Here is a 144,179-nt window from a genome sequence, read left to right as displayed (position 1 = left end):
GGCTTTTGGTGTCAACCTAGATGGAGAAAATAAACAACATCCCAGGCTTTTTGAGCCAAATATGCAACTGCGTGTGTTATTAATTGCACGTTGTCACTGCTTATATATATATTCGGGTTCGGGTCGGGTTGCGGATCATGTGCCGGCGGGTCGGGTCGGGTTGCGGAACTAATTGGCAATATGTGCGGGTAGCGGGGCGGGTTCGGTACTGCACGTCACGGGTGCGGGGCGGGAGCGGGTCTTGAAAATCAGACCCGTGCAGGACTCTGCCAGATAGAAGACACCGAAGAGAAACCAAGGTGCATTATTAGCCACCCAGGCTTTAGAGAAGGCTGTCTCAGTGTTTGGACACTGAAAATAGCGTATCTTCAATACAAACAACAACACAGAGCAGTTGATGGCCCACTACACCAGTAAGTAAATATTGATTGACTCAACTGCCTATTGCAGCTTTGCTTTCATATAATACTTTTAGTCGCTACAGATATAGTAGGCCTACACTTTTAAAGATACCATTAAACTCTTTCAAGCAGTCAAAAACAGCTTGGCTTTTATTTTTTCTGTGTATGCAAGTTCAATGTATGCTTGGGAAAAGAAACAACTACACATGTGAGGAAATATATAAGAGGTCTATGATTCTGTCAAGCAGTCATGTATAACCTCATATTTATTTTGTACAAGTAAAATACAAATATCATGTTATAAGCCAATTTGTAACCATTGCTACATAATAGTACTACATAACATTTTATTTTTCTCCAAATATATTTATAATCTGTATACTTTTTTTTTTTTTTTTTTCATTAGGAAGTATCGATATAGCCTACAGCTTATCGACAGTTTGTACGTTGGTGCTGGGGTGTACTCGGCCCAAAAATCAGAGTCCCGCTGCGTGCTGTAACCGAGATACGGAAGACTTACCCTGAGCCGGGAGGCCGCTATCAGGGATTTCAATGGCCAAATCTGTAATTTGACATAAATCATGCAGCTGAACTGGTTAAAATGGTTTCACATGATGTAAATAATTTACAAAGTACATCATTTACAATATTATTTTTCCAAAGAAACATGTAAATATAACAACATTTTCCAAATCACAAGTTTGTAAGATTGTATTAATTTACTGTTTGATAAATAAAAAAGAGTTCTTTTGTTAATTTTTCACTTGTATCATTTGATCTTTATTGCAGTGTACATTAGTCTATTTTGGTATGTGCGAGCCCACAAATAATTAAAAGTGGTAAAAATAATAAAGATATTCAGACGTAATTCATTTTTGGCCTTACTTATTTCACTTCAACTTTTATATATTTCAGTCACTAGGCAAGTTCACTGTACTCTGGTGACATTTAGCTCAAGCTGGCATAACACCTGTAGTAACTTAATTCTGACCCGAGTTTTGTGCACAATCTTCCAGCACCCATGATCAATGTTTATAGCAATCAGGAAACATTCACAGCTCACAACTACACATCGCTTCCCCATCATGAATTGTAAGATAAAAAAAGTTTAGCGAGGTCCGGTTACACATATGTTGAGCGAAAATAGCGGAAGGATACAAAACAAACAATCTAGACGAGGCTGGTGTTTGCCACGTGTGACGTCACACAGCTGGGTTAATGGCTGGCAAGCTTTTCGCTACCGGAGCGGAATAACACGGGAAAGTGGCACACATTTCATGTTATTTGGGGGGTATTTATGGAAAGAATCATTGATGTTGATATGTCAAATGAAACAGTGGAAAGTGATGAAGCGATTTATTAACACAGAATAACATTTATTTTGGACATTACATGGACTTTAATGCTGCAAACTACATAATTGCTTAAAATGTACAGTAATAATCCTGTTGAGTATTAATATATAACTGATAGTTGGTCATACCCATATACAGCTCTGGAAAAAAAATTAAGAGACCACTGCAGTATTATCAGTTTCTCTGGTTTTACTATTTATAGGTTTGTGTTTGAGTCAAATAAAAACATATACATTTTATTCTATAAACTACTGACAACATTTGTCTTTGTTTGAATTCATCAGACACTGGAATGGAATGGCTGCCATACATCTAGTAATTGAGATTCAAGAACAATTTGGAGTGGTCTCTATTTTTTTTTTTAAATGTATCTTATCTTTTTTGTTTTAGTTTAAATGATCATGAAACCCAATTTCCCTCGTGGATAAATGAAGTATTTATTAATCAAATGAAGTATTCTGAATCTGATTCTGAGTATTGCACAGTTGATGAATTCATGTTATATAATCTCTGACCATCAATTATGAAATATGAATGAATAGTTATATGAATTCTCTCTCTCTCTCTCTGTCTCTCTCTCTATGAACTTTGACCCTCATCACTCTCTGATGTAAGGTCAGGGTTGGTGTGTGACGTGGGTAGCGCCTCGCTCTGATTGGCTGATAGACGGGGGCTCGCCTTGTGACTAAGGTCATGCAGGGGAACGTGTGTGTGTGTGTGTGTGTTTGTGTGTGTGTGTGTGTCTGTGTGTGTGTGTGTGTGTGTGTGTGTGTGTGTGTGTGTGTGTGTGTGTGTGTGTGTGTGTGTGTGTGTGTGTGTGTGTGTGTGTGTGTGTGTGTGTGCACGCTAAAGTGTGCAGTATTATTGAATTCAGTTTTAAAAGTAGTAGGACTAATGCCAACTGTAGTTTAAAATAATGTATGTTTTCTGTGGCTAATATCCAGAGAAATAATGTGTGTTCTAATGAAAATGTCAATTAAGGTTTTTTTTTTCTGTCTGAAAGGAAAGAAGTCAAAATATTTTGTCAAAACCAAAATTAGGAAATATGAATCATAATGATGGCCTTGAAAGATGATCCATTTCACCTGAATAGAAGATGTTTTTGTTTTCCCTTTTCCAAATGCTTTGAAACACTGATCAGGTGATGTTTAAGTTCCTCGTTGCGCCTGAACTCGACCTCCGATACAGCAGCCAATCAGGATCTGGATCCAGACTCAACACTGCTCAACACAAAGCAGCCTGCATGGTTCTGTTGTGGCACCCAGTTACATAACGCCCTGCTCAAGTGTTTATGAACAATATACTGTAAAGGCAATGCTCAACAGTCAGCAGTCATAAAAAAGCTCAAGGATCTTTAACAGTGGCGGATTTAGGATTGTAGGAGATCCGGGGTTTAGCCCAGAAGTTGTTGGGGGGGGGGGGGGTGCAGGGCTAAAGTGCTATTTTTTACAAGTGGGGGGTGGACCGAACATCCTTTAGGGGGGTCGTTGCCTCCTCTAGGGGGGTCCGGGGGCATGCTCCCCCGGGAAGATTATTCTTTTAAATATTGAAGTTAAAAGCATCAGTCTGGTGCACTTTGAGAGCAACATTAACCCTACCTTAATAATACCTTAAAGCGGACAAAGGGCACCGGAGAGCACTTATTAATTAACACCCTTTAATGAAGCAAACTAATGCCTTAACTCACTCAAATATAGTCGTTTACTTATTTCGGTGAAACGAATGTGCGTAGAGTTTTAAAGGATGCGGATAGTCTCACCTTGATTCTGGCGCATTGCTTATCGTTATATAGATCTATTCTCATCCACCATCTTTGTTTGTGACGTAAAGAGTGTAAGAGTCACGTTTCTGAATCGGACACTCTGAGTGGATGCAGTCACAGCCAATCGGAGTCTGATTCAGAGGGTTGCCTGTCAGTTCCGTTGCCTGTCAGTTCCGTTGCTATGGTTCCGTTGTTATGTGTACTGAAACGAAATTGGAATACGTTATTTTAGTGTCTTAAAAGTAGACTTAGGTATGAAGGGTTAACGTTACATCTTAGGATCATTTTTAGTCATGTTCTGTATACATACTAACATATACGGGTATACTTGACGTGGTTACTCCATGTTTACTAGCTATAACATTAACGTTACATCACTCTTTATCACTTCTTACTCAGTCAGCCAGAGTGCAGATATCACCATTAGATTCACAAACCTGAATCATCATCCATTTCTTCACTGCTGGTGATGACATTGTTGTCAGCTGCTGATACTGCTGCTGCTGCAGCTTGTGGCGCCTGCTTCGATGAAAATAACTTTCTAATATCCATAACGTCATAGGCTATTAGCTTAAAACTCTTCAGGCACTAGGAAGGATCAGGAGGATCTTGTAGAGGTCAGGTTAGCACTTTATAATACAATAAAAAAAAGGTATATATTTATAGTGAAATTGTTTTTTATATCCAAGGAGAATATACATGATTTGAAGTTCACATCCATCCACATCCAAAAGCTGGACTAAGGAAGCAGACAACAAAGGGGAGAAAAAGAAGAGAAACCGCTGTCCTCGCAGACACTCCTAGAGCAAATCTACTCGAGGCTGAGAAAAAAAAGTTTAACGCAAACAAGTCTAAAGCGAAGAGAAATGAATTTCTGCAAAAAACCCAAACCCAACAAGAAGCAGAAGATTCAGGACTCATCTGATGAAGATGAAGCTCAATACTGCATTGTGTGCCTGGAGAGCTACTCCAGGTCCAAGGAGATCTGGCTGCATTGTTGGTCCTGTAAAGCCTGGGCACACAAGGACTGCACAGATGGAAGTGACTTTTATACCTGCCACAACTGTGAATCAGATAAATTCCATCTTATGTTCTGTTTTAAGTTCTGTTCATTGTTCATTGTTTGTAGGAGGATGTGTGAAACCCCATTCAAATCTTGTTGCCTTATAATTTGACAGCTTTCCCTCTTATTTGTCATGTAGTGTGAAAAAAGGTAACCGTTAACATGTTACAACCGTGCCTGGCATGTGTTACAACCGTCCCTGTACACTGGGATGGTTTTAACAGTTGTGTGACTGTATTTAAATACATTTTCCAACCTGTACTTATTTCCTAAAAACACTTAAATACATTGTTTCAGTAGTTGACACATTGAGAATGTGTAATATAGCAAAATGGCTATCCAAGTGTAAATGTTTTTTTTACTTATTGTTACTGTCCCTGGTCTCCCTACAGACAGTGTCATGATCTTAGTGTTATGTCACGGTTTTAGTTTTGTCTGTCTGGTAATGGGTTTTATTTTGCTATTCTGTTCTCCCTGTCTCTTGTCTTCCTTCCTGTGTTTTTCCTCCTGTGTCTGATTGTCTCATTGTGTTCACCTGTTGCCCTTGTGTTTCTGCCTCCCCTTCCCAGCTGTGTCTTGTCCTGTGATTACCTTTCTGTGTATTTAGTCTTGTCTTCCCCTGTGCTCCATGTCTGTTCATTGTATTTTCTCACTCTCCATGTTTGTCACTTACCTCATGCTACCTGTTTATGATTCACGCTTTTTTGTCTTGTTTTTTTTCATGCCAACAGCTTTATTTAAATAAAGCTTGCTTTTTGTTTTGAAACCCGCTTCCCTTTTTAACTGCATTTGAGTCCTAATATTCCCGGATTTTGACAGACAGGCAGTGAAGTCTCTCAGTACAACACAGTGAGTCCATAAAATAATACAAACATTTTCCTCTGAGGTGGTTCCAGGGCCAGTTCTGCGCTGGTGTTCGATTGCGAACCTTAATTTGTAAATTGTGAACCGTTTTTTCATCAGGCACCAAGCCGTCGGGGAGATTTACGTGAGAAACAACAGTTCACGGCGAGAGAAGGAAGTTGTTACATTAAATAGGTTGGACCCCATTTACACGGGAACTTTTGCGTTTATGCACCAAATTCGTTGGTGGTTCACATGCATTCGGCTCATTTAACGTGTCCGTTCACACGAGGCCACTGGAAACGCTGGAAACGCTGTAATACATATGTCGAGCCTTTAAGTGGCGCTGTACTTTCACCACAAAATGCACCAAAAGCAGCAAAGAAGACCCCCGAGCACGGTTGCCATGGTTGCCCCTCTGTTTATGTCCACTTGTTAGTGATGGTTAGAGGTGCTGTAGATTTTGCACCAACATCTCATCTGTAGCATTGTCGAGCTTTAGATTTTGCACTAACATCTGTAGCATGGTCAGTAGCAGTAGCAGTAGCTACTGACAGTGCTGACTAGAGGTTGCGCTAGACTTTTTTGCTGCCCGTCATTTTGACGGACAGGATCGTAACATTTCCGTCAAAATCCATTATTACCCGTCGGTCTGTACACAACTGAAGGGGGGGCGGGGCGGAAGAGCACGCTCGTGAACTGTCAACTGGGGGGGGTCTTGAAATATTAGCGCCGGTGTTATGCCGTGTTGTGCATGCCCACTTCACCTCGCGGGAGCGCGCCACAGCGCAAAGCATAAACTCCTAGAGATTTCAATGATTTGTACAGCATAGTTAGGTCTGGAAACAACATAAGGGGATAACACCGGAGCCCTGCTGCGGGGAAACTTTGGCGCTGTTCTGAGTTTGTTCTAATCTGTCAAAATGACGGACTGCTTTCAGATTTTTCCGTCATTGTCAAAAGAATTCCGTCATAGACGGAATATATTCGGTTAACGCGACCTCTGGTACTGACCATGCTACAGCAGTGAGCAGGAGAGGTGGGGCTATGGCTTCATCGTTATCAGGAAATGATCGTATAGGGCGTACACACAGAGCCGTTTGACCCCCCAGAGCGTTGCCGTTGTTACAGTATAAGTTGAGTCATGACAACTGGCGACATTCTATTATTTTCGTCATAGGAATCCGGGGCGTGTACATTGAGGACCCATTGTTGACTTACCAGGAAAGAAACATCGTTTGTCGTTTACGTTCATCTTTTGCTATATCTGCCTCCATAGGATCACTTTGATGCACATTCAGTACTCGTATGTGAGGTTGTGGGGCAGAGGCCGATATCGTGACGCTTACAGGGAGGTATCGAACATTTCAAAGTAGGTGACTGTGTGGATGCCTGTTCAAAACATTGCAAACTTCAATAAATCATTTAAATTATATATTTGTGTCCGACTTTCATTTGTTCATCGTATCGATGTATAGTAGCTTTGATAGCTGTCCATACCTTCAGACAGCCTAAAAGTAAAACACAAGTTGTTTATTCACAGCCTGAACGCTCATCGAGATGACTGGATCAGTCATGACAACTTGTGATCAGCTCCGATTAAATTGTGATATCAATTCTGTAGCTAACCTCCAGGGATCACGTTTATTTTATGAAATACCTGTATCCCTCTCATCACAACACGACTCTACACTGTGCAGGAAAAACAATTACATACATGAAAATAATCTTGATACATGGGAATTAAACACACAAACTAACAGATAAATCATCAGAAGAAGGCAGAGAGGAAGTAAATAACAAAAGGAACACGGAAGGCAGACAGAATTGCTTAGACACGGGTGTCACATGAAATTTAAAGGTTCTGGAAAGTTCCTTATACAGATTCCTCATGAGATTTTTCTATCTCATGAAGTCCCTAAGTGACACACACTGAACAGTCTGGGGTCATGGTCCTTGTCATTTGCTTTTGTCTTCCCATAACAACATGTCCAAGATGTCCATGTGTCAGGCTAAAACATGTGACAGAACTAGCTAGATTTGGAAAGGTTTTTTGTTGCTAAAGTTAATATTCAAGCCATTTAAGAATAAAAATGCTTACATGACATGTCATTTGTTAAACATTAAGCTGTCTTCGGCTCTTTTCTGCTGTAACAAATGTAAATTTCCCCTCTGTGGGACGAATAAAGGTATTCTGATTCTGATTACATTTAACCTGTTGTGGAAACATTTCTTGATGAAATTGATATGAAACAAATGCCATAAATATTGCTGTGACACATGGTGTCACATCGGGACTTTAACCCTAAACATTCACAGTAAACCCGGAGTGACATATATGCACAATTAGAAATATGAGTATGGTCTGGTCAGTTAATTTAGCTGATTCAATTATATTTAGTTAACATATGCTTTATTCTTCAATTCATAGTATTGTAGCGATCTGCATTTATTGTTCAAGTGTTCTGTTAACTGTTTGTGTCAGGCTTCTGTGAGGAGAGCAGGTAGGGGCGGGGTTGGGGAGCAGAGGGTTTGGTGTGTGTGTGTCTGTGTGGGCGCGTGCAGGTGAGTGAGAGGTTGGCGCGAGAGGAGAGAGAGTGAGAAAGGACGGATGAGAGCCGTTGGTTGTTAATAAACCTGTTTAACTTGAGAACGCTTCACTCGTCATTCCGACACGTCCGGGTGGACGTTACATTGGTGTCAGAAGTAAAAAAAAAAACAACAAAAAAAACAGAGTTTTATCCGCTAATCGCCGGTAGCCGCAGCTAGCACTGACTCGGCTAACGTTAGCTCTGCTTCATCGGCGGTAAATAATGGAAGCACAGATGAACCGGACCGGAGCTCGTCCGAAAGTCAAGGAGGAGATGGATGGCTTATGGCGTGACTCAGAAGACAATTTATGGCGTGAATTAAATGCTGCTGCCGGTTTCGACTCGGCCGGCGGGAAGCGGCACGTCGGCGCAGGGACCTCCCCCGGGAGTGGCGCGGCGCCGGTTGTAAACAATGATGGCGGCGCCCGGCTCCAAGTTAAAACACCGAAATACAACGGTAAAGCCGACTGGGAAGCCTTCCATGCCCAATTTGAACTGTTATCACGGGCTGTGGGCTGGTCTGAGGACAATAAGGCGCTCCAGCTGGCCCTGTGTATTACAGATGAAGCTTTATCCTGTTTACTACTGCTCAGCCCGGCTGAAAGAACTGACTATGGGGCCTTGGTTGGGGCTCTGAAGCGGCGGTTTGGACAATGCAGCCAGCCTGGGGTGCTGCGTTCGGAGCTGTCAAGCAGACAGAGACAGCCGGGTGAGCCGCTCCGCATATTGGCTAATGACATTGAAACCCTGGCGAGAAGGGCATACAGCCACATGTCCCCTGAGGTGCAGAGCGAGCTGGCTAGGGACCAGTTTATCCGGGCCATAACCCCCAGGGAGCTGCGCGTCCAGACACAACTGGCACATCCCCGCTCTCTGCAGGAAGCACTGGAGCTGGCGTTGGAGAGAGAGGTTGTAGGAGGGGCGGCAGAGAGCACGCACACGGGAGGCGGCCCGGTTGTGAGAACGGTGAGACAGGAGGAGCCAGGACAAGAGAAACCAGCATGGGCTGAGTTGACTGAGCTAATCCGTGCTATGGCACTGCAATCGCCGCAGGGCAGCAACCGTCCTCGTCGGGGTCCTCTGGTGTGTTGGGGGTGCGGCCAGGTCGGCCATATTAGCACAAGGTGCCCAATGAATGCTGATATTCAGGGAAACGCCCCCGGGTCTGTGTAAATGGGACGTCACAGACCCCCACCGTTGGGTCCCATCGTGCCTGGTCTCCAGTGGACAGAGCCCAGCTGCACGGAGGGGGGAGCGGGGCTCCGCTTCCCCCAGAAGCAAACGACATCGCAGAGTCTGTGAGGGTGGTGGGCTGGACTCACGCGGGGGATTTCTGCCATGTCCCCGTCACCCTGGCAGGGGCCCCATGGACGGCCCTTGTTGACACCGGCTCCACAGCAACACTGATGAGACCGGACGTGGTCCCAGCGGGGACACGGTTGACACCCACTCTGGTGAAACTGCGAACAGTAACCGGTGAGCTAGCCCCTATGCTTGGGAGAGGGGTGGTGGTTATACAGGTGGGGGGGCTGTCAGTGTCTGTTAAGGTGTGGGTTGCGGCAGTACAGGACTCCTGCATATTAGGACTTGACTTTCTGCGGGTTGCACGCTGTGTGCTAGACCTGGGGAGGAACACGCTGGCCTTTCCAGGGGGTCCCACAGTTGAAATGGTGCACCCCACACTTGCCACGACACCACACCCACCTACATCAAGAGTGACTGAAACACTTCCCCCACCCCAAACCCCCCCCCCTTCAGCCATGCCCCCTGTCATCAATGCTAACCCCAGCCCCAACCCCACACCCCGTACTCCAGTTGATGTACGGCCCCCGGCCCCGGAACAACAACCTGCAGCTCTAAAGGGGGACAGACGGGCGGCAGTGAAGGAGGTGTGGAAACGCAGCTGTGATGACTTAAAACCCGAGCAGCGGGAGGAACTGTGGCAAGTGCTGTGGGAGTTTAAGGACATTTTTGCTCTGACAGAAGAGGAAGTGGGCCTGACACACCTGGTGCAGCACGATATCGACACGGGCGACGCACGGCCCGTCAAGACACGCCCCCGCCGCCTTCCCCTGGCCCATCAGACAGCAGCAGACAGCGCTATTGATGAGATGCTGTCAGCTGGCATTATTGAGCCCTCTGACAGCCCCTGGGCCTCGGGGGTTGTGATGGTCAATAAGAAGAAGAGTTCAAAGATGAGGTTTTGTGTGGACTACAGACCGCTGAACAGTGTGACCAAGAAAGACTCATACCCGCTGCCCCGCATAGATGAGTGTTTGGACTTGGTGTCTGGCTCATCCTGGTTCTCCTCTTTAGACCTGCGCAGCGGGTATTGGCAAGTTCCCCTCAGCCCAGAAGCCAGATCAAAGACAGCTTTTTGCACTGGGAGGGGGCTGTGGCAGTTTCGAGTCCTCTCCTTCGGCCTGTGCAACGCTCCGGCCACGTTTGAGCGGCTGATGGAAAGGGTGCTCGCTGACGTTCCCCGACAGGAGTGCCTGGTCTACCTGGACGATATCCTGGTCCATGGTAGCTCCTTCCAGGCGGCTTTAGGAGCCCTGCGGCGGGTTCTACAGAGGATAGCAGCAGCGGGGTTGAAGCTCCACCCCGACAAGTGCTGTTTCTTGAGGAGAGAGTTGGAGTTCCTGGGGCACCGAGTCGGAGGAGAGGGCATCAGCACGCTGGAGGAGAAGGTGCGGGCAGTAAAGGACTGGCCAGCCCCCATCAATCTGCGGGAGCTGAAGAGCTTCATTGGGTTAGCGTCGTACTACAGGCGGTTCGTGCGTGGCTTCTCTTGCATAGCTGCACCCCTGTTCCGCCTGCAACAGAAAGACTGTGATTTTGCTTGGACTCCAGAGTGTGAGCTGGCCTTCAGCTCTTTAAAGAAGGCCTTGACGGAGTCTCCCATCCTCACTCCCCCAGACCTCAGCCTACCGTTCGTCCTGGATACGGACGCCAGTGACGTCGGGATGGGGGCGGTGTTGAGCCAGGTGGGGCCTGGGGGGGAAAAAGTGGTGGCGTATTTCAGCAAAACCTTCAACAAAGCTGAACGGCGCTATTGTGTGACACGCAGAGAGTTGCTGGCAATTGTGAGAGCAATCAGCCATTTCAGGTACTACCTGTGTGGCCTGTCCTTCACAGTGAGGACTGACCACGCAGCCCTCCAGTGGCTGATGTCCTTCAAGGAGCCCGAGGGACAGATTGCACGCTGGCTAGAAGGACTGGCGCCGTACGTCTTCACAGTGGAGCACAGGGCGGGGGTTCGCCATACCAACGCTGACGCCCTGTCCCGGCGCCCCTGTGCTCCCAGCGGCTGTCGGTACTGTGAAAAGAGAGAGGACCAAGAAAAGGAGCTCTGTGCAGAGGAGGAGCGAGACCACAGGCATAAACCAGCCGAGCCGGTCTGCAGAGGTGCACGGATCATCGACTCACCCGAATGGAGAGCGCGGCAGGAAGAGGATGCTGACCTACAGCCAGTGCTGAGGTGGGTGGAGTCAGGACAAAAGCCACTGTGGAATGAAGTTGCTGGGTGCTCGCTTGCCACCAAAGGACTGGTTGCAAAGTTTGAGGCTCTCCGGACGAAGGATGGAGTGCTGCAGAGAGCCTGGAAAGAGCCTGCAACGGGGGAGGAGAGGTGGCAGGTGGTGGTCCCCAGGGCGCTGAGGGAAGAAGTGCTTAAGGCCTCCCATGGAACTACTGGGGCAGGACACTTTGGGGTCTCCAAAACCTTGCGTCGACTCCGCCAAAGCTGTTACTGGGGCCAGCTCAGGAGAGATGTTGAGGACTTCTGCCGCCGCTGCGACCTTTGTACGGCGTACAAAGGTCCCACTGATCAGTCACGTGCCCAGCTTCAGCAGCTAGCGGTGGGGGCCCCGATGGAGAGGGTGGCGGTGGACATAATGGGCCCATTCCCGTGCACAGAGAAGGGGAACCGTTACGTCCTGGCCGCCATGGACTATTTTACAAAATGGCCAGAGGCGTATGCTATACCAGACCAGGAGGCGGTGACCGTTGCAGGTGCCCTGGTGGAGGGCATGTTTGCCAGATTTGGAGCGGCCGAGGTCATTCACAGCGACCAAGGAAGAAACTTTGAGTCGAGGGTGTTCGCCGCTATGTGTGACCGGCTGGGCATGCAAAAGACGCGGACTACTCCTCTGCACCCGCAGAGTGACGGACTGGTCGAACGGTTCAATAGGACTCTGGGAAAACAACTCGCTATCCTCACCGCGGAGCATCAGCGTGATTGGGACATGCACCTCCCTCTTGTTCTTTGGGCCTACAGATCGGCTGTGCAGGAGTCCACCTCATGCACACCGGCCCTGCTCATGCTGGGGCGAGAGCTGCGGACACCAGCAGAAATGGCTTTTGGCCGACCCCCCGACACACCAGCGGTTCCTCCGGGACCGGAATATGCCAGGAGGCTCCAGGATAGAATGGAGTCAGCACATGCCTTTGCCCGCGATCAGCTGCAGAAGGCGGGCATGAGACAGAAAAGAAACTATGACACGAGGGCTAGAGGGGGGGACTTCAAGGCCGGGGACCTGGTGTGGGTGTATAGTCCAAGAAGAAAGAAGGGCCGGTGCCCTAAGTTGGACTGTCACTGGGTGGGCCCTTGTGAGGTGCTGGAAAAGCTGGGAGAGGTGGTCTATAGGGTCCAGCTGCCGCCTAGAGGGAGACGGGTGGCCCTCCACAGGGACCGGCTGGCCCCATACAGAGGCGATGCACATCCGCGGCCTAGACCCCCAGCATCGTCTAGGAGAAACCAGACAGTCACTTCCCCCGATTCACTGACTGTGTCCCCTGCTGACCCCCCACATTCACCCCCACCCCCAAACTCACCCCCTGTTCCGGGACAGGATGTTCCAAGCCGGCAAGCGCAGCCGCCTGTGTTCACTCCAAGGCGGCCTCAGAGACCAAGAAGAGCCCCGGGCCACCTCAGAGACTTTTTATGCATTCCCTCGGGGCGAGGGACTTAGTAAGGGGGGGGCAATGTAGCGATCTGCATTTATTGTTCAAGTGTTCTGTTAACTGTTTGTGTCAGGCTTCTGTGAGGAGAGCAGGTAGGGGCGGGGTTGGGGAGCAGAGGGTTTGGTGTGTGTGTGTCTGTGTGGGCGCGTGCAGGTGAGTGAGAGGTTGGCGCGAGAGGAGAGAGAGTGAGAAAGGACGGATGAGAGCCGTTGGTTGTTAATAAACCTGTTTAACTTGAGAACGCTTCACTCGTCATTCCGACACGTCCGGGTGGACGTTACAGTATGTTCAAACAAATGCAAACCAAAACATCATCCTTGTTAATTAAGTTATAAATAAGAGTTACTTTACCATTAAAGCCCAGATATTTGACACTAGGGGGGGTTACTTGTCAGAAATGTGTCTATTTAGTCTAAATGACGTTCCCCTTAATTTCCCCAAAAGTAGAAATGGGTCCGGGTTCTTATGGGTTAAACGTATAGGCTTAAAGGCATAATAGAACTACCGTATTATATGTATTCAACTTGTGTCCCGCTGGACTTATTTTTCTGTGGTTTACCGTTACTGTGACATATCAATATAGCCACGGAAGATAGTTTGTGTGTTTAATTCCCATGCATCAAGGTTATTTTCATGTATGTAATTGTTTTTCCTGCACAGTGTAGAGTCTTGTTGTGATGAGAGGGATACAGGTATTTCATAAAATAAACGTGATCCCTGGAGGTTAGCTACAGAATTGATATCACAATTTAATCGGAGCTGATCACAAGTTGTCATGACTGATCCAGTCATCTCGATGAGCGTTCAGGCTGTGAATAAACAACTTGTGTTTTACTTTTAGGCTGTCTGAAGGTATGGACAGCTATCAAAGCTACTATACATCACATTAAGAACGATGAACAAATGAAAGTCGGACACAAATATATAATTTAAATGATTTATTGAAGTTTGCAATGTTTTGAACAGGCATCCACACAGTAACCTACTTTGAAATGTTCGATACCTCCCTGTAAGCGTCACGATATCGGCCTCTGCCCCACAACCTCACATACGAGTACTGAATGTGCAGCAAATGGATCTTAGGAAGGCAGATATAGCAAAAGATGAACGTAAACGACAAACGATGTTTCTTTCCTGGTAAGTCAACAATGGGTCCTCAATGTACACGCCCCTGATTCCGATGACGAAAATAATAGAATGTCGCCAGTTGTCATGACTCAACTTATACTGTAACACCGTTGCAGATCTATCAACCTTGGGACCCGTTATTGTTTGCGGGGTCCGTTTCCGCGGTTCCGTTACAGCCTCGTGTGAACGAACGGGCTATATGTAAGAGAAAAGTAGCAGATACAACCCATTTTGTTCTTGTGTAAATGGGGCCTTAGATCGCTTGAAGTAAATGCTATCATCATCGGTTACCAACAAACTACATCCGCGTCGCACAGCTGGATTCACCACAGCTAAGCTAACAGTGGACGGTGCTCAGTGTGATGACGTTTGGTCGTCTCATTAGTCGTTTTTTAGTAACCGCTGTTTCATAATGGAAGCTTTAGAAATGTTTTACTGACGTGTTTTATGTTGAAGAACAAAAGGTACACATGTATTCAGCTCATGTTAACCACATAGCCTACCTTTTTTCAGGCATCTAACTAAAAACTAATTTAAATAATCACTTTGGTATTATAACTTAGAGACAAGGGAACTGGAAATTGTAAAATGGTGACTCATTTCCAGGTTTTAGGATCCTGCACCACTGGCATAATATTAGCCGTGTCACTTTGGTGCATCGTATAAAGTTCCCGTTTCTGGCATTTTATTTTAGATTTGATGTTCTCTGCAATTAAAGGGGAAGAAATGTATGCATATCGACATCCTCATCAGCAATCGTCAGGTTTTGGGGCACTCCTACTGAAATTACCTGCATGATTAATTATTTATGAAAAGTTTTTTGCAGATTTCTTTTACAAATAAAATATTTCTTGAACAATGTGTGTTTCTACAGTTTGTGAAGGATAAAAATAAATGTGTCAGTGCAAATAAGGATACAAAAAAACAACAATTTGGAATCCACCATTATTGAAATATAACAAATTGAAATCTCTGAGAAAATGGTAATGCAGTGTTTGCGACACTTTCAGGTTTAGTGAACTCTCCTTGTGAAATGTTTCCTGGATTGACGTGAGCAGCAGGTAGAACAGAGTGAAGTCTGACCTTTGGCGTCAGGTCAAAGCGTGATTCACAGCCTGAAGTAAACAGCCGCCACAGAGAGGTTAAAGTACCAAGTGCAATGACGTAAAACCTGATAACAATACAGAAACTTTGTCGCAACAGTAATATTGACAAGCTGGACTTTAGCATGGACATCAAAAGTAGAAAATCATGCAGATATCGAAGATTTTCTTTGGTTTATTAAGAACTCATCTTCAAGAGCGCTGAACATGATCTCTACATTTTTGAAAAAACCACTATATATTTTTTGTATTTTATGTGACAGTGATCAGGCCCCCATGAATTACAGAAGAAGAAATTACTATTATTTTGTATTATTATAATAAATATTACTTAAAATATTGTTATTTCTATGACTTTATACGAAGTTTATCGTGTCAGGTGTTTTCTAGATATATATCATTTAATTTTACAGGACCACAATTTTTTGGGGCATTTTTTGTATGCGAAAATTGTATAAGGAAATTATAATAATGCAGCGTACAAACAACTTCAACTCTCTTTATCATGTCATTTTTGCCAATGTACACTAATGTGTACACACAATATACTTATGACTGTATAAATCTTAATGTTATATGAATACTAATATTACAGTTATTCTGTACTGTAGTATTTTGATGCTGGGGCAATATATTTCTTTAGATGTATGAATGTCTATTAATGAGGAGCCTGAGAACCTAGAGTTTCTCTCATGTGATTCTGCTGTGGTCCTGGTGGATGATAATAAATAAACATAGAAAGCACAACAGTGACACTTAGTGGACTGAAACAGGAGAGGCACCTTTAAAAGCTTTATCAGAACCAGGAATCCAGTATTTGTCCATAAGCGGGAAAATAAACATATTAGTTCAAAGTTAAAAATAACAATGAGTAGACTAACATATTACATAAAAAGCCTATCATACGTTAATACAATCAAATCAGTACACATCCATGTAGAAAAAAATGGTATCAGTATTCCAGGAAAGCAAGTGAATTATTGAACCATCCGCCAGTAAGATGATTGAAGTCATTGGTAAATGGACTGCATTCATGAAGGAACTCAAAAAGAACCTTAAAGGACAGATGCACCTGTTCGTAGAATTATTGTTTTTATTAGACAAACATACATACTGTATGCATGAGCACATTCTGTCTGCTATTATAATGCTTGTTTGTCATTGTTTTCCTGAACATAATATGTCTATACAATGAGTGCATTAACCCTCCTGTTGTCTTTGGGTCAAATCTGACCGATTTACTGCTTTCATCAATCATAACTTTTTAGTTTTACATTCATTTGCATTAAGGCTTTATGATATCCTTCACAGTAGACATTTGAAAATATACAATTGCTTATCACCACTTTCATTGAATTTTGGATGATTTAGTCAACTTTGTAACACCCATGGTGTTCCCGGTCAAAAATGACCGCCATAAAGAAAAGGAATTAGTAACCATCCGGATAAACACGCACACACACAAACAAATACTCTAGATGTGTTCCCCCCCTTATGTTCCCATCCCCCCACATGGATCACACCTGTAATACATGTTAAGTGTCTATTCTTTGTATATTTACTGCAGTTTTTCATGTATGCCAGTAGTCTGATACAATATGTACAGTTTGAAAGGGTGTTAAATTAAATGTGGTGTTGATTAATGGTTTTTGTGTTAATGTAATAGCAGTTCAAACAGGACCGGTCAAATTTGATCTCGAACCCCAAAGTTAGGGGGGGGTGGGGGGGGGGGGGGGGGGTAGACAATAGGAGGGTTAATGTTACACAAACTTTGTTTTTCTTTATGTCTGAATACCTGTTGTTGTTGTTTTTAGCTGCTCAAAGGGATTTTACTTTTTCGGCAAAGGCTTCAGTCAATGTTCAAGGTTCAAGGTTCAAGGTTCTTTATTGTCAAAGTAACATAGATACAGAGTAATTATGTCGTTGAAAATCTGAGGTCACAGGCTTCTCCAACAATGCAACATAATAATATAGATAAGCAGACAATATTAAAATATACTATATTAAAAATAATACAAAAAGAAAAATAGTTTTAAAAAAGTGAGAAAAAAAAGTGGAATAGTGCAATACGAGTCTATATACAAGTTATTGGAATGATATATTAGATAATAGATAAATAATTAATAAGTAAAAGGTTGATGATATTGGCTCTTCTTTCTCTGACTCACCTTTTCTCACCGCTCAAGGCATGGTCACTCAACAGAAACTGCCCTCCTTGCTGTCACTGAGGAACTGCACACGGCTAAAGCAGCCTCCCTCTCCTCTGTCATCATCCTTTTGGACCTGTCTGCTGCATTCGATACGGTGAATCATCAGATCCTCCTTCGCACTCTCCAAGAACTTGGAGTTTCAGGCTCTGCACTTTCCCTCCTCACCTCATACCTCAAAGACCGTACCTACAGGGTAACTTGGAGAGGGTCCGAGTCCGACCCTTGTCAATTAACTACAGGGGTCCCTCAGGGCTCTTTCCTTGGTCCCCTCCTCTTCTCTCCGTCCACAAACTCGCTTGGATCTATCATTAGCCCGCATGGTTTTTCATACCACTGCTACGCTGACGACACCCAATTAATTCTGTCCTTTCCCCGCTCAGAGACCCAGGTCGTCACATGCATCTCTGCTTGTCTAGCTGACATCTCTCAGTGTATGTCTGCTCACCACCGCAAGCTCAACCTTGACAAGACTGAACTGCTTTTCCTTCCGGGAAAAGATTGTCACACTCTTGACCTAACAATCAACATCGGCACCTCTATTGTTTCCCCAACTCAGACTGCAAGGAATCTGGGTGTGACCCTAGATAACAAACTGTCCTTCACTGCAAACATAGCTGCTACAACCCGCTGATGCAGATATGCTCTTTACAACATCAGGAGAATACGTCCCCAGCTGACCCAGGAAGCGACGCAGGTTCTGGTCCAGAGTCTTGTCTTCTCACGCCTAGACTACTGCAACTCCCTCCTGGCTGGTTTACCTGGATGTGCCATCCAACCTCTGCAGCTCATCCAGAATGCAGCTGCTTGTCTGGTCTTCAACCTTCCTAAATTCTCCCACACCACGCCGCTCCTCCGCTCCCTTCACTGGCTTCCAGTAACTGCTAGAATCCACTTCAAGACAATGGTACTTGCGTACCATGCTGCGAATGGATCTGGCCCTTCCCACATCCAGGACATGGTTAAACCATACACCCCAGCACGTGCACTCCGCTCTGCATCAGCCAAACAGCTCGCTGCACCCGCACTGCGAGGGGGACCCAAGTTCCCATCAGCAAAAACACGTGGGTTTGCTATCCTGGCTCCAAAATGGTGGAATGAGCTCCCTGGTCCCCTCCCCAATCTGATCAATGATGACATGTATAGCCGCATGTCATCATTTCAGCGCTGGTTGTCTTTGTGGTGCCCAGCAAACAATGTGGGCTTCGTAAATAATTGGAAAGCCTTCTGGGGAAAACCTGGTCTGATTAAGAGAGACAGCATTCATCCTACTTTGGAAGGTGCAAATCTCATTTCGGCAAACATTTCAGGGCTTTGTGGACTTAATCCATGACAAACTGGAGTTGAGACCAGGAGGCAGAGTCGCAGTCTTACACGCTTCTCTGCGCTCTCTCCTAGGCAGTCATCCATAGGAATCCCGAACCCAATAAAATACCCAATATTAACGGTGTGTGTGTCTGCCCAAGGACAATTTAAGGTAAAACCTAATAGAGGTGTCATACATAATAACCTAATAAAAATAAATATAACAACTACTACAGTGCAACAAAACAGGAAGATTAAATGTGGTCTCTTAAACATAAGATCTCTAGCATCTAAAGCAATATTGGTAAATGATTTAATATCAGATTATAATATTGATACAGTTGCAAGAAAAAGTATGTGAACCCTTTGGAATTACCTGGATTTCTGCATAAGTTGGTCATAAAATGTGTTCTGATCTGCACGTTTGAAGTTTGCAAAAGAGCACCTGGATGTTCCACAGCACTACTGGCAAAATGTTCTGTGGACAGATGAAACCAAAGTTGAGTTATTTGGAAGGAACACACAACACTATGTGTGGTGGAGAAAAAAAGGCACAGCACACCAACATCAAAACCTCATCCCAACTGTGAAGTATGGGGGAGGGAGCATCATGGTTTCGGGCTGCTTTGCTGCCTCAGGGCCTGGACAGATTGCCATCATCGACGGAAAAATTAATTCTCAAGTTTATCAAGACATTTTGCTGGAGAACTTAAGGCCATCTGTCCACCAATTGAAGCTCAACAGAAGATGGGTGATGCAACAGGACAACGACCCAAAGCACAGAAGTAAATCAACAACAGAATGGCTTCGACAGAAGAAAATACGCCTTCTGGAGTGGCCCAGTCAGAGTCCTGACCTCAACCCAATTGAGATGCTTTGGCATGACCTCAAGAGAGCGATTCACACCAGACATCCCAAGAATATTGCTGAACTGAAACAGTTTTGTAAAGAGGAATGGTCCAAAATTCCTCCTGACCGTTGTACAGGTCTGATATGCAACTATAGGAAACGTTTGGTTGAGGTTATTGCTACCAAAAGAGGGTCAACCAGTTATTAAATCCAAGGGTTCACATACTTTTTCCACCCTGCACTGTGATTGTTTACATGGTGTGTTCAATAAAAACATAAAAACATATAATTGTTTGTGTGGTTTTAGCTTAAGCAGACTGTGTTTGTCTATTGTTGTGACTTAGATGAAGATCAGAACACATTTTATGACCAATTTATGCAGAAATCCAGGTAGTTCCAAAGGGTTCACATACTTTTTCTTGCAGCTGTTTATGTTGTCTCACTGAAACTTGGTTGAGACATGAAGAATATGTCAGTATAAATGAGGCCAGTCCACCCAGCCATATCAATAATCATATTGCCCGAGGGACGGGCCGAGGAGGTGGAGTTGCAGCAATCTTTGACTCAAGTTTACTTATCAATACTAAACAAAAATTAAATTATACCTCCTTTGAAAGCCTCGTTTTTAGTCTTACGCATCCGACCTGGAAAACTTTGTTACTTATTTGTTTTTATCAGCTTTGGTACTTAAAACAGATAAAGTAATTATCGTAGGTGACTTTAATATTCATGTTGACGATGATAAAAATAGCCTTACTGTTGCATTTATACTCTATATATATTCTGTTGGTTTCTGTCAGAGTGTAAATAAACCAACCCACTGCTATAATCAGACTCTCGACTTTGTTCTGACTTATGGTATTGAAATTGAGCAACTATTAGTCGAACCGCATAATCCTGCTTTATCCTACCATTTCTTAGTAACTTTTGAAGTACTGTTACTAGACTACAAAGCATTAGTCAAAAGCTCCTGCAGCAGAAACCTATCTGTTAGTGTTATAGCCAAACTTAAGGAAGAGATTCCACCAATACTTAACTCGATAGCATGTCTGCATGTCAGGGAGGAAACTTATAAAAAATGTACACCACCCCAAATTGATCATGTTGTTGATAGTGCTACAGATGCGCTGCGAATAAAATTAGACTCTGTTGCTCCTTTGAAAAAGAAGAAAATAAAACAACATAGATTAGCTCCATGGCATAATGCCGAAACCCACAAAATAAAGCAAAAGTCGAGACAACTTGAAAGGATATGGCGTTCCACTAAACTTGAAAAATCTCGTTTAATTTGGCATATTACTCTCAATGAATATAAGAAAGCACTGCGTAAAGCGAGAGCAGCCTACTACTCTTCATTAATAGATGAGAATAAGAATAATGCAAGATTTCTTTTCAGCACTGTAGCCAGGCTGACAGAGAGCCACAGCTCGATTGAGCCTTCTATTCCCATAGCACTCAGTAGTAATGATTTTATGTGCTTTTTTAACGATAAAATTGTTACTCTTAGAAACAAAATTAATGACCTCTTGCCTTTGACCAGTATGGTATTATCAACAGCTCCCGGAAACGTAAGTTCTAATATTACACTAGATAGTAAACTACAGTGCTTTTCAGCCATAAACCTTGAACAATTAAATTCAATGATTCTCTCTTCTAAACCATCAACGTGTATCTTAGACCCGATTACAACTAAGCTGTTAAAATAAGTTTTTCCATTAATTAGCACTTCTTTATTAAATATTATAAAATATTATGAATATGTCTTTATTATCAGGTGTTCCACAATCATTCAAAGTAGCAGTGATAAAACCGCTTCTTAAAAAGCACAACCTCGATCCAGAGGTTTTAGCCAACTATAGACCTATTTCTAATCTTCCGTTCCTCTCAAAAATTCTTGAGAAAGCAGTCGCAAAACAGCTGTGTGATTACTTAAAAAACTATGATTTATTTGAAGATTTTCCATCTGGCTTTAGAACACATCATAGCACAGAGACAGCTCTAGTTAAAGTCACAAATGATATTCTAATAGCCTCAGACAAGGGACTTGTCTCTATTCTTGTTTTGCTCGATCTCAGTGCTGCATTTGATATTATCGACCATGACATCCTATTGCAAAGACTAGAGCACTTAGTTGGCATACAGGGAACTGCTTTAGGCTGGTTTAGGTCCTATCTGAACGCTCTCAGTTTCTACGTGTCAACGATGAATCTTCCACGCAAACCAAAGTTAGCCATGGAGTGCCACAGGGCTCAGTGCTCGGACCTATTTTGTTCACATTATATAGGCAATATTATAAGGAATCATTCTGTAAACTTTCATTGTTATGCGGATGATACTCAACTATATTTATCAATCAAGCCTGATGAAATTAATCATCTTAATAAAATTCAAGACTGCATCAAGGACTTAAAAACGTGGATGACCTTACATTTTTTGATGTTAAACACGACCAAAACTGAAGTTATTGTACCAGGCCCAAAGAATCTACGAAACAAATTATCTAAAGATATACTAAGTAGAGATGGCATTAATTTGGACTCCAGTGAGACTGTAAGGAATCTTGGTGTTATATTTGATCAGGATTTATCCTTTAACGCCCACATAAAATCAATTTCAAGGACAGCCTACTATCATCTACGTAACATTGCAAAAATCAGGCATATCTTGCCTCAAAACGATGCAGAGAAACTAGTCCATGCATTTGTTACTTCAAGGCTGGATTATTGTAATTCCTTATTATCAGGGTGTACCAAGAAGTCAGTCAAGTCGCTTCAGCTGATTCAAAATGCTGCAGCTCGTGTACTAACCAGAGTTAGGAAAAGGGACCACATTACTCCTATTCTGGCTGCCTTACACTGGCTCCCTATAGAACACAGGATATAATTTTAAATTATTCTTCTCGCCTACAAAGCCCTTAATGGGCAGGCGCCATCTTACCTTAAAGAACTCATTATACCCTACTGTCCTACTAGGGCAGGGGTCTGCAACCTTTTTGACCAACAGAGCCATTTTGCTCCTTTTTCCCAAACATTTTTTTGTCTGGAGCCGCAAAACATATTTCATAGCTTGATAGCTAATAAAGTTGTATTCATTGTTATATCAGACAGTTTTTTTGCATTTATTAGGCTATTTATTACGTTATATAAAACTGTTAACCTCTAATAAGAAACAAAGAACTCCTATAAGGAGAATTAAAAATAATACACAGGCCTACTTTAAAATAAATTAAACACAGCACTTGGGGAGTCCTCTGCACATTTGAAGGAAAAAAAATATTATTAAAATGGGCCCACTTTAAAATAAATAAAACATGTAGCTGCACCCTAAAAATAGTTAAAGGTAGGGTAGGTAAGAATGGAGAAACCAGCTCGAGCGCGCTAGAATTAGAGAATACACAACCGGAAAAAATATGCCTCTTCCTTCAGACTTCCTTACAGAGCCCCTCCTCCAACACACACGAACACGCATCATCAATGAGGCCACGAGATAAGTTTGGGCACAGATGGAAGGCCGAAAGGCAGGTAGGCCATCCAGTTATTTTAGCCGGGCCGGCTCAGATGATCGGTCGAGCTTTTTACAGCGCTCCGGCTTCCAGAGATTAATTTGTGTATGTATTTATTGTCAAAGCATTTAATATATTCATTGCTATCGGGACGTTAAGAGCATTCCATGGAATATAACAAAAAGTGTTTTCTGAAATAAATGACATATCCCATTGAATTATGACTGAAGATTGTCAGCTGTCTTCCTCTCCCGTGTTTCTCCTCGATACGTAAAGGCTGCAGCACCTTTGACAACTTCTCTCCACATATCACACATACCTGTAAGCCAGCATCGTTTGCTGTGAAAGCATATAACTCTGTCCACGCAGAATTAAATCCTGTGTTCCTCCGGTACTTTTCTTTGATTTATCCATAGTTCGCTCATCGAGCCGGGGGCCAGGTTATTCGCCTCCAAGAAAAGGCGCTGGCGCGGGGTCGTAGCAGGATGTGAAGCATATTTTAGTTGACCTTATTAAAACCGTTTTGTTTTTTATTTATGTGTCACAGTATCACCTCAAAATACAAGATACGAAACATTTTCAACCATGCAACAAAATATAAATAGACCTACAAATACTTTTATTTTATTTCCTTCTTATTTTTGTCTAAGCTCAAGGGAGCCAGAGCAGAGGGCTTAAAGGGCCGCATGCTGCCCGAGGGCCGCGGGTTGCCGACCCCTGTACTAGGGCATTGCGTTCCAAGAATGCAGGGTTGTTGGTTGTTCCTAGAGTCTCTAAAAGTACAATGGGAGCCAGAGCCTTTTCTTATCAAGCTCCACTTTTGTGGAATCAGCTTCCAGTTTGTGTTCGGGCGGCAGACACCCTATCCGTTTTTAAGAGTGCGCTTAAGACCTTCCTTTTTGATAAAGCTTATAGTTAGGGCTAATTAGATTCAGCCCCTAGTTTTGCTGATAAAGGCTTAGTTTGGCTGGGGACATCTTACTTCTTCCTTCTCTCTGTCTATACCTGTGTACTCTCATGTTCCGATTAACCCAGCTTCCCCATATGTCTTTCTTTTTGGTGTCTATATACGCCGGGATCCGGAGTCATGGATGATCCTGCGGTCCTGTGTCATGGATCGCGAGTCCTGGATCTTGACTCTTGGCTGTGGTCCTGGAACATAAGTCCTGGATGGATATCCTCGTGGATTCATCTTCCCATTATACACACATGCATTTCCAAACATTTGGACTACCTATGTTGCAAATGTATTATCTTTTCAATTTACACACGGCATCTAATGCACGTCTGTCCGTCCTGGCAGAGGGATCCCTCCTCTGTTGCTCTCCCTGAGGTTTCTCCCATTTTTCCCTTTAAACTGTGGGTTTTCTCTGGAAGTTTTTCCTTGTACGATGTGAGGGTCTAAGGACAGAGGGTGTCGTATTGTCACACTGATATTCTGTAGAAACTGTGAAGTCCACTGAGACAAATGTAACATTTTTGATATTGGGCTATATAAATAAACATTGATTGATTGATTGATTGATTGATTGATTGACATCAGGACAGCAGAAAGCTTACACATCTTCCAGCGCAGACTGAAAACTCATCTCTTTCAACTCCACTTCGAGCGATAGAACTATTAACGAAGCACTTATATACTAATAAAGGATTGGCTTATCTAAATCCAGTTGAGTAGCACTTGAAATGTTTTAGCTCTATGAAACCTGATGTACTTATATGATTCTGTTTTCTTCAAGTTTGTATTTTGTCGGTCGAACGCACTTATTGTAAGTCGCTTTGGATAAAAGCGTCAGCTAAATGCAATGTAATGTAAAGTAGCAGATGAATGTTATAAAATTGTTTCAGCAGTTCAGGTGTTTAACAGTCTTATTGCCTGTGGGATGAAGCTGTCTCTGAATCGAGTTGTTCTTGTCCGGATGCTGCGGTAACGCCTGCCAGACGGCAGCAGACAGAACAGTTTGTGGCTGGGGTGATGGGGGTCTTTTATAATCCTGAGGGCTTTCTACCTAAGCCGCTGGGAGTAAAGGTCCTCCATGGATGGCAGCTCCGTCCTGGCGATGCGCTGTGCAGTTTTCACCACCCTCTGTAAAGCCTTACGGCCCGTCTACACTACAGGCATCGAAAAATGCTTTCAACGCTTCGCCCATTCACTTGAATGGGGTGACGTAGAAGATTTTTACTCTTCGCCAAACTGCATTGTGGGGAGCAAGGCATGGCTTTGCAAGCATCAATCAGCATCAAAAGTTGAACAATGTTCAACTTTTGAGGCTCGATGATTGGCATCAGCCAATCAAATCCCGTTTATGCAAATCCCGCCAGTGCAAGCGCTAGCCAATCAAACCGCGTGCAAGCTGGGAGAGCCAGACCGTAATTCATTTCCTCATATTCCAAACAAGATATTACACTAGAAAATCACCCGGTTCTTTACAACCATAACTATTTACCGGGATACAAACCGGAGGAACCAGGCATGTAGGTGGCAGAGACAGTGGGTGAAACTGGTAGGTTTTTCGCCTGTTTGGAGAGTTTATATCCAGTTTACTTCGTTTTAACATTGCTATTACTTTGTATGTCAGGGGCGGGAGATTCATGTGATTGGTTGTTTATTGATTACAATTACATTACATTACAATGTTGTATGTTTGGTTGTTACTGCAATCCTTGAGAGGAAGGCATTGCACTGTTCAACTTCCCCCCCAAGTGTTAAGCCAGCCCCATCCTGATAGGCCCCACTCCATTTCACCTGGTAAATAAATAAAGTAAAACATAAACAAAAAAAGCTGAAAAAAAGAGATTCTTTCACGTGATGCTTCCTCACCTTGCATTTGAAATCATGGGCTTTGGCATGAAATACCGAGAGGAAGGGCCTCATCTGGAGAAGGTGCTGGAGCTCTGGGCAGCTCTTTGTAACTTTTTGAAGGTAGGGCCAATATTTACATGTGACATCCATACAAAAAAAAGTTATATTCCTGCTGGCCAGCTTTTCTTGCAAGTACAAGGGATAGGCAAAGATTTCTCCCCTGTACATATTCAGTGCAGAGAGCAGCACTCCATGGCGACACACCGCAAGCTCCAGGCCCTCCTCGTCTACCTTGCTGGTGGATCTTTTGGAGGTCTCTCTGGCTGCTGACCACTCCCCCCCTCCACAAACGCCTCTTCCAGGAACCTAACATATGGATAATGGTTGATGAAATTGATCGAAAGACTAACCTAAACCAACTCTTCAGTAGAGGTTTATAGTGTACATAGTTAGTTATTCATATTTTTGTTAATATAATAATTGTACTCTTTAATTTTACACGTTTGGTCGTGCTGTGAATGTAGTCCACAAATCTTGCTACATCTTCATCCTTGGATATGAAGACTCCTTCAAAGATGGCCTGTTCCTCAGATCTAAATACAAAAAGGTTAGAGTATCTTAGAGTATAAGATGAATTGGGGCACTTAAAGAGTAACGTGTACTTGTTAATAAAAACAATACAAATATACAAATGTTTTGTACCTAGCTGAATTCTTGAACCGGTAATGCTTGCGGTTTCCATCCACTGAAACTGCAAGCATATCCGGGCTGCAGGCAGGACAGATGAAGCGCTCCTCCTTAACGATGTTGTCCAACTCAAACCGCACAGCTTCCCACTCAAAAAAACTTTTATGAAAGCTGTCTGCTGAGATCTTTCCAGCCTATTTCAAAACAAATAAGTCAGCAGCGAATAATCATTACCAGTAGCACACAGCTTTTAAATCCACAAAACAAACGGATGAACAATACTGTGGGATAAATCATTTGAATACTCACACGGCCAAAGCGCAAAGTTCTCTGATCAAGCATTCTTAAAAATGCTTGACAGGACAGTCCTGGCGCTGCCATCTTCATTTCTTCAAATTAATGAAAGACATCCGTGTCATACATTGTGGCAAATTGCAGTATAGCAGGCCAGTATCCACTCCGGATGAGATTGTCCACTCCAGCAGCCCAAGTGGCATGACATGCGTCCAGTGCTTGAATTGGAATAAAAAAGGTGCCAGTACTCTAAATCAGCAACAAGTATTTCGCACAAAGTCATAGTATATCCTATAATGCTGGTGGGTTTGTCTCTTTACTGTATATTTTAGAAAGGCTCACTGTACTTAAACAAAATGACTCAGGGTGCATCTGAGATTAGAGGGGGTGCAGTGGTAAAGTGCTATTTTTATAAGTGGGGAGTGGACCTGACACCCTCTAGTCTAGGGGGGTCCGGGGGCATGCTCCCCCGGGAACATTTTTTAAAAAATATTGAAGTTAGATGCATCAGTCTGGTGCAATTTGAGAGCAAAATGAAGAGATATATGGATACCTCTCAACATCCATAATGAAACAACTGTAAACAGATTTACTTTTTCTTTATGGATATAAAAGAAAGTAAAGCTTGACTCCTACTGGCTGGTTAAATGACTCCTCGTCCCTGAGGCCACTACCAGTTTTTTGTGCCATTTTGCTGGATTTATTTGTCAATAGCGTTGCTGCACAAAGTGATAGCCCTCTAGTTTAAATCTACTACCCAAAAAGAAACATATGGAGATGGGTTACTATTTAAAAAAAATTGCAAATCTATTTGGGAACAGTGGGGCCGGGCCTCAAATCCTATAGGGGGGTCCGGGGGCATGCTCCCCCGGTAAGATTTTTTTTTAAATGTTGGACTTAAATGCATCAATCTGGTGCATTTTGAGGGGGAAATAAAGAGACTACACCCATATGAAACAAAAATGTATACATTTAAATAATCATAAAAACATAAGTACATGGCCATAACCAATAACATACAATATCCAATATGAAAAAACATTGAAACTTGTTTATTTATTTGTTTTTGGTTCATTTATAGTTGTGAGTGTGTCTGGGCTCCTGAATCGGCCTCTCCTGTCTCCCTCCTCTCCCCCCTGCTCCTCTTTGAGGCAACAGCAAAGACTAGTTTTAGCTCTCAACAAGTTTATCTTACCTTTTTTCACCTAGTTAACATTTTGTTTGTATTATTCATGCATATTTTACTAATCACTACCCGCTCAAATGGAAATATGTGTTTACATAAATGGTGACCGAACCGTTTGAGACCCACTGAGATAACTTAAACTAAGTTAACTATCTAAAGACTCAGAGAGTAATTTACCTCACCAGAGCTGTAGTTATCAGCCTCTCAGTCTGACAGCAAAGGACTCTCCCTCCACCTTGTTGTTGAAAAAGCTCCTTATATCCGTTAGCGCAGCTAGCTAGCACCAGATGCTAACAACAATACACGTAACCTGTGCGCGCGCTTTCTCGCTCGCTCGCGCCACACATACACCAACACACACCCTCCCGAGCTTGAATGACACACAGAGACCAATCGAGGGCATTAGTATGATCTGTATGAAAGTGGCAATGTCGGCAGGCCACGTCATGTAGACAGCCAGTCACCCTCTGTGAGGCAGAGTCAGACCCACATTTGCGCTGCGTTGCGTTTACAATATATACGTATATTGCCGGCGGATGAGTACCGGCATTTTACTGAGTACCGGCACCTTGCCGGTACTCAGTAAGAAGTGCCGGTACCACATGGGTAAAAATCAGAAGTGCCGGTACTGCGTACCGGTGAGTACCGGCCCAATTCAAGCACTGCATGCGTCACAACTTAACTCAGGCATGCTAAGATCATGTCTTCCTAGAAAAAACAAAACACATCCCCTCTAATTTAAAATGTAGACAAAAGTCATATGTAAATGTAAATATGTCACATACACATCTATTGAAACGAGACATCGTTTAAAAAAAAAGTAAAATTCTTTGCATTCTTACCATTAATTGTCACCACAGCAACAGTCTTTCCTGGGTTGACCCTCAACGAAACTGGCGAACAACTACAGATTTCTGCAGGCATTTCCACAGGCACAAGTCAAACAAAAAAAGATTGTTCAAGTGAAATGAGATCAAATGTATCGACTTCGAAAAATTGACACAGATGTATCAAATCACTCAAAGACATTTTAAGTACTGAGGAGATGCTCAGGAAGCTTACTGACATTGAGCTCAATGTACTATATAAATGCATAATAAAGAAATAAGAAACAAAAATGCATTGAATAAATTGTCAAATAAAAGAGCCGAGTCCAAAAATATGATTGTACATTCACTAACTAGGACTTACCACAACTGGAAAGGGTTTTATCCACAACAACAGTTGATGGAAGCAGTGGCTGGAAGAATCCCACTATCATGGCATCTCTGTTGTGTAGGACATGTCTGGTGTGCATGCCTACATCACATTCAGCGCAGAAGAAGGGGCTTGGTTGACAGTCACGGCACCGAACAGCAGCTGGGTTGCTCCCACACTGTTGGCAGATGCGGTTTGCCACATCTTCTTGTTCCACTGTGTTGTTCACCAGACGGGGCCTCTCTGTCTTCCACCGTTCTGAAAAGAGACTTTTTCTAGTTGCCCAATCCAAGGAAGCCTTGAAAGGAGCAGTTCGGGCTGATGCCTCCTGGTCATCCTCTGAGGTATCGCTCAATGAGTGCTGGAGATCTCGTAGAAAACACTGTTAAAAAAGATAGAATAATAAATCAATATTATTTTATAAAATATCAAGGTGTACTGAGTGGCTGTGGCTTTGAGAGGTGCAACAGCTTTGCTCATTATTATTATTATTACAAAATGAATATATTATGATTACAAACATTACATTTACATTTCCAATTCAGTATAAGATACAAATATATCAATATTCTGTTTAGGGCTTACGTAGACACAAAATACATATCAACCGTCTCTGGAGCAAAGGCCAACTCATGGCTAGTGTTAGGCGCATCCAAGGGAGGATCATTTCTCAGACTAGGACCAGCTGTGCCAAAAACAAATCAACAAGATTAAAATTAAATTGTCCCTGTTACCCATAACTGCACAATGCACAAGCAGTCATATCTTTGTTATCGTTGGTTTTAGTTTGATGCTGTATCCCCTAAACATCAAGGTATACATGTATTCCTTTATCTGATAAACTCACCGGTGACTAAATAATCTAGATTTCCTAAATATCTTCAATAATAAACAATACTGACCCTGATTTGACTGGTTCCTGCTTGATCTTGGCCTGGAATATATTATGTTTCCATCGATGTCTCTCCTTGTCCACCTTATGGTTGGTTCAGGTGTCTGGACTGGTGCTGCTACTTCCTCCTCCTGAAGCTCACAAATCAACTCATCAAGACTTTCCATCTCATCTTTGAATTCTTCCTCATCAAGAAAATCATCAAGATCCGTAAATGATTGATGCTCTGAATCACTCATGGTTAGAAAAACAAAAACACAGAAATGGACTAACAACAGAAAGATGACAGATAAGACAGATACACAGGTACACAGACAGATACACAGACAGCAACAGAGATAGGACAATTTCACAACAGCAAGGACAGGGAAACAATGGGACGTGGCTCTTAAAAGTGCCTTTGGATTGATGCTATAGCTTATAACGGTGTTTGGCTTTCACTTAGAACTCAGAAGAATCTGTTGAGAGAAGAAACAACAATTAGGAATTGAACACCTTACATTTTACAGTGGCGTTATCTTATCAAATAATTAACAACATCAACATAGCATGATTACAAAAAGACAGTTTGGAGCTAAAGGTCACCTAATATGTAAGGGGCTTGGCATTAGTGTCATAAACATGAAGGAATATTTCTGAACTTTTATGATTATTTAATTTTTTTTATTGTTGTGTCATTCATTTAAATCAACCCTAACCCCATTAAAAACACATAACTGACACATAATAACTACATTCCTAAACAATCACAAATATTATTTCATGCAATAACAGGTGTCAGTCGTTTGCCACCTCTTAAATAAAGTTAAACTTAGAAGCAACTTATGTGCTAGCGAATAGCTAGTAGCAGCTAGCTAGCATTCTGCACGTTTGATGCAGCAAGTTATACTTTTTTGAATGTCTTAAAATTATTTACAGGCAAAAAAACGACTACCCTACACTTGTAAATGTTCCGACAATGTCTTATTGGTCCGACATAAGGCTGTTTGTGCTGAATATTGAATGATTTTCTCGAGTTCAGGCACATGTTTACGGTGTTTCTTACCTGCTGGAAGGACCGCAAATGGGCTTTAACATCGTCGCGCATATATGACGTCACAAGTGTGTGTCGAACGCGCATAATTCAGTACCCAGCATGCATCATCTCAACTTCACATAAGAGAAAGAAATGCCTATAAACCTATTATTTTTGCCTAACTGTCGCCGAGAACTATCACAGAGTATGACAATTACAATTTTGTAATTTTGTATAAACTATATATAAAGAGCAATGACGTCTCGCACCATAGATGAGAGTAACAAATGCGTCACTTCCGGGCAAAAATAACGTCTCCGCCCACTTTTGGGGGAAAACAATGCTGTCAGTTGAACGGCGGTCAATACAAATTCTGAAGTTTTTGCCAATCCGATCAGAAATGTAAGAAAACCGGAGATTTTTAGATCTTCAAAGAGCCCGATTCCAATGGCCAGACAGGCAAACAATAGCATTAAGCCATTAGAAATCGACGATCGGGCTCGATATATGGTTAAATATAGCAGTAGGCTATTTATTTTCATAGATGAGAGTAACATCTACGTCACTTTACGGCCCCTCCCACTTTTGGGGGAAACAACGGCTGTCATTTCAATGGCGATCGAGCCTGAAGGGCCGGAAGCCACAGAGATCTTCTGTTACTGTCCTTTCTTCTTAGAGGAAGTACAGGAACACGTAACTCTGGATTTGTTTTAATGTTTGAGGTGCAATAAACGACACAGCAGCTTTTTGGCATGATACAACTATTATGTTCCGACTCACTCATGAGAGTAACAGCTGGAGAAATTACAGCCTCGCTATACTGATTTTAATTTAACCATATCAAGACCGTTTGTCGATTACCAATGATCGAATGTAATTGTTTGCCTGACTGGCCATCGTAATCGAGCTCTTTGAAGATCCAAAAATCCACGGTTTTCCCAAAAAATTGATCAGATGGGCAAAAACTTCAGAATTTGTATTGACCGCCATTCAAATGACAGCGTTGTTTTCCCCCAAAAGTGGGCGGGGCCGTAATTTTTGCCCGGAAATGACGTAGGTGTTACTCTCATCTATACGCTTCAGCTGAGAACGGGGAGCTGTTGTAGCGTCCATAGCAACCATGAATGTGTACACATTCATGAAGTAATCTTCGTCATAACTAGCAAACTAAACATCATGTACATCTATTGCACAAATAATCAGAAATAACAACTCATATTAATCGCATAAAATGACATCAAAACGCATTTTAATGGCGAAATGAACCTTAAAATAGGCATTTTCCACCGAGAATAACACGAAGGTCGGCCATTGTTGTTGATCACGTGGTCTATGAAGGTCTATGGGACGCCCTGCCCGTAGAAGCCTGACGGTCAAGGGGTCCGCTGTCCGCAATGAAGGTATATGGGACGCCCTGCCCGTAGAAGCCTGACGGTGAAGGGGTCCGCTGTCCGCAATGAAGGTCTATGGGATGACCTGCCCGTAGAAGCCTGACGGTCAAGGGGTACCCTGTCCTTCATAGGGTGACGGGGAGGGGCCCTGACCGTCCGTCAACATGTGACGGGTTGGGAGTGAGAACGTGTTACACACCTGTACCAGATAGCCTACTATACAATGCTAATGGAGGCGAGACGTACGTTATTCACACGCTTATCCACACGTACGTTATTCACACGCTTATCCACACGTACGTTATCCACACGTACGTTATCAACACGCTTATGCACACCTACGTTATCAACACGCATACCTAAGATAGCACTTTCTAAGCAACGCCACCGCCACGTGAGCGCGTACTATGAGCGCACCTATGATACGTCGCCGTGACGTCTGACGTCTGACAATGTCGTGACGCCGCCTGTATTGTACGTCAACCCATTCAAAATTGATGGAGGCGTTGGCGCACATTGACACGTTAGTTCTCCGCTCAGTCAGTTTAGTTCTCTATTCTTTGTCTCAAGTCACACTCCATAATGTGCAACTCAAGGCATATGCTCGAACGGGAGCTGCTTGGACGCTGCAATCATGTTGCGCGCACTATCCGTGCTGAGTGTGCTGACCTTTCGTACAATGTCCCACTGTCTGGCTACCTGCATAAAGTCAAGTGCTCGGCGCAGTTGTGGCGAAATGTCGCTGCTCTGTTTTCATTTAAACAGCTCCTTATATCCGTTAGCGCAGCTAGTTAGCACCAGATGCTAACAACAACAACAATACACATAAGGTCTCTCTCTCGCGCCACACATACACACACCCTCCCGGTCCTCCCAATAGCCAGTCGGTGCCTGCCGGTGAGCATGGAAGTGTGGTGTGCCACAAGCGGGCGGCAGGAGCGGGGCTGTCAGCATCAGCTTGTAGATGGTATTTTAAACCCGATGCGCTCTGAAACTACGTGGCGGCCGAGGAAAAAAAATACACATGCGTTAATCGCATTAAAATAATTAGTGGCGTTAAAAAAAAATTGCGTTAACGCGTTAACTTGACAGCCCTAATATATTGTTGTGGGAATGGAAAGATAAATGAAAGAAGGCGGATATAGCCATTGAACATACAGTATGTATGTTTATTATAACATTTGTCTGTGTGTCAAAATGAAAGACAGCCCACACACCTATCAATCATCAAACCTTGGGGTCTTAATTCATTACGTGTTGATTTCTATCAACGGGGGAGTACTTCAGGAAAGTCGACGGAAACGATGACGCAATGACGCAGCACCAGTTGTGTGAAAAGAGCCGGAGCTAAACCGAAGAACCGGTTCTGAACCTGAAAAGCTCTAGCACGGAGCTTGAACCGGAGTTGCGTTGGTGTGAATTAGGTAAGAGTGTAAACGTTGTGATCAGCTGTTTTAGTGCAGCTCTCCAGTGAAGCGGGGGAGTTTCCCTCCGCAGCCGGTTGGCGTAGTTTTGGCACAATTCCGTTGTACAGACCGACGTTAACGGCAGCCCTGTCTGTGCACACGGAGGCCGACTCTGTCGTCCAGTGATCTAACTGCCTTCTGGAAAAGCTTCACAAGTACGTCGGTACGCATATGCGCTTTGTGACACAAGTGACGGTACGCATTTCAGATTACGCGCATAACCTGCGTACCAGTTATGTGCACCCCTGTACTACAGCAAAAGTATTCTCCGTCTGGACTTCCTGCAACAACACCGCACCATTATCTTGATTCTGATTGGCCAGAAGACATTATCAAAGATGTTCGATTGAGAAGACGTGACAAAACGTGACAAAAGTTTTCAAAACCGTTTCTGGTCTTCGGTATTTCCAGACAAGTGGCAACTGAAATCAATCTTACTAAATGCTGTCTGTGCAATTCTCGGCGCGAGTTGGCGGACTTTATTTTGCTTACTTTAACATCATTTTTCATGGTGGGGCTAAGCCATTTCTTGGTATGGGTGTAGCCTACCCCAGCCATACCCTGGCGCGGCCACTGGTGGGATGTATGGGGCGGGTCATTCTGCAAATGCGTTACACGCGTTAAATATTTTAACGCAATTAATTCAAAAAATTAATTACCGCCGTTAACGCGATAATTTTTACAGCATTACTTAAAACCTTTAACAACTATATTTAGATGTGCACAAATATGTTCATTTATGTATAAATACATGTGTAGCAGTTAGACAAACATAATTAATAGATTATCTCATTAATACCTATTTTATATATAATTTTTTTTTTTACTAAACCACCGTTTTGTTGACAAAATGATTTGGGTTGAAAGTTATACTGTTGTGTCTCAAACGGATAGACTAGGTTATTAATTTGTTTGCCTAATAGTTGCTTAAAATGCTACAATAACATTTGCAATTCGCTTTTAATCTGCCATGTACGGTAATGTCTCTCAGCCACCGTAGTGTCGTGTCAGGTGGGCGTGTCGTGTAGTGTCGTGTACTTGCCTTGGCCGCAGCTAGACCATAATTAGGCGCATTCACACCGCAGTACTTTTCCCACAAAGGTTCATGAGAACTTATTTCATCAGAACTCTTTAGTTCTGATGAACTAAGTACAGATCGCGTTCACACCGGAATAAGTCCCTGGGGTGGATTAGGCAAATGAAGCCGCTGACGTCACTTCTTCTTCTTATGCTTTGGGTTTACTGGCAGGCCGCAAACAACTTCACGGCGTATACTGCCGCCCAAAATTCCCGGCCGGAAGTCCCCGGTTGTTGGGGACTGGCTTCAGTAGAAGCTGCTGGGATTCCCAGCAGCTTCTACTGAAGACTTCCGAGTAAATCGCAAGAACGCCGACACCTCCTCATCTCCCATGTTTTATTTTGTGTTGCCATAAGTTAGTCTCTCTGCGTTTCTGCGCTGGGCTAATGCTAATGCTAATAATGCTAATAAAATGGTGGCTTCACAACACTTGTTTTTTGTTTTACGGGGCGTGGTTTGCAATCCGCCCAGCCAATCAGAAATATAGCTCTTTTCTCACAAGAGAGCCGCATGAGAGTCCCTGCTCTCTAGCAGGGACGGAAAAGGGGGTAAAAAGGTTCTCATTAACTAATTTTAGTTCCGGCTCTTTTTGGTGTGAACGTGACATTTTGGAACTATATCGGAACTACAGTGGGGAAAGGACTCCGGTGTTAACGCGGATATTGGCAGCATCCCCCGCTGCTCCTTTGCAGTCTGTCATTGTTCTTAATCCCGCCCACATGTTCCGGGTGTTACAGCCTTTGAAGTCAGACTCCACCTTCTGTTTGTACTGTCTCTTTGCGCTGCTAATTGCTCTCCGGAGATCATATTCAGATTTCCTGTACTCCTCCAAATCTCCAGCTCTGTGCGCGATAGTGCACTAATGTTAACCCTCTGATGGAATTTACTACAAACCAAATTAACTGAGACACATTCAGAATGTTTAGAGCGGCTTTACAATTAAAAAAGCTTTATATTTCAAAACCTCACTTTTCAAAAATCACTTTATAGTCTAAAAGGCATATCCTATATTAAAAAAAAGAATGCGTCTTGTCATCCAGGATCTTGCATATATTCCGGCCAAACATCTCTCACCAAAAATCTTCTAAATGTCACCCAACAAGAAGACATACCCTCCATTACAAAGTGGACCATGATGGATGTGGCTGAGGTGGAATTGTTCTTAGGAAGGTTCATTTATAAAGAGAACTTAGCAGTGTCAGAAGCAGGACTCTGTTCATTCCTATATTCCCCATTGTGTTTTGACAGAAATACGACTGAACTGACTCGACTTTCAGCATCAGCCTCCATGGTGTTAGAACAGGATTTATTATTGGAACTGAAACACTCAGATAATCTGAAATGGTAAATGGACAGTACTTATATAGCGCTTTATCCACTCTTTAAGACCCCTCAAAGCGCTTTACATACTACATGTCATTCACCCATTCATACAGAGCAGTGTACCTTACTCGAGCACCTAACATTCACACACATTCACACACCGTTGGCCATGCCATCGGGAGCAACTCAGGGTTAAGTATCTTGCATCGACATGTTGACTGCATGGGCTGGGATCGAACCCACAACCTTCTGGTTGAAAGACGACCACACACCCTCACAGCCACAGTCGCCCTGTGAACAACACAGTAACTGAACTCTTCAGAAAGAAAGAAAGGAGGATGGTTTTTGGGTACAAATAATCAAACGTATTGGTGGGCTATAATGACTTTTATTTTATCAAGTAAATATTGTTGCTTCTGCTAGAGATGATGTGCGGCGCAGCAGAAAGGAGGCTTGTTGAATTGTGTTGTTTGGTGTTGTTGCTTTAGTAATGGCATTCATTCTTGCTACATTAAAAACCTGTCTGTGATGCAGCGCCATGTTATACTGCGTTAATGTATCATATTAATGGCTTCTATAGCCATGACGTCATAATAATGGTATTAGGAGGTGGATACATTCAGGTAGACACTACTGAAGGCCTAGGTGTGAAATGCACGGCCTGTTACTGTTTTCAACATAACTCATTTGAAGATATTTTGAGACAAAAAAACAATAATTAGGATGCAATTAAAGAAACATATTTTTGTAGGAAATTTCATTTAAGGTAATTTTTTTTATTGGTAATTTAATTTTGATCAAAAGTCAAACATTTTATTATTATCTCCCACCTGCCAAGCAAATACATTCAATAGTGAAAACCCTAAACATATTAAATTCATAGCCATATATAACAAGGAAAAGCATCAAATTCTATCTTCTATCAAAATGATCGTAACTAATTGATTATTCAGATCATTGTTGCAGCTGAATTCCGTCGCATGAGGACTTTGAGGAAAGAAATACACTTTTCTCTGATAAAAGCCGACAAAGCAATTCAGCTTTAGAGCTCATCCCTCTTCTTCTTCTCCTCCTCCTTGTGGAAGACTTGTCCATCCGGCTGGATCCTCCAGGGCAGTTGGACGTTGTCGTCCAATCCCTGGGCCCTTAGGTTCTTTTTCGCCTGAGACACAAAAACTCATTATCATTATCGTTCCAATAAAAAACGATGATTTATCTATAGTTCACTCGTCTGAAATGGTAGTTTTTCCCCTTATTTCTTCCAGTGTAAAGGCTTACCTCAGGTTATGAAATAGTATTTTTACATTTTCCTAATGCATTTGGTGGCATGTGGCTAAGTTTCTGCTATTTACACGTCTTCTTACAAAATGCTTGAGTCCTGTTATTTGTGGCCAAAGTATTGAATGTATAATGGATATAGAATTTCATTCATGTTCATTGGTCCATTTCATTGATATTGAAATTCATTTACTACATTTTCTTTCGTTGAATTCATTATTCTTTAATATATATTTATTTGTTTCCTGTACCTTTTTCGTCTCTTGTTCTCATGTCATGTGAATTTCCTTTCTGGTGATTGATGTTTTTGCATAAAAGTAGAAAACATGATTTACCTCCACCAACATCGCATCCAGAAAAGCGGGGTCTTTCAGATCCACACAGTTTGGTTTCTCCACCCTCACCTTTATCACTTGCATTGAAACAGGCACAGCTAAAAACACATACAAACTTCATCAGTCACAACGTTTATGGTGGCTTCTTTTTCAACAGACTCAATATCATCACTTGGTTTGACGTAGCTGTGAATTTTACTCACATCCGTAGCAAATGAATGGTTTCTTCACTCCACAGTCCAAGTCCTCCCATTTTCCAGAGTTGTTGAAAGCTGCAGCCACACAAACCTTAAAAGCTCTGTAGTTAGGGTTATTTTCTGCCCAGTACTTGAAGGAGGAGTCGCTCCCATCGGACCACTTCCAGGAGTCTCTGTAAAGGCCGATCCAGTATATCCCTGCAGGTAACAGCTCAACAATCTGCTGGTTCTCCGTCTCGTTTCTCACACTGGCCAGGTCTGTGTGGTGTTCTCTGCAGTAGCTCTGGGCCTCAGTCCAGTTCATCTTGCTGTCAATGAGGACAAATGTTGCATTCGGCCCTGAAAATGGACCACAGAGAAGTGCTGAGTAGAGGCACCACGACATACAGGCATGGTATTTACATCTTTTATTATAAAAAAAAAGGCCTATCTTTTTTTTTATTTGGGGTATCACTGTTCATGTTTTATTGTTTTATGGCTCTGTGATATAGCTCTTTCTGTTTGTTTATAACTTGTTTTTCATTATGTTCCTTGCATGAAAGGTGCTATATAAATATATAAATATATTCCTATTATCATTATTATTATTATTATTATTATTATTATATATAATTTAAATCCCCCGGGATATAAGGAATGACATCAATTAATTAATACATGTATAAATAAATATGTAAATAATATCATCTTAAAACATCTCTCTCTGCAGTCTCCCTCTCTGAATAAAAATATCCGTTATTTTTACACACAAAAAGACATAACGTTTTTATTTTTCTTATTAGGAAAGACATTCTGGAGCAGTCTTTGACTCAGAATTAAAACAATGTAAATGTATAGTATTCATCTTAAGTTAATATTCTTACCTGAGCTATTAAAGCAGACTGGCCTAAAAATACGGATACAATTATAATCATGCCATAGTCCATCAGGAGAACCGATACATGTGCAGTGTTCAGAATTATATTTGCCAGGCTGTCCAATGCCCCATTGTCTGAACTCGATCTCCCTCGGTTTGTAGAAGCTTGGGTCTGACATCGACCACTTCCAGGTGTACCGCTCATCGTGCAGCCCTATCCAGGGTGACTGAAAGCAACATGAATTGGGTTAATAAAGAATTAATCCTGATGTATTAAGGTCTTTGTAATACAACATGTCCTCCTTTTGTTACCCTCACTCATCAGAGTAAAACTCTGTCTGGTGAAACACAACAGGGGAGGTTTATACTAAAAACACTTAATCTACTCTACTACATATAAGAGGGACATTTTGCACTATGTTAAGTTATAAGTGTTTTATGTAGGCAAAGCTTTAAAAACGTTTGAACCCATAGCCTATACTATTATACCTATATTCATAATAGCTATCAATCGAAAGACAGAGAAAAGTGACCTCACTTGGTTGTATTGGCCTGCCATGTTGTTCAGGAGCTTCACAATCTCATCACTGTCTATAGTGGCCAGGTCTGTGTGTTTCTCTCTGCAGTATCTCTGTGCTTCAGCCATGGTCTTTGGTTGATAAACAAAATGGTACTGACGTTCAGCATGTGAGGAGACAGCGCTCAGTCCTGTAGAGACACAGACATTTTGATTAGTTTCAATGTCAATTACTGAACCAAATTAAATGAAAGTTAGACTGTGAATTAAACAACTTAGGTAATTGTCAGAGGGACACCACAATACAAAGTACTAAAAATTGGATAAGATGCAGTATTTTAAATACAAATATATAAAACTCTTGCCTGAAAGAGCGATGATGATCAGAAGAACTTTTTCCATCCTTGTCTCTTCCCTGTTCTTCTCTTTTGGACTGAGACTGTAGATGTGCAGCTGTTGACATTAAATATTAGGTTAAACATTAACTAACATCATGCGTTAGTTAGCTGCACTTTCGACTTAATGCAAAGTGGATTATGGAACTGACAGCTTTATTATATCAGGCTTATTTACTTGCATTTGCACATGTATTTACAAGGAAAGACAAATAGAGTAATATGGGCGTAGGACTGGTGATACACAGCAGGAAAACCAAATTCATGCCCATACAGAAAAAAATACAAAAAGTCTGAAATAACACTGATCAATTCATATAATGAGACACTTTTACAGTTTACAAGCTAATTCATTAAAAAGATTACAAAACCATTGTAAGAATTATTACACTAACTTCCAACTTCATACTTTGGGTATTCCACTAAAACATTTGTACATGCTTTAACCCTCCTGTTGTGTTCGGGTCAAATCTGACCGATTTATTACTTTCATCAATCATAACTTTTTGTTTTACATTCGATTGCATTAAGGCTTTATGATATATGATAGACATTTGAAAATACAAAATTGCTGATTACCACTTTCATTGAATTTTGGATGATTTAGTCAACTTTGTTACACCCATCGTGTTCCTGGTCAAAAATGACCGCCATAAAGAAAAGGAATTAGTAACCATCCGGATCAGATAACACCCATACCCCTTTTGCAAAATGCACTTACATACGCAAAATTGAAAATACTGGTCACAAAAAAGAATAAGTCGATCGAAACAGAACAAATTGTCCTCTAATGAGACAAATGTGTTTTCATAACTGAAATAGTATAATATAATAACACATTCTACCATAACAATATACATTTCTTGCAAAGTGCTCTAAGGCACTCAAAACTAAAAATACCCCTTCCAAAACCAGATACCTTCTCCAAAAACAAAAATTTGTCAGCTCATTAGAAGACTATTTGAACAGTCATTACTGTGGCACACTAAATACTGACTACAATCATCAATACACAAACCTCAAGCTATCGAAATTGTAAACTGAACGGAAAACTGACAAGTTGGGAGAAACAAACTTACATATAGGAAAAACAGTATGTTACTGTAACTATGTCATTGTTTTTATTGTCTCATTTTCAGAAGAGCACCGTAACAGAAACAAAAGATGAATAGCAATACACTGGAAAAAAAATAACATGGGTAAATGATGTAAATCAGCAGTAAAGCAGAGAATGAGATCTATATAGCTTCACTGATCTGCTCTTTGGCGTCTGTCTGGCCACATAGCCTCATCTACGTCACAGCGTATGTCTTCCCTTGCAAGGCAGCGTGGGAAGTATCTCCTTGCGTGTCGACACCACCCTTGAAAGGATTCCGCAGAGATGTCCCGACAGCCAGCATTCATTGCGTCCAAAAGGGGCATTCTGTCATGAGTATGATGGTCATAAACCTTCCATCTCCAGGCAGAGAAGAACTCCTCAATGGGGTTTAGAAATGGGGAGTATGGAGGGAGGAACTCCATGGCCATGTGTGGATGAGCCTCAAACCATGCCCTCCCTCTTCCTCGCTGAACAACAGGGTTCCTTCTTCCTCTCAGAGTTCCTCTACCAACTCGATCAGCCATTTTATTCACACAAACATCATACTGAAGTGAGGGAGGTCTTTTGTAGGATTCTCACTCATTCCAATTACTTTAGGAAAGTCATTGATATCAGCTGTGAGCAATTCCTTTACAGGGAAGTGAAGTACTCAATTCACCCCAATACAAAAAAAAACATTTCTCAATGTGCAAAAAGGAAAAGACCACAATTACTGACTGTAAAAATGTATTGCTCTACTATCAACTATAGCTAATCCTCCCCATATGAACATCTCAAAGAGCTATGCAAGTCATATCAACACTATTATAGCTTTACCGGCACCATTTAAAAAAATATTTTAAGTACAGTCATGCAAATTCTGTCATGTAAATGTTTTCAATGTAACATCATTACTGTAAGGTATACAGTACATTCCATGCAGTTATCTTTTTCAATGGGGTGATTGACTGATAACAAGTGTTGATATTTTGCACATCAAGTGTCAATTAGTGGAGCTATGGTCTAAGTTTATGAGGAGTAAGTGTTATCCACTATGAGAAGATTATTTTGTTTTGTAGACATGAGTTACACAAAAGATTTTTGATGTTTGTTTAGAGAATTGTAACTTCAGTTAGAGAATTGTGTGATCTGTTTTGCAAAACACTGCTTAGCATCTGCATTTTGTGTGATATCAATGATAAATGGTATACTGTTGTAGAGAAATGGTTTTCTGTTTCGATGGCTGTGCTGTTGGTTTGATGAAAGGAATTTTTATTCTAAATAGTGGGTTTAGCGATTGAGAAAAACTGTATTATGACCAAATATGTTGTTTGTTCAAGCGCTTAATACGCCCTATAATTACGTTTGAAAGTTTTCGTGTTTCTAGTGCTCCCGTTGAATGCTAACATTACAGATGGTCGTTTATTCACAAATAACCCTCCCTGTAAAATCCTAAATTGTAGGATAGTTTGGCCATTAAAACGCTTTTTGATAAGATTTCTAGCAAGAAGTGTATATTGTACTTTTAGAATCCACATCCAGTCGATATGTAGGATCTATAGTTTGATAGACATTACGAAGATGATTTGAGGTATGCGGCAGCCTCCATGTAAAGTTACGGGTTGAAAACAATATTTCCGGTCTCTACGTTTTCATAATAAAACCAATGATCAAATGATTTAACAGTGATATCTGCACAGGGTTGGGTTGTAACGGAATACATGTAACGGCGTTACGTAATCAGAATACATAAATCAAGTAACTGTATTCAGCTCGCGTTACATTTGAAAAACGAGTAATCTGATCACAGTTACTTTCGTAAACCTGAAGTGAATACATTTTGGATTACTTATTGGAATTATTGGTGGAAAGATTTCCTCACAACATTTAATATTCATTACTAAAGGTACAGCCGAAAAGGTGCGGGTCTGCTCAGTGAAACGATAACAACAAAACATGGAGGAACAGAAGTCTGCGTTTAAATCGCGTGTGTGTGTGTGTGTGTGTGTGTGTGTGTGTGTGTGTGTGTGTGTGTGTGTGTGTGTGTGTGTGTGTGTGTGTGTGTGTGTGTGTGTGTGTGTGTGTGTGGTTAAAATACATCAGCCTGCGGTCGCTCTTAGCCTTTCTAATGATTCTGAAGGTAAACACAGTGAAGGCGGTGCATGAAAGGCGGTGCGTGAAAGGCACTGCACGCTCCTCTTCTCAGAGGCCGAGTTAACCCTCCCGCTGCCTCCTGGTGCTGCAGAGATTTCATGAAGTGAAGGAGGTTTTCCTTCTATAAAACAAATGTGGGCAGTAGATACTGTGAGTGTCACAGACATGAATACATACTGTAGATCAAGGCACACACACTCTCCTGTTTTGCCAATCCGGTAGTTAAACAAATATAGCTCTAAATCCCTGGCCGAAATGTCCTTAAAATGAATTCCGAGTTCGACATTTTAATTCATGTCCTGCCAACACTGAATGCGACACGCCCGTTCTAAGCCGTGTTCCTCACTCCTCACATCCCAAGCTGCATCCCCAAAAAGTTTATTATATTGTTACATCATTTCAGATGTCATGTTTCAGTTGTGCTCTTGATAAGCCATTAAAACAGTAGAAGCACGTTCAGTTTTCTTTTGCTTTTTGTGTCTCCTGTACACCAAAACATACCCATCTATGATGGAAAAAGAAAGTAATCCAAAATTAATCTGAATACGTTACTTTTTTATTCCGATTGTTCTTGCTTTTCTCTTTGGAAGTCATCACAAGTGGCGGCTGGTGGAAAATATTTTTGGTGGGGCTATGGAAATGGTGACCAAACCATACTAGGGTGGTCCGGGGGGATCCTCCCCCGGAATAATTATTTGAGAAATGATCCCTTAAATGACAACTTCTGGTGATATTAGAGGGGGGGGGACAAATTGAGGCTTAAAAATATGAGATAATCCATAATCTTCATTGTGGTTAGCTATGAGTCTTCCAAAACTGTGCAACGGTGCTGTGGGAACTATGAAGGTAAATATGGTGCAAAATGTGAGAGCGTGTAAAACCTGATGTGAGCACTTGCAGAAAAGAAATCTGAGTTTGTGTGCATACATTTACACTTGTATAAATTATTCACGTAACTGTGAACCAAATGTACACTTGTATAAAATATCCACGTAACTGTGAACCAAATTTGAAGTCACAGAAGAAAAAAAAAAGTTTTGTAGCTTGTAGAAAAAAACTGAAATTAGTGATGAAATGTTCACTTGCAGAAAAATACATATTTTTTAAATATATTTTCCATTACAACTGCAACTTGGTGGTTATTACAACCTCTCAAATCAGTCATTACAACTTGACGAATCTGCTCTGTGGCAGTATAAATCGACGAATCTGCGGTCTTGACTTTTGCTACACTTCTTGCGATAAATGTGTCGCAAAAGTAATTTTCACCTAGGCCTGTCACGATAAATAATTTTGTTGGACGATAAATGTTCCTGGAAATTATTGCGATAAACGATAATATTGTCGGCACCATTGTAAGACCATTTTAGACCACTGACATACTGATAATATCATAATAATTCTAGTACATCCTTTCAAACAGAACTTTTTATTGAACATTCAACATTGCAAATGAAATGTGAAATAATATTAAAATATATAAATGATATATAATAAATAAAACAAATTAATGAAATTATAATAAATTAATTAAATCACACACAACCAAAACAATAAATTAAATAGACTCAGGCTGGAAAACAGAGCTCTCAATCCATCTATCTATCCATCAAATATATATAAATATATATATAAATAAATCAATATGAGCACACATTGTCTCACAAGCAAAAAAAATCTCCTTAAAACAACAGTCATGTGTACAGTCCACTGTCCATACAAAGGCCCAGATGCCTCAACAGGCCATATCCAAATCTGTTTTTCGAAGTTTTCGAGCAAGGAACACCAACATGTTTGCATTGCCGGGCAAATGCATCTTTGATTGTAAACTGTCGGGAAGGTGGGGGCTCTCCATCTCCAGCTGCATTGTTTGCTACCAGCTGGGAAAACGGAATGGAGTGGTTGTGTTTTAGGTGTAGTTTAAAATGCGTGGTATTGCCTGCTTTTGTCGCTACCTTTTTTAAACAAATGCGACACACCGCCCGGCTCATTCAAGTCCGTAGGTTGGCCTCGTTGATTTGGCTTGAATCCAAAATACTGCCACACCGGAGAATCGAGATGTGTAGGTTTTGTAACCAATTCCATTTCATTTTAAATTCCCCGCGAGTAAGTCACACGTTGTCTCCCGCTTGTCGCTATATTATTAATTTGGCTGCTACGCTGCTGTACGTGCACACAGAGTGTCCTGACCTGGCTGTGTGTCAGCCCCGCCCCTCACAGCGCGCATGGACGGCAGCCACAGCTCGTCTGGCAGCCACAGCGCTCCTAGCTAAAATGCTGGTCACATCCTTATGTAAACAAACACGCATGTAAACGGCAATTTATCGAGCTCAGAAAAGTTATCGAGTCCATTTTTATTTATCGTACGATAAGTCAATTTATCGATTATCGCGACAGGCCTATTTTCACCTGTAGATGTGGGGGGAGGGAGGGGGGTTGGAGCGAAGGGGCGGAGCTATCAGAACGACGAGTCTCGGGTCAGTCACACAGTCACAGCCATAGTCAGGTAGAATCGGATGACTGCGGGGCTAACGGTTCGTGTCACTACCAGTCCGCTGACATGGCGCGTCAATCAACGGTAAGTTTTGCCCATTACTTGCCCAGTATTACTTTGAATATTATTATTGTGATTGAGGATTAAATCCGCTTTGAAGACCACCGTTTTATATCGTGCAGTTTAGCGGCAAAATAACGTCAGTTAGCCAGCTAACACTAGCTTTGTTGAGTTTATGCTAGCTAAACAAGTAGTGGTTGTACTCTACAGCAGTAATTAATATATTATAGCCTACTGCTTTGGCACTAACGGTTGATAACCGTTTATGAAAATAAAACCAATTGAACTGTACTGAAATAATGACAAGTTTTAGAATTGTCTTGGGCTCCTGCTGTGTTTTTAAAGCCTTTGTAAATTATCCATGCTATTTTCTATTTAGAACGAAGACTTCAGAATCTTAAAATCCCCTGACGTTTGTATGCAATTGTGCTAAATTCAACTCTGGAATCAAGCAAATATTAATATGTTTGCATGACATTAGTTATTTTATATTTTACCATCACTTAATTATACGTTTAAGTCAAGCTAAGGCACATGTGATGGTAGCTAGTTAGTGCTCTTACCTGTGAGGCCTCCTCCAAACAGCATAATAACCAGACTGTATCATTAAAACTAAGTACCAGTTCTAGATCCTTGACTTTAGACAAACAATTCAAAAGACAACGTGTATTTAAAGACCAATCTTTATTTGAATGTGCCTCTTAACCTGATATATTAGTTATACAGTAATAGTATTGACAATCTAAAAAAACTGAGCAACTCAACAGTCAACTTTATATTTCTTATTGTCTAAAGCATTTATTATTTTCATTTTCCCCCTCATATTCAGTGTGAACGGATTGAGACAGCGTGGTATCCAGAGAGCTGCAGAGACTTCAGGGAGAAACCTCCGTGTGATGGACGTACTGTCTGTTGGTTTGGAGAGGACTGAGGGTCTTTCCTCAGCAAGGAGGACCAGGCCTGATGGTGGGGAGCCCATGCTGGGCATAGCTGATACCAACTGCACAGGCCTAATCTGTCACTTTATTTGACTAAATGTGTTTACTTATACATTTAATAGGTTTAAACCTTCTGTCCATGTGCTTTTTATTTAAAAAATGTTTGATTAACTTTTGGTTCAAATTTCAATAAATGGTATTTGTACTCCTTTTGTACATTATTCTTACTGAAAATGTTAGATTCCACATTCCCATCTGACTGAAGATTGGCCCCATTTATTTGTGACGTTGCAAACTCTGCGGTACAAGGCACAGGTGTTGTGAAGCTCATAAAGCGAGGCAAACAGAAATAATCAGCTGATGGAGTGTAGATGTGGAAATAGATGCATCCCATCAGCTGACTATGCTTTTCGCCACACTATATAAGCCTGACTATAACCACCCCTTCTCTGAGGTGCAGGCAGAGTCACAAACAAATGATGGTCCTGATAGACTACAAAAATATTCAGTGTGCAGATCTTTGTTTTCACAATAAAAGTAATTTCTTAGTAAATGTCCTGTACTGGGGGGTATACTATGAAGCAGGATTTTCGCTTAGCCGGCTAACTTCAGGGGAAACTCTGGGTTTCCGGTCCTATGAAGCTGGTTCTCTTTTTAGCAGGCTAGATCTCCATGGTAACTTATGCTGTGCGGCTAACCTGCCCTGGAGCAGGTTAGGTTGTAAGCTAAGAGCTCAACTCAGTGAAAGCACTGCCTGCTGACCAATCAGAGCTCAGTGTGCGGAGTTTAAAGCGATCAAGTCTTATTACAGGAGAAAGGAAATACAGAAAAGCTGCCGTTGCAGGAAAGACGGCCGGCAAAAATCACCGACTGTGTGAACGTGAACATTAATAGAATATCACCTCCCATCTTCAGAGCAATCTGACTATTATAACATTAGTGTTAAGAAAGCTTACTTAAATATCTGCCACAACATAAGTAACCGGATCAAAGTAACATTAAGTAGGCTACATTCCGCGGCATATCACATCATAATGTAGCCTATCATATATTTCCTTATCTGAGTAATTAAAGTCAGATCCACTCGTGTCTTAGACGGGGCAGTGATATCATGAACCTGTTAATGTAAGCATTCAACCACTTTTTCTTTTACCAGCTGTATTCACCTTACAGGTGCAACTATGTAGGTTTTATCCTGGATACAGTGTTTAAGTCATGGATGTTTAAAGTTTAACTTCTTTATATGTCTAATATTATAGTTGACTTTTCATTCAGGAAGTATGACGCTGCGCTGTCAGTACGCTTCTCCATGTTTGTGATTGGTCGAATGCTCCAAATACCACCCCTTTCATGTGAACGCGCACCTAACTAGATAGGGCACGGCTGGCTTGAGCGATCCACTTGATAACCCACGTCGTAGTACCGTTTAGCGAGAGCGCGTATGTTTTGGATTAGGCCAACCAGCTAACTCAAACATATCCAGGTTAGGTTGAACCAGCTTCGTAGTACAGGCCTCTGGTCTTAAAATCTCATAACATCAGCTTTTAATTTTCCTCTTGGATGTTCTTCTTGACCCTCAGAGAAAGAGGAGATGCTGAGTCGTGTCTTTCAGGCATGTCCTTTAACTATATTACAGTTAAATATTGTGAAATCATGGTAATATTTTACAGTGTGGTGAAACACTGAACCGGATATCTGGATGTGTATTTTTATATTTATATATCTTCTAACTGGATTGTTTTTTTATATTTTCAAAAGTATTTGTCTTGTATTTATTTCCTTTTAATCTCCATTTCCTGGACTGTAAGTAACTCTGGCTACTACTCTTGGCACTGTTTGTACTTTTTGAATCATTTTTGGCTGGATCGTAAATCACTATTTATTTGTATTAACATTTTCCAAAATAATATGTTTTGCACTTCTTTAACTTTTCAATCGTATTTGACTGGACTTTTAGTTTCTCACTGTCAGCCTTTTCCACAATCCGAATGATGTTCTTTCTTTCAGTTTGTAATCAATATTTTATCCAGAGTAATCTTTATTCACCTAATTACATCTAAATCACATTATATTAGCACTCCCTCTATTAGCATAACTTAAAGGTGGGGTATGTAATTTTGGAGAAACCAGCTCGAGTGAGCTAGAATTTGAAAATACACAGCCGGAGAAAATCTGCGACTTCCTTACAGAGCCTCTCCTCCAACACACACAAATGCGCACATGACCAATGAGGGCACGATATAAGTTTGTGCACAGATGGAAGGCTGACAGGCAGGTAGGCCATCCAGTTATTTTAGCTGGGCCGGCTCAGATGATTGGTCGTGCTTTTTACAGCGCTACGGCTTCCACAGTGGAATTTTTTTTAATGTATTTATTGCAGGGGCGGTTCTAGGGGGGGGGGGGTGCAGGGGGGGCCAGTGCCCCCTAACACTGACTTTGGACCCCCCTGTGGCCCCCCCTAAAAATGATTTTTTTTTTTTTTAATTATTAAACGATTTCTTGGCTGACGGAATAGGCGGAAGTCACAATATTTGTCATTCTAGTCGGACCCATTAGAGCAGGGGTCTCAGGGGGACACGTCGATCACGAGCAACTGGTATCTCGCAAGCCCTCAATAGCCCCCACTTTACAAATATGTTTTATTTTTTAACGCAAGCCGTCATCGCCACGGAGGAGCACACAGCCTCTGTGAGCGAGCGAGACAGAGAGAGAGAGCTAGAGAGAGCACACCTTTTTCTATTTAATGTGTTGTAAAAAATAAAGAAATCATTCCAATGTGTACTATAGGACAGTAAAAGGTGAGTGATTAGTAAAATATGCATAAATAAAAAGAAAGAATACTATAGGTAACATAAGATAAGAATAAACAAGTTTAAATGATTTGTAATTGGTTGTGATCATATTCTTGATCTTTTTTTTTTTACAAGTCTTTTTATTTCATTATAGTGTACAATAATCGATGCCATTTCCTAGATTGTAATATCACAGTACACTCACTACACTCTCCCCTCCCTCCCTCCACCCGCACATGCCCACACTAACGAAACCAAAAACATTTATATAAATTTTTTTTAAAAAGAATAAATAAAAAATATCATAGTGATCATATTCTAAAGATGTTTTGATTATTGAAAAGTATACAGCTCCCTTTCATCTGAGTGTTGTATCCATAAATTCATTTTGTGCTCAAAGTGCACCAGATTGATGCATTTCACTTCAACATTTAAAAAACAATCTTCCCGGGGCTGCATGCCCCCGGACCCCTCTAGAGAAGGTAAGTCCCCCCCCCCAAATAAAGCAGGTTAAAATAATTAAATTGCATACATTTTCTTTTAGTAAACACCGAAAACGGGTCCCACAGACCCAAACAGCACACAAAGGTAAGCATATAATAATGTGTAATGAAAATACCAATAACTGTATTGCATTGTTTTCTTAGGTGTATGCACAATTACTTCATACTGTCTTTGTCTTTTTCGTCCTGCATTTATTGTGCCCCCCTCAGAAAATAACTGGCCCCAGCCTGGACCCCCCAGTCAAATTGGTCTAGAACCGCCACTGATTTATTGTCAAAGCATTTCATATATTCATTGCTATCGATGTTAAGAGCATTCCATGGAATATAACAAAAAGTGTTTCTGAAATAAATTACATACCCCACCTTTAAGCTTTCTGTAGCATTTCTGGGGTCCTATATATCTTAGTTTGTATGTTTTATTATTGTATTTATCTGGTTTTCCTATGTATTGTATAATTGAATGTAATGATTCCTACATTAGCAACAACAACACAATTATGTAGCCTGACATTTTTCATGAATGCACCAAAAAAACGGTCCATGTTTTTAGTCTGTCCAACAATATCCCCTCCTGAGGCACTTTGTTGTTATGTTTAGGCATTAAGAGAGCGTCAGTAGGTGAAAAGAAACTCTGGACATCATAAATCACGTGCTCAAAAAGCTTGGATCCTAAAAAAAACTCAGACTGCTGCACACAGGAAGCTGAAACCAAACACCACCAGAGAACGAAACTAACTGTACTCAGCTCTTTTTATTAAGAAAAAAACGGTCACAGACGCTGGACTTTCTGTGTGCTTTCTAGTCTTTCATTCTTAAGTAGAGAAGATATAATATGCATTTAGAAAAAGGGAACGGAGGCACGGAAAAATTGAAGTTGTGGCTGGGGTTGGTTGTGGCTTGGTTTAATGCAGTGGTTCTCAAACTTTTTCTGTCAGGCCCCCCCTTTGGAGAAAAAAAAGTCGGGCCCCCCCAACACAAATAGTCAGGCTCAGTGGCGGCGCCAGATATTTAATTTGGGGGTGCTGCGGGGTAGCTTGACGTTTCATAGAGGGTGCTCAAACATTTAGGGTTTCCCATTAATGTACCGGTCGCTACAGTGGAATTTTCTACTGCAACACTCCCCACACAGTGTACCCGTGACTGTTACAATGAAGGCTCGATAATCAACTCATGGCATATAGGCGTAAGCAGGGTTAAAGTGCTATTTTTATAGGTGGTGGGAAGATTTATTTTAAAATATTGAAGTCAAAAGCATCAATCTGGTGCACTTTGAGAGCAAAATGAAGAGATCTATGGATACATCTCTCAACACCCATATGAAACAGAATTGGAAACAGATTTACTTTTTCTTTATGGATATTTTACAAATCACCCTTTTAATCTTTATTATTTTTTTACTGTTGTAAGGGAAACTTCTGTTTAGCAATGCAGTGGGAGTCACCGACTCATGAAGGAGACACGGGGTGAGCTGGAGCTTTGATGTCAAACACTGATGGTTTATTGAGGAGCTTTCGGCCGGAGGATTCACATCACAAGTCCAAGTGCCAGAGGTTCTGACTTCACGGTAGAGTTGCCACGTCAAATCTGAAGAACTCTACCCCAGACCCATGTATTATAGTTCAGAGAGAATAATCAACATGCTGCATAACAAGATAGAATCATAACACCTCTATCAACTGACGCCAAAAGGCAGGAACAGGGAGACAAAACACAGAGCACAGCAGCCAAGGTTACAGGTGCCTGTGCTCAGTCAGGACAGTTATGGACAGTTATTGACCTTGGAAAGATATTTTGCCAACAACTGTCATATAGTATTTCATACCTGTTTTTTCATTTATTCTCTTATTTTTGGATAACTATAATGATCATATAAACGTGTGCCTCCAAAATAATTGTTTACATTAATGGTGACCAAAACGTTTGAGACCCACTGAGATAACTTAGACTAAAGTTAACTGTCTAAACACTCCTAAGAGTCCTTTAGTTCACTGAGCCTCTCAGTCTGACAGGAGGACTCTCCTCCACATAGAAAAAACGGGGAAAGTGGAGTTGTTCAATTTGCAAATATGCAGTTAATATATGAGACATAATTTATTCATGTTTCTCATCGAAACATCAATCAATCATGTAGAACCATTTTAATCTTGAGGGGTGTACGTTCTATAAATCTCAATCATGTTACGAAATAAGAAAAAAGTTATGTTTATCTCTGTAACTCCGCCCACTGAGCACATACGTCAGCAGCTTGCTCCGTAGCCGATTACTCAGCTTCTAATTATTAACAAATATTTTATTCACAAATGAATATGTTCGGACTCAAACCCGTACTTTAATAGTTTCGTAATTGAACCTGAACAATATGGCACTTTAATGGACAACATTAAAACATTGCAAAATATATTTATTTTTAAAAATGTGAAGCTTTTTTTTTAAACAAAGGGGGGGAGGGCTTCTGCCATTTCTTCTTCCCGCATCGGAGGAGTAAACTGGTTCTGTCTCGAGAACATCTCTACAAGGTAAAAGTTATAGAGAGCCGCAGTGACGCGTCCTTAAACCCGGAAGTAAACTTCTTCCGGTTCCTTCGTCTAAAACGCAATGCAATTTCTCCATAGGATTTTGGAAAATAGCTCGAAATAAGGTCTGTGGTTGACACATATTTAAGAGATGGATCACGTTTTGTTCAGCCGGATAATATCCACATGTCAACCCTACTTTTATAATTTTTGAATAATAAATCTAGTCGGCAGAAGCAAAATGCTAACGTTATGCTATAAACAAACTACAAGCCAGTACAGCAGCAGGGTCGCACGACTTCAACGTCACGCCAACTTAAGATCGTTTCAACTGACTGAAACTGCACTTTGAAAACTTTAAATATATTAACATTTTAAACTGTATACCCCGGTTATCTAGGCCCGTTTTGTTTAATGTATACCACGTTTATCTAGGCCCTTTTTGTTTTATGTATACATGTCACACTGTGGGAAACGATATTTCTGGATGTATAACACATGTAGAATTTTTGACAATAAAGCTGAATTTGACTTTCGCGTGCTTGCATATTTTAACAAAGCTTTTCATTTTAGCCACACTGAATTTAACTAGAAGTCATGGCTGTGTCAATTCCCAGTCTGATATCATTTTACAAAGATGACAAGAAGAGTGTAGATAGAGGAGATAACCACAAGTCAGGACACGTTACAGTGCAGCCTAGATGAAGGTGTGCTTACCGGTGTTGTCAGGGCTAGCATGAGGGACAAGGTTTATAGTGTCGGTGAGTAGTGATAGCAAGAGTACCGTTAACCTTTTAAGACAGAGTTAATTTATTCAAATTAATTCCCATCAACAAATCAATTTTATGTGTCACATGAAATCTTTATTAGGCAAGGCAAGTTTATTTATATAGCACTTTTCAACACAAGGCAATTCAAAGTGCTTTACAAAAAATGAAAGACATTAAGAAACTGGCATTTAAAATCAGTCATTAAAAAGAAAAGCTAATAAAAGAAACATTAAAAGAAAAAATACATGGATAAAAGTTACAGTGCAGTCTAAGATATTAATAGTTCAATTAAGAGCAGCGACAAAAAGAAAAGTCTTCAGCCTGGATTTAAAAGTAGTAAGTTGCAGCAGACCTGCAGGTTTCTGGGAGTTTGTTCCAGATATTTGGAGCATAATAACTGTACGCTGCTTTACCATGTTTAGTTCTGACTCTGGGGACAGAAAGCTGACCAGTCCCTGAAGACCTGAGAGATCTGGAAGGTTCATCATTTAGCAGGAGGTCAGAAATGCATTTTGGTCCTAAACCATTCAGTGCTTTATAAACAGCAGCAGTATTTTTGAAATCTATTCTTTGACACACAGGAGTGATGTGATCCACTTTCTTAGGACTCGAGCAGCGGTGTTCTGAATCAGCTGCAGCTTTCTAATAGATTTTTTAGTGAGACCTGAGAAGACACCATTGCAGTAGTCCAGTCTACTGAAGATAAAAGCATGGACATGTTTTTCCAAATCCTGCTGTGACTTTAGTCTTTTAATCCTATGTTCTTTAGGTGATAGTAAGCTGATTTAGTAACTGTTTTAATGTGACTGTTGAAACCAATAACTAATTTAACCCGCTGACAAGAGAGCATACCTCCGAAGATCGTGACTGGCTGAGGGACAGACTCGGGGGCAGGTTCTCAGGAATTTCTTGGCTTCTCTCCCCCGAGCCAGAAGAGGAACACTACAGCTTGGAAACACTTACTGTTCCTGAAATTATCAAATCTGTTGGGCATCAGGGACCTGAGGCAATTGTGGCAAGCATGGCATTGTCTGAAGAGCAACAGAGGGCAATTCAGGTGGCTGCCACTGGTCAGCGAACCAGCCCAAACTGGCATTTGTTCAGGAAAGGAAGGTTGACTGCCAGCAACTTTGGAGCTGTCCTGAGGTCAAAGCGTGTGACTGCTTCCTTTATTGCCAGGGTGCTAAGGCAACAACAGGCCCTTGATGGTGTTTTGTCTGTACAGTGGGGGACTATGAATGAATGTGAGGGCGTCAGGGCATTCACCACTGCAACTCAGATGCAGGTCCATGAGTCAGATTTGTGGCTCTCCCAATCAGGAATGTTGGGGCATCTCCAGATGGTCTGGTAGAGTCTTCCGCTGTGCTTGAGGTAAAGTGTCCCTACGGAGCAAGGGAAATTACAATTAGTGTGTCAGTAAGGAAGGAGAAACATTCAGCCTGCGTGAGGAACATCCTTACTGGCACCAAGTGCAAGGTCAGCTTCACCTCACTGCAAGAAAGAAGAAGAAATAATAAAATTGTGAATTGTTTTTAATTTACATTTACTCGCCTTTGCAATGTTGTGGTTGTTAGAGTGTTAGGTTTTCTGTCAGCTCGTCTGTTGGGAAGATATAAAATATAGTTTCATGGAAGTCACACCGTCACATATACTGTAAGAGCATTAAGACATACAGTACATAGGCTAAAACAAAACATCTAAAGATATAACCTTGCACTTTGATAAGTCTCGTGAACATTTTCACTATTTTGACATTTTTATAGATGAAAATTGAAATAAAGGGTAGATTAATCCATATTGAAAATAGGTGTCAGCTGCTACACTAATTATAATAGTTATATTTCTTAATTAATTAAGATAAGATATTACTGTATTGATCCCAATTTGGGAAATGTTTGTGTTGCAGCAGCATAACAAGAAAAACAAAATATAAGTCATTATATATACAAGTGTATGTGAGGGATGGAATATTAAATTGAATATAAATGTAAAATGTACATGTGATTTTACGTCCAAGAGAAGCTATGGAGCAGAGAGTTCTCTGCCAGCCAGAGGTGATTTGTTATTAGTTCAATATGTCAAACTGATTTCACTGACTACAATCTTTAGTTACATGGTGAAACGTTATGCTGCTTGTACTAATAAGACTTATCATATAAGCCACACAGGTTTTAATAGGATGTATTCATTATCTTTACTTGTGTTGCGGTCTTTTCAGCAGCGCCACCTCTATAACGGCGATACAGTCACTACCCATTATTTACATTTCACCGTGACATGGACAAAAATGTAACGTCAGCTTACCTCATGGCACGAATCCAGACTCAACTTCGGAAAACATTGGCCGAGCCGGGAAACGATAGAAAAAGCACGTTTCATGCGAAGACCTGTGGCTGCAACCCGGAGCAAAGCAACAAACCATTTCGTAGCTAACTAGTAGCGCTAGCTTTAGCTAACGTTAGCCAACGAAACGAACTGCCGAGTAAAATTGGAAAACACTGGTAATTAATTATTCTATAATTTGTAAAACTACGGTGTTAAAAACGACAATTTCAAAAATACAGATTCTAATGGTCAGATATAGATATACAGATACTAAAGATAGGCAGGTACTTGCTTTTAAGCAGAACACAGGGGAAAACAAATTTAGCGGGAGTGTTTACGTGTTCGGCGTAATGACATACAACGGCCTCGACAATTTTTGTAGTCCTATTCAGCCATTCGGTAACAACCATCGTTTTTCAGACACGTAAACTCTTCAAAAATCCCCAGTGGGGTCACTGCTGATGTATTTAATGTCGTAGAACAAAACGTCAATTACCTCTTAAATTTGTGTCAACCACAGACCTTATTTCGAGCTATTTTCCAAAACCCTATGGAAAAAATGCATTGCTTTTTGAGGAAGGAACCGGAAGTGCTAAAAATGCTAACTTACTTCCGGGTTTTACGACGCGTCACTGCGGCTCTCTATTTAATGTCATCAAATGTTCGTCATAGTTACAGGTTATCTGTTAAACTCCGTGATCGCCTTTCAGGACTGAACCCACAATACAAACACGGACAGAAAAACAGGAGTTTGCAGCAAAAGGTTTTCATTTCAAATAGTGACAGGGGATACTAACTATTTTTATTATAGTCCAGGAAAGGGGATAAAAAAAAGCGAGGGAATGGAGATCCTCAGCCGAGGCTCCGGAGTGAGCTGGGGATTATCGCCAGGCAGATTAAAGGTGGATTGAGCCTGTGTCTTTACGCTCCCGAGAGCGAGTAGGTTGGACCAGGAGTTAGAGTTTGTCCTACCGGACAGGAGTGTGACGAGCAGGGGTTTCAGAGCTGAGGGGAGCGAGCAGGCTGGAGCTGGTTGCGTGGAGAGCGGATGAATCCGACGAGGAAGTGGCTGGACGTGGCTAGCGGAGGACTTGATGATGGGTTCTGAATAGAGACAAACAGGTAAGACTGAAAAACTGATTCCAGAGTTGTGTCAGGCTAAGCTAGGAAGCAATACGTTTACCAGTGTAATCTTGACGACGAACTGGTGAAGACTGGATGAGGAGACCGGGTTTATAAGCAGGTGTGGATGAATAGATGATCAGGATGAATGAGAAGCGGCTGCGGAGATGAATTGGCGGGAACCAGAAGTAGGTCAGCCACGCCCAGCCCGGGAGACAAACACAGACAGACAGACATCAACCGACAACAAACAAAAAGGGAAGCAGAAGGAGGGAGTACTGCAAATCCTTACATTATCACAAGACGCATTGTTTGCAAAAAGCAGAGTTCACATTTGCCTTTACAACGAGCAACGTAAATACAGCTGTCAATTTTTAAACATTTTCATTCACTGGTGTTAGCTAGGATAAAGCCATGAAAATCATAAGGTGAGTTTATATTGATTGACTTGTGTTTAGCGTGTTTTTTTATACCGTGAGTATTTGTAGAGCGTAAGTCCGAAAGTTGCTTGATTTAAAATATTTAAAACTATGAACCTTTCCCAAAGTTATGCACATTAAACCGAGCTCAGTGGGGAGGGGGGAGTCATATCTGATGGATGAGCTTGCGGCATGTTTGCATGTCTATAGGCTACGTCTTGTTTTAAATGATTGTTTCATGTCTGCTGTCAGGCGGTGTAGAACTTTACTGCGTCGGTCCGGCTCTGCATGTCTACTCTTGTGCCGACTTTTAAGGGCGCTGATGCAGGTTGTAGGCCTACCTTACGTTAAGCGACCATCTTTACCCATTTAAAGAGCCTGTGACACGAGTTTCCCCCATCATCCAAACCCATCAATTTGAGTAAATATTGTCCCCTTGAAAACCGTCACTGAACTGATTTTGGATATTTGTACTTTGATAACCATTAATCTGCCCTTCAATGTTGACAATTTTCTAGATCTTCTCGGGGATTCTTCAAGTCCCGCCAAATTATGTGTGACGTCATTGCGGGCACAGCGCTCCAGCTGCACCGTTCAGGATCCCAGCATCTGCATGTAAACGCACGATGGGGCACACAGCAGCAAGCTCAGACAGCGATGACAGTTTAATTTTGAACGTGTCTGAGAGCTCATATGAGGCTGAAGGATCGGTTTATGTTGTATCTGTTAGAAGTTTAGGAATTAGGTGCGTCAATATGGGCGATCATATGGTCATGTAGCCAGTGGTGGACTGGGACTAAAAATTAGCCCGGGACTCTCGACCGGCCCACTTCGGTACCACTAGTAAATTGTCAACGGGGGGAGTGGGCGATGTGCTAGTAACTTATCCGACCGGCCCACTTCGGTACCGGCCCATCGGGATTCGTCCCGATGGCCAGTCCGCCACTGCACCCAGCCCACGTAAACTGTCAACGGGGGGAGCCTCGCTGCGGGGAAACGGTGGACCTAGTGTGCCGATCGGAGTGGGAATAATAATAATAATAATAATAATAATAATAATCCGTGCATTTTATCCATTAATTTCCCCAACATTGTGGTAAAAGAAAACACACGTTTAATCCATGTTTATTATCTGCCTATTATGTTTTCGTCATTATTACAACAAACACACACTTGCAACTGATAACACTGGCAATGATTTTAGATGTATTAGACTATTAAAAAAAGAAATCATGCTTCAAATAAGTGGGGATATGGCGTACCCCCGCGTCCAACGCCCACTACACCACTGACTGCAACTACAAAAAGCTAAGGTTTGTTTTCTCATCAGGAAATGCAGACCGGCTGAAACAAAATATTTTTAAATCATCATCCTCACAATCACTTAATGTATCATATGTTCGCCGAATTGACATGAAAGCACTAATAAATGTAGTTTCATCCACTTGAGTTTACAACTACAAAAATAATTGATTTGTTATTATATCACATCCGACGGGAGGAAATTCAGCAGCTCTCACTACCGATTTTTAATCCTAATTTAATCATCATCTTCACCACGATCATTTATGTTTATGTTCGCCGAATTGACATGAAAGCACTGACAAATATGAATATACTCTAGTCAACTTCATTAAAACGTTATTAACGTGCCTAAACTCAGTAATTCACCATTTCTACGCATGACAACACACTTTGTCCGTGTTTGGCTCTCTTGCCGCACAGTGAAGCGTTCCCGCATTGACGTCACTTCCGGCTTCCCCCAAAACCTCAAAATGGGTCGAAGGAATTTTCTCGCGATGTTCTACATTATTGATATTTATCGGAACGGTATCGCTTTTTCTTTTTTAAAATGAAGGTTCGAGATTACTAGTAGCCCACTATTTCATTGCACAACAGTTGTTGGGTTCGTGTCACAGGCTCTTTAAGGTGTTGATTGTTAAAGATACAATATTGTCTGTGGGACCACAGTGTTTTCCCTAAAAAACTGTGTTTATGTCTCTGCTTTGATCCGCTCTGTGTTCATGTAAATACCGTAAATACACACAGATCAAAACAGAGACACAATATTGTGTGTGGGAGTGTGTCCCGGAAGCGTCTATCGTTATAGAGAACCGCAGTGACGCGTCGTAAAACCCGGAAGTAAGTTAGCATTTTTAGCACTTCCGGTTCCTTCCTCAAAAAGCAATGCATTTTTTCCATAGGGTTTTGGAAAATAGCTCGAAATAAGGTCTGTGGTTGACACAAATTTAAGAGGTAAATCACGTTTTGTTCTACGACATTAAATACATCAGCAGTGTTAGAAATTAAAATCAATGTTTTGATGGTATAATGTAGCTTAAACATACCGTCAGTTTAAACGCTCTTTTATACTGAAAAACCAGAAATTCTTGTGCACAAGCAGTTAAGCTTTTATTCTGAAAATCCTTCATCTACGGTTAGCATGTAGCATGTGGCTAATATACGATTTCCTAAAGAGGTGAATTGAGAAGCGAAATGACTTGGTGTGGTGAAAACCGAAACCTACTGATTTAACACTATAACGATAGATGTCGAGATACTACCATGTTGAATATTAAATGAAAGTACAGTTTATTTGAATACATTATTGTTTACAGACGAGAGTAGCATGTGGCAACATCCGGAATGACCGGAAACCAAACGAGCCGAGAAGTATTGTTTAGAGTATTGATTACAGCGTTTAGAATGTGTTAAATGAAAAGTGATGAAAGAGAATATGAGGAGAAACGGCGTGTTAAGCATATATTGAATGTGAAAAGAACCTATCCTCTGTTTAAATGCAATAACGGACATTGGAGACGAGGTGAGCCGGCTGGCGGGGAGGAGCCAGCAGAGGATATATATAGCAGCGCCGGAGGAGAGATCCGCTGTCTTCTTCTTGCTCAGGAGAACCAGATCACAGCTGTTTTCTGCCGGAACAATATTCTGTCTGTAACACTACCGCGCCTTTTTTAATTAAAGTATCCCATTTGAATCTTTTCAGAGACTCCATTTAGTCTCATTTTAAAGCTTCTCTCCTGGACGCAAGAATAAAGAACATATTTAACAGCAGTGACCCCACTGGGGATTTTTGAAGAGTTTACATGTCTGAAAAACGATGGTTGTTACCGAATGGCTGAATAGGACTACAGAAATTGTCGAGGCCGTTTTACGTCATTACGCCGAACACGTAAACACTCCCGCTAAGTTTGTTTTCCCCTGCGTTCTGCTTGAAAGCAAGTACCTGCCTATCTTTAGTATCTGTATATCTATATCTGACCATTATAATCTGTATTTTTGAAATCGTCGTTTTGAACAACGTAGTTTTACAAATTATAGAATAATTAATTACCAGTGTTTTCCAATTTTACTCGGCAGTTCGTTTCGTTGGCTAACGTTAGCTAAAGCTAGCGCTACTAGTTAGCTACGCAATGGTTTGTTGCTTTGCTCCGGGTTGCAGCCACAGGTCTTCGCATGAAACGTGCTTGTTCTATCGTTTCCCGGCCAATGTTTTCCAAAGGAGAGTCTGGATTCGTGCCATGAGGTAAGCTGACGTTACATTTTTGTCCATGTCACGGTGAAATGTAAATAATGGGTAGTGACTGTATCGCCGTTATAGAGATGGCGCTGCTGAAAAGACCGCAACATAAGTAAAGATAATGAATACATCCTATTAAAAACCTGTGTGGCTTATATGATAAGTCTAATTAGTACAAGCAGCATAACGTTTCACCATGTAACTAAAGATTGTAGTCAGGGAAATCAGTTTGACATATTGAGCTAATAACAAATCACCTCTGGCTGGCAGAGAACTCTCTGCTCCATAGCTTCTCTTGGACGTAAAATCACATGTACATTTTACATTTATATTCAATTTAATATTCCATCCCTCACATACTTTTGTATATATAATAACTTATATTTTGTTTTTCTTGTTACGCTGCTGCAACACAAACATTTCCCAAATTGGGATCAATACAGTAATATATTATCTTAATTAATTAAGAAATATAACTATTATAATTAGTGTAGCAGCTGACACCTATTTTCAATATGGATTAATCTACCATTTATTTCTTTAATTCAATTTTCATCTATAAAAATGTCAAAATAGTGAAAATGTTCACGAGACTTATCAAAGTGCAAGGTTATATCTTTAGATGTTTTGTTTTAGCCTATGTACTGTATGTCTTAATGCTCTTACAGTATATGTGACGGTGTGACTTCCATGAAACTATATTTTATATCTTCCCAACAGACAAGCTGACAGGAAACCTAACACTCTAACAACCACAACATTGCAAAGGCGAGTAAATGTAAATTAAAAACAATTCACAATTTTTTTATTTCTTCTTCCTTGCAGTGAGGTGAAGCTGACCTTGAACTTGGTGCCAGTAAGGATGTTCCTCACGCAGGCTGAATGTGTCTCCTTCCTTACTGACAAAGAAGCCCTTGATTTGCAATGCTTCACTAATTGTCATTTCCCTGGCTCCGTAGGGACACTTTACCTCCAGCACAGCGGAAGAGCCAACCAGACCATCCGGAGATGCCCCCAACAATCCTGATAGGGAGAGCCACAAATCTGACTCATGGACCTGCATCTGATTTGCAGTGGTGAATGCCCTGACGCCCTCACATTCATTCATAGTCCCCCACTGTACAGACAAAACACCATCAAGGGCCTGTTGTTGCCCTAGCACCCTGGCAATAAAGGAAGCAGTCACACGCTTTGACCTCAGGACAGCTCCAAAGTTGCTGGCAGTCAACCTTCCTTTCCTGAACAAATGCCAGTTTGGGTTGGTTCGCTGACCAGTGGTAGCCACCTGAATTGCCCTCTGTTGCTCTTCAGACAATGCCATGCTTGCCACAATTGCCTCAGGTCCCTGATGCCCAACAGATTTGATAATTTCAGGAACAGTAAGTGTTTCCAAGCTGTAGTGTTCCTCTTCTGGCTCGGGGGAGAGAAGCCAAGAAATTCCTGAGAACCTGCCCCCGAGTCTGTCCCTCAGCCAGTCACGATCTTCGGAGGTGGGCTCTCTTGTCAGCGGGTTAAATTAGTTATTGGTTTCAACAGTCACATTAAAACAGTTACTAAATCAGCTTACTATCACCTAAAGAACATATCTAGGATTAAAAGACTAATGTCACAGCAGGATTTGGAAAAACTTGTCCATGCTTTTATCTTCAGTAGACTGGATTACTGCAATGGTGTCTTCACAGGTCTCACTAAAAAATCTATTAGAAAGCGGCAGCTGATTCAGAACACCGCTGCTCGAGTCCTCACTAACACTAAGAAAGTGGATCACATCACTCCTGTTCTGAAGTCTTTACACTGGCTTCCTGTGTGTCAAAGAATAGATTTCAAAATACTGCTGCTGTTTATAAAGCACTGAATGGTTTAGGACCAAAATGCATTTCTGACCTCCTGCTAAATGATGAACCATCCAGATCTCTCAGGTCTTCAGGGACTGGTCAGCTTTCTGTCCCCAGAGTCAGAACTAAACATGGTAAAGCAGCGTACAGTTATTATGCTCCAAATATCTGGAACAAACTCCCAGAAACCTGCAGGTCCGCTGCAACTTACTACTTTTAAATCCAGGCTGAAGACTTTTCTTTTTGTCGCTGCTCTTAATTGAACTATTCATATCTTAGACTGCACTGTAACTTTTATCCATGTATTTTTTCTTTTAATGTTTCTTTTATTAGCTTTTCTTTTTAATGACTGATTTTAAATGCCATTTTCTTAATGTCTTTCATTTTTTGTAAAGCACTTTGAATTGCCTTGTGTTGAAAAGTGCTATATAAATAAACTTGCCTTGCCTTGCCTAATAAAGATTTCATGTAACACATACAATTGATTTGTTGATGGGAATTAATGTGAATAAATTAACTCGGTCTTAAAAGGTTAACGGTACTCTTGCTATCACTACTCACCGACACTATAAACCTTGTCCCTCATGCTAGCTAGACCCTCCAGAAAAACGCGGGCAAAAATCCTTGATTATGCGGGCTAAATTCCTTGATTATGCGGGCAAAAATCCTTGATTATGTGATTAAACATGCGGGGTTTTATGTGATTTTATGTGGTGAAATTGCGGGAAGTTAGGAAATATGCGGAAAGTTGCGAAATATGCTAAATATGCGGGGGAAAAGAATAACAATTTTTTTAAATATTGGGCTGTCTTATTTATTCTCTCACACACAACCTGCCACTAACGTTAAACCCCTTTACTATTCAATTAAACACATTCAATGTTTATTTATTGTAAAAGCAATTGGGCTATTTTAATCTCACACACACACCACCCCCCTCCCACACACACACACACACTTCTCCGCCTTATTCTGTTTTCATTTACTCGTTCGTTATCTGACCAGATTCAATCTTGTAGGCTACTCACTTCGTTTCTTGTAGCCCTCGAAAGGGTTTTGGAGGTTGATCCCTCGGTGAACGGGAGTTGAATGGCTTTCTTGTCCGCAGCAGCAGAAAGCATTTTCGAATGTTTGAATGAATCAAAGTGGGTCGCCACCGTCGATTTTCTCTTATGCTGCAACACACAGTTGCACGGGGTGCAGAATAGTTTCCCCCCACATTTTTGCCCGGTCTTTAGTAGAAATGTTCGTTGGTAAATGAGCTCTATACAGTGTTGTTTACATTCTGTGATGCGCGAGCTGATGACGTCACGTCAAGACGAGTTAACTTTTTTTTCTTCTCAACTTTGTGTGGAAAAATGCGGGGATTATGCGGCCTTTTGATAAATATGCGGCTTTTTAAAAGTCTGCGCCATTTGGCTGATTATGCGGTAAATTCTGCGATCGCAGAATCGCGTTTTTCTGGAGGGTCTAGCTAGCCCTGACAACACCGGTAAGCACACCTTCATCTAGGCAGCACTGTTTTACGTGTCTTGACTTGTAGTGGTTCTCTCCTCTATCTACACTCTTTTTGTCATCTTTGTAAAACGATATCAGACTGGTAATTGACACAGCCATGACTTCTAGTTAAATTCAGTGTGGCTAAAATGAAAAGCTTTGTTAAAATATGCAAGCACGCGAAAGTCAAATTCAGCTTTATTGTCAAAAGTTCTACATGTGTTATACATCCAGAAATATCGAAATATCGTTTCCCACAGTGTGACATGTATACATAAAACAAAAAGGGCCTAGATAAACGTGGTATACATTAAACAAAACGGGCCTAGATAACCGGGGTATACAGTTTAAAATGTTAATATATTTAAAGTGTTCAAAGTGCAGTTTCAGTGCAAGTCAGTTGAAACGATCTTAAGTTGGCGTGACGTTGAAGTCGTGCGACCCTGCTGCTGTACTGGCTTGTAGTTTGTTTATAGCATAACGTTAGCATTTCGCTTTTGGCGACTAGATTTATGATTCAAAAATTATAAAAGTAGGGTTGACATGTGGAGATTATCCGGCTCAACAAAACGTGACCCCTCTCTTAAATGTGTGTCAACCACAGACCTTATTTCGAGCTATTTTCCAAAATCCTATGGAGAATTTGCATTGGTTTTTCGCGAAGGAACCGTAAGAAGTTTACTTCCGGGTTTTACGACGCGTCACTGCGGTTCTCTATTCCAGTGTTTCCCAAGCGGGGGTACGTGTACTCCTAGTGGTACGCGAGGGAACTGCAGGGGGTACGTGGAATTCCAAGGTGACAAGTAAAAAAAATAATAATCCCGTAAAAAATGATAGTGCGCGATTAGTTTCCCTAGGGAGACAATAGTCTGTGGCACAACCGCGCCAAAATCCCACAATGAAAACAGCTGCTTACGTGCAGCCAGAAAAATACTGGTAGGTCTGCGCTATGGATAAATGGCTAAAACGTCCGCTTGCTCTGGATTCAGGCCAGGAGGAGCCCGCAGAGAAACGTAAGAAAGAGGCCAAACTGAAACCAAGGCAGTACAGTAAAACATATATATCATTTGGATTCATTTCTACTTCTGCGGACCCACCACAGCCTCAGTGCTTCTTTTGCGGTGAAGTCCTGGCTAATAGTGCGATGAAGCCAGCGCATTTACACAGACACCAGAGCACCAAACACTCTGGACGTGTCGATAAACGTGAAGAATTTCTGCCGGAAGCTGTCTGAATTTAAGTCGAGCCAGACAGTAATGATGAAAGCCACGAATGTGTCAATGAAAGCACTCGAGGCATCTTACGCCGTGTCCCTGCTTGTGGGCAAATAAAAGAAAACTCACTCTATTGTTGAGGAGTTCATTCTCCCTGCAACGACTGCGTTAGCCGAAATTATGATAGACAAGAAAGCGGCCGAAGCACTCAAGAAAGTTCCCCTGTCGAATAACACCGTATCCCGTCGGATCAATGATATGTCTGTTAATATAATTGGACAAGTGGTGGACAAAATAAAACTAGCCGGTCAGTTCGCTTTGCAGCTGGATGAAATGACAGACGTGAGTGGAGAAGCGCAGCTCCTGTCCTTCGTGCGTTACAAAGATGCGTCAGACATAAACGAGCATATTTTATTTTGCAAAACGCTGCCAGGAAAGACAACTGGGGAAGAATTGTTCCAGGTTATCGACAGCTTCTTCAGAGAACATGATCTGCAGTGGAAAACCTGCAGCCACATCTGTACTGATGGAGCAGCTGCGATGACGGTGCGTGTAAAGGGACTTTTTGGGCACGTAAGAAAGGTAAATCCCGACATTAAATGGATGCATTGTATTATTCATCGTGAAGCACTAGCTAGCAAGAGGATGAGCCCTGATTTAAGTGCTGTTATGGATGATGCTGTGAAGATGATAAACTTCATCCAATCTCGGCCATTGAATCACAGGCTGTTTGAAACTCTTTGTCATGAGAATGGCACAGAGCACGATCAGCTATTGCTTCACACAGACGTGCGCTGGCTGTCTCGTGGGAAAATGCTACTGAGACTTTATGAACTTCGCAATGAAGTTTTTGTGTTCTTGACGGAGCATCTGCATCCTCTTGCTGTGCAGCTTGAGGATGACAAGTGGGTGGCGCGCCTGGCATATCTTGCTGATGTGTTAACCAAACTCAACGAGCTCAACCTATCACTTCAGGGCAAGGAGTCACATATCCTGAAATTGTATGACAAAGTTCAAGGATTCACAAAAAACCTCAAACTATGGGAGAGGAAATATGATGAGGTAGACGTGAGCTGTTTCCCACTACTCAATGCCCATCTTGCCACAACTGCTGTTGCCAGGGGTCCAGTGGTCAAACTGGTGCAAGCACACCTGTCCAAACTCTGCACTGATTTCAACCATTATTTTCAGGACATTGAAAATAAGTCAGAAAGACTGGATTGGGTGAGGAACCCATTCATTGTGAGTGAGAGCAGCAACAGCCTTCCAGCAATGCTGCAGGAGCCTCTGATGGAATTATCATCTGACCGTGGTCTGAAGATGGCATATGCTGAGAAGTCATTGACTGAGTTTTGGTGTGATGTGGAGAAGGAATATCCTGAACTGGGAAAACATGCACTGATTGAACTTTTGCCGTTTGGTTCTACTTATTTGTGTAAGGTGACCTTCTCAGCTTTAACACACATCAAAACCAAGCAGAGGAACAGACTGGATGTGGAGACCAGCCTGGTCACAGCTGTTTCCACACTGCCTCCAGAACTATCAAAGCTTATGAAAGACAAGCAAGCTCAACTGTCTCATTAAAGCTCATATGACTGGTGAAAAGAAACTGCTAGGCCTATACTGATTCTGGATATTATTTTGCTAAGTGTTTTGTTCCCGAATTAAAGTTTAAATGCCTGTTTACAGGGGACTTATTCAAAGGGGCTCCAGGTTTAAGCCTAAATGTTACAAGATATATATATATAGCAAAGATAAGTTGATTATTTTGATTTCATATGTATTTATTTGATTATATTATTTATTTTCAAGGCAACATATTCATTTTTATTGAGTGATTTAAGTTAAAATTAAGAAAATGCCTGAGAATTAAATGTTCAAATTAAGGAGATGAAATAAAGTTATTTTCATTCAATAATCAGTTACGTTCTACTTGTGAAGGATCATCAGCACGTATGAGTGAGGGGGTACTCATGGTATGACAAAAGGCTCAGGGGGTACACAAGACAAAAAAGGTTGGGAACCACTGCTCTATTCCAACCCAGTTTAGATTTAACCACGCCCACTTCCGCATTACGCAAGAACGTAGCTTTAGCGTATTGACTTCATCTTCGGCAGTTATAGCGGTCGCAGTAAAGCAGGATATTGAATAGTTGTTTTTTGTCTTTCCAAAGGATTTGTTGACTGAAAGTAAACGATCCTGTAATCAAAGCCATATCGAAGAGTCCTGAGATTGTATTACTGGTGTTTTATCATCTCAGCTGGTGTAAGTGCAGAATATTGAATATAACCTTGACTATTACTGTGTACTTCATTTATCTGAAAGCATTATTTAATGATACTATTTTATATATATATATATATATATATATATATATATATATATATATATATACACACATTTATTCATTTATAAACATATATATATAAACACACACTTATATGTACTCACACATGTGTTTATTAATTTATACACACAGATGTATTCATTCATTTATACACACACAGCATTATTTAATGATACTGTTTTATATATATATATATATATATATACACACACGCACATTTATAAACATATATATATAAAATCCTAAAACATTGGTATAGTTATGTTAAAATGTTTATATTCTCTTTAAATGTACTTCATGTGCTTGCATGTTATTCTTTGTAATGCCTTGTCTTTTATCTGGACAATAAGTCTGTTATTAAGTGGTATAGTTTAGATGATGATGATGATGATGATGATGATGATGATGATGATGATGATGATGATGATGATGTGTAGGTGAGGCATTGATATGAGCAAACACATCCAATGTAATTTGATGTTCATCATAGTATTGAGAGATAGGTCTTATCAGATACCTTCAACTGCGGGTACTCCTCTATATTGTTCTGTGTGCTTCCAGAGCACACTAAAACACGAGGTCTGAAATGAAAGCAACAAAAAAAAGAGCCTATAGTTATTCAGGTACTATTCTGATGCTAATACTTTAGTACTTATACTGATGCTAATACTTTAGTACTTATACTTGAGTATTTCTACACTTTGGTACTTGTACCTTTACTCAAGTACAAGATCTTATCACTTCTTACACCTCTGGAAAGCACTTTTATGTAAAGGAATACATTTTTATAAATGTTCCAACATTTCATTTTTACATGGCAAAACGTTAATATGTTACTATAAAATATTAAAAAAACGTTAACATGTTACATGACAAACAAAAAAACGAAACATTATATATAGGCTATATACAGGGGCGCCGTAAGGGGGTGAAAAGTTAGGAGGATTCTAAGGGCCCGTGATTGACGGGGGCCCCGAAATGTTTAGAACATTAAGAAAAAAATGTTTAAGTAACCTTTCATCAATCCTCAATAATTAACATTAATAGAACGTTATATTGATAAAGTACTCACTAAACTTACAATTAATTTAACTTATTTTCTTCCAAAAGTTAATTATCCAAAGCCTCTGTACACCCCCTTCTATTTACATGTAATGGTTTGGTCCTGCCTCCAAACGCTGTGCGGCACCGGTGTCGGTACCAGATGTGTTCGGGGTACCATATGTGTTCGGGGTCCGTCTCTTACCAGTGACGTCACGACGTAATGATGTCACGCATTGTGATTGGCTGTACGGTAATTTACCCACGCTGTCTAGACTAGTATAGAGGGTTTTTTTGATCATTACATTACATTGTATTTAGCTGACGCTTAAGTGCATTCGACCAACAAGATAAAAACTTGAAGAAATACAATAAAACTTGAAGAAAAACAAAGACGAATGAGGAGAAGAACAAGAGAAATCCAAGGTAAGAAGTATATAACGTAATATGGTAGGTAATATGTTATATGTTCAGTGCCGTTGGTACGTTAGTTCAAACAGTAACAACGGACTATTTTTCTTAGCGTATGCATGTCAATTTAAATCAATACATACCCCGAACACATACAGGCAGGTAGGCCATCCAGTTATTTTAACACATATGGTACCCCGAACACATCTGGTACCGACACCGGTGTCGGTACCAGATGTGTTCGGGGTACCATATGTGTTCGGGGGCCGTCTCTTACCAATGACGTCACGCATTGTACGCATTGTGATTGGCTGTACGGTAATTTACCCAGGGGTGCTCGGGGGCAAATCACATCTACAGATCATGACGAACCGAATTGAATTATTCCTATGCTCCTAGCGTGTGAAAATGTTTGTGAAAAACATGTTAAAAAAACATGAAAACGGAGCAATGGCTGTACGCCATTGGCTGTACGGCAACTCAAGAGGACCATCATACACGGTCAAATTCCGAACATTTAAACATAGCCTACACTTCATTCTTTACTTTGTCCGTTATTATATGTAGAAGATGAACTGAAGATGAAGATGAAGGTGAAGGTCCCAATGTGTTCATTTTGATGGGCTGTCTTTTGAGTGGTTAAACATCACTAAAGATTTTCTGACTTCTGACTGCTTTGGATATATAATTACACCACAATAAGGTTTTACTATCACAGTGCACTGAGATTTGTGACAAACTGTAAAGCACTTACGCATCACTGTACACTGTAAACCAAGGCGGTTTTGCCATCACTTACTGTACTGAGGCTCAGTCACTGGTACATTTTCATTTACAAAGCCATGTTGGATAAAGTACCATCTTATATCTGCTCCCTGATCTCTCGGCAAATTGAAAGTACTTATTGCCTGAGATCTCATGCTGTGGTTTTATTAAATGTGCCAAGTGCTAGGACTGTCTTAGGGAAGAAAGCTTTTAGATGTGCAGCTCCACTAACTTGGAACAGTCTGCAAAAAGAATGTAAAATTACCAAGCTGGTACCTACATGTTTTTAAAGCTCGGTTGGATGCTCCACAGTCAGATGCTGTTGGTACCTGTACATGTGGATAGATATGTAAATTGTAATCCCTGTAATTTTTGCTGTATGATGTCCTTTTGTTGTTCTGTTGTTTAAGTTTTTATGTCTTCATGTGGAACCTACTGCTGCAGGTCTCCCTTGAAAAATAGATCATTGATCTCAATAGGATTTTACCTGGATAAATAAAGGTTTTGAATTGAATGTCGAGCATTAACTGCAAGTCACTCAAATGCATAAACTGGAGAATAATTATGTTACAAGTGTTACAGAAAACATATCCAAGTGTAACAAACATCCAGTATTAACCTTACTGTTTTTTTACTAACAGTAACCAACTAATAATTTTCATGAAGTGCATATTTATTCCAAACTCACAATATATATATATATATATATTGTGAGTTTGGAATTGTGAGTTTGGAAAATATTGTGAGAAATATTGTGAAAATAATATTGTGAGTTTGGAAAAACGTTGCAGAGATCAAATGTTTCCTTGTCTGAAAGGAGAAACCTAATTTTAAAACAACATTTTCAGTGTGTGACTTGAAAGATAAGTTCTGATCAATAATAAAACCTAGATATTTGTATGTAGTGACCCTTTCAATGTCAATGTCAGTCCCTTGAACAGTACACATGTTGGAGAGAAAAGAAGTTAACTTTTTGAGATTTGAGAATATCATGAGTTTGGAGTTGTCTGCATTTAATACTAACTTGAGTTGAGATAAATGGGATGGAATAACATCAAAGGCAGACCGGAGGAAATCAAGACTTGCTCTATAGAAGAGGATGAACAATAAATAACAGTATCATCTGCATAGAAATAGAAAGCAGCATTTGAAAGATTATTAGAGATTATTTACATACAGTATATGGTGAAATTATTGGTCCTAATATGGAACCTTGGCGCACACCCTTTCAAATCAAATCAATCAAATCAAGTTTTATTTATATTCCACATTTATAAACGATTTTTGGTCGAGCCAAAGTGCTGTACAAATAATAAAAATACCCTACAGTAAAGACATTTTACAGCTAATACAACAGCAGTTTGTTCAGAATATCAGTATGAGAAGAAAACGACACCCTTTGTCCTTAGACCCTCACATCGTACAAGGAAAAACTTCAAGAGAAAACCCACAGTTTAAAGGGAAAAATGGGAGAAACCTCAGGGAGAGCAACGGAGAGGGATCCCTCTCCCAGGACGGACAGACGTGCAATAGATGCCGTGTGTAAATCGAGGAGATAATACATTTGCAACATAGGTAGACCAAATGTTAGGAAATGCATGCGTCTATAATAATAGGATGAATCCACGAAGATGTCAACAATCCTGTGGGAGCCTTCAGGGAGGCAGCACGACGAGACCCAGGCAGGACCGCAGAGACAGGTTCAGCCACGACCCGAAGTCCACGACTTAATCCAGAACTCAGGATAGAGGATCCAGGATGCGGGACCACAGCAAGAGGATCAGCCTCGACTCAAGATCACATCAAGACACAAAAGAAGAAACATTTGGCTGGGTTAATCGGAACATGAGAATACACAGATTCAGACAGACAGAAGGAAGAACAAGCACTCCCTTTGGAGTGATTTTTTTTAAATATTGAAGTTAAATGCATCAATCTGGTGCACTTTGAGAGCAAAATGAAGAGATATATGGATACCTCTCAACATACATATGAAACAACTGTAAACAGATTTACTTTGTCTTTATGGATTCGATTGTGGACTTGATTGTGATTGCTGCACATTATCCCTTACTTAATAAATACTTTTTTTGATAATCTATTATATAGAAAAGTATATCATATTGATATATAATATATAATTTATTGATAATATATAATATAATCAAATATAACAATCAAAACGAAATAAGTAGTATTAAGTATTAGGGCTAAGAAAATATTGTACATGTGAAATAGTTGTATGTATTGATTTAAATTGACATGCATACGCTAAGAAAAATAGTCCGTTGTTACTATTTGAACTAACGTACCACGGCACTGAACATATTAAATATTACCTACCATATTACGTTTTATACTTCTTACCTTGGATTTCTCTTGTTCTTCTCCTCATTCGTCTTTGTTTTTCTTCAAGTTTTATTGTATTTCTTCAAGTTTTTATCTTGTTGGTCGAATGCACTTAAGCGTCAGCTAAATACAATGTAATGTAATGATCAAAAAACCCCTCTATACTCTAGACAGCGTGGGTAAATTACCGTACAGCCAATCACAATGCGTGACGTCATTACGTCGTGACGTCACTGGTAAGAGACGGACCCCGAACACATATGGTACCCCGAACACATCTGGTACCGACACCGGCACTTGCAGAGAGTGAAAACATGTGAGGAGGAATGCTAGTACTTAGCCTACACTTGTGTTGTACGATGTCTCAACGACTCAAAAAGTCAGGCTCTAAGAAAAGAAGAGAAAGGAGAGAAAGACAACAGAGAGGGACTAAAGGGCGACAGTATGTCACCCAGTTTTTCACAATAAAAAAGGTATGGTCCATGAGTGGTGGAAATTATTCTGTTAGCTAATGTTTTGTTTTTACTAAATTGACATTAAGTAAACTACTGTTAATATCTTTACAGAAAATTCAGAGGTTTTTCATTTCACTGCTCTTTTAGCTGACATTTAAAGGTAGGGTAGGTAATTCACTTCAGAAACACTTTTTGTTATATTCCATGGAATGCTCTTAACATCCCGATAGCAATGAATATATTAAATGCTTTGACAATAAATACATACAAACATTTCATCTGTGGAAGCCGTGGCGCTTTAAAAAGCACGACCAATCATCTGAGCTGGCCTGGCTAAAATAACTGGATGGCCTACCTGCCTGTCAGCCTTTCATCTGTGCACAAACTTATATCGTGCCCTCATTGGTCATGTGCGTGTTTGTGTGTGTTGGAGAAGGGGCTCTGTAAGGAAGTCTGAAGGAAGGGGCAGATTTTTTTCGGTTGTGTATTTTCAAATTCTAGCGCACTCGAGCTGGTTTTTCCATTCTTACCTCCTTACCTTTAATAAATGCAGGCACATTTTTAGCACCTATTCATACTAAATCAGTTGTCCCTCCCCCTGGTGCCAGGACCAACAGATCCATCTCTAAGCTCAGCAGCTCTGTCCCTCCATAATGCTGAACCTGAACCAGCTTTTCTCCCAACTGAAGGAGGTGAGCAGCATTATGTTGAATGACATGAAACTTAATATATTTGAAGGGAGACTATATATATATATATATATCAAAACAAAAAGCTAACATCTAATTTTAATTATACATTTCAAACACAGTATTTTCCCACATAGCCAATGATCTATATAAAACCAAAAACTGCTTTTAGTCTATTTGGATGATGGACAGTTTGAAGCGGTGAGTGAGTCTGTATTAGGTAAACTACATATATTATGATATTAATACTAATGTTATTATATTGAAGCAGGGGTGGGGAACCTCCGGCCCCCGGGCCGTATACGGACCGCTAGACCATTTGGTACGGCCCTCGAGGTAATTTATAAACAAAGTGGCCTGTGCCTGGTGGTGGGGCCCAATGTGATATATTTTCATGGGGCCCAAAATCCCTGGCGGCGCCCCTGGCTATATATACAGATGTTTGCTAATGTATCCCTCTTATATCCATCAGGAATTAATATTAAATGATGAATTAATATTACCTCAGCACTGCATAAGTGTGGTCGTCAGTCATATTGACGAAGAAGCACTATTATTTATATTATGCAGTTTTTATAAGGACGGTATTTTGCTTGTCAGATTCAGATTTTGCGGGTGTGCCATGTTTATGACGCTATCGCGTAGAGCTACGTCGATCCTTGCGTAATGCGGAAGTGGGAGTGGTTAAATCTAAACTGGGTTGGAATAACGATCGACGCGTCCCGGAAAGCGACACTTGACACTGGAAAGTGGAAGATATTAATGATTGTTTTACATTTTAGCAGTGGTGCACATACCATGAATATGGGGGACATCCCGGACAGATCAAGTAAGGGTGATGATCCACCCGCTGTGAAATGAACTTACCTTCCATATTTGCCGTACACTTGTGTTACGGAAGTTGAGATGTTTCTCGGTTGTGATTGGTTGTTCCTCGTCACATGACGAGCGGTGCGCGCTGCTGCAGTGCACGTCTCCATTGAAACCAATGGAAATGAGCAACGCTGATGTGTATGGCTCCGTACAAAGTTGTACTCATTGCATTAGTATAGGCTACTGTAGCTTTTTACACTGGAGGCGCCCATCTCGGCCGAAGTCGGTTTATATTAACATAAAGGTACATAATTAAATGGTAAATGTCGCCTTTAAGGAGCAGAACATTTTTGTTTTATTTGTGTGTGAATAATGAAATAATTTCAAATATGTTTTTCTGTGATAGGTAATTGGTGTGGAGAAGATTGACCTCAGCCTTGCTTTGAACATTGTTCCAAAGGCTCTGTAGTAAATGGTGAGTATTCAAATGTTTTGTGTGGTTTACTTGACTAACTTAAACTTGATCTTTAACTAATTGAAAACTGGTATTAGTCTGACAATTTCTGAATATTTCTTCATAACATTTACATACTGCACACGTTGCAGGGATATACACATTTTCTGATTTATTAGGCAAAAGTTATTCAGAAAGTGAGACGCAAAAGCCTAACATTCTGCGATAAAGCCTCCTTCACAAAAGTGATAATATTTTGTTTGTTGAAATGGCTATAAGGGTGTTTCTTATATGTAGTCTTATATTACAGTAATACTTATATTAAGTCGCTTTGGAAAAAAACTTAAATTAAATGTAACGTAGTCTAACCTGGTTGTTCGTACTTGATATAAAAAGTTATTCTCACTATGGAGCCAAAACAGGAGTAATGTGGTCCCTTTTCCGTGCTCTGGTCAATACATTTTGAATCAGCTGAAGCAACTTAACTGAGTTTTTGGTACACCCTGATAATAAAGGGTTACAATAAGCTAGCCTTGAAGTAACAAATGCATGGACTAGTTTCTCTGCATCGTTTTGAGGCAAGCACACAACTACAATCATAACATCATTAGAAAATGAAATGATTTCATGATTTTTATGACTGTGATATTTTGTTTTCTTTGATAAATGCAGAGTTTAAGCGCATAACAACCCTGCCCCTCCAATCAAGATTTCTCTCTCAGCTGGATGTGCTATCTGACAAACTTCTGAAGGTTTTTGAGAAGAAAGGAGGACAGATAGGCCAGCGTCTGAACCAGGCCTGGAATTTTGTCATTTTAGGGGCAAGGCCACTTGGCCTTTTGAGTTGTCAATTTTTTAAGGGCACAAAGGCCAAAAGCCAGGGCACCAAGGCCATAAATTAAAACAATGATTTAACATACGATATGAAGTGACTACGATTGTATATGCATTTACAATACTTTTATATATATTTATTAAGCATTCAATGGAAACCAAATTGCAATTAAACAAATTCTTTATTAAAACTACAAAGGATTCTTATAGCACAGACATGTTTGGCTCACTGTGAGACTGTGGCAGTGGGCCTACGTCAAGGTGCGTCCTTATTCTGAGTCACTTGAAGATGGAGATGATGACGAGTCAGGGAGATTTGGACTTTTGGGGTTCCTTTGACCATAGGGATGAATATTGGGTCTCCTTTTGTTGATGCCAGCTGCCCACCATCTTGCCACAGCTTCATCACTTTGATATTCAGCAGGAGCACAACCCTGGGATTTCATGAGGAGTAGATCTTCAATTGTTGAAGTGTGCAGGCTTAAACGCCAATCGCCCTGCATTCTCTTCATTACTGAGAACTGCCGTTCAACTTGAGAGGTAGAGACAGGAAAAACTAGGACTATTTGTATTAGGTGCAGCAGATTGGGGTACATTCTTCCCTTCTCCAACAAGAATCTGGACCATAATGGGAGGAAAGTTTCCCTACTATGGTGACGCACAATGTCGTATGTAGACAGTTCAGGCATGCCACAAGACATGTGAATGGGTATTTTGATCGCGTTTTGAAAATTGGGCGATATAAACGAGCAGCAAACTTTGAACTTCCGTCTGCGATCGCCGGTGGTCAAATAAGTCTGCACAGAGGTCTTTGACAGCTAACAACACAGCGCTAACTGCCTAGCACTAGATAATAATAAAAAAAGAACACAACTGCAACATAACTTATCCAAGTAGTAACAAAAACACTTCAAAATATTATAATTATGCATTACCATACGAGCAAGAAATAGTAATGTTATCCATAAAATTACACTTAAAGCTGGACAAATGAAAAACTTAACGGCAAACAGGATCATCACAAAACCTTACCTCACCTCAGCCTTTTCTTGAGCGGAGAATCAGCTAGCTAGGTCCTAGACCGTCCTACGCACACGGACGCGTGAGGGGGTGGGCGGAGATAGGTCCTAGACTGATGTCAACTGTCATCATAGACCGTCCGAGCGGTGCATTCCAGGCTCAAATCAAGCGCACCGCTGATTTTTTTTTCCTCCTTCAAAATATGCTGGTGTTGAAGCCGTGTCAGAAAAGAGGCAGACTGCTAAACCACAAAACTTGGTCAGAGAGGGCATCAAGGCCACTGTGGCCTTATGGCAGATATCATTTTTACGAGGGCCATGGCCCTCGTGGCCCTCGTGAAATTCCTGCCCTGGTCTGAACTGTATTATGTCAAACATGACTCAAGTAAGAATTCATTTTAAGGAAATTATACATCGAGTCAATAGTGTACACATTTCATTGAGCAAAATAGATTCTTTCTTTTCTTATTCCCCTTCACTTAGGTTGATGATGTCAATTTAGGCCGGGATTGTCTTCTCAAGGGGCTGTGCGTGTACCTCAATGAGAGAGTTTGTGGTCAGTAGAAGTAATATTTGACCTTTTGATTTTTTTGTTGGGCGTTAAAATATGTATTTATTGAAACATATATATATATATAGCCTAAACCCTAAAGTATGTGAACATCCCTGTTTTTTGTTTAATAGCCAGACTACACTGAAAAGCTAGAGGGCTTTTAATTTAAAACGGATACAGGAAATGAAACATTTTTTATCAGGTCAGACAGGAGTATATCAGATAACAAGGAGGCTTAAAAGTACTGAAATCTGACAAAATGTACTTGTTAAACACAGGGACTTAGTAATGGGTATATATATGTATTGATTTGTTAGATCTCACTCTGTTCCTTTTGTGACTGTGCGCTCTGCAGGCAGAAGATGAAGACGTCATTCTGCGGTCCATTCAGAGGATTACAGTGGGACTTAATGTCGTCAAACACAATTCCACCATGAGACCAGAGGACAGATGAGACCAGAGGACAGATGAGAGCATTGGACAGATGAGACCAGAGGACAGATGAGACCAGAGGACAGATTGTCCTGGAAGGCCAACAGGTACTAACTGATGTGGACAACATTGCATTAGCTGCTACCATGCTGTTTGGACTAATGTATGCAATGAACCTGAACGACCCCCCTAAACTGAAGTGCACGTTCGAAGTGCTCCAGCAAATGTTAATGGAGCTAGACGGCAACATGCTCTCCAAGAAAGCCCAAGCGTTTAAAAACAAACTATTTGAGTGAGCTGTTGCCATGGACCATTGTGCACTTTTACAGCATTCATACTGGACTTTCATTGATACAACTGTCTTGCACTTCCTTTGCTCATGCTTTTTGCTTGATTTGCATCAGAAATGTGGGTTTTTCCTGGGGTCATGTGTTTTCAGAATGTACCCCTTGTCATGTGTTTCAGAATGCACTAATTGCACTAATTGTACTAATGTACTAACTTCAAAATGTCAGTTCTTGTTTTTATTTGTAATACTTTCTTTAGTGCATATGTGGTGAGAAACCAGGCCATTATTATACTTTCATGTATTTTTCCAAAGCAATGCCATTGCGTTTTTGCATTAAAGTGCCCTTTCATATTAGCAGGTTACTATTTAAATAATAGATTTGCAAGAACATTTCCTTTTTTCGGCTAGGCGTTGACATGTTCTGTTAATTGTTTACTATGAATGAGTTACAAAAATAAGCCTTTCTTTGCCATTTGGCCCAATAAACCTTTATTTTGTTCGGGAGAATAGTTTCCTTTAAGCTTGCTTGCTGTGTTCTAACACAATAATGTATATGTACATGCATCACAAACATTTTCTATTTCTTCTATTTCTTTATTTTCAATGTATTTGTTAATTCTCCTGGGGCTGCATGATGGAAAAACCAAAAGCTCATCTGGATGTGTGGTGGTTGTTAATATTGTTTTATTTTTTGAGAAAAATACATGAATGTTGTTCAAAGAAATGTGTTTGTCTTTATTGACTATTTGTTTTAAAATGTTATGATAAATGCTGTAGATATAAGAGATTAGGATGGATCCTGTAGAAGAATGTATGACATGCCTCTATTCACATGAAATAAATAATCTTATGTACCCCTTGAGCACAAGGTAGATTAAACAGAAAACTATAGCATGTAGTTTAAACAAAACATTAATGTGGCTTTAACAGGTACAAATGAAATATACTGAGTATATTAAAAGCCTAAAATGAACATTAAAAGTCATGTTGGTTAAACATAGGGTAAATTAATATACCTATATTAAAGGAAATATTCACATTAACATAACAATTTCATGTTTCTTTGACATAACATAGTTGTGTGTCTCTAACATAATGGAATAGTTTTGAGTACACATGATTTTAATATGTGCAACCGATCTCCATGTTTTTTATTACTTAAGTCCAACAGACTCTTTACAGTGAAGCTTAAATAAAGAAATCATGTTGCTTTAACAGGTACAAGTTAAATATACTGAGCATATTAAAAGCCTAAAATGAACATAAAAAAGTCATGTTGGTTAAACATAGGGTAAATAAATATACCTATATTAAAGGAAATATTCAAATGAACATAACAATTTCATGTTTCTTTGACATAACATAGTTTTGTGTCTTTAACATAATGGAATAGTTTTGAGTACACATGTTTTTAATGTGTGCAACCGGTTTCCATATTAAAATCATGTTAATCCAACGGCCTTTTTTTTTTCAGTGTATGACAGCCAGTCTCTGCAAAGAACAATATCCTATTTTTTCTCAAATGCAGCATTATTTTGTCATTAACAAATACACAGTGTACGTTCTGCACATGTACTTATATGTTATTGTCTTTTTATTGCAGACTCTGCCTTAAATAAGTCTGAGAGGAGCTACCTGATTGGTGGATTCTGCTGTCTGCTGTTGGGAGCAGTGTTTCTGTCCTCGGGAATGATCCAGTACAGAAGGAAAAGCTGCAATTACCAAATTTAAAGCATTTTATAATCCAGCTAGTAGCCAGAACTGCCAGCTACTTTTATTGGAAAAAGGGTTGAAACACTATAGGCTGGATTTTAGTGGTGGGATTATTTCGAAATGTACTTCTTTAAACCTTTAACAAAAAGGTTTTCACAAACTTTTGGAAATGATCTTTGATAATGATAAAATAAGATGAACCCTGATAAGATAAATCCCGGAAAATGAAGGTGTCAGATCAGAAATAAGAGCGAAAAAATGTAAATATACATTTTAAGTTAAAATATTTAATTACAAAAATTACAATATGATTAGGTAAAACACAGAGAAGCTAAATGTACAGTACATGTACAGACATAAATGAAGAATATCATGAATATGAAATGGTATAAATGTTGATGTCTATGTGCAAGTGTATCAAGTCTTCTTGTTGAGGTTGGTTTTGCTTTGTAGAGCTGAGGGGAGATAAACTGGCTCTCCAACAGTTATAAGAGAGACTAAAGGATGATCAGAATCTGTAGAGAGTGATACAACGACATTTTGTTTAGGCCAACTCGGAAGTTAGCATCACAGGGGCTTCCTCCACAATAGCAATGACAATTATTTATTTTTTATATTGAAGAAAATATGATCTGTGGCAACATTACGTGTCATTTCTTAGACGCTTTTATCCAAAGCGACTTACATACATTCGGTACTGTGGGCAATCCCCACAGGAGCAATTTGGGGTGAAGTGTACAGCCCAGGGACACAACAACATGCTGACTGCAGTGGCCCTCGAACTTGCTATACCCTGATTCAAAGTCCAGCACACTACCCACTGAGCCACAGCCTCCCTCCATTTATGATACCATCAGGTTTGTCCACAAGGATAATCTCCACATATTAACACCTCTTTAAAATAGTTGAAGTGTAAATGCAATCTCCAGAAGTAAAAGGGTAAATTTACGCTATAAACAAACAAAAATACGGTCACATGACTTCACGTCACCACCGCTAAGCTAAAATAGGCTAATGTTCGGCGAGATGACGTTTACCACTTGTTAGCAACCCCTGTTTTCTTTAACACATATAAACTTCAGACATTCAGGTGTGTTTACTGAAGAATTTGATGTCAAAGATTTTGTTAACCACAGACGTAATTTTCCATTGAAGTGCTAAATGCTAACTCATCCCCAGGTTTAAGGACTCATCCCTGCACCACTCTATTTCAGTAGAGTATGTATGAGTTATCGAGATATTTCAGTGGACACCTCTCTAATGTTTGAGTTCCCCTCCAGTGCTTCCATCCTATCATCGCTACGGTTACACAGATATATGTGTATGTGAGTGTCACGGAACTCCGTCCCCATGGCGACGGTAAACAGCTTTGTCAGTGTAACTTACACACAGGTGAAACATTAGCTGGACAAAACTAAAGAGCCTCACACACATACATACACACAAACACACACACACTCTCAGGACAGATGGCGGATCCACAGGGAACATCTAAGCCCATCAACTTTGTGCATCAAGATGAAATCTGGTAAACCTGCTCACTGTTATTTGATTTAATGTTGCTTACCATTGGTATTTAATGTATCACTCTTTGTGAAAGAGGCCAGAGTGATTCACAAAGATGTATTTGATTAGTTTTGGTGGGGGGGTTTGCGTAAAGTTGACTGGATGTTCAAAAGTCAGAATAAGTACTAATTATAATCTTTATTTTGTTTTAAAACATGAGACGTGTCTTCCTGTGTGATTATTGTGAATGACTTATTGTTCATTGTTAACACTTTAATATTGTTGTCATTTTTAAATCATTTTAATGTTTTGTAGTTCGTAATCCTAATGTGTTTTCCACTGGGTTGATTTCACTCTCTTTAATGTAAAATAGATAGATGATATATCTGCAGAGCACCATGTTGTTGACATGGTATACATTATATTTTATTAGAAACATTGTGTATACATTTAAATATTTGGTAGTATCCAACCAGAAAATGTAATCATTACAGCATTAAAAAGTAAATAAAAAACATGTTGTTTTAATTTAAAAAAGTGCATAAATCAATTTCCTTATGTGTGTTCTCTAGCTCGTGCTAGTACTACGATGAACTACCTATATATGCCTTGTTTAAACAAAGATAAGCCATTTATTATTGTGTTGGCATCTCGCTTCAGCTTTCTTTTTCCTTTTGTTTTGTGCAATTCAAATGGTCAGCATAAAAGAAACACATTACGTGCGTGCGTGCGTGTGCGTGTGCGTGTGTGTGTGTGTGTAGGAAAGCACATGTAAAAGTTGAGAAGGATTCGGCTTCTGTCTGGCCAAGCAAGTGGGGCTCCCTGACCGAGGCTTACAAGGAGGTACACACACACACACACACACACACACACACACACACACACACACACACACACACACACACACACACACACACACACACACACACACACACACACACACACACACACACACACACACACACACACACACACACACACACACACACACACACACGTCACACACACACACACACACACACACTACATATCCTGCTGGGTAAGTGTAATTGTAGTGAAGTAGTCTTCTGTTTAAGCAGGGGACCGAAATACTCAAGTAAAGTACAATACCTTAAAAGTGTACTTAAATCCTTTACTTCACTTTCCTACCAGTCATCACGAGACACACCAAAGGAAACACACACATTGTTTCAAGTCTTTGCATTAATTCATACAATAGTGAGGATCGCACAAGCTCACAACTTGATTATATGTGTACAATGTGTTTCAGTACGACAGGGAGTGTGTGAAGTTAAAGGAGGTCTTAAGAGCGGAGCCTCCCAGTGGCCCTGCAGCACGACCTTTGACCCCTACAGAAAGAAATATCCAAGTAAGTTATTTACATCCATATTTTGTATGGATAAATTGTGCATAGTGTTCAAGTCATTCATTACTTGAGAAAAAAGCAGACATACTACAGTGTAAAAATACTCTGTTACAAGTAAAAATGTAAAAGTAATATTGGCGTACAAAAGGCAATGGGGTAAAAGTATAAACTGGCATAAAATACTGAAGTAAAGTACAAGTATAGCTCAAATGCATAATTTGTATCTTTCTTAGTTACCCTCCACCCCTGTGTACATCTATCTCAGATCTCACCCCATGTTTCTGTGCTCCAGGTGGCTCCAGCTCCTCCTGTCCCTCAAACAACGCAGGCTCTGATTGGCTGGCGCTCAGGTCATTCAAATCTTCAGCTGGAAAAATACGTCACAGTGAATCATGGGAGGTGTAGTTTTCTGAAGGAACTAGGCTGGCCTTTTGGAGCTTGCAGCTGATTGGAATTTGTGACTTTTACGGAAAAATAACTGACTGACTTATTAGTGAGTTATGATTATGTAGCATTAAAAAAAATTAAAACATCAATCACAATATGACGTGTTATACTTCCAGATGTGGGAGGGATGGACATGTTGTCTTTCAGGCATCAATGCGTAACATCCAGCAGTTATTTGCTTCCTGAATTCGAACCTGATGTTTTTATCGTGGTTTATCAGACTTATCATTAAATTAGAACAAACATGATCCCTTCTGATCTTAACATGGGGATTTTTAGTTTTGGACAATTGCCTTGCATACAAATTTAGAAAAGATATACCAACTTATAAATTCTGACAGAGGTGAAATTAAAACAGTTAAAATGATCAGGTTGTTATACAATAATGACATAAGTTATTATTGAGCTAGAAATAGTACATATTAATAATATAAATAATAATGAATTAAAAAAACGTTTTTATACTTTTGGCAATAGTAATATTAAAAACAGTTTTATATCTATATGTAGAAAATGTTTTTTTTAATTCTGAAGGTAAACGATTTCTAAAAATAGATTTATTTTTCTGGCAGATATTTAAAAGCTCATTTGTGAATTTCCCTGAACGCATGACACGCATGAGTCACGTAACAGCGCTGACGTAATTACATCACGGGGCCTTTCTGGAAGAGGCGGAAGAAGAGACAAAAATAACAACAACAGCAGCAGAGGCTGCCCTCCGCTCGGTTACTAACGTTATAGTTACCTAGAAAGACAACCAAGCAATTTAACGACCACCTGTCCTGTACCACAAAGGCCCGGCTGTTCGTGTACGGTTAAATCAGCCGTTATTGTTTCCATTTACTAACAAAATGTCGCTGTTTGGTAAGTTATTCGGCGGCGGGGGTAAGGGTGGGAAAGCGCCGACACCCCAGGAGGCTATCCAGAAACTCCGAGAAACCGAGGAGATGTTGGCCAAAAAACAGGACTTTTTAGAAAAGAAAATCGGGGAGGAGCTCGTTACGGCGAAGAAGAATGGCACGAAAAATAAACGAGGTGAGAAAGAAAGCTCCTGAAGTTGACGGGTTAGTCAAACCGCTAGTTAGTTAGTTAGCCTGCGGGCTAACGACAGGGAAGGAACCGGGAAGTTGACAGGCTCTCATGTTAACGGCAACTGAACAGGTCACCTAACTCTAAATGTGTCTTTAAAAGACAGCAGTGTTAATACTATTTCTGTAGAATGAAATGAACTGAAAGGGACACATCAAACAACAAGTGAGAGCTACTAACCTACAAACTTGACTGTATTGTTTCATTCACTTTGACTCTGTAACGTAACGTCCAACTGTCTGACTAACTAGCTACTAGACAGTAGCTTGTTCACTTAATGAACAATGGACAATTTGAGCAGAAACACATTAATAGTGTGTGAGGCTTTAAGAAATCCCATACTTTTTTTTATAATCATTTACCAATCAAAAGTACATATAGTATGTTACTATCTTTTATATTATGGATTTAACCGAAAATAAATTATAAATATTTAATAACATTAAATAAATGTCTAAACTGGATAAACAAATGAATAAAAAGGCAAGAAATCGAAATAATAACAAAAAAAGAGGAAGCAAATAGCATTAATGGGTAGCTAACAACAATTCAATATATAAAAGATAGAATAAAACAACCAAAGGAATAAGAACAAAACAGTATGTTAAGGATAGGTATTAAAACACAGAATAAGTCGCATTTAAAGGCAATGTAGTGTACATATATTTATGATCTAACAGCATGCATTTATTATAGCCGTAGTAATTCCAAAAAATAGGTTATGTAACTCAGAACCAGAGAACCTTGTAAAATAGTCAAAGAAAAAAAAAAGTTTTCGACAAAAGCCAAAAATCTAACCGGCCTGTGACATGCTTTGAGTGACACAAAGTTCTTGCTAAAAGTATCCGGGTAATACGCTTCGATAAAGGCTTGTTTAACAGCACAGACAACTGAAAGGCTATTTTAAATATCCAAATACTTCTGTGTATGACTTTAGAAAAAGGCTCATAGTTGTAACTCATTACCGAAATAGTGACTTCAAAAAGAGTAATTACATATTCTCTTGATTCCTATGATGACAACTAACATTAATATGTACTCTTATTTCATACTTGCATAAATAGGAACATGTTTGTTTTCTACAAAGATAATGGATTAAAAAACGTTTTTGTTACCAAATGGAAACTTTTCTGGTTTCAGGAAGTTTTTAGTAATTTGGGACTTTTTAATTAATTGAAGGCATTCTTGTAAGACTTTTTAAGATAGTAATTTAACATTAATATATATATAGTGTTTTAAATGTCAGCATATGAAGTTTTCAACTGTAGATACATTCACTGACAGAAGTATGCACTGTGGCAAAAAGTGCTCTGGATTATCAGGGTTTCATTTGAACATAGGCAGCTTCCTTCTATCTAGCAAATACTGCTTACAGGGAGCGGCCAGGACTTTACGTTTGGCAATGATCCTTATCAACTGCACTATGATCTGTTTGATATAGTATTGTGGAAGACGTGGCACTGACGTAGTGTTTGTAAGGCCTGTAGAGGATGTGCTCATTCACAATAGCACTCGGATGCTGCATTTAAAGCCACGGCTTCATCTAAGGCAGGGGAGTCAAACTCAAGGCCCGGGGGCCAAATCCGGCTTCATTTGATGTGGCCTGCAAGAGCTTGCAAAGAATATAATACGTTTATTATACGGTTACATGCTACTTTACAGTATATCTATTTATTTTTAATTAATTTCTTATTTTATAGTTATTTGTCTTTTTTTTTATCTTTGATTTATCCTTAATTGTATTAATCTGTTCTGTCCTGTTTTTCAATCTCACCCTGCTTTTAAACTACTGAAGTTCTCCACGGGATTAATAAAGGTCCATCTTATCTTATCTTACTGAAGCACGTTGCCCATAAACTACATGTCCCACAATGCATCTCATTTTGTGACATGCGCACTGAAAAGACTTGCAATTATTTGCCCTAGACTTCTGCTTTCAGACGTAGTTAATTACGAAGTTATTACCCTATCCGAAACAAATCCAATGCAGAGGCAATAATATAATATAATATATTATTTCTTATAAATATTATGAATTTATATATGTATATTTATAAAGTTACAACCGGCCCTTTGAGTGCAAAGGTAATGCTAATGTGGCCCACGATGAAATTGAGTTTGACACCCCTGATCTAAGGGCTTTAAGAAATCCCACACTTTACAGCAATTTCAACTTTCCAGAATAAAATGGTGACGCAAACTTTGGAAAGTTGTCATTGCAGCGATAACATGCTCCTCCATCTAAAAACAGTAAAGTAAAAAAACTTAAAATGAGCACAATCTTAAATAGTACACACTAAATGGTTATTATATGGAATATGTACTTAAACATGTTATTGAGCAACAGAGTGGTGTCAACATGCTGACCACAATTCATTTTCAGTAGATTCAGTCCTGTATAAAAAGTCACTGCTTTAAAAAATTGCGAAATAAAAAAAGATGACTGTATTCTATATCTTGCACATGTTTAATAGTGTTATATTATTATTTGTATTTTGCATTAGGACTTAGTTCACAGCTCATATTAACCTCAAAGCTGTATTTGTTTATACTTCAACTGGACAAAAAAGTGTCTGTTCTGTTGACCTGCGCTGCTACAAGTTGGCTCGGCTCAACTCATTTGTATACGTCTGCTATCAGATTGCATTGCCAGAAAGATGGAATAAATGACAACACACTTTAATACCAGGTATGAACTCAAAGTCCTGTGATCTGATGTCATCACCCTGATAAAGACTGTGTGTTATAACCTGCTGGAAATGTTGTCAGACAACTTTAAACATAATATCCATCAATAAGTGATTTTTCATGTTGGAGAAGAGCTTCGCTAACATTTAAAAAAACTTTCTTCAGTTAGCTGCGTTGTTACTCTGTAGGTTGAAGCTGTGACAGCAGTGTTGCAGTGGACCCAACTACTTTTAAAATATATATTATATTATAATCCAAAATTCATTAAAATGTAACATCTTGTTATTTTAGAACTATTTCTACGTCATAATGTAGTTATTTGCTACTTCTCTGGTTAAACATGTTACGGTTCTTGCATAAAGATATCTGCAAGTGTACTGTAATTACTATAATGACTGGTGCTATGTTAATAATATATCATGTAATAACACAGTCAAAAACAATGTAACAATATAACTAGGCACATCACTGTCACGGTCTGTGTGCATGTATGCATTTTCTATCTTTTTCAAAAGTCAGAACAATTTTTTTAGTCATGCATTCAAGTCATTCAAAGTAAACTCAATACTTTTAACAACCAGCTGGCTCCTGGTTGTCTTATATGTTCAATTATATTTATTTGAATGCTTTTGTGGAGTCCAACTAAGTTGCGTTATGTAACTAATAAAAACTAAAACTACGACATCTATGATGCAACAACATATCCTTTCTAGGAACTCATTTGCACTGCTAGCTCATTTGAAACAGGTTTAAAAGTCCTGTTCTTCATTACATTGTACAAGCTTTAAACCCTGAAACCTGATTTTCAACAAGCTCATCCAATCAGCAAACCTCCCTATAGTCAGGTGGTAAATAACACACACAAAGGTAAATGGCCTATACTTACAGTTGCAAGAAAAAGTATGTGAAACCTTTGGAATTACCTGGATTTCTGTATAAGTTGGTCATAAAATGTGTTCTGATCTGCACGTTTGAAGTTTGCAAAAGAGCACCTGGATGTTCCACAGCACTACTGGCAAAAATATTCTGTGGACAGATGAAACCAAAGTTGAATTGTTTGGAAGGAACACACAACGCTATGTGTGGAGAAAAAAAGGCACAGCACACCAACATCAAAACCTCATCCCAACTGTGAAGTATGGTGGAGGGAGCATCATGGTTTGGGGCTGCTTTGCTACCTCAGGGCCTGGACAGATTGCCATCATCGACGGAAAAATGAATTCTCAAGTTTATCAAGACATTTTGCTGGAGAACTTAATGCCATCTGTCCACCAACTGAAGCTCAACAGAAGATGGGTGATGCAACAGGACAACGACCCAAAGCACAGAAGTAAATCAACAACAGAATGGCTTCAACAGAAGAAAATACGCCTTCTGGAGTTGCCCAGTCAGAGTCCTGAACTCAATCCAATTGAGATGCTGTGGCATGACCTCAAGAGAGTGATTCACACCAGACATCCCAAGAATATTGCTGAACTGAAACAGTTTTGTAAAGAGGAATGGTCCAAAATTCCTCCTGACCGTTGTGCAGGTCTGATATGAAACTATAAGAAACGTTTGGTTGAGGTTATTGCTACCAAAGGAGGATCAACCAGTTATTAAATCCAAGGGTTCACATACTTTTTCCACCCTGCACTGTGAATGTTTACATGGTGTGTTCAATAAAAACATAAAAACATATAATTGTTTGTGTGGTTTTAGCTTAAGCAGAATGTGTTTGTCTGTTGTTGTGACTTAGATGAAGATCAGAACACATTTTATGACCAATTTATGCAGAAATCCAGGTAGTTCCAAAGGGTTCACATACTTTTTCTTGCAACTGTATATAGTGCTTTATCCAGTCTTTAAGACCCCTCAAAGCGCTTTACATACTACATGTCATTCACCCATTCACACCCATTCATACAGAGCAGTGTACCTTACTCTAGGACCTAACATTCACACACATTCACACAACGTTGGCCATGCCATCGGGAGCAACTCAGGGTTAAGTATCTTGCCCAAGGATACATCGACATGTTGACTGCATGGGCTGGGATCGAACCCACAACCTTGTGGCTGCGAGGGAGTGCGGTCACTCCCTCGCAGCCACAATCCATACATTTTTCAAAGTAAACATAATAAACCTGTAGTGATGGCAGCATCTGCACCATGGCAGGTTTAACCACTTTACACATTTTCCTTTGTGCTCTTTGACATCAAGTCTCTTAAAAAGGCCCTTTGGCTTTGTTAAACATTTTCCACCTGGGTTATTCCTCCAAGCCATAGAGGGTGGCTATGTAACAGCTACTAACGCAGAACCTCAGCCAGGGAATCCAATGAGCATTTACCTCCTGCACTCCTGTACAGGAATATTTTGGTTGTTGCATCAAACAATTCAGGTGACGTGTTACCATGGCAGATCAGATTTCCTTATGAAAAGACTTTTTTCTAATTCAATTACCAATTAAAAAATTGTCAGTAATTAAGGTTTCATGATATTTTCCATATTTTCCCATTATGCCACAGTCACAGGTAGGGATAACACTTAGTCAGACCCTGACTTCATCAGCATCTGCCTGAAGAAAAGAAAGCCCCTCAGGGCTCAACGCTAACTTTTAAAAGTGGTTGCCAGACTGGCAGCCAGGCATCAGCTTTTGGATGCCAAAACTGAAAATACGGTTGCCATTTTTAGTCACCTTATATTTAAAATAATTAAGATACTATACAGTTATACATCAACTTAATAATGAACATGTGACACAAAAGAATGTTCAAGTGCTTTACAACAAGTAATTAACACAATTAATTGAAACTTAAGTGGTAGTAAACGTGTCCACCCTCAATTGTTGGTATACAAAACACCAGTAGTGCAGCTGTCGTCATGTTCTTCACAGATGAATTGAGTAAGTCACTAGTTTCTTGGTCATCTGTTGTCTTTCTTTCAAATGTGGGTTTCCTTGACCTTTGTGCTGACCTCCACCATTGATCCATTGGCCCTTCAGCATTGAAGCCTTGGATTGGCCAGACTAATACATTTCTAATGTTAAATAAATGAGAACCATTCACAGTTAAGAATTATATATGAATTATGAATGCTGTAAATTACCTTTAAAATGTGTTACCTTTTTATAGAAGTGATTATATTTGTATGCCAATATTTTCCTAAGGTAAAGTTTCGTTTTGCACTTTTATTTTGATAGTAATAAGATCGGGACTCTTATTTTGAAGGAACCTTTACCGGAAGTGAATGCACAACGGAGCAGAATGTACTTATATATTTCGCCTCCCAAGACTTTACACATGTCCTCTTTGCTTTTCGTTCGTGTTCACCTTGCGCTTTATCAGTTGAAACATTTTGAACATTCGTTTGAGAAGTTGAGGTGTTGGCCGAACTTTTTACCCCACAGTCAAACAACTTAATTTGCTTCGCCATTTTTTGTAAAAACAAACACAGCGCACCGCGCAGTGCGCACGCGAGTTAACGTGCATCGCTTTCTGGCTCCGTAGTCACACCAATGCACGTGCAACTTAAGTATCAGGTTCGACTGGTCACAACAATAATTAAATATCACTCTTAATACAACAAATAATTAACATTTATCTATTTTGGGGTGCACATTTAGCTGTTTGCTGTCCTTATTTCTTTATGTTAAAAACTGGTTGCCACTGATGGCAACCAAAGGCCAAGAAGTGGTTGACATTTTTTCTGAATGGTTGCCAATGGCAACCTGGCAACCGTTACTGTCGAGCCCTGCCCCTTCTCTAGTTCAAATTTATTTGAACTAGAGAAGTTATTTCTTTTATGACCACCTACGTATATAAAAACATTTTGATTTTTTTGATTTTTTTTCTTTTTTCCCTTCTTTTTCCATATTATATTGTCACTTTTAAATGACATATTGGGCTTCATATTCAAAATGCAATATGTTTGAGCATAATACGGAAAGCAGCAGAAAAGCAGAAACGCGTAGACTTGAATATCTGTTAATTTATCACAAGTAATAGTAATAACTTGATCACATATTGCACATTTCCTCATATTGTGCAGCCCTACTTTACACACATAGGAAAGCTAAAACTGAAGAGTGCCAGGAACAGGAAAAACAAAGGGTCACAGAACTAAACCTAAAATCTAAGTGTGCAGGCTGAGTGCAGCTCTGCATCCGATAATTTAATAATGATTTGTGTGATGTAGGTAATATTGTTATCAGTCCAGAAAAAGAGCCGGGTGCTGATGTAATACGATGACAAATCTAATCTGCTGCTGTCTGGCTCCTAGTGGAGCAAAGCAGCCACATACAGTGATACAGGTCTATATGTGACCAAATCAGTGTTGTAGTCCAAGTCACTCTCAAGTCACCACTCTTCGAGTCCAAGTCCGAGTCACCTAGGGAGAGTCGTAGTCGAGTCCAAGTCCGAGTCACCCAAGGAGTGTCCGAGTCGAGTCCGAGTCATCATTGCCTGTGTTCGAATCCAAGTCTGAGTCACCTAAGAAGAGTCCAAGTCAGAAACACAAGTCTTCATGTATTAACCTTCGTGGATATATGTGTTGAAATGTAGCTGCTCCTCTACATTGCTTTTATACTGTCATTTTATATTAATCTGTCTATTTAAATGCTGTGAAGCCAGTTTGGCTACAATTCTTGTAATAGGTGCTATTGTGGTGCCGAGAGATGGGAGTCGGAGGCGGGGTATCAAAGCTACAAGCTAGACTTTTATTTAGCATCGGAACACACATGTAAACAACTTCATGGACGGGAAGCAAAGAACGGCGGAAACAGGAAGTCCGGCTCACTAAAATGTTCGTGCGGAATAATACCCCAACCCATAGATCCGTGGGTGAATAATGTCAATCACCACACTATACAAATATAAAGCTTATTACTAATATTATTATTATTATTATAAATAAAACTATATTTAAAATGAGTTATCTTTTAGAGAAGTGATTATATTTGTATGCCAATATTTTCCTATGGTAAAGTTTTCGTTTTCCACTTTTATTTTGATAGTAATAAGATCGGGACTCTTATTTTGAATGAACTTTTACCGGTTAAATCGGTTTACTAATAAAGATCAGCCCCAGAAAGCACATGGCTACTTAGCATGCAAAAGGAAGTCATTCTGCATCTTAAGTAGCCATGTGCTTTCGTGTTATCGGCTGAATCTTTATTTATTGATTAATCACGTTACTCTGATGATAGTGTTCAAGACAGCCTATATGTTCAAGACAGCCTATATGTCTGAACTCGATCCTTAGAGTAGTTACGGAGCCTTCTCTTCAATATTGTTTCCACATAACGAGCATTTTGCGCTGCTCTTTTCCAATGTGGAAGCAGAATGTGCAAAAGCATACAGCAGGATGCGGGGTGTGTCTCTAGACATCTTTAGACTGGAATAGCGGGGCCCACTCGCCTCGCAAGTGCACACGCCAGGACAGAGGACATCAGACTCCAGAGAAAACTTGCCCGAGTCCAAGTCCGAATCATCATTACCTGTGTCCGAGTCACCCAAGGAGTGTCCGAGTCCACGTCATCATTATCTGTGTTCGAGTCCGAGTCCAAGTCATCGCGTACGAGAATTCACGAGTCCGAGTCGCGTCAATCAGTGCGCGAGTCGAGTCACGAGTCCCGAAAAATCGGCACTCGAGTACTCCATCTCTGGACCAAATCCATTGAGTTTCAGTGTTTCAACGTTGTTTAGCTACATGTAACTATGGATTAGTTTTCCACATGAAGAAAATGGTGCGAGTTGTCTGTGAACTTGCACAGAGGCACAACAGTTTTAACATGATAATTATGACATGACTAATATGTTGTTAGATACTGTTGAACATGTTCACCAACTTAGTTTAGTGGGCTAGCATTTCTTCTTAAGCACTAAACACAAATATCATCAAATGTGTTTGGACAAAATGATGGAAAGAATAGTTTTTTGATGGGAGGATGTTGCAACTTTTACGGGTATTGCATTCGTCGATCATGAAGTCAAGGGTTCATGAATATATTTACCGAATGTAATGGCAATCCATCCATAACTTACTGCAATATTTCAGTCTAAAATTAAGTGAATCCATCCTTGAGGTTTGAGGTTACACGCATAACCCATTTTCAGAAATATAAAGCAGGTCTGACATTAGAAATGGCCCACTGGCCCGGAAGCACTATTTAGACCCCCCGGGCCAGCATAACGTACTTTCCACTTGCCCACTTGGTTCCACAAAAAACTTCTTCGTTTTTTAAATGGTCCTGTGGTATTGGTATTTTGACTAGCAATTTTGTTAAATTGTTTCGTTTATTAACGCTACAACATAGCGTTTCGTGAGGCGGTTGTCGTTGTTGGGTGAAAAGCAAACAGCTGCGGAAGCGCAGCGCGAGCAGGCTCCCGTGAGCGCGCTCGTTCACTACAGACTTTCTCGCCACCTAACCATTCGCCAAAATGTTTTTAATACTAGCGGTAACCGGCCAAGCTCCGGGCAAATAACAATCTTCAAATAACGGAATGTCACCGGAAGAGTTAAAGGAGAGTGATAGGGAGTATGAGAAGAAGAGGGAGAGAAAGTTTCAGCCACACTGGCTTGATCGATGGAGTTGGCTTCAATATGATGCGAATATAAACAAGGTATTTCGTCGGCTCTGTACATCAATGCCGACCTATGCTAACAAGTGAGTGAAGAGTAGAACATAAAGGTATTCACTATACGGAAATGTCCCAGCAGTTTAGGAGATGGAGGGCCAGTGGAATTTGACCCTTAATGTCTACCCTATAGTGTAACAGGCTTTTCAGTTGAAAGGATTAAGAATAACCAGGTTATAGAGATACTTTTGCTCAAAAAGCTGATGGCTTTATCCTGTATACTTTTACCTGTGTTTCTAAAACACTTTTCGTAAATGTGTATATTTATGTAACACATATTTTGTACAGCATTGCAATGGCAGCAAGAAAGCAAGATAAAAACAAAGATATCACTAATAGCTGTGCATCTTCAAAATAATACTCACAGGCTGCCTTCAACAAAAGAAATGACCAGTTGCTGCTCAAGAGGGCGACATGGTAGAACGTTTTGATGCTAGACCTAAATCTTATCTGGATTTCTTTTGAAGTTAAACCTTATGTAACTTCTTGAAGCTGTAGTTCAGACAAACACCAGCATACACTAATCTCACCTTACTACCTCCTCACACAATGACTCAGCAAGTTTAAGGCACCGCTCCCATGACGAGGACATTTCCCATGTCAGCACCACAATGAAGATTCTCTCATTGTTTAAATTGTAATATTTAGAATTACGCTTGAAAACAATTGATGAATCATATACAGGTAAGCTAAAGTGAGTATTAAATGAATTGACATAGGGTTCTAACTAAGGATTATATTAAGGTTTATTTTTCAATGATCAGTTTAGTCTATTTAAGATCTGAAATTAGTGGAAAATGGCCCGTCACAATTTCCTCAGTCTGAGCCATAGTTCAAAAACTAAGTCTATGTAGTATTTATAATGTATTAAATATAATTTATACAAAAAAAGGTAATTGTATTTGGTAAACTATCTTCAAATTAGGGCTGCACGATATACCATGTGTGCAATATTCACATCGCACAATTCACATTTTTTTTTTTTAAATGATTATGTTTTATTTTTATTTTAGTAGGCAAATTAACTCAAACACGTCATGTTACAATTATTTTGCTGCTTGCTACAAAAAGAAAACTTGCGCGGCTCTCATGTCAGGGGTACTTGAGTGAGTGACATGCAGGCTCTGCATGCATAGCAAACCACATCACAATCAAATCTCCAAAGCAAACAAACCCGGTGATTAAGACCCCATTTACACGGAAACGTTTGCGTTAACGCACCGTATGCGTTTTCAAAAAAGTCCTCCGTTCACGCCCATTCGATTCATTTAACGTGTCCGTTCACACGAGACCGCTGGAAACGCTGTAGTACATATGCCGGGCCTGTAAGTGGCGCTGCTGCCGCCACAAAATACACCAAAAGCAGCGAAGAAGACCCCGGAGCATGGTTGCCATGGTTGCCCTTCTGTTTATTTTCCGCGGTGGACGGCGTGTGCCCCTGCTGTAAATCTCTCCGGTAGTCCACCAGCAGATGAAAAACACCCACCTCTCCGCCTCTTCCAAGGGACGAGAAAACCGTGCAGCAGAGTTTCCGTTAAAAAAGAAATGTGCCGGTCAACATGTTAAAGCTTAAATCTTCCGGACAAAATTAGAAAAGTGCTGGTCAGAAGTCTTCTTTGTTATTTATTGAGCTTTAAAACAAATTGAAAACGATTTTCCACCTTGGGACCCGTTATCGTTTGCGGGGTCCGTTTCTATTGTTTTGTTACAGCCTCGTGTAAACGAAAGGGCTATACGCAAGAGAAGCTATGCGGAGACAACCCGTATCGTCCTCGTGTAAACGGGGTCTAAAGGTAAAAACACTGAATAAAGTAGTTTCATGTGTTTCTCCAAGGCAGTTCGGCGCTGCTAACCGAGCTAGCTCAGCTTGTTGCTCTGATAACTTAAAGTGTATTTGAATAATATATTGTAGGGCCATACCTATATAAAACATGTCTGTGAAGCTTTTTTTTCAAAATACCTAACAGATCATGCATTTTAGCCATGCCTCATTTCGCTCTATTTGCTGTATTCCAGCACTGTCTTCACAAGGGCTGATTCTGTGGCAAATGAGCTGCAGCTGACCACGCCCCCCTGCAAAGGAGGGGGGCGAGGCACGAGCGTCATGTTACCATGCTGTCACCATGCCACGCCAACCTCTCATTCCCTTGATAGGTGGAGAGTTGCCCATATAGGCGGAGCTCCTTGTTTCTGACATCACAGATATTTCAAATCTGTATCAGAACCGTTGCAGCCCCGTTTTTAGAGATTTGGGTATGGAGGAAAAGAGAGAAGGTTGTGTTTTCTGACACTTGGTGAGTTCTCTGACACACCAGGGACAAATATTCATGTATAAAAGATTTACAAAAGTGCATTTTGCATGATGGGTCCCCTTTAAGATCCAGACGTCCGTGACTAAAATCCTTCATCCGGTTAAATATTGTTAAAAAAAATACCAACTGTATAGCATTAAAGTTCAAGAAAGGATGGTTTGCGGACAAAAACAAAACGGTCTTTTCTTCAATTCCTGTATTTTTTCATATCGCAATATATATCGCAGGGGGAAAGAAATCGCAATGTCAGTTTTTTCCAATATCGTGCAGCCCTACTTCAAATAAAAGAATGGCATGTTTAAGAAGATGGAACCAGTGAATGTTTGTCATCTTTATCCTTCAAATGGGTTAAACAAACTTCAAATATCACTTTTTTGTTATCAACCGACCCCAGTCTGAGATCAGGGGGAAATCCAACGGTTGTCTCCAAATACGTTTTTTCAAATATATCATCCCGGTTATTCTAAGTTGATACTGTGAGCTGGAGGAAATGCAGGTCTTGTCAGGAAGCAATAGTGAGAGGACAACTCGAAACAGCCTGAGGTCACACTGACAGAGATTTGGCTCAGACAGGATTTTATCCGATTATCAGAGTCCTGTTTCATTAAGTCAAACACTTTATTTCAATATCTCACAGCAGCGCAGCCTTCCAGCCTTCCTCTTCTGCTCATGACTTACCAAAGGTCCCAAAGTTCCTGTCTACTTGAGCTGTTATCACTGTCCTCAGCTCGACCTGAGGTATAGTGCTACTGAATCCTCTGTTTGTTTCCGTCTCGTTCTTAGACTTTTGGACTTGGATGTTTCTTTTAAGGCCAAATAGCTTTTTTTAAATAAACAAAACAAACTGAGAAAAAATCTAAAAGCTTACTACTACTACTATTTTTAAATAAAAATAATATAATAGTAATTAAGAATGAAATACAATTAAATAAATTAAGTAAGGTTGCAATGCATGTTCGTAAGCATTATATTACAACATTAAGGAGACAATTAAAGAACAGTATGATATATTTCTATACTTTTCTGTTTGCCAAGGGGTTGTTACAATTGTATCCTTATTTTATTTCTATCCGTTTCTGATTTCTTCCTCTGAAGCATCGCATTTTAATCCCTACCTCTGGGCCTTCTAAAAGTGATTCCCCAATTTCTGTTTTACTGTGACAGCATTAGCAGGAATTTGAAACAAGATTAGGTTTCTGTAGCCGCTTCAATAAGAAATGTTCTCCTCAACTAACTTTGTATCTGTTTCTGTGCAGCGGCTCTACAGGCCTTGAAAAGGAAAAAGCGTTACGAGCAGCAGCTGGGTCAGATCGACGGCACGCTGTCCACCATCGAGTTCCAGAGGGAAGCACTAGAGAATGCCAACACCAACACAGAAGTGCTCAAGAACATGGGCTACGCCGCCAAGGCCATGAAGGCTGCACATGAAAACATGTAAGAGACATTTAGAAACAAATGACAGGTTACATTTAACCATTGTTATTGTAAGTATGTAATAGAGTGGTGCAGGGATGACGTGTTTCTGTTGGCCGACCTCAACATTTGAAGCATCTCCTTGACACAAAGCCAATGAGATTTTACCACAGATTTTGGATTATTGCAGAAAATAAGCTCTGGCGAAAACACGTTTATCATACATACATCTTTTGTTCAGCAGGATCATCTCCACATATTAGAACCACTTTTATGATTTTTGAAGAGTAACTGCAATCGGCAGAAGTTAAAAGCTAACATTAGGCTTTAAACAAACTACAGCAAGGTCACATGACTTTACGTCACCTCCGCTAATCTAAGGGTGGCACCTTTTCGGCATGATGGTGTTTTGTAGTCTCATAAGACATTTTATCAAAACATAGAAGCTGCTGACATTCACCAGTGGGGTATTTTATGTCGTGGAGTCAATATACTCTTCTAAGTTTTGTTGAACGCAGACCCTGTTTTGGCTTTTAACCAGAAACATTTTCTAAAAACCATTGACTACAAGACAAGCAAACCAGAAGTGGCGATATGCACACTCTCTTGGGACTCATTCCTGCACCACTTTATACTGGTTTATTTTGGGACATGTTGTATTCATGCATTCATTTACACATCCTCACATCTCTCTTTGTGTTTCACAGGGACATAGACAAAGTAGACGATCTGATGGCGGACATCACGGAACAACAGGAAGTAGCTCAAGAAATCTCAGATGTCATTTCCAGACCGATCGGTTTCGGGGATGAGTTTGACGAGGTGAGAACATCCCCGGAAATCAGGAACCCGACTCAAATAATCTGCCACAGCTCTATTCTTCATGAAAGTAGTGAACAAATCTATGTTTTACTAAAAGACAAAGTAAATAAGTAATTGCAACATAAGAAAGAGCAGAAACATTTTATATTTTCAGAATTTACTGACCAAATGGACTTGACTTGTTGACACATCAATAAAGGGAAAATGTAATATTGCGTGAATATGTGCCTTTTTGGAGGCCCTCCTCAACTTTCATCAATATTTAAGAATATCACCAGGATTTAGCATGTCTCCATAAATGTATAAACTATTAGGCGCTTTCACACCGCAGTGCTTTTCCCACAAAGGTTCATGAGAACTCTTTAGTTCTCATGAACTAAGTACAGATCGCGTTCACACCGGAACGGTACGTCCACACAGCAGCTTTAAAAAAATCTTCCAACGCTTCCAACGCTTCTCTGCCCATTGAATTTGAATGGGAGTGACGTCACTTTGCCTCGCTTTTCGCCGAACTGCATTGTGGGGAAGCAAAGCGAAGATTTCCAGGATTTTCAGGATTCAAAAGTTGAGCAATGTTCAACTTTTGAAGCTGAGCTGGAAGCGTCAGCCAATCAAATCCCGTTTATGCAAATCTGACAGTACAAGCGCTAGCCAATCAAACCACGTGCAAGCTGGGAGAGCCAGACCACAGTTCATTTCCTCATATTCGAAACTGGAAATTTGTTCCGGATCTTTTTGGTGTGAACGCAACATTTCGGAACTATATCGGAACTAAAGTGGGAAAAGTACTGCGGTGTGAAGCGCCCATTGTAGTTACAGCTGCTGGCATTAAGATCAAATGGATAAAAAGAAGTGTGTCTTTTATTATAAAATAAACTAGTCTTTGTCTGTGGTTGGTTAATTGATAACTCGTTTGTGTGTTTTTGTGTGTGTTCAGGACGAGCTTATGGCTGAGCTGGATGAGCTGGAACAGGAAGAGCTGGACAAAAATCTTCTGGAAATCCAAGGAGAAGACGTTCCTCTACCCAGCGTACCATCTACATCACTACCATCGAGACCAGGTATTATTATAAGTAAAAAGTCTATGTCATACTCACACAAACAGCACACATATCTACACAATCATCATTAGCCAAACCTTTTCAAACCGAGCAATTCAGCATTTATATCTTATTCATATTTATACACCACTAAAGCGTTTATTACGATATACATGTTACATATTAGGGCCGCACAATTCATCAGAATTTGTTATTTAATTAGTTATTTTTTCAAAGATGAGCTTCCATATCATATATTGTATATTTTATTTTATCCTTATATTTGACATTTTACTTTAACTTCTTGTGTTTATATAAACATCTTTATGTTCTTTTTTTAATCTTTTGAATGCATGTTCAGTTTTAACTTCAAATATTTATATAAATATTTGTATTCTATTTAATGTTATTTAATCCTTTTATTAGACCATGTATTTTAACTTCCTTATTTTTATAAATGTTTTAATTATATTTTTGTTTTAATTAAACATTTATTTTGTTCTAAAATGGAGCAACTGTTTCGAAACCCAATTTCCCCAAGGATAAATCAAATGTTCTGATTATGAATAACATTATTAAATCTGAGGTTTATTTCCGTTTGCTCCTGTTTTTAGACAAGAAGAAGGTGGAAGAAGACGAGGACGACATGGCGGATCTGGAGGCGTGGGCGGCTAACTAAGCTAGCTCGCCCTGCTAGCTAGCTAATGCCCCTCTCCTGTCTGTGTGAAGGCTGCTTCCATCTGGAAGAGAGGCAGGGACTCTGCGTAGCCTACGTGCATATATCTAAAACAGACCCCAACCCAAAGTATGCACTTGTACACTGACTTTACGAAATGAACCCAGGCTTTTCTCCTCATTAATGTGATCTCTTTGCTCCAGCTGTGCACTCCTTAAAGGGCATAGAGTCGCCAAACAAATGCCCTCCAAGCCTGTGGTGATGTATATCGCTCTCTTATTTTTGAGTACATGAATGTGCACTTTGTGTAACAAGTGCATACTATAGGTGACGGGTGTGTGGAGGACGAGTTTCTGAGAGGAATGTGAAGAATAAAAAGATGTGTAAGGGGAGAAAAAAAAGAAGAAAAAACAGATCATGATTCAGCCATTTTTCTGCTTCCTGCGTTGTCATCTCTCTGCTCTTCTAAAACAATGACGACAACCCCTCATCTATAGCTGCTAAATGTCTGCAGCAGCAAAATAAAATATGAATGATATGTAGGACTTTCTCATTCAGAAATGGATGTTACAGCAGTGGAAACATCTTGTAAAGAGAGGATCGGGGGTTTGATCCCTCTGTCTGCCATATCTCCTTCTGAAGGGTCCGCAGGCAATGCTTAGTCTCTCATAGCTAACTCTGGATCTAATCAGTTAAATTCATTAATGTCATGTGAATGGAAAACACTTACATGGGCTTACTTTATTGAAAATGTAACAAGGCAACTGTTTAATCATCATAAGGTTTCTTTTTGGAAATCAAATGCTAACAGCTACAATTCCCAAATGTTCAATTATAGAGATCCCATAAGAACCACCTATCACCAAGAGTGGAAGATGTAATCAAACTGCTTTGCTTAAGTCAATGTAGCAATACTAAATGGTAAACATACTCAGTTTTCAAAGTCCTGCAATTAAATTCCTAAGTAGAAGTGCAAAAGTATTGGCCTCCATATATTCTTATGCTCATTTAATGATTGTATATCCTCTGCTGGATAACTTAACCCATGATTATATGTCCATGTTTATTCATTAGCTGATTTATATTTAATATTAGCTATGAATCTGAATCTACAATGGCTGTCAGATAAAGGTAGTGGAGTAAAAAGTACTTTATTGCTTTCCAAAATGTAATGGAGTAGAAGTATAAAGTAGCATAAAAGGAAAATACTCAGATACCCTAAAATTGTACAGTACATGATAAAGTGATTTTCTGTCCATTAGTGTTATTTAGCGCTAGGCTAGCATTGTAATGTACTGTTTAATTAACTGAATGAATTGTTACAGTGGTGGATTGTTACTTGCAGTACTGTACTAGAGTGTCACTTTGCGATTCTTCTACTTTACTGTAAATGTTTTGGATAATCTTTCGCGTAACAAACTGTCAATTGACACTGAAAATTGCAGAGTAAGATTTGGAAGAACTTGTACTTTAATTAAGTAATCTCCATGTTATGCTTCTGTTTACTTATACTCCACTATATATCAGAAGGTAGGAAACATTGTACACTTACTCCCCTATTTCCACTTCTTTTCACTTCTCAAAGAATTCAAGGCTTTATTTGTCATATGCACAATAGCTACAGTGTAGTTTTAGCATATCAATATAAAGTCTCATGTTCCTCCAATAATTGAAAATATTAGGTACTTAACATTTCAAAAAGGACAATTGTGCGAGCAGGTTTTTTTTGAGTATTTGTAGATTGTGGTACGAGGATCGGAGTACTTTTGCTTCCGCTGTTCCACTTGTTTGTGTCCCTTCAATATGGCTGCCAGAGGGAACATGACACTCTCCACGCCTCGCCTGTCACTGTGATGCTCTCTGAGAAAATCCTACATTGGTTGAATTTGAAGATAATGTGTGAGTGTGTGTGGTGTTTTTCAGCCTTTTGACACAGTGACCTCTTGTGAATACTTAGTCAAACTGAGACGCTGGGCTGGATGTTTGTCTTCAATCTGCTCTTGGCTCACCTGTGGAGTAAAAAGGATTCAAACGCTGAGACTACATATTTGTCTCGTCATAAAACTTCTGCTCACTTCCCCTTTTCTCATGGCTGCCCTTCCGTCTGTCAACGCACGGTCATGGATCGGAGTCAGTCCAAATAAAAAAAGACGGTTTAGACTGAAATTTAAACACGTCTTTGTAAAAGAAAAAGCTATTCAAAACACATTTCTGTTACGCAAAATCACCTTATTTGTCATTAGGTCGACCCCAGTCCTGATATTTAATTATAACTATTGAAAGATGAATCTTGCATATGCCAATAAACTCTGTTTTCCATTTTTTCCCGTTAACTAAAAACACTCGTGTTCTGTCGACAGAAACACAAAGTGAAAAGACCGGAGATTTTTTCCGTGTGGCGTCCATGTTGCTTTATGACGGGTTGTATACAGTTTATGTTAATAAAGTTGGGATTTGGTGCAAGTTTGGGCACTTTTTTTCTATTCTGTCAGAAATAAGTTTCCCTTTCATGGCTTTTTCAATCATCAGGAATCTGGCTCTGGATATTTAAAAGTGTGTACGTTGATGAAACATTTAGTCTTTCTCATGATCACCTCATCTCAAGTAGGCTACTGAACTGGAATTTAAGCATTTCCATTTTATGCTACTTTATATTTTTTTATTTGACAGGTAGGCCTACAGAGCACATTAGTGAACCCAAAGAATACGTTTAGTTAAAATACCAGTGTTAGCGAAAATGCTTATAGCCCTGTAGTCCCGAGGCAAATTCAAAATGAATAGTCAAGTCAAAGTAAACTTTCTTATCAATATCTCTGACAGTGTGTTTCAAACAGGGAGACTGAAATGCCCTTCCTCTCTAATATTTGCTTTATACACTTTCAGAAGGAAGCAAACTCGTAATACAGTATGCACTACAGTTCCTAGTTTCTTTCCAAAACATGATCTGACATGTTTGACAGTTTTTGTGAATTTCCTCCAACTTCTCTAGGGCTGCTGAGCCTCATACAGCTATCCTCAGAATGTATGTGTGATGTAAGGATGTTTTGGGTGTAGGTCATGATGAGGAGTTGATTCAGCAGCATGGAGTTTCTTTAGTTTGTGTTCAGCTCCAAACCACTGTGGCTCTTCCCCAGAGACTCCATGTCTGTAAGCTTCACAACATAACCCTAAAAACCTCACTCCTACCAGGGTTAGGAGGGTTATTTAAAACATCTATTGTGTTACAACTGCTAGTTACCAAAAGTATAACTTAATCTGAGTATCACAATATAAAAGTAAGATAACTTTACCTAACCTTTGGATTACCTCAATGTCAAATGCGATACAAAAATATCAATAAGATGTTTTTAACTGAAGGGTTTTATGTAAAACAACAGAAAAATGTGACATTAGAAAAGAAGATATTTAGCAACTTTATATTTCTACTTCACTCCCTTTCAGAGGCAGATATATTTTTTTTACTGCACTACATTTATTTTAACACTTGCTGTCACTATACTTTGTAAATATAAAAATGCATGATATGCTGATATTGTATTTGCAGTACTGTACTACTAATCTACAAAGTAGAGTATTTTAAGTATTAATGCTTAAATGCTCTTAGATGTATTTGTCAGTGATACAAACTGGATAATATAATACTGTGAAGATATCCATCCTGCAGAATGATTACTTTTACTTTGATACTTGAAGTACATTTAGCTTATAATACTGTACTTTATACGATTCTGAAGTGGGTCGTTATGCAAGAGGTTACATGACACGTAACCTCTTGCGTCATGTAACCTGTTACTCCCCAAAACCTGTATGTTATGTACTTCAACAGTTAAGCAATGGAACTGCAGCTATTTGGTGACAGTGGTTCGTTTTGTAGACCTCAATTCCCTCCCTGCTGCCTCTGGGTGATAAACATCATTTGACCTTTAACCTGGAGAGATATAGGGTGACACTATGCTGTAGTAAACCACTTTAAACTTGCTCCTAAATATAGCACTCTCAAGTATAATGTTTCTACCAGTTGTCTCAGTATAGCCCCTTCAACGCCATGCTTTCGCTCCCTGCCTCATTGCTACAGCTTTACCTTTTTTACTGATGTTATTTTTATTTGACTCTCACTTACGTTACTTACTTATGTTTTGATTTTGTTAACCTTGTGTGAACCCTAACCTGTCCTGTTTCACTCACTCTGACACCTTTAACTTCCCTGGTGTGGTTAAGGAGTTTTATCTCTGTTTACATTAGTATCTTATCTTATCTCTAATACAACTTAGGCTTCATAGAAATAGCAGCAATTATATTCAGATGTTTGGATAGAACTTGTTCATGAGCTGTCTCATATCAGTGACCTCCTTTCTGACAAACACTCCAGGAAACAGGGAACCAGAAACATTATTGTTTAAGTCAGCCATGTTTTATTGTTTAGCTACACCAGTTACATTATTCCTTTATTTTTTTGAAGACATAATGTTATTATAATGCAAACATAATAAAATACTGTACAGTTAAACATTATAAAATGACAATCAACAAATGTAAGGGAAAGCAGAAGGAGAAAAAGGTTAAGAGAATGATAAACTGAAATTAATCTGAAATCATTCACAGATAATGAATACATAATTATTTCTCACGAATGATTATGTGTGTGTTCGTTATCTCAGCCATTTTCCCCATTGTTCTTCAAATATATACACTTTATTTCTAATTCTTGTGGTTATTGTTTCCATTTCATGTTTTTCATTCACAATATCCTACCTTTTTGAGTTCATAAAGTTATTAACAAATGTATTATCAAGACCAGTTTAACCAATTCCTTTTAATTTGTTTAATTACTGCTACTCTACTGGTGATATTTACTCTTCTTTACGATTTAAATGCAGCTCTGCTTCTTCTTGTACAGTGCAGTGCATATTTGTGTATGCTTATGTGTGTTGAGAAAAGGTATGCAAATACTACTTGAGGAGTAAATGTGTGAGTTCAAATGTTTACTCAAGAAAATGTAAAAATGACTAGTTCCTCTTCAGAGTCAAGAAAAAGCGATGTGTTGACTTGTATTTATTTAACATTAAGTTCATACAAAGAAGGGCTGTGCAATATGGAAAAAATAAAATGTATCTAATCAAAGACCCCTACATTAATATCTCTGTAGTCTCTAACCATATGGATATAATATTGTAATATTGCCCAGCCCTAAGCTAAACAAATAAAACTGTTCAGTTAGAAATCTTTACGGATTGCATGTCAACCGTTTTGTGAATTTCACATTAAATATAGTGTCTACAAGACAGTATTTCATAAAAAAATCAGAGGTGTATTGTTTTACTTGTAGCAAAAGTAAATTGAAGAAATACTCTGTTACAAGTAAAAGTACTCCAACTCTTACTTTTAAGCAGAAGTACAAATGTATTAGTAGATGTATTGTATTAGCTAATAATCTGAATCTGTAAAGTACAGCTGTCAGATAAATGAAGTGCAGTAAAAAACGGAATATTGGCTTTTAAAACATAGTGGAGTGGAAGCATAGAGTTGTATTAAATGAATTTAGAAGTCATGTACAAGTACCTCATATTTGTACTTAAGTACCATACTTGAGTAAATGTTCTTACATTCGACCACTGCTCAAAATAAATCCAACAAACACTTTCCTCTGCATTTAGTGAAGGGTTTTTAGTGTGTAAAGCCACTGATAATGATGGAAATAATCCTGTGCACTGCTTCCGAAAACCCACATCAGTTGATTTTAGTGTAAGTATTAAGAGTGCATATTAAATGTTGTTGTGAAAGAATGAGTGTGAGGACCCTCAGGGAAACTGAGACAGGGTCCAGTGTGGAGCAAAGGCCAGGTTAGAGTTGAGGCTATTATTAGTACATAGAAGTACAAAACAGTGTCTGTTTTTAACGTTGCATCTTTACTGTAATACCATGCATTGATGTATTCCTCATTAAAATTCGTAAAAAACGAGGCCTAGAGTGAGGATTAGTTTTACTTGCCTAATGTTTGCCTAATGTAACGTTTGCCTAATCTGTTTAAAATAAAAGACAGACACAAATTGTACCAGATTCCAGCAGTCACGCCCCACACTACAACTCGAGATATGATTGGCTGTCTTTCCTACATACACCGTCATCCAATAACATCTCTGACACGCGGGGCGGGAGCTTCAACAGCCAATAGGAATCAAGAATAGACCCGGGTTCGAGCCGTCCCCTCGCGTTAGCCGGTTTGAATGTGGCCTCCCTCGACATAAAAAGAGAGCGGTCATGTGTCGTTCCCTCCCTCTCTGACTCTTTTCGTCGGCAAGGCTGCACTAAACCTACCCAAAACAACACACCAGAAAACAACCATGTCTGACAAACTTAACTACAAAGTTGGTAAGTGTCAGTTTTATTGATTTTATTTAAACCTACTAATCATATGTTTCGTTTGGTAACACGTATGGTTAGCTAGCTAGCTTGTTGTGAACTTTGTGGTTCCGTGCATGTCTAGCAGCCCGTTTGAGCCAAAAACCTAATCGTTAGACGAAAAACAATTGGAGGTTTAAAACGGTTTTATTATTACATGGCTTAGGTTGTAGTTAGTTCCTGCCTTTGTTATTGCTAGCCATAACCTGATGGCATGTGTTCAATTATGTTTTCTTTTAGCGTGCTTATCATCATTTTGTTATTCGTCTATTAGATTCTAGCATGTTCTTTTCCATGTTCTATACTCATTATTCACAGTTTGTTTAAATCTGAGAATGAATAGAAATGAGACCGTCGTACTACCGCCGAGCATGCTTTTCTCTGTGAACAGAAACGACGTCCAGTCTCTGGATATTGTAGTTTATTTAGGTATCTCCGTAATGCCATGGCTGTGTTTGCAAACTTCACTTCCCATGAAGCATTGCAACCCGCCGCCAGTTTGTGCATGAGTGACAGCAGCAGGCAGAGACTGATCTGCACTGTATGCACCTTACATACGGTAGTAAAGCTTGGACTACACGTGGTGCTACTGTGTAGCCGCTTTACGAGCTAAATGGTTTAAAAATAAATATTGTTTCGAATTGTCACTTTTGAACATCGGTTTTCTTATGTTTAATTACTTGCAATTTTCTTTCTTTTTGAACTCTTTGTTATTCAAAAGTGTTTAGTTGCCGTTCTTTATTTGATGAGTTACAACAATCTTCTTTGATTTGCCAGTATGTTCATTTGGCCCCAGAAATGGAGAAGCACTGCATACGATGAGAAACAAAGAAATCAAATTCAAGGTAGCAGTGCATAGGGAAATAATGCACCATATACTTTTTAATATTACATTTGGGAAAACCTGGTAATGTATGTACAATGGGAGATAATGTTAGTTATTATACATTCAAATCTCCAGTAGTTGTAACCGCACTCAGTGAGTGTCAAACGTGACACTTGTTGGCCTGAAGCAGCTGGTTAGAAGCAGATGCAGTTGCACAATGTCCTGTTCACAAATAAGCCTGGGGCAAAGTCTAAACACTCTATTGACTACATTCAGTCAAGAGTCAACCAGTTCCTCAGTGACTGTTAGTCAAGTCCTAAGTGGTCAATTGATGCAATATCTCTTTTTAATTCAAACATTTTGTCTGTAGACCAAGCATTGTCCCATGGCCATCGAAATGTACATTTTGTACTTTTCTGAGGATTAAGGAGGGGGTGGAAGGCACTCATTGCTGGAGTGTGTTATTTCATTAGAGCTGTAATAGTTGGTAATACAATTTTATTTTCTGCACTTTTTATACGATAATACTTTAATTGATTATTTAACATTGATAAAATTCTGGCTTTTTCTTTTCAAATAACTGACCTGATTTGAACTCTGAGCACACAGAAAAGTTCAGTTATTAAGGCACATGTGCCAGGATACTTGCACTTTAAATGCTATTACTGTTCTGTTTATAGATGGCTTAGGATGGGTTTTGAACCAACATTCCTGCGAATATTGTTGCCCTACTCGGCTTTTACTGCTACTAGGGATGGGAACGATTAATCGAATATTCAGGTATTCGAATAATTATTCAGGTATTTGAATAATTATTCGAATATGAGTTATTACATTTTTTTTTTTTTTTGATTACATATTATCAAATTGAATAATTCAATGAATACGACAGTGCCATAGCTAAATGTGTTAGGTGACGTCTAAAGGTGTGTTTTGCTCCGCTCACCGGTCCTTCACAGCGGGCAGAGCTGCAGGTGCTGGTCTCTCTCTCGCGTCCGGTTATACTTCACTCGCGTTTATGTCCAAATCCCTCAGATCTAGCTAGTTCTAGCTAATGATATATGGCTGCTGCCCCTCCCTACACGCAGATCACGCAGACTCAAACCTCATCTTATGCCCAAATGCGGCGCAAATGCGCTCCGCAGCCTTTGCGTTCCGGCACTAACAGTTCATGAGCGCGCTCCCTCGCCCCTGTCAACACTCGCAGCACATGAGTGGCCAGCCTAAACAACAATAAGCGCTGCTTGGCAACCGTGTGTGGCGGCAAAGTACATAGACATTTTGACAGGAGAGATTTAGTTTTGCCGGTATTCAACATATTTTACCAGTCATAGTCCGGTAATTATTTACACTCTAAGAAGAGTCCTACACAACTGACATGGTGTCAAAAAGGAGTAATGTGTGGAAATATTTCGACCAGGTTAGTAAGTGCGGTGTAGATTGCAAACTATGCCAAATTAAACTTATATACATACTATACCTTGCTATACCCGCAACCTCCGTTCCAGCTGAGAGGGTCTTCTCTACAGCTGGGCTGATTGTGAATCGCCTCCGTACATGAAAGCTGTAGGCCTATAGCTGTCAAACTGTGATCACCAGTTCAATACATTTGACAAATTCGACTTGGTTTCTATACTTATTTGAACACGCATTTATTTTTTTCCAAAAGTTTGGAAAAACAATGTTAGAATTTTTTTTTTTAATATAGGATATGTACATTTCGGTTAACCGTTTTTTGGGAGGTCGAATATTCGAATATACATTTGCTTTCAAATTCCCATCCCTAATAGCTACACAGAACCACCCAATGATTCACACCTGATGATGGTAGCTAAAGTTTAGTTTAGTCACTCGACTTGACCTGGGGGTGAACTTGGGTTACTAATCCTGTATCTGGCCGGTCATTCAGGCCAGTGCCGGTTTGGTGCAGTTACCCCAGACTCAGTTTGCTCCATCGACTGTGTTTGTATAAGGATTTTGCACAGGCTGCAGCATGTGGTTGAGGAGGAGGAGGGTGTGTTGCACTCCATGACCTTCATCATGAAGCTATACACTAATATTGTAAAAGCCCCTTTGGAATTTGTTTGTCTTCAACCTCCTGCAGTAACAACACACCTCATCAGAATTCTAAAACACATGTTTTCTCAAAGAATAAATACATTTCAGTTTAGCATCAAAGTCATCTCAAAGGTAAGATTACTTTAGGATAAAATGTGTGTAAAGTTGCATTTAATTAGGATTACACTTAAAGAAAGCTTCAAAACAATCATTTCTACTACAGCCCTTGGAAAACACAAAAGTGCACATGTGCAGTAGCAGCTGTTTGAAAGGAGAGCAGTGAGTGTACAGGGACAGCTGGGGCTGTGTGGACTTTCCCAGGACAGCAGCAACTTGGTTAGCAGGGAAACCATTATATTCTCACACGTTCAAAAATGACACTAATTTCTGGAGTCATGTCACTGCTGAGACATATATCAAGCTACGCCACATACCAAATAAATGACTATTTATTTTTCATGCTTCGGGAAAAAAAATAGTTTTGCAGATAACTTGAAATGTTTTGGGTTTTGTCAAGACTTCATTATTTGTAGAAGAGCAATATTCCAAATCGTGATTAGTTTTCAGGAAGAGATTTAAGAAATGCAGAAGGACATAAGATGAATCTGTTCCATGCTGTGTCTCTTAAAAATCTTTTTGATCCAAGTCTGCAACAAATATGGACATGTTGAGTGTCCTTTGCAACCATTTATATTATATTATTGATTTTAAAATAAAACATTTGATATTGATCAGAAAACCCTTTAGTTGTTTCATAGGGATAAATTGTATTATTATTATTATACTGTTCTTGACATTCAATTGGAATAATATCATGTTCTTTAAAAAATAAATAAATCCAAAGCTGATGTATAAAGAAATTACGTCTGAAATAAGCTTGAGGTGACGGATCTGCTTACTTGTACCCTTCGTTATTTCTTTATTTCATACGTTTAAGGTTGCATTTTTGGCAGGGCATGGGACTTCATATTCTCATTGCCATCAACTACACTGTAGCTTTTATAGTATGACAAAAAACCCTTGTAATCTTGAGTGCAGGATGAAGAAGCTTTGGTATATTGGTATCTTGTGTTTTGACGTCCTTTTTTCCCGTCTCAGCTGACATCAGCCTGGCTGACTGGGGGCGTAAGGCTATCGACATCGCAGAGAACGAGATGCCGGGTCTGATGAAGATGAAGGAGATGTACGGTCAGTCCAAGCCGCTGAAGGGCGCCCGCATCGCTGGCTGCCTCCACATGACCCTGCAAACCGCCGTGCTCATCGAGACCCTCACCGCCATCGGAGCTGAGGTGACATTTACCATCTAATTATTCAGATTTATACCTCCAGAGAGAATCTACTCATCATGGACTTTGTTTCCACTCAATCCACTCAGAACTTGTGGTTGAACACTTTCAAGCCCGGTTTTTCAAGGAATAAAACACTCTTCAAGATCTGTTTGTCTCAGGGGTCAATTAATAATCTTTTTTCTCAAAGCAATGGTAAACTTGTGAGTTGGATGTAGAAGAGACAGAATCAATAGATGTTTTTACTTTAAAGTAAATTCAGATTAAACATAGTGAAAAATATATAAATTATATACTCATTGGACTAACCTTCAGCAGCGTTTCTATCGTTTTAATGCCATTAAACACGACTTTTGATCAGAAAAACAGCAAAGGTAAGACAATTTGCCGTTTTGGCGCCGTAAAGCTACGTTGTTTGTTGTCTGGGTTTGCCTTCGCTGCCCTGAGCTGTGTCGCACAGTGATGATACTTATACCTCTAAAATCTGTGGAATCTCAGCTTTAATCTGATGCCTTGTTTGTGCAGATCCGTAATAAATAAGTAATAAAGTATTTCTACCGCGAGTTCTGTGCTAAGTGCGTTAGCATTTTTTCGCTCCGGGCTAATTCAGAGGCTTGGTATTACCCTTGTGTTTCGTTTAGCAAACACAAGGTTAAAAAAAAAAAAGAACATGATCTTTTATAGGAAGAAATGCAAAAGTTTCAGTACGCAGCCCTAACTACAACACTTGTGAATAAATAAGCTGTTGTGGCATCAAAGTTTATATATGGCCAAATTTGCAAGAAAACATGGAAAGTCTCAGGCTATATATCTGAGACATTAAAAGAAAAATAGATGGTGCAAGTCAAAATGAAAAGGCAGTTTCTAGTTTACAGGAAATGCATCTGGTTGATAGCATTAGCTGCTCAGTATAACCTCTGTCGTCTTCTGACTTGAAAAGGGCACCACAGCAGTGGTTTCTAAGAGGTCATCTGACCCACCCATTTATCTGAACTCACTCACTCAGACAGGGGAAGAGAAGGTTCCAGACTGACTGCCCCAGGCCGCTCTTCTGTTATCATGTGTTTGTTTGATCAGAGCAGGACTGGTTTCATCCTGCAGGAACCAGCACCCGTGAACCAACGGAGAATCAATAACCCACTCTCAGCTCTTCCCCTCAATAAGTTACACTTCTCTCTGCTCATGATACTCTAACTAAATATGTAGCTTACGCATTGAGCTTTCACAATGCACACGATTCTGGTCTTTATTTTGTCTTTTGTATTCTAAAAGGTCAATTTCTTTTTTTTAAATAAAAAATGCTTAAGATTAGTTTTTTCGATGTTACATTTTAAGAACCATATCCTTATATGCAATCTGCTAGCGGTCCAAAAAGGGACAACAATGGTCCAAATTGTATTTATTTTTAGACTCATATTTGATAACAACTGCCGTCTAAAGATGTTGTCACGGATATAAACATTTGTATAGTGTTTCAGTCTCAATAGATACCTGTGGACCTGTAAAAAACGCATTAAACCTACTTTAGCGTTTTTTCAAACATTTTTAAATACAGGCATGTAAAACACCAAACAAACGACTATGAAACAAGACCACTATTTCAAAGCATTACTAAATCCCCATTAGAGGGCAAACTATCAGTTATCCCAGTGGCATATGTATACAAATAATACAGATTTTAAATTTGACAGTTATCATACAGTATACATTTGCTTATCTATTAGACCCTCCAGAAAAACGCGGGCAAAAATCCTTCATTATTCGGGCTAAAATCCTTGATTATACGATTTAAACATGCAGGGTTTTTATGTGATTTTATGCGGTGAAGTTGCGAAAAAGAAAATATATATTTTTTAATATTGGGCTGTCTTATTTATTCTCTCGCACACACAACCTGCCAATAATGTTAAACCCCTTTCCTATTCAATTAAACACATTCAATGTTTATTTATTGTAAAAACAATTGGGCTATTTTACACACACACACACACACACACACACACACACACACTTCTCCGCCTCATTCTGTTTTCATTTACTCGTTCGTTATCTGACCAGCTTCAATCTTGTAGGCTACTCACTTCGTTTCTTGTAGCCCTCGAAAGGGTTTTGGAGGTTGATGCCTCGGTGAACGTGAGTTGTTTGGCTTTCTTGTCCGCAGCAGCAGAAAGCATTTTCGAATGTTTGAATTAATCAAAGTGGGTCGTCACCGTTGACTTTCTCATGCTCCAACACACAGTTGCACGGGGTGCAGAATAGTTTCCCCCCACTTTCGTGCAAGACATCGGGGTACTGCTTTGCCCGGTCTTTAGCAGAAATGTTCGTCAGTAAATGAGATGGATCTGAATTTTTCATCTTGGTGTTTTCTCTCTCGTGTGAGTTCCACACGTTCACTCTACGGTGTTGTTTACCTTCTGTGATGCGCGAGCTGATGACGTCGCGTCATCATCACTACTTCACGTCAAGACGAGTTAACTTTTTTTTTTTTTCAACTTTGTGTGGAAAAATGCTGGGATTATGCGCCCTTTTGATAAATATGCGGTCTTTTAAAAATCTGCGCCATTTTGCTGATTATGCGGTAAATTCTGCGAACGCAGAGTCACGTTTTTCTGGAGGGTCTAATCTATGGTACGTACAGTAGGGCTAGTCCTTTCCAATAATCATAGGAAAATATTTGAAAAGGTCACAGTTAATGTAACATACTATAGTGCTGCTAACAAGCTTTAGGTATATGACACACTAGTTGGATGCTATCTCATCATGTTTCTAACTAGGTTCTTATCCCTTTTCAAGGGTCACACTTGATTTATATGAAAATGATATTGGTTTTAAAACTGGTATTTTCTGAAATGTTATTGTACCATATAAGAATGTTGAAGCCCCAAACAGAATGACATTGTAGAGACCTTACATTGTTTTCAAGGTGAAGTTCACTGCCTCAAAAACCCTTTCATTACAAGACTACTGGGATTTGGGGACATAAATACAAGTAACAACCATAGCAGTAATCCTATTTGTATTTGTTGTTGAGATGACTCACTTTCCTCTTCCCTTCTGCCTCCTCAGGTTCAGTGGTCCAGCTGTAACATCTTCTCCACTCAAGATCACGCCGCTGCTGCCATCGCCAAGACCGGTGTTCCAGGTAACACACACACCCTCTGTGGATGCTCTTTTTGAATGATAAAATTACCTGATTATGACTTTCTGCAAAAATAATAACTTTCCATAGATACATGTACAAAGTGCTTAAAAAGAATGAAGGCCTGCAGGGCTCGACATTATAAATGGCCCGCTGGCCCGGAAGCACTATTTAGACACCCCGGGCCAGCATAACGTACTTTCCACTTGCCCGCTCGGGCCACTAAAAATATTGCTATAAAAAAAAGAATTGTCCTGTGGTATTGGTATTTTGACTAGCAATTTAGTTAAATTGTTTTTTTATTAACGCTACAACATAGCGTTTTGTGAGTCGGTTGTCGTTGTTGGGTGAAAAGCAAACAGCTGTTTGCTGCGGAGCGCAGCGCGAGCCGGCTCCCGTGAGCGGGAGCGCGCTCCTTCACTAGAGTATCGCGCCACCTAACCATTCGCCAAAAATGTTTTTAATACCAGCGGTAACCGGCCAAGCGCCGGGCAAAAAAACCAATCTTCAAATAAAGAAAGTCACCGGAGGAGTTAAAGGAGAGTTACAGGGAGCATGAGAAGAAGAGGGAGAGGACGTTTCAGCCAGCTTGATCGATGGAGTTGGCTTCTAGTGGTGCAGTGACGCGTCCTAAAACCCTTTTTATAATCTATCGATTAGATTTATGATTCGAAAATTATAAAAGTAGGGTAATAAAACGTAGAGATTATCCGGCTGAACAAAACGTGCATTTATCAAACGGGTTTGTTTTCCACCAACCTTATTTCCAGCTATTTTCCAAAACCCTGTGGAGAAATCAGCAGCTTACTTCCTGGTTTTAGGACGCGTCACTGCACCTCTCAATATGATGCCAATATAAACAAGGTCTGTCGGCTCTGTACATCAATGCCGACCTATGCTGACAAGTAATTGAAGAGTAGAAAATATAAAGGTATTGGCTTTAGGGAAATGTCCCAGAAGTTTAGGATAATGAAGGTTATAATCTAATCTATTAGATAGCCATTACATTTCTAACTCCTAATGACAGGAAGGCAGAAAGCGCATTATACAAATAATAATACTCATAATAATAGCAGACATTTTTTAACAATGACCACAATATAATTATTTTAATAAACCAAATATGAACAATTGAGGAAAATGAGGAAGAACTGATGATTCAAATGTTGTACAAGTAGTAATGTAGTTGGTGCATAAATTACTATTGCAACAAAGGTTTTAATTTTTTTCATTATAAGTCGATTTATTTTGGACGAATGCTCCGGGCCAGTGGTTACAATGGTGGGGCCAGTGATAATACAATTCCACCGGCCCGGAGGGCCAGTGGCATTTTACCCTTAATGTCTACCCCTGCCTTGAAAATAAAACGGGTGTACTAAATGATTTCTTAATAGGCTTTAAAAAGGGATTCAAAATATGAGTCACTCATCGAAATGTGACAGTTTAAGTGCCTTGAGCAAACACCCAAACCATACTGGCTAATATAGTAAATGCTTCCTTTCTCTCCACACTAAAATGTCAGCCTGCTGCTCTAGTGTTAACTAGGAACACTTTTGAAAACGATGAAAGTGATCCTGCATTTTGGAGCCATGTGGCATTAAAGTCATTCATTTTCAATCAATCACACAATACAGATGTCATGCAAAGACGACTTCATTATGGATGTTTTTGGTACTTCTCAGTGCAGCCGTACATAAATAACTGCTTGCCTGATTAACAGTTTGCCTTTATAAGTCACAAAATGACTGTCATTAAGTTGTTTTAATTCAGGGTGTGCGCAGGGTCTTAAAAAGTATTAAAAGTTCAGTGTTTCCCCTACCATTGTCTTGGCGGGGCGCTGCGTCCTGCCAACGGAGCCCCGCGCCTTGCCTGAAATTCAAGGTGTTTTTTTTTTTTTATTTAAAAAAAAAAAGAAAAAAAAAAATATATATATATAGCACCAAATTGCAACTGAAGTACGGTCACGTTTAGGCATGGGCGGTATCATTTTTTTCATACCTTGCTGACATCATACCGTGGTATACGGTATATGACGGTATATGACGGTATCAGTCCCAATTTAAGGGGTAATTTCTCCCCCCCAAATCTTTTTTACTCACTATATCAACAGCCAGCCCCACCCAATTTTTTTTCCATCAGCCGCCACTGACGGTATGACTTGGGTCGACTTGAGTGAGGTGGCGTTCGGCGGCAAATAGATGTTTCGAACGGTATATTATATGTTCGGTGTAAAATGCAGCCCGAGCTGGTAGACGCTCGCAAAGTGCCGCGACGTGCGCGCAAGTGCAAAACAAGGGCTGCATACATGACACATTGTGCAAATGGCACATTTTGAGATCGGATACAGGACGCGTTTGTAGATGTCCGACGTTGTTTCCATAGTGAGCTAAGTTAACAATATATCATCATACATAAACATTTTCCGGGAGTAAATACTTGACTTATGTAAACTGTGTTCGTTATTCTCCCGTCCAGGAGAGAAGCTTTAAAAGGAGACTAGATGGAGTCTCTGTGAAAGTTCAATTGGGTACTTTAATTTAAAAAGGCGCGGGTTGGTCACAAGCATGATATTGTTCAGTCAGACAAACAGCTGTGATCCGCTCCTCGTTAGGGAAGCCAAGAGTTGGATCTCTCCTCCGGTGCTGTTATATATCCTCTGCTGGCTCCTCCACGCCAGCCGGCTCGCCTCGTCTCCAATGTCCGTTGTTGCATTTAAACAGAGGATTGGCTCCTTTCACATCCAATATATGCTCAACACGCCTCTTCTCCTCATATTCTCTTTCATCACTTTTCATTTAACACATTCTAAACGCTGTAATCAATACTCTAAAAAATACTTCTCGGCTCGTTTGGTTTCCGGTCATTCCGGATGTTGTCACATGCTACTCTCGTCTGTAAACAATAATGTATTCAAATAAACTGTACCTTCATTTAATATTCAGCATGGTAGTATCTCGACATATATAGTTGTAGTGTTAAATCAGTAGGCTTCGGTTTGCACCACTCCATATCATTTCGCTACTAAATTCACCTCTTTAGGAAATCGTATATTAGCCACATGCTACATGCGTAATGAAGGATTTTCAGAATAAAAGCTTAACTGCTTGTGCACAACAATTTCTGGTTTTTCAGTATAAAAGAGCGTTAAAACTGACGGCATGTTTAAACTACATTTCCCCATTAAAACATTGATTTTAATTTCTAACACTTATTGAATAAAGTTTGCTATATTCACTAACTAGTTTGGCAATATTATTCCGTGCATGTGTTAAAAACCTTATTTCTATTTGATTCATTGGATTACTCGCGTGAATGTTTAGCACGTAAATGCTTTCGTTTGTAAAACCGTCCGACCTCGACTACAAAACCATCAACCAGTTGCATAGGATTAAAAAATGTCAACACTCACTCACCCCGTCTTAAACATTCCCAAAGAAGTGCCTCTGTCTCTCGTTGTGCTGGATGAAGTCACTGGCGACGAGTAAACCCAAAATAGTCCCAAACAGGAGCAGAGGCATTTTTCTTTTTTACTAGTTGTCCGAGTTCGGGGCCGGCAAATGCTGCCGCCATCTTGCTCAGCTCAGCTCTGTGCTGAGCTCTGAGAGCGGGAAAGACGGACTGCCCTCCCCTGCCCTCTGCTGGCGCGTGCGGTGCATTACAACCAATGTCGTCCCTGTCAAAACTCTGTGTCAGTGTAATAGAATGAAACGCATCTATGATTTGGCGCACAGTCTGTGACGTCACGGTATTGAAAATCATACCGACGGTATTTCGAAATACCCTGGTATACCGTAATACCGTCATACCGCCCAAGCCTAGTCACGTTTCACATTGAACATGTGCTCTTTTATTAAATAAACTAAACGCCTATGTTATTTATCCAATGTGAATGTTTCAGTGTCCACTGCCTTGCGTATTCACATTCTCCCTCCGCTCTGTTTCTGAAGGGTGAAACCCCCCCCCCCCCCCCACACGCGCGAATGCACACAATCAGAGACAAGAGCGGAGGAAAGGAGGAGAACAACAGCTCTGCTGTCTGCCCGTTTGTGTCCCCCCCAGTTTCAAATTTGTTTATTATTATTTTTTTAACCGCAAGCCGTTATCGTCACGCGAGAAGGACACAAACAGCTTGCCCAGGTGGACGCGCGCGCGAACGCGACAACTAACGTAGCATGCGCATTCTAAAAATAGCTCACAGATAGTGAGCAGGTACCGCGGTTTTGAACTACAGTATTGAATTTGACAGAAAACAACAATGAAACGCCAGCAGAAGAATAGTCTCATGAGTTGGGTGAAAAAAGAAAGGAGATGTGAGTTGGTTTATTCAGTAAATTAGCTCAGGATAATTGGATGTTCTATCTACACCTGTTGATGGGAGGCTAATGCAGGATTTGCTAGCTTGATGCTACCGGCATTTAGCGGCAGTGACTCAACAAATTGCCTCTTAAAATGAATCGTCAGTAATGTATGACAAGCAGACTGCTTGTTTAATGTTAAACTCACACCAATAGCTCAATATGATCATAACAAGATTGCTTTCATATCAGAGATCAGATGAGGTGGAGCTGCCTCCAGCAATAGAGGATGAGGAGAATGTAACACTGTACTTTATTACTTTTTAATGTACTAATACGATATCAATAACAATAATCCACAGCTCCTCTCTGCTCCAGAGGATAAAAAAAAATTAAGAGCTTCTTCTTTTTTTCAAACGCCAGCAAGTATTTTCAATTGTGAGCGTTGGTGATGCCCTTCCCTTTCATGCACTGTATGCACACTTCCTGTGGATGTCTGACTTAGCTGATGTAACAGCCAAGAAAAGATAATAAAGAAGATTAACATAACGGAAAAACTCCCAGTGTTTTAAGAAACCAAAGCCAGCTCAGTGTGGATGCAGTCATACGTTTATTGGAAAGATAAAAAAAAACTCCATTGTTCATATTTGCCTGTTGAGGCAAAATAATCTATTAACTACCTCCACTGTCGATGTGAAGGCTGTGTGTTTTGATATGAAAAGAAACAGTTCTCACCCTTAATAATGGAGTCTCAAATAATGAGCTATTACCAATTTATGTCAATATACCAGTAAATGAATCTAGCTCAGGGGTGTCCAACCTTTTTTGAACCGAGAGCTACTTTTAAAGTTGCCAGTCTGCCGAGATCTACCAGTCCAAATAGAGAGGCGTAGCCAATACTGACAGCCTACTACCAGGTAAATACACACTTCTACTAGCATAAAACTGACCGATGAATACTTCATAAAATACTGCAGATCCTTTATCTTACCTCTTTCTAATCTACACACATACAAGTATTTAACTGAATTTACACAACAGTGTTGTTGATACAGAGTTGGAGTTTATTCACACGTCACATACTACAGTGGGTAATGTTTTCAAGAAACATTGAACAGTGCTGCCACATATGACAGGAAAAAAAGAAAAGACTGAACCCTTTCTTTGCCATTATATAAAAATAGTGTTGCTACAAAAGTATAAATTAGGTTTACTAATAAGACGACTCAGATCTGAAGCTACACAGGAATCTGCTGCCAAAGTGCAATAAAAAAGACAAAATGAATCGAATCAAACCCTTTTTTTGTTGCATTTTAGTAGAGTATAAACAGAAATGCCTTTTTTAAAAAAAATAGGATCCAAGCAACACTAGTTTCTTAACCTGAATTGATGATGGACTATAATCAATTTAAACGGAACAGATAATGTTTGTATTCTTGTACCATTTTGTACAACAATTATAATGAATAAGTTCCAACAAACTAAAACTTAGCTGATTTAATAACGGTATCTAACTTGAGTTTTTATTATATCAAAAACCTGTTGAAATGCTACTGTTATTTTTTACTGTCCCCAAAAAGCGCGTCGGCAGCCTCCAGGAATGCTTCTTTCACAACTTCGCCGTCTTTGAAAGACTTCATGTGTTTCGCAAGAACGTGACTGACACGATAAGATGCTATGGTAGCAGCCTTGCTCTTGTTGTTGGGTCTGGTGAAAGTGGACTGCTTTGCATTTAGCTGTCCTTTCAGGTCCCTCACCTTTTGGGAGCGTAGGGCAGAATTAGGAGGGAATTCCGTCTCATAGCTTTTGTGCACGGTTTTTGAAATGCTGCTCCTAAATTACTCTTCTTCGATAAAGCCACGCTCGCATTGCAGATGAGACAGATGGACTTTGAATTGGAATATATAAAAAAAGAATCATCCTCCCACTCGGAGTGAAAATGATATATTTTGGGCTTTTTTGCTTCTGCCATAATTGCGGTCTTGTGTGTGTGCGGACTGTCACTCCTGTTGACACGGACAAACGTCAGCGAAATAGTGCCCACCAGCCACGCCCCGTCACATGGGGTCACGCCGGCCAATCAGAAAGCTTTGATGCGTTCAAGTGCATTATTCTGGCACAGGAAGATTATGTTACAAGACATTAACGATAAAACAGAATATTGTTGTTCTATTTTTAGACGCATCTCGCGATCGACTGGGAATCTCCCCGCGATCGCCTGGTTGGGCACCCCTGATCTAGCTCAATCTCTGCGACAGGAAAATAATTTCAGATGAAATAAAGGATATTTATTACCAGATATTATGTGTGATGTATGGCCCCTTGAGGCGTTGCAGCCCAGCCAATGTGTTCAGCTGTGTCACAGGGAGGCAGACAGACGGTGGCAGTCTGACCCTAGACTCACTCTGAGAGCTCGGAGCGGTTCTCACCACAGATCCAGACCCCCTGCCTCAGGATGGGCATTATCACCTGGCTCTGCAGAAAGAGATGAGTGAATCTATCCCTGTGTCTGTGCAGTGTACGCGTGGAAAGGAGAGACTGATGAGGAGTATGTGTGGTGCATCGAGCAGACGCTGTTCTTCAAGGACGGTCAGCCCCTCAACATGATCCTGGACGACGGAGGAGACCTCACCAACATGGTCCACACCAAATACCCCAAACTGCTCGCAGGTGGGTTTACACAGTTATAATAATGTTTGTTTATCCCTGGTTCCCTAGTCTAAGGAGGGTATAGAAATAAGAAGTTGATGACAATACAGTCTTCCTGTTATTCCTCTACTTTGTTGCCACTTTAATTGTGGTAATCTAAAATGTCACTTTGATTTACTTTTATAAATATTAATATAAAGACAAGGGAAATAGGATTTTAATTAATATTTTTTAAGTTGCAATTTAAAATCTCAAAAAAATGGGTAATATCTATCTTATGCCTCAAGCATTAACATCCTGTGGGTCTAAGCGGTGGGAACATGTTTCATAATGGGTGGCATTAAAAAGTCTCAAGGTTTTGAATCCACCATGACTTTAGGAACCCTGAGTTTTACCACCAGTCATCTCAGTCTGGTTGTTATTGGTTTTGGCTTATTTTCTGTTCATAAATGGCTGCTGCCGTGTGAAAGGCATTCAGAGGCTGGAGGAGAGTTCCCACTCTGGACCGTATGAATGACATGTAGAGTTTTGGACACTAGATGGCGGCAGTGGTCTGATACAAGCTGATTAGTTGCCAGAGTTCATTCATCTTACACTATCTTGAACTTTCATTCACAGCAAGTATTTTTAAATATAGTAATGTTCCATCAGTGTGTGATTTATTAACTCCTTCATGCATGAATTACAACAAACTAAGGATATTTTCATCTTTATGCATGAGAAAAAAAATTAAAACATATTTTTAAGTAATGTGTTTAACAAACCAATGAACACAATTATATATATATGCAAAAACTATAAATTATTTGCATTTTGTTGGCTCAATTTTGGCTCTCTTTTTTTCTCCGTTGTCCACGTTCCCTACTGTAGTGCTGCTACGTTTAAACCACGATTCCATTTCAATGTCGATTCGTTATACAAACCATACATTTGTACACTTTACCATAGTTTGTTAGTTTTATATCTTGTAATTAAAAAAAAAGACGTAACAAATAAAACAAAGCTCCAAGATATTCTCCAGCACACTGATGCATAAGGTGATAATAAATGTGATGTGTTCAACTGTGTCACAGGGAGGGAGGCAGACAGAAGGTGGTAGTCTGCACTGAGACTCACTCTGAGAGCTCGGAGTGGTTCTCCCCACCAACACCTTGAAACGTTCTGTTCATTTGTATTCGCATGCTTGTAAATATGCAAGCCTGTTTTTTAAAAACCAGCGCAACTGTTGAAAGCAAAAATACCGATGTCAGACCACCATACCAATCGATGTGTAACAAACGGTATTCATAATTTTTATGACATGATATTCTACAGAACTTAATCATTTTCATTCACCGAATAATACATTATTCAGAATATAACTTGAATGCATCTCAATGCAACCTTTTAACGTTAGCCTTTAGGTCTGTTATTTTGCCACAAGGACTATGCTGCACACTTGCTCACAGATAGCATTAACTAGCTATTCTCTTCTAGCCCCCCGGTACTTTAGAAATACAAGTGCAGTCAGGCTTTCTGAATTCTAAAAGTGATTCTAGTAACCTCGCTGTCCTCACCATCAGGGGGATTTCTTCACTTGTTCATCAGGAGAAGTATATCTATAATGATATTTCTCATTAACCCTGGGACCCTGTGTTTTAGGTATCCGTGGTGTCTCAGAGGAGACCACTACAGGTGTACACAACCTGTACAAGATGATGAAGAATGGCGAGCTGAAAATGCCTGCAATCAACGTCAACGACTCCGTCACAAAGGTACGCAGCCTCCATCTTTTTATCCTCTTCAGCTGTATATAGTGCGAATAGAAGACGGACAAAATAGCTTATAATTGTTGTTTGTGTAGTTTTAAGTTAATATGTATAAAATACTAAATTTGTAGCACGTTTGTTGAAGTTCTGAGAGCGTTTGCAGTTTTTATTCGATCAAACTTCTCATATCTTGACAATACTGTTCTTTTTAAATAATTGATCTTTATCAATGTTCCACATTTGAAAGTAATAAAAACAGAAATACTAAATGGATTATAAAATGAATACAAATTCATAACTATAATTTATAAGTGAATTGAGTTAAAAAAAAAATATTTGTTTCAATGCTTAGGACATATTCTCATATTCCATAAATACATCAAATGCTCCCAGATTGAATGATCCGTCTTAATGCTTTACATCGTTTTGAGAAACAATTGTAATGAATTTATCTGACAAAGTATTATTGCATCATCCTTATACAGCTTTAGTGACTTTGAATGAGGGGATATCGTTACAAAGTCCGATTCTGACACCAGGCCCTCAATGTGAACTGGTATATCTATCTGCAATTAAAGTTGACATCCGGTTGAAAAATATATATTTGTGTTTCTCCCTCCCTGCAGAGTAAGTTTGACAACCTGTACGGCTGCAGGGAGAGTCTCATCGACGGCATCAAGAGAGCCACGGATGTGATGATTGCCGGTAAGGTGGCGGTGGTGGCTGGGTACGGGGACGTGGGTAAGGGCTGCGTCCAGGCTCTGCGCGGCTTCGGAGCCCGCGTCATCGTCACAGAGGTCGACCCCATCAACGCCCTGCAGGCCGCCATGGAAGGTAGAGGATGATTCCCTAAACAACATCATGGAGAGAGGCAGCACATATAAGTTCAAAGTCGTCTGATTTTAAAGGATTTATTGTCATATGCACAACCCCTGCATAATGGAAGTTATTGGCAATTAAAATCTCAAGGCCAAAGCTCCTCCAACAACACAATAGGCGCTTTCAGATTATTAAACACATTATTAAAATATGAGTTTTTCTACATTATCATTAGTTAAAATCATTCAAAATGACCTTTTAACATAAATAAAACATAGAAATCATTAGATGATAATTCATCAACCTTTTCATTTGAGTAAATCAGTCAAACACAGAAACAAAGGCCAAATATATTTATAAGAAAACACGCAAACAAGAAAGTTGCTCTAATATTGAATCCAATCAAGTCCAAAATCCAAAACTCTGTCCTGAAGACAGAACCCAGAGTAACCGCTAACCAGGATGACAGTCTGTAACACACTCGGGAGACCTTTACAAACTGCCTGCCCCCTCGCACACAGACGGGAGAGAGAGATCTCTCGTCTGGATTGGAAAGATCGAAAATACATCATTGACGCCAGTGTTTCCCCTAGGATGAAGTCATGGCAGCGGTGCTAAGGCATGTGGGCCCAGCATAATGTGAGCACAGAGCGCATGGAATTATTTAGTGCGTGCGAAGTGTGCCCCGTCCGGGGTAGGGATGCCAGCGATTATTCGAATATTCGTTACAGTCTCCATAATTGAAAAATATTTTTAAAATTCGATTTTATTTATATATATTTTTTTATTATTATTTATGTTTTTTTTTTTTTACTGGCTTAGTTTCAACCAAAATATAGACTAATGCTAATAATAGTAATAGTATTAATAATTGTAAATGGCCATTGGTCACACCACCAGTTTGTTTTACTGTAAACTTGGAGGAAGCCAGCAGCGCAGGCTGCGCAGAGTGCACAACTAAAGATGAACAAAAGAAAGAAGAGTTCCTCGTGGAACTACTTCAAACTGACAAGTGCAAATGAGGTCAAATGCAAGACTCTTTTTTTTCTCTCCCGTGGGGGGGGGGGGCGGCGTCGTCGAATAATCGATTATTATTCGCCAGGGCTGTCCGATTTTTGATTTTGATCATGGTCAGTTGCTGGCATCCCTAGTCCAGGGGAAACTTAACAAGCAGGAGTGGTCCACTGAAGAGACCAGCTACCTACTGGGAATCTGCTCTCCCAAAGGTATGGCCCCCCGGGAAGATTAAAAAAAACAAAAAAACATTTTAAAGTAAAATGCTTCAATCTGGTGCACTTTGAGCACACAATTACTAGAGGCCTGAGACTAGGGGGTACAACTCTAAAACACCCATATGAAAAGGATCGGTTTACAATTTAATAATCAAATAAGTATGTGAACATAACCAATAACCTACCATAGCCAATAACAAATACATGTAACTTATTTTTTTGTTGTTGTTCATTTATATCTTATTTTACCTGGTTAACATTTATTAATTTATGCATATTTTTGTATCTCTCCAACTTTAAACAATATCTTTGGTTTACTGTTCTATAGTATACATTGGAATGGTTTCAAACCTGTTTTTTATTTATCCTAATAATTATAAAGGAGTGCCTTGGAAATATGTGTTTACATAATTTGTAAACGCATATTTGTTTGAGATAACTTAGACTGAACTATCTAAACACTCGGAGAGTCCCTAACCTCACCTGAGCTGTTTATCTCTCAGTCTGACAGCAGAGGACTCTCCCTCCACCTTGTTGTTGAAACAGCTCCTTATGTCTTTTAGAGCAGTTAGCCAACCAGATGCTAACAACTCAGGTCTCCCTTGAAAAAGAGATCTATGATCTCAATTGGACCAATCTGGTTAAATAAAGGTTTGAAATGAACAACAAAAATACAAGTAGTGTTCTCTCTCTCTCTCGCTCTCTCTCTCCTGCCATACATACACACAGAGACCAATCGAGTCTCAATTGTATCAATTCTACACGGCATCTATTGCACGTCTGTCCGTCCTGGGAGAGGGATCCCGCCTCTGTTGCTCTCCCTGAGGTTTCTCCCATTTTTCCCTTTAAACTGTGGGTTTTCTCTGGAAGTTTTTCCTTGTACGATGTGAGGGTCTAAGGACAGAGGGTGTCGTATTGTCATACTGATATTCTGTACAAACTGTGAAGTCCACTGAGACAAATGTAACATTTGTGATATTGGGCTATATAAATAAACATTGATTGATTGATCGAGGGCTTTGATTTATGGTCAGTATAGAAGTGGGCAGACAGTCACCCTGTGTGAGGCACACCAACATTTGCGCAGCGGTGCGTTCACAATACATAATGTAAAATAATTGCCAGACCAGCAGGCCACTTAACAGGCCAGGCCATCGGGAAACCTCCTGGTCCTCCCGATGGCCACTCCGGGCCTGCCTATTACATACAGTGGCAATGTCTCAAGATTTAGCAAAATACACTTTTTTGAACATACAGTAACACAAATACTACAAATCCACATAACAAACAATCAAAAAGGGTCGGCACTTATTATTATTGGTACCTGGCTGGCGCCCCCTAGCAGCGGCGTGCATATTTCAGCAGCGGTGCAGCGCCGCCGATATTTGTATATAGGGGAAACACCGGACGCATTTTAAAGTATTTTTGCATATTAAAAAACGGAGTCCTGGCTACAGGACAACATGGAACGTGCGCGATTTGGGCGCGATGAGCAGGGGGGGGTTTTAGTGGAGCACGCGCGTGAGCTGCGAGCACCGGATCCTCGCAGCGGCGAAACTGATGCTCCGTGGTAAACTGTGGTAAACTGTGGTAAACTGAAGAGCCGGCGCTTTAACCTGTTAAATCCCGAGCCTGTTTTCAGGTTTCAGGCTCGAAAATGACATTCCCAGAACAAATGACCATATCTTCTCTTCTAAAATGGTTAAATTAATAATCTTTTTTCTCAAAGTAATGATAAACCTGTCAGTTGGATGTAGAAAAGTCAGATTCAATATAGATGTTTTTTATTTTAAAGAAAATTCAGATTGAACATGGTAAAAAACTGTAAATTATAGTGTCCGTCCAAAGAATATTTTGTACTTATAGTGAAAACTAACCTTGGATGATGGGTTAGTAGACTAAAAGCTTTAGGAATCCAAAGTACAACATATAATAAGTACCCTGTATCAAGATTGATGCAAAAAAAGTGATATTTGACCTTTTTAGACAGATTTAGCACAAAAAAACCTCTTCTGGGGCCATTTGGGTGGATTTTTCATATCTCTGGCTCCCCTTGCTGGATTTTGACATGTGACATCTCTTTCTAACCGTCAGAGCCAATGGAATCGAGGGGAACTCCCACATAGTCCTTATTTGGTCATGTGTGTGATTTAGACTGCTGCATTGCCAAGACCGGAAGCAGCAGCCACTCTGGTGGCTACCATTAGCAGCTAACTTTTGCTCTGAGATTTTTACATAAAAATGGAATTATGGATTATAAATAATTCAAATTATTGCCCAGAAACTTTATCAACCTATGGATTAAACGATTCAGCCGCGTTTTTTCTTGTTTTAATGCCATTGAACACGGCTTTTGATCAGATTAACAGCTATGGTGAGACGATCTCCCTAGAAACTACGTAAAGGTACATGTTGTGATGTCTGTCTTTGCTTCCCCTGTCGCAAGTTCGGATCACTCAGTGATGATACTATATACCTAAATAATCTGTGCAACCTCAGCTTTAATCGGATATCTTGTATGTGCAGCTACGATAAGTAATAAGGGTACTTTTATCTTGTTTTCTGTGCCAATGTCCGTCAAAATTTTTCGCTAAGGGGTAATTTAGATGCTTCTTATGAGACTTGTGTTTTTGTTTTGGTAAAAATGATTTATATTGTCAGTTAGCTGAGATTATTTCCGTTAATCTGGTATAACACATAGGTTCTTAAATATTAAGATCCCCTAAGACACAGTGTCCTGAAAAAAAACCCAGGGTCCCCGCCGGCGGGGACCTTGGGGCTTAAGAGCCGAACCAAATGATCCGGCTCACTAATGTAAAAATACAGTATCTATAAGGGACGGCTCAAGTCAAAATTCAAAACAACCCGCTCTCTGGGTGGACGCCCTCTCAGCCCTGGTCTGGCGGAAACACTGCCCGGTACCCATCCCTACATGGGGAGGGGCACAGCATATTGCTAAGGACTAAATACGATGGAGGGTTCTCATCTCAGCCTTATTACCCATAGGGGTTGAAGAGGAGTAAGTAAATAAAGAGGCCGGCGCTCCAGGATCTGGTTCAGCTGTGTGTTTTCTTGATGTAACAGTAAAAAATTGCAGAATTCCTCCACGGGACGTCTTTGTACATCACTCAACCCGTGAAATACACACACTCAGTACATAGCTAGACCTACGAATTTGCGGGCACAGCTTTGTGTGCATTTCGCAGATTCCACAGATGAAATATTTGTATATATTTATTTTCGGAGCATTTAATTTATTCATTGCCATCGGGATGTGAAGAGCATTCCATGGAATATATTCCCACAATAAGACATGTGTGAGGAACACTATATAACAAAATCTTGCTGTGTTAGGTTTTGAATTTTTTTTTGACCACTTCTAAAGAATCTTTAAGGCCCCCCCCCCCCCTTTACTGTCATTGTACCTAGAGCAGCCTCTGAATGCCCCAAGCCCCTCCTTTGTGGTTGTAAAGCGTCATGAGGCTGTGATTAGGCTCGGCTGTCCTCGATCCTTCCCAATTTATGCAATTCCAAGATTGTTTAGGGACCCCAGAATGCAGAAACCATTTTGAGTAAAGCTGAAAATAACACGTGTTGGCATGTCTAAGGAGAGTTTCATGGCTCTCCATAAAAGTTATTTGTATTCACAGGCTTTCAGGGTAGAGCTTGAGATCCCCTATGAAAATTACTATGCAATTTTTCCTTAGTAGTGTCCTTCCTGATAAAGTTGGCGCCAATTGATTCTTATATTTTCTACCTTTTTTAAAAAAAATTTTTTTTATAAAACTTGAGCCTGCTACAGCCTCAGAAACACAGAAAGTTGTTTTTGAGGGCGATGAGATTAAAATCTTGCCTCAAGTTTCACACCTGTTAAGATCGTATCGAACATCTGTAAACTGCCCAATTCATTTAATAAGAAAAAAAGTTAAACTTGCGTGAATTGAATCGTTTCTTTTCTTCAAAACAAATTAAAACAATATTTTTTCTGAGATACAATGGAGTGGTGGTTACTGGACAAAAGGCCAGTGGATCTTTCCTTTGCATCACTGCAGAAAATAAGTTGTTAGGCAAACACACCTATATGACTTATGTTTTATATTTGTTTTGTATGACATGCCAATTTAAAAAAATTTCAAGCATAAATGCAATCTCCTGAAAAGCTCGTGGCCGCATGACTTCCCCTCATCGCCACTAACCTAAAGGCAGCTAATGTTTGGCTTGATGATGTAGCAGTGTCATGTAGCCACTTGTTAGCAGATGCAGTTTTAAGACCTTCACCAGTGGGGTATTTACTGACTGATCTCCTCTCTCCTTCTGTTTCTCTCTAGGTTATGAGGTGACCACCATGGATGAAGCTTCAAAGGAAGGAAACATCTTCGTCACCACCACCGGCTGCGAGGACATCATCGTGGGACAGTACGTTTCTAGTCAAACTCCAAATGATTAAAATATCCTAGATTTTAGTGTCTAATGACGCTTACTGCAGTTTAACAAGAGTGGTAATTATTTTGTGTTGCCCTTCAGTCACTTTGAGAGCATGAAGGACGACGCCATTGTGTGCAACATCGGACACTTTGACTGTGAGATCGACATAAGCTGGCTCAACAAGAACGCTGCAGAGAAGATCAACATCAAACCTCAGGTAGAAACATTTCTATATTATAGGCTTATCTTCAGAGTGTAGCGTCTGCTCTCTTCTGTGTCTTTCAGTAACATCCGTCTGTGTCTCCTCCTCCTCAGGTGGATCGCTACCGGATGAAGAGCGGCCGTCACATCATCCTCCTGGCCGAGGGCCGCCTAGTGAACCTGGGCTGCGCCATGGGACACCCGTCCTTCGTCATGAGCAACTCCTTCACCAACCAGGTACTGAGGCCAGAGAGAAATAATGGAAGTGCGCCGGTCACCATAACGACTGGAGGGATAAACAATAGTTTTGTCACTTTATATCGCTAATGTAATGATTATAATGCATGTACACCCTTTTATTGCATGGTAAGAATATTCAACGGAATTGCCGTGTGAATAGATCTAAAAAAGAACCAAACTGACAAAACAATGAATAGGAGCCGTTTACAGAAATGTGTAAAACCCGAGTCTCACAATGGTTATGGAAATGTTTTCCACTTAAAAATTACGTTGTTGTGCAAAAGAACACGCATGCTAATGCAACAAGCAAAAACTTGGTCAGAGAAAATTATCTTTAGTTATATCCATAGGATGGGTCGATTATGTAATCATGTGAAAGGCATACAGTACTTCGAGGTCTCCAACAAACACAATTTAAATGTTCAGCCATGACATAATGTTGCTTAATCTGCTTTATGAAACGGTTTGTGAAAGACTCTGATTCCCCCCCCCCTGCAGGTTCTGGCTCAGATCGAGCTGTGGAAGAACACCGACAAATACCCCATCGGAGTCCACTTCCTGCCCAAGAAGGTCAGTGTCCACATGTTGATAATGCTGTGTATTTGATGCTCCTCTTGATGCACTGCAGCTTGGAATACATGGGGATAACTACCGGTAACATTTCGGTTCGGTAAGTACCACGGTTTTTGGGTCACAGTTCGGTAAGTTTTCGGTACAGCAGAAAAAATTATCACAAAACATAAAAATATTTTTGGGGTTTTAATTATTATTAAACTGTGAATAATGTTTTCACTCAAATAAATACAAAATATAATAAAATAAACATTAAGGTGCAGCATTTCGATGAACTGAAATAATCTGTATTTGATCTTTATTGTATTGGTACTCACAAAACAAACTATTAGTTTGGGGTTTTTAATTAGGGCCCGAGCACGGAGCGCTAGGACCAAACGGCGTCCTAGCACGAAGTGCGAGGAAACCTATTGTTATTGGTGGTATTATTATTATTATTATTATTATTATTATTATTATTATTATAGTGCTGGCGTTTCCTCTTTTTGAGGTCTTTAGGATGCTTAAAAAGTTGTGTAATTTTGCACGGACGCCAGGACCGGTGAAAAATTCAATATTCTGGAGTCAATGGGTTCAAATTATTCAACCTGCTCGCTAGCGCCACCTATGAAAAACCCATTTCGGAATACATTTACAAAGTCGCACCATAACTCCAAATGACCTGAAATTTTGCACACATATCCAGGTGGACCTGCTCTACAAATAATCCTCTTGGAGGGTCAGACACATTACCGTAGAAAATGAGCATGTTAGGACAATAAATATTGCCGCCGTCAATCAAAACGTTCTCGCAAAAAAGGCGGGGCTTAGAAATAAATGCTCATAACTCATCAACAATGTATCCAAATATCACAGATTTTGGTAGATAGGTTCAAACTGTCTTGGGGAATAGGCACACCAAAGCATTTTCATTTTGGACTATAGGGGGCGCCAAAAACACCACCAATTTATAACTCGATAGCGGATGGACTAATATATATATATATATTTTTTTTTTTTACACACACTCTCGGGGTGACTACGAACTCAGATTTTAAAAGTGTCGCAACAAATTCAGAATGTGGACGTGGCCTAAACATTTTTTTTAATTGCGATGGCATAAAATGAGCTTCGGACGCAAAAATTGGGACACACGTCAGAGCCCACGACCTTTTCGAATGAAAAAAACAACGTAATTTTTCTAAAAACTGCTCACTAGCGCCCCCTATTGTGTGGTAGTCACATAGTTTCTCAGAACTTCACGAACTTTGGCACAGACATTCCTCATGGAATTGTGGACATATTTTTAAATAGATGCCATTAGCCCCGCCCTCCAGAAAGTCGGCCATTTTAAAAAATGTGCGTTTTTCAGCCATTTTAAGCACATTCTTGCAAACTCCTCCTAGGGGAATGATCGGAAAAATTCCAATCCGGAACAAGTTCAGCCCCTATCCAATATGATACTTAATTGCGGAGCACATTTTTGAAAAATCACTCGTGGAGGTCGTAAGCTAACAGCGAATACACCATCTTTGACGATTTACATGTCGCAAATTGCTCCAAACGGCTCGCATATAGTTTTTCCGATATTCACGAAACGCTGTATACACATTGCAGTGTTTCCCCTAGGATGGAGTCATAGCAGCGGTGCTAAGGCACGTGGGCCCAGCATAATGTGAGCGCGGAGCGCGTGGAATTTTTTTTTTTGTGTGCGCGTGCGAAGTGCGCCCCGCCAATTTTGTTTCTATGTACAAGAAAGGCTCTTGAGGTTAACTGTCCTATAGTATACATTGGAATGATTTCAAACCTGTTTTTTATTTATCCTAATAATTATAAAGGAGTGCCTTGGAAATATGTGTTTACATAATTTGTGGTCAAAACGTTTGAGACCCACTGAGATAACATAGACTAAAATTAACTATCTAAATACTCAGAGTCCTTAACCTCACGGACCCTCTCAGTCTGACAGGAGAGCTCTCCTCCACCCTGGTTGTAGAAACATCTACTTCTTATCTCCGTTAGCGCAGCTAGCACCAGATTCTAATAACAACAGCGCCGGTACCGGTGCGCCCTCTCCCTTGCTCGCTCTCTCGCTACCACGCTCACACTTTGGCTGTGAGCTGTGGGGGCCTGATAAGCCAACATCCCCCACTTTCATCACTTACAGCGCCCACCGTACAGGGCAAATTAAACGTGTAACCGGGGTGAAAATGGTGTTACATTTACTTAATTATGAATGTTGTTACATCAAGGCCGAACATTTGGATGAGCGCCAATGGTCAAAACTGTTTTTTCCCTCCCAGAGCTACCAGCGCAGCGCCCCCCAGATCTGGCGCCCTAGGCGACCGCCTGTGTCGCCTATGCCAGTAACACAAATACTCCAAATCCACATAACAAACAATCAAGAATGAAAAAGGGTCACCACTTATTATTATTTTAAGAAGAAAAAAGAAAAGTAAAGACATTTTTTTTCTCTTTTTTTTTCTTTCTTTTGTGTACCTGGCTGGCGTTCCCTAGGAGTGGCGCTGCGCCGCCACTATTTGTATATAGGGGAAACACTGCATTGCTATTATGATTGCACACATATTTCAAATTGCTTTTCATTAGCCCCACCCCCCAGAAAGCTGGCCATTTAGAAAAATGGGCGTTTTTCATGCATTTTAAGCACATTTGTGCTAATTCGTCATCGGGAAATGATCGAAAAAATTCCAATCTAGGGCAACTTAAGTGCATATCCAATGTGATGCTACATTTCGAAGGAATAGTCGATCGCTTGAACATGGAGCTCGTAAGCTAATGGAGAATGTACCATTTTTGACAATTTATGTCACATACTACCTTAAGCTACTGAGACCCGCCTGTCTGCCTGCACCATCATCACACACACACACACACACACACACACACACACACACACACACACACACACACACACACACACACACTACAACAACAAACACAAACGGCTCCTAAAGCATAACTAAATATCCGGCTACAGCCCTTATATATTTTATTATGTGAAGCACTATATGGTTTCATGAAAAATATCTACTGTTTATTTGTAGATATCTCCTGAAGCCTACAAATAAAGTGATATGTAGGCCTGTTACATATATTATTGAGCGATATATATTATACACACTGTTCTGATTTATGCACTGACCACAGCAGCTGTTCTCAGTGTAAACATCGCCTCACAATGAAAGCATAACCTAACATCCAGGGGAGATGTGATTAGTGAGTAAACAAACAAACGGTAAAGGGCAGAAAGTCTGATGGCACAACGGGAACAGTTTGCAGAGCTGTGCTTCGTGGACATCCAGCCGCCTCTTTTAAACATCACTGTTGGCTGAAATCGTCTCCGGAGAATGCTTCAGTGTACCCTCGGTTATAGCTCCTCCAGAGACACTCCTCTCTCCTCTAAATCAGTGTATCCTCGGTCACGGCTCCTCCAGACAGCCTCCTCAATAATCGATCCTCAACGAGCCTTTAGAGAAATTAGTTTTCCTTCCAGACGCCGTGCCGACATCCGTTTCCGGGTTGCTGCCGGAGGACCTGGGAGTCTGGGACGCGAAATTAGAGAAATGACAAACGACTCATTTCCGAGGACTCGCGCGCGTCTGCTTGACGCCGGGACGACCGGCCGCCCTCCCCGACAGGCGCACGGACGCAAGGGCCCGCTCATCACTGCGCGCACAAGTGCGACCGCAGTTTTAATTATTATTAAACTGTGAATATTCACTCAAATAAATACAAAATAAAATAAACATTAAGGTGCAGCATTTCGATGAACTGAAATAATCTGTATTTGAACTGTACTAGTACCTAAGCAGCCAGTTTGACATTATGACTTGCTTGTCATTGTATTTTTCATGTTTTTTAAAGAAATGAACTTGTCCACATTGCTTGCTGAAAGGGCAGATCTGCTGGCACTAACAATGTCTCCTGCTGAGGAGAACACCCTCTCGCTAGGGACAGAGGTAGCAGATACAGCCAGGTAGCGCTTTGCTAACATGGCAACATAAGGATATTTGGCGTTTGTAATAGCTTTGGCTCGGTCTAAACTTTTTGCGAGTGTTGGAGGGGAGTTGGGTTTGCGCACTTCAGTCTTTTTTCTTTTGGTACCGGTGATATTCACGTTCGGGTGATGCCTTTTCAAATGAGTGTGCAAGTTTGATGTATTGCCATCCGCGTAACCAATTTTAGTTGACCAATGGCGACAAACAGCTTTGGTTCGGTCCACCTGTCTTTATCCGTCATCCTTGTACGTAACTGCGAAAACAAAATGTTCCCAAACCGGAGACTTCAATGATGCTGGAGGATTTTCGAGCTCAACTTTATCTGCGTTCGCCATTTCGACAGTTCCTCAAATTACTGACTAAATCTGAACGCATCCCTGTGACCAGCTCTCATAGTATGCCTCTCGTCCAATGAAATGACTTGCTCGCTCTGACGCGTTGAACCCAATGTGAGCAAATTACTCTGAATGCTGCAACGCAGCACCTGACATTACTTCCAAAAAGTTGTTCATGTTCTCAATTTTTTACGTTTAACGTTATATTCTTTCGGCACACACTGTTGCACACACTGTTGCAAAACTATATATATAGTTTTGCAGAAAAGGTTTTTACTGTTGTGCAAAAGAGCGTATTAAAACTATTTAAAAATAAAAGTGACTTTGCGGTGAAGGTGATAGTGAATTTGACTAATTGTATTTAGGTTTCGATTGTTTCAAAAATTAGTCAAACTTAATAAAACTAAAGAAAATGAGCTTAAAATGACGGAGGATCACGGAGTGTTCCGATTGGTCATACCCAAGGGTCAAATACTGAGTGTTCACCTCTGAGGTTCAGGATAGAGAGAAGTCTCCCCCTGAACCAAACGCTGTGGGAGGCTCAGGCGTTGTGTGGAGACTTGACTCCCAGAGAATCCTCTCAGACCTGCAGCGTCTGCAAGCAGGAAGGAAAGGGACCTTCGAAAGATACAAATTTAGTTTGAGGCTAAAAGTGCCCTCTTTCTTTACACACGAGTACAAAACTAAGTGTTTTCAGGATCAAATGAAAACACTCTGACTTTTAAAGAAAGAGGGACCTATTTGTTTTGAGGATGTTCTCAGGTGTCTGTCAGTGATTTGGCAAAAGCTGAATAAGCCTGAAAACCAGTGAGCAAACGAGAGTAGTCAATTCCAGATGTGATGAATTCCGGAAAGAGGGAGCTGCTGTTGAAGAAGATAATTTGACCTGCAGGAACACGTGTAGTGCTCGAGGGATCGGGTTGAGCAACAGACTTTTCTATTCGCAGATTTCCTGCGGGAAGAATAGAACGCAGTCCATACACAAACAGATCACTTCCATATCCGTTAAGACTGCCGTGTTTGAGTTGTATCCAGTTCATCCTCTGGACTCTTTCTGCTCCAAATGTTACAGACCATTACATTTGTTATGAGGTCTGACCTCATCCTCTGTAAACCTGCAGGACAAATTCAGGTTTGTAAATATTTAGAGAAGATCTGTAGAAAGTCCGCTGCTTTCAAGTGAGTCTTACTCCAAATGTTATCAATGTGGGGTGACACACGTTTCGTTTTTCTCAGAGCAACAACTAATTAGAGGCTGGAAACTTGAGATCATGCATGTGTTCACTAAAGTTAGTCTTGCCCTGTTTTGACTTTGAATTCTTAAAGCTCCAAACCCCATTGACCCTGATTGAGTGCATCATTGTACTTTATCAAACACAAATACAGTCGTTAATTTGTGATACTCATTTACTTTTCATAACTGTTTTTGAACACAATCAGCAATTTCAATAACTGCCCTTTTCATAATCTTAGTCTAAGTAAAAAGACAAAGACAGCATTGCTGTCAGAGTAAACTATAATTGCTTATTTTGGTGACGATTTCAAAAGAAAATGTATTATATATTTTTTCAACAAGCTTGTGTGTTAAATCAAAAATAAATTTGTATCCACATATTACAAAAAGAAAGTAAAGTAGTCAAAACAAAAGAATCAAAACTCAAATAAATTGAGAAGCCTTTTCAGATTCAGGGCATCAAACATCTGTTTCTTAACTGACTGTAAACTGCATAGTTCACCACTAGGTGGCAATATCATTCCACCTTTGGCCTAAAACAAACCCTGGCTCAAAGCTTTATTGTCATGAACATAGAAAACCGTGTTTCCAAAGCAAAGTATGCAAGGTAGGACAACCGTAAAACATGATGTCCTATCCTCAAAGAACCTGAACCCAACTGCATCAGTAACCACATCAGAACTATAAGGATACACATGATTAATGTGACCTTTCTGTCTCTGCAGCTGGACGAGCAAGTGGCCGCCGCCCACCTGGACAAACTGGGGGTGAAGCTGACCAAGCTGTCAGACAAACAGGCCAAGTACCTGGGTCTGCCCGCCGAGGGGCCCTTCAAACCGGACCACTACCGCTACTGAGCGCCCACCCCTGGGGAGGGAGGAAGTGTGGATAGATTGGTGTTTACATTTTGGACCCCATGTGTCAGATTTTCAGGGACGTAGAGACGATTGTGTTTGTTTCTTCCCCTTTTTAATATCAAACATCTGTGTGGATCCAAGAAGTTTGCAAACGCCTCGCTCTGCTTTATTAAGTGAGATCAAACGTATTATACCAAACGGCTCGTAGTTTATTGTGGCTTTATATTTGAGTCCATATTAGAAATTTGACAACATTTCCATTGATTGTGCAGCTCGAATTAGAGCGGGCGAAGGGGGGCCTCTAAAGCAAAGTCCAGCCCTTTTCTTCAGCTGACACCATCTTAGTTTTAATGCTCAAACGCCAATACCTTCAGACCTCCACCGCCTCCTCTTCCTCCTCATCACTCTTCTGAAACATTTCTACAGTGGCTTTTAGACTTACTCTGTCATTCCCTGTCCCTTTATGGAATAAAGCCCACCCCGATGCTTCTCTATTTGAGCCCCTCTCTGTCTCAAGGTGGAAGGTGATTAAAAAACTAAACGGTTAAGTGTACAGCGGCCTTATTCCAATGTATTTGCATTAGCGCTGCCCTGTGTAGCTCTTAGCACAGGATGAGATGCTCTGTTTCTGGATGTGTTTACTGAGAGATCCGGTGTAAAGAGAACCACTGCTGCCAAAATTACCACCAAAGCACGTCATGTCACGTTCTGCCCGATTTCTAGAAAAAGTCTTAATTTTTTTTGTTGCCTAATGTGTTTTGAATGTAATTATTTAATTTGACGCAGAGGGCTTAAACATGAGCAGTGCCCCCACCTCCACTTCTGTCATGTCTCAGTGTCAGCGTGACGTTCAGGCGCTGGCTCATTTCTCAGCGGTTACAGCCTGAGTTCAACTGCCTGTATACGATGGAATTGAAAGTGTGACGAATGAGAAAAATAAAACGTGTTAAATCTGAATTGTTTCTGTTGTGCTTGGGCAGTAAAATGCATTTCACGATTAAGTCCTACGACCGTTCAAAATTAGGATTTCACACTGAAACGCACGCATGCTGTGCACTTTAATTACAACTACAAAGTACATGTCATTTCAGACATGGATCCCCAGAAAAGAACATGCACATGTTTACTTTTGTTTAATTTTGCTTTCTGCTTACAGTTCAAATGCCAGCTTCATCGTTAACTCTTAGAAAAGACACTTGCAGCACATTGGCATGCACACTGTAACATGGGATTATTATGGATGTTTGACTTTAGTTTTCAAAGTGGTGTCAATCATTTGAATAAACCATTAAATAGGAGGGCTGCTTTTAGTTGTAGCGGCTATCTGGAACCAATGCATGTTTCAGGACCATTTGGTATGACGTTTCCTGTCTGCCTTAATGCCTAACCTCTCTGCTGCCTCTGGGTCAATCAGACACAGGGCAGATTCACTTTTCACTCAGTCAGTATCTACAGAACGAGTACATGCATGAATCAAACGAGAGCTTTCAAACAAACGGGCTGCTACGTCTATGGCTTAAGGAGTGCTTGATAAAAATTGAATAAAGCGTTCAAAGTTTAAAGGTGTTTTGGACATCCTCTTTGTTGCCTCTGATTGCTTTTCTGCCGGCTCCTCCCCCCACAGGTTTCTCGTGATTTCCATGAAGTCCTACTAGCTCTAATGGTGCCCCGTTTGATCATGTGACACTTACATTGCACAGGTGGGCTTTATTAAAGTGGACCTATCATGCTATATTTGAATAATATAGTGTAGGACCATACCTATATAAGGCATATTTATACTTTTTATTTTTCAAAATACCGAACCGATCATGCATTTTAGCCATTCCTCATTTCGCTCAATTTAACACTGTCTTGGCATGGGCTGATTCTGAGAACAGCACAATCTACAGGCCTGGCATATGTACTACAGCGTCTCCAGCGCTTTTGAACGGCAATGTCCGTGGCTGTCTCCTCCTGATTGGTGGAGTTGTTGGCCCAATAGCCGTAGCGTCACTTCTGTGACCTCACAGAAGTGTTCAAATCTGGATCAGTCTGTATCAGATCCGTTGCAGCCCCTTTTTAAGAGATTTGGGTATGGAGGAAAATAGAGAGGGTTGTGTTTTCTGACACTTGGTGAGTTCCCTGGAACACCGGGGAGACATTCATGTATAAAAGACGTACAAAAGTGCATTTTACATGATAGGTCACCTTTAAACTAAGTCATGAGGCGTCTGAAGAAAGCACCACATCTTACACAGGCTTCACAGCGATCTACACACACTTGTTTTATTTAAATGTTTCATTCCACTTATTTATCACATAAAAGCCGTTTGATTTACAGTGATTATCTTCACAAAAATGCATTTTAATTCCGGGTTGTGATGCAACAAAATAAAATAATCGGAAGAATGTTTTTGCAAGGCGCTCTATTTTAAGCAAATTAAGTACATCAGAGGAAAACCAGGAAACATTTCTCAATAAAAACAATGCGATCTTTCCACTTCTAGCTACAGATGGTATGACTCATGAAAGTTACATATTGCAGAACTCCCTATAGAGAACCGCAGTGACGCGTCATAAAACCCGGAAGTAAACTTCTTCCGGTTCCTTTTTCAAAAACCAAATGCAATTTCTCCATAGGATTTTGGAAAATAGCTCGAAATAAGGTCTGTGGTTGACACACAGTTAAGAGAGGCATCACGTTTTGTTCAGCTGGATAATCTCCACATGTCAACCCAGAATTTTTGACAATAAAGCTGACTTTGACTTTTGCGCGCTTGCATATTTTAACAAAGCTTTTCATTTTAGCCACACTGAATTTAACTAGAAGTCATGGCTGTGTCAATTACCAGTCTGATATCGTTTTACAAAGATGACAAGAGTAGATGGTAGAGAACCACTACAAGTCAGGACACGTAAAACAGTGCTGCCTAGATGAAGGTTTGCTTACCGGTGTTGTCAGGGCTAGCATGAGGGACAAGGTTTATAGTGTCGGTGAGTAGTGATAGCAAGAGTACCGTTAACCTTGAGTTAATTTATTCACATACATTCCCATCAACAAATCCATTTTATGTGTCACATGAAATCTTTATTAGACATTAAAAAAATGGCATTTAAAAAGAAAAGCTAATCAAACATAAAAAGAAAAAAAAATACATGGATAAAAGTTACATTGCAGTCCAAGATATGAATAGTTCAATTAAAAGCAGCGACAAAAAGAAAAGTCTTCAGCCTGGATTTAAAAGTAGTAAGAGTTGCAGCGGACCTGCAGGTTTCTGGGAGTTTGTTCCAGATATTTGGAGCATAATAACTGAACGCTGCATCTCCATGTTTAGTTCTGACTCTGGGGACAGAAAGCTGACCAGTCCCTGAAGACCTGAGAGATCTGGATGGTTGATAATTTAGCAGGAGGTCAGAAATGTATTTTGGTCCTAAACCATTCAGTGCTTTATAAACCAGCAGCAGTATTTTGAAATGTATTCTTTGACACACAGGAAGCCAGTGTAAAGACTTCAGAACAGGAGTGATGTGATCCACTTTCTTAGTGTTATTGAGGACTCGAGCAGCAGCGTTCTGAATCAGCTGAAGCTTTCTAATATATGTTTTAGTGAGACCTGTGAAGATACCATTGGAGTAGTCCAGTCTACTGAAGATAAAAGCATGGACAAGTTTTTCCAAATCCTGCTGTGACATCAGTCTTTTAATCCTAGATATGTTCTTTAGGTGATAGTAGGCTGATCTAGTAACTGTTTTAATGTGACTGTTGAAACTCGGGTCAGAGTCCATGACTACACCTAGATTTCTGGCTTTATCTGTTGTTTTGAACATTGCAGACTGAAGCTCAGCGCTAACTTTTAAACGTCCTGCCTTGGCTCCAAAAACCATTACCTCAGTTTTATCTTTGTCTAATTGGAGAAAGTTCTGACACATCCAGTCATTGATTTGTTCAATGCACTTACTCAGTGTTTGAATTGGAGCATAGTCTCCTGGTGAAATGGTTACGTAAATTTGTGTGTCATCCGCATAGCTATGGTAACTTATTTTGTTGTTCTTCATTATCTGACCCAGTGGTAGCATGTAGACGTTAAAGAGAAGAGGCCCCAAGATTACAAATATTAAACACCAGAAAACACAGAAATATCCATGAAATAAACATACAGTAGGCTATAAAAAATTAAAGGGATAATTGGGAAGGCATTACAAATGTAAATATATTTTAAATAATAAAATAATCCCACCACCACAGGTATCGACAGGAGAAGAGGGAATTCTCTCCACAAAATGTGAATGCCCACGTGGAGAATGGAAATGCAGTCATGCGGCTGCATGAGCCATCTTTGCCATCCACAATTTCAGCTGCACTGACACCCCCTGTCAGTGGAAGAAGCCAATGGCAGCTAAACGTACGCATTCAGTGGAGGATGTTGCAATGTTGTGGTTGTTAGAGTGTTAGGTTTCCTGTCAGCTCGTCTGTTGGGAAGATATAAAATATTAGTTTCATGGAAGTCACACCGTCACATATACTGTAAGAGCATTAAGACATACAGTACATAGGCTAAAACCAAACATCTAAAGATATAACCTTGCACTTCGATAAGTCTCGGGAACATTTTCACTATTTTGACATTTTTATAGATGAAAATTGAAATAAAGAAATAAATGGTAGATTAATCCATATTGAAAATAGGTGTCACCTGCTACACTAATTATAATAGTTATATTTCTTAATTAATTAAGATAAGATATTACTGTATTGATCCCAATTTGGGAAATGTTTGTGTTGCAGCAGCATAACAAGAAAAACAAAATATAAGTCATTATATATACAAAAGTATGTGAGGGATGGAATATTAAATTGAATATAAATGTAAAATGTACATGTGATTTTACGTCCAAGAGAAGCTATGGAGCAGAGAGTTCTCTGCCAGCCAGAGGTGATTTGTTATTAGTTCAATATGTCAAACTGATTTCCCTGACTACAATCTTTAGTTACATGGTGAAACGTTATGCTGCTTGTACTAATTAGACTTATCATATAAGCCACGCGGGTTTTAATAGGATGTATTCATTATCTTTACTTATGTTGCGGTCTTTTCAGCAGCGCCATCTCTAAAACGGCGATACAGTCACTACCCATTATTTACATTTCACCGTGACATGGACAAAAATGTAACGTCCGCTTACCTCATGGCACGAATCCAGATTCTCCTTTGGAAAACATCGGCCGGGAAACGATAGAACAAGCACGTTTCATGCGAAGACCTGTGGCTGCAACCCGGAGCAAAGCAACAAACCATTGCGTAGCTAACTAATAGCGCTAGCTTTAGCTAACGTTAGCTAACGAAACGAACTGCCGAGTAAAATTGGAAAACACTGGTAATTAATTGTTCTATAATTTGTAAAACTACGGTGTTCAAAACGACAATTTCAAAAATGCAGATTCTAATGGTCAGATATAGATATACAGATACTAAAGATAGGCAGGTACTTGCTTTTAAGCAGAACACAGGGGAAAACAAACTTAGCGGGAGTGTTTACGTGTTCGGCGTAATGACGTACAACGGCCTCGACAATTTCTGTAGTCCTATTCAGCCACTCGGTAACAACCATCGTTCTTCAGACACGTAAACTCTTCAAAAATCCCCAGTGGGGTCACTGCTGATGTATTTAATGTCGTAGAACAAAACGTGATTTACCTCTTAAATCTGTGTCAACCACAGACCTTATTTCGAGCTATTTTCCAAAATCCTATGGAAAAAATGCATTGCTTTTTGGGGAAGGAATCGGAAGTGCTAAAAATGCTAACTTACTTCCGGGTTTTACGACGTGTCACTGCGGTTCTCTATTCCAGGTCAGCGCGGCATCACAATGATGAGAAGCTGTATTTATATTCAATATAATAGTGTCAAGTTACGAGTTATCCAAGATGTCACAAATCCTAAGCTTTTATTGTAAGGGAGAGTCAAATAATATTGTTGTAATCTGGGCAGCAGATCTTTATATTCATAGCTCTTGAGCAAGGCACCGCGCTGACGCACAGCTTTCAAGTCTAAAGAGTTGGAGGTGATGGCAGGACTGTGGAAATAAGTGGGCAATGATCCATTGTATTAATTTCTTGACCAACGTAAAACGGCATTAACACATTTAAAAGATGTTTCTAGTCAAGACAAGGCAATTTTATTTATATAGCACTTTTCAGCACGTGGCGATTCAAAGTGCTTTACAGATTAAAAGTAAAAGACTTTTAAGAACAAATACAGCATAAATACATTATTAAAAAGGCATTTAAAAGCAGGCATAATAAGCAAAGGTAATTTCATTTCATTTCAAACCTTTATTTATCCAGGTGTATCCCATTGAGATCATTGATCTCTTTTTCAAGGGAGACCTGCTCAAGTAGGTTCCACATGAAACATAAAAACATAAACAGAACAACAAAAAATACATCATATACCAACACACTCTCACTCCATAATCGTCCAGGAGCGACGTTTGGTCAGGGTCCCGTGGCGTGCAGTTGTGACGCTCCTAGGCTCCTTCAGCTTCATAAAGGGACGCAAATAGCTTTCAACTGATTGCAATGTATTCCCATCTGCGGCGGGATTTGACGCTCATGGAAGCACAACATTTGTTTGTGTCGGCTGGCCTTAAAGGCAATGTGAGCGTCCATTCCCATTGGATAACGGAGAATTGTACACCCGGAAGTAAGTATTCCCCTTACTGTCGATTGATTTTACAGTGACATCATCACTACTCATCGAATAAAAAACACCAGATTATCCTTGTTAATTACAAAACATTGATTGGTTTAAATTGTGTGCAATGCTTTTGTATTTTTCCCTTTCGATTCGGAGAAACAAATATTTTTTCGGAGTAAAGGATGGCAGAAGACACTACACTACCCAGAATCCCCAGCTATCGTTTAGGACTACACCTTGTGCTCTGTTTGACAAACCCCGTTTTTTTCACCATTCATTCCAATGGCTGGCGTCTATGTCACGTGATCTTCAAATTTCACCCTGCAGAAGAAAAAAAACATGGCCGAACTTCGTTTTATTCTCGGTGGAAAATGCCTATTTTGAAGTCAGTTTGGCCATTACAATGCGTTTTGATGTAATTTGATGCGAGAAATATGAGTTGTTATTTCAGATTATGTGTGCAGTGGATGTACATGATCTTTAGTTTGCTAGTTATTACGAAGATTACTTCAGGAAATTGCATCCATAGAACGTTTTCATTGTTACCAAGGTGGTTGCTAGGGACGCTGCTATCGATATTATTTCTGTTATGTTGTGTAACTGTTTAATGGTGTTATCTTTATTGCTACCCCCTTCCCCGTCAATGTTGGTCCACAGCGCAAACGTATTAGTTTAACAAAATCCGCATCTAAAGATACGTTATTTTCCCCTGTGCAATTCCAGTCTCACATCTCACATCACATCGTCATTAACAAATAGACCGAAAACATTTAAAATAAATAAATAATAATAATATTTTATTCCGAGTGTGCTTGCTTTTCTCTTTGAAAGTCATCACATAACGGCATTGTAATACACGGTTCGGCTGCATTAAATATTACATATCTGCCGTAGTTCTCTATTTATAGAACCCTGATGAGAAGACTTCTAGACAAACATGAGGAACTGCCGCCAACACTGAAAACATGACGTGGATCATAAATATATCAGCAATTAAACAACATCTTACATTTCTTTTCACACAATACGTCTCCTTGCAGGATCAACACTAATTCGGCTGACTTTTATATTTGATCCAATTGGTAGATAGGCTGTATTTACACCATAAAGGTGCACAGCTGATAGAAAGGGACACCTGGTGGTTAAAGCATGTTATTGAATTTCATTATTTTTATTATTAGATATTAATAGGATCCCTATAAAGTATATTCATTACTCGTTATTCTCTACTAATAGTTAATTAAAGACTGTATATAATGACTATTTTGCACATCCCTTTCAAGATTTCAAGATTTTCTAAGGTTTATTGACATATCATATTCACAAACGGTGTAGTTATGCAATGAATGAAAAACTTGGGTCGCAGGTTCCTCAATAGTGCATTACAAGACATCTGTCAATTTGTGCATACCTCCAGCAATGTTAACTATGTTGAAGCACTTATTTTAACTGATATTATACATATGTATTATACTCTTATAGGATGTATATAGATATTTAATCTCCGGCCTTGTCAGGTATTGAACAATCAATAAATAAAGAACACAGAATTAATAAATATAAAACACAGAATTTGTGTGATTATACTAAATGATTTACAAATAAACACCACTGCATATTTACAACTGTTACACATGCTGATGTAACGCAAATGTTTCCAACTTGGGATCAATAAAGTATAACTTATCTTAAGATGATCGATGGCTACTGCCATATTTGCTAAATTTGCCTCCGAACCTTGACAAGTGCATGTTTTAGGCTTATCAATTAATGTAATGTAATGTAATGTAATGTTATCAATTAA

The 144,179-nt window shown here is 40.1% G+C and overlaps 6 protein-coding genes and 1 long non-coding RNA gene across 13 annotated transcripts; 4 read left to right on the top strand and 3 right to left on the bottom strand.

Annotated features, from left to right (window-relative positions):
• Window positions 1-25,703: 25,703 nt before the first annotated feature.
• Window positions 25,704-30,627, bottom strand: LOC307038839 (uncharacterized protein; the record flags this gene model as incomplete). The annotated part of the gene is made up of 9 exons (XM_079680515.1): window positions 30,144-30,627; window positions 29,827-29,926; window positions 29,236-29,623; window positions 28,887-28,958; window positions 26,874-27,076; window positions 26,580-26,758; window positions 26,377-26,470; window positions 25,896-26,243; window positions 25,704-25,820 (listed from the first exon to the last, which is right to left on the bottom strand). Exons 5-9 carry the CDS (start codon window positions 26,949-26,951, stop codon window positions 25,704-25,706), a joined length of 816 nt encoding a protein of 271 aa, XP_079536641.1. The 5' UTR covers window positions 26,952-27,076; window positions 28,887-28,958; window positions 29,236-29,623; window positions 29,827-29,926; window positions 30,144-30,627.
• A 6,425-nt stretch (window positions 30,628-37,052) lies between these two features.
• Window positions 37,053-64,051, bottom strand: LOC307038570 (putative C-type lectin domain family 20 member A). Its single transcript, XM_079680072.1, has 7 exons — window positions 63,557-64,051; window positions 39,955-40,042; window positions 39,611-39,780; window positions 39,080-39,299; window positions 38,223-38,555; window positions 38,020-38,117; window positions 37,053-37,568 (listed from the first exon to the last, which is right to left on the bottom strand). The coding sequence occupies exons 1-7, from the start codon at window positions 63,647-63,649 to the stop codon at window positions 37,449-37,451; spliced, it is 1,122 nt and encodes a 373-aa protein (XP_079536198.1). The 5' UTR covers window positions 63,650-64,051; the 3' UTR covers window positions 37,053-37,448.
• On the bottom strand, window positions 53,380-60,698 carry LOC307038582. The gene is made up of 3 exons (XR_013808036.1): window positions 56,798-60,698; window positions 55,594-56,718; window positions 53,380-54,888 (listed from the first exon to the last, which is right to left on the bottom strand). It is a non-coding gene; the product is annotated as an uncharacterized lncRNA (long non-coding RNA).
• A 1,368-nt stretch (window positions 64,052-65,419) lies between the features above and the next one.
• On the top strand, window positions 65,420-66,823 carry LOC307038838 (zinc finger BED domain-containing protein 5-like; the record flags this gene model as incomplete). The annotated part of the gene is made up of 2 exons (XM_079680514.1): window positions 65,420-65,812; window positions 66,131-66,823. The coding sequence occupies 2 exons, from the start codon at window positions 65,420-65,422 to the stop codon at window positions 66,821-66,823; spliced, it is 1,086 nt and encodes a 361-aa protein (XP_079536640.1).
• Window positions 66,824-72,188: 5,365 nt separating this feature from the next.
• On the top strand, window positions 72,189-82,894 carry LOC307038579 (ciliary microtubule inner protein 1-like). Of its 7 annotated transcripts, XM_079680089.1 has the most exons (9): window positions 73,919-74,414; window positions 74,517-74,585; window positions 75,237-76,802; window positions 76,901-76,973; window positions 77,326-77,509; window positions 79,295-80,932; window positions 81,672-81,753; window positions 82,181-82,279; window positions 82,569-82,894. In XM_079680089.1, the coding sequence occupies exons 6-9, from the start codon at window positions 80,874-80,876 to the stop codon at window positions 82,722-82,724; spliced, it is 396 nt and encodes a 131-aa protein (XP_079536215.1). In that variant the 5' UTR covers window positions 73,919-74,414; window positions 74,517-74,585; window positions 75,237-76,802; window positions 76,901-76,973; window positions 77,326-77,509; window positions 79,295-80,873; the 3' UTR covers window positions 82,725-82,894. The 7 variants fall into 7 exon arrangements, with proteins under 7 accessions (XP_079536217.1, XP_079536219.1, XP_079536216.1 ...); XM_079680091.1 differs by lacking the exons at window positions 73,919-74,414; window positions 75,237-76,802 and adding an exon at window positions 72,189-72,469; XM_079680090.1 differs by lacking the exons at window positions 73,919-74,414; window positions 75,237-76,802 and adding an exon at window positions 72,477-72,626.
• Window positions 82,895-83,385: 491 nt separating this feature from the next.
• On the top strand, window positions 83,386-101,844 carry chmp4ba (charged multivesicular body protein 4Ba). Its single transcript, XM_079680081.1, has 5 exons — window positions 83,386-83,758; window positions 96,687-96,864; window positions 97,551-97,665; window positions 98,603-98,726; window positions 99,320-101,844. The coding sequence occupies exons 1-5, from the start codon at window positions 83,575-83,577 to the stop codon at window positions 99,382-99,384; spliced, it is 666 nt and encodes a 221-aa protein (XP_079536207.1). The 5' UTR covers window positions 83,386-83,574; the 3' UTR covers window positions 99,385-101,844.
• A 3,747-nt stretch (window positions 101,845-105,591) lies between these two features.
• On the top strand, window positions 105,592-136,652 carry ahcy (adenosylhomocysteinase). The gene is made up of 11 exons (XM_079680071.1): window positions 105,592-105,750; window positions 109,763-109,953; window positions 113,017-113,092; window positions 119,902-120,054; window positions 121,675-121,787; window positions 122,408-122,615; window positions 128,161-128,248; window positions 128,357-128,474; window positions 128,573-128,695; window positions 129,197-129,268; window positions 135,564-136,652. The coding sequence occupies exons 1-11, from the start codon at window positions 105,723-105,725 to the stop codon at window positions 135,693-135,695; spliced, it is 1,302 nt and encodes a 433-aa protein (XP_079536197.1). The 5' UTR covers window positions 105,592-105,722; the 3' UTR covers window positions 135,696-136,652.
• The last annotated feature ends 7,527 nt before the right edge of the window (window positions 136,653-144,179 follow it).

Source organism: Notothenia rossii (genome assembly GCF_949606895.1).
Source record: "Notothenia rossii genome assembly, chromosome: 5".
Taxonomy (NCBI): Eukaryota; Metazoa; Chordata; class Actinopteri; order Perciformes; family Nototheniidae; genus Notothenia; species Notothenia rossii.
This window is presented reverse-complemented; position numbering and strand designations above follow the sequence as displayed.

What these genes read in the sequence shown, in the direction of transcription:
- LOC307038570 (XM_079680072.1), bottom strand. Translation starts at nt 63,649, where the DNA reads ATGCTTTCTGCTGCTGCGGACAAGAAAGCCATTCAACTCCCGTTCACC. An exon ending in AGTCTGCTTTAATAGCTCAG is followed by an intron (nt 38,556 to 39,079) that starts GTAAGAATATTA and finishes GTCCATTTTCAG; the next exon opens with GGCCGAATGCAACATTTGTC. An exon ending in ACCATTCATTTGCTACGGAT is followed by an intron (nt 38,118 to 38,222) that starts GTGAGTAAAATT and finishes ATGTGTTTTTAG; the next exon opens with CTGTGCCTGTTTCAATGCAA.
- LOC307038579 (XM_079680093.1), top strand. Translation starts at nt 80,874, where the DNA reads ATGGCGGATCCACAGGGAACATCTAAGCCCATCAACTTTGTGCATCAA. An exon ending in GTGCATCAAGATGAAATCTG is followed by an intron (nt 80,933 to 81,671) that starts GTAAACCTGCTC and finishes GTGTGTGTGTAG; the next exon opens with GAAAGCACATGTAAAAGTTG. An exon ending in CTACAGAAAGAAATATCCAA is followed by an intron (nt 82,280 to 82,568) that starts GTAAGTTATTTA and finishes TCTGTGCTCCAG; the next exon opens with GTGGCTCCAGCTCCTCCTGT.
- chmp4ba (XM_079680081.1), top strand. Translation starts at nt 83,575, where the DNA reads ATGTCGCTGTTTGGTAAGTTATTCGGCGGCGGGGGTAAGGGTGGGAAA. An exon ending in TGGCACGAAAAATAAACGAG is followed by an intron (nt 83,759 to 96,686) that starts GTGAGAAAGAAA and finishes GTTTCTGTGCAG; the next exon opens with CGGCTCTACAGGCCTTGAAA. An exon ending in ATCACTACCATCGAGACCAG is followed by an intron (nt 98,727 to 99,319) that starts GTATTATTATAA and finishes TCCTGTTTTTAG; the next exon opens with ACAAGAAGAAGGTGGAAGAA.
- ahcy (XM_079680071.1), top strand. Translation starts at nt 105,723, where the DNA reads ATGTCTGACAAACTTAACTACAAAGTTG. An exon ending in GCAACTCCTTCACCAACCAG is followed by an intron (nt 128,696 to 129,196) that starts GTACTGAGGCCA and finishes CCCCCCCTGCAG; the next exon opens with GTTCTGGCTCAGATCGAGCT. An exon ending in TCCACTTCCTGCCCAAGAAG is followed by an intron (nt 129,269 to 135,563) that starts GTCAGTGTCCAC and finishes CTGTCTCTGCAG; the next exon opens with CTGGACGAGCAAGTGGCCGC.